Here is a 144,179-nt window from a genome sequence, read left to right on the forward strand (position 1 = left end):
ACTCAGGTTAGGTTTTATTTTACAGGTAAATTTGTATTTATTTTAACTAGGTAGTTAGTAAATAGTTAATAACTATTTACTAACTAGTCTACCTAGTTAAAATAAATACAAACTTAGCTGTGAAATAAAAATAAAACCTAAGCTAGCTACAATGTAACTATTATTTATTTTGTAGCTAGCTTAGGTTTTATTTTACAAGTAAATATTTAGTTTTAAATAGGAATTAGTTAGTTATTAATAGTAGGTTTTATTTAGATTTATTTTAATTATATTTAAGTTAGGGGTTGTTAGCGTATTTTGTTAATTTAATTTATTTAATTTTATTGTAATGTTAGGTGTTAGTGTAACTCAGGTTAGGTTTTATTTTACAGGTAACTTTGTATTTATTTTAACTAGGTAGTTAGTAAATAGTTAATAACTCTTTACTAACTAGTCTACCTAGTTAAAATAAATACAAACTTAGCTGTGAAATAAAAATAAAACCTAAGCTAGCTACAATGTAACTATTATTTATTTTGTAGCTAGCTTAGGTTTTATTTTACAAGTAAGTATTTAGTTTTAAATAGGAATTAGTTAGTTATTAATAGTAGGTTTTATTTAGATTTATTTTAATTATATTTAAGTTAGGGGGTGTTAGGGTTAGGGTTACGTTAGGTTTAGGGGTTAATAGGTTTATTATAGTGGCGGATTGGGCGGATGGCAGATTAGGGGTAAATTATAATTAAATAGTGTTTTTTATTAAATAATTAATAATTTTATTATAGTTGCAACGATGTTGGGGAGCGGCGGAATAGGGGTAGTGGTGGCAATGTCCAGAGTGGCAGATTAGGGGGTTAATAATTTTATTGTATTATTTGCGATGCGGGAGGGCCTTGGTTTAGGGGTTAATAGGTAGTTTATGGGTGTTATAGTGCACTTTGTGACAGTTTAGTTATGAGTTTTATGCTACAGCTTTGTAGCGTAAAACTCATAACTACTGACTTTAGATGGCGGTACGAATCTTGTCAGTATAGGGTGTTCCGCTCACTTTTTGGCCTCACAGCAAAACTCATAATACCGGCGCTATGGGAGTCCCATTGAAAAAGGACTTTTTTAAAAGTGCGGTACAGACGTTGCGTGACTGCCAAAAAGTGTGCGGTACAGCTATACCTGCAAAACATGTGCGGTACAGCTATACCTGCAAGAATCTGCAAGACTTAGAGAATTGAATGGCTCTGGAAACTTCCAGTGGCAAAATTGGGGCATTCAAAAGATTGCGGTGGTCGTCAGTCAATTTAGGGACACGAATGTTTCCCCAAAAGCTTTGCTATTGGTCTCTATATATCGGCTGCTTTTAATAGAGAGATTGGTAATTAGATACAAATTCGGACAGGATAGTCTCAGTATCTGATTTTAGACCAGAGGGAAATTGGATCGGGGTAATTATAGAGTTTGATGTGATATTTTTGACTGCCCTGGCTGAAAGTTTTCCTGTTTTATTGCCGTGCCTATAGAAGCGGCCTTGTCTATGTGCGTGATAGAGGGCATCTTGCTGTTGCAGGAAGGAGTCCCTCTCCTGCTTTAAGTCGTAATAGTTCTGTCTAGTAGTCCTGGTTGGGGAGATTATCTATCTTTTTAAACAATAAAAAATTGGGTGTATACTGTCCCTTTAAAGGGACTCTAGTAAAAATGAAGCTTTCATGATTCAGATGGGGCACTCAATTTTATACAACTTTCCAATTTACTTTTATCATCACATTTGCTTTATTCTCTTGGTATTCTTTCTTGAAAGCTACACCTAGGTAGGCTCATAGGCTGCTTTCTTTGTTTGTTTTCTTTTTTTTTTTTAATAATGTTTATTCAAGTTTCCAAATAGAATAAAACATATTGAAAGCCAAAAGAAACAGAGTTTCAATATACAAAGATAATTACACATAATTAAAACCAAGTTGTTTTTATCTGAAAAAGAAGCAGGCAATCTATAAAAAAATGAAATAATAATAATAATAATAATAATAATAATAATAATAATAATAATAATGAAAATTGCTATGAAATATAAACTTATGTTGTATGGTTACATTAGTCAGCAAAGTATTTAATACCATCATACCTGTCAAACCTATAACACACAATATATCTGAGAGAGTGATATATACTAAGTAATGTACAGAAATTCTACTATAAACAGTAGTGTTAAACTTAAAGGGACAGCAAACCCCAACATTTTCTTTCATGATTTGGATAGAACATACCATTTTCAACAACTTTCCAATTTATTTATATTATCAAAATTGCTTCATTCTCTTATTATCCTTTGCTGAAGGAATATCATTGCACTACTGGCAACTAGCTAACCTTATCTAGTTAGCCAATCACAAGAGAGAAATGTATGCAGGCACCAATCAGCAACTTGCCCCAACTAGTGTTAGATATGTGCGTATTCGTTTTCAACATGGGATACCAAGAGAACAATGCACATTTGAAAATAGAAGTTAATTTAAAAGTGTCTTAAAATGACATGTTCTATCTGAATCATGCAAGTTTAATTTTGACTTCACTATCCCTTTAAAGGACCATTAAACTTGACATCTCAACAACACATAAAATGTTTTATTATTGCAAGTGAAACATTATTGCAATATACATTCATTATTTATTGTGCTGCCTTTTGTTGTAAAATACATGTAAAAATTGTGTTTGTTTCACTTTCTCCCAGGGAGGCTTGGGTTAATACTTTAAGGCAATTTATGTGAGCTTTTGTTTATTTTCCCTCCCTCCCTCCCTAACCCTCTATGGTGTCATATGCTTTTAATAGGTGGATTAACAGTTTTGCTTCAACAATCATAATAGGCAAATAATTTTTGCAATAGAAACCAAGTTGAATCAGTGCTTAACCACCTTAAGGGAATACAAGAGTGCAGGCTACCCCAGTCTACACATGTGCAAACAGACGCCTAGATTTAGAGTTCTGCGTTAGCCGTCAAAACCAGCGTTAGAGGCTCCTAACGCTGGTTTTGGGCTACCGCTGGTATTTAGAGTCGTGTAGGTAAGGGTCTAACGCTCACTTTCCAGCCGCAACTTTTCCATACCGCAGATCCCCCTACGCCATTTGCGTATCCTATCTTTTCAATGGGATCTTTCTAACGCTGGTATTTAGAGTCTTGGCTGAAGTGAGCGTTAGAAATCTAACGACAAAACTCCAGCCGCAGCAAAAAGTCAGGAGTTAAGAGCTTTCTGGGCTAACGCCGGTTCATAAAGCTCTTAACTACTGTGCTCTAAAGTACACTAACACCCATAAAATACCTATGTACCCCTAAACCGAGGTCCCCCCACATCGCCGCCACTCTATTAAATTTTTTTAACCCCTAATCTGCCGACCGCACAGCGCCGCCACCTACGTTATCCTTATGTACCCCTAATCTGCTGCCCCTAACACCGCCGACCCCTATATTATATTTATTAACCCCTAATCTGCCGCCCCCAACGTCGCCACCACCTACCTACAATTATTAACCCCTAATCTGCTGACCGGACCTCACCCCTACTATAATAAATGTATTAACCCCTAATCCGCCTCACTCCCGCCTCAATAACCCTATAATAAATAGTATTAACCCCTAATCTGCCCTCCCTAACATCGCCGACACCTAACTTCAAGTATTAACCCCTAATCTGCCGACCGGACCTCACCGCTACTTATTAAATTTATTAACCCCTAAAACTAAGTCTAACCCTAACACTAACACCCCCCTAAGTTAAATATAATTTTTATCTAACAAAATAAATTAACTCTTATTAAATAAATTATTCCTGTTTAAAGCTAAATACTTACCTGTAAAATAAACCCTAATATAGCTACATTATAAATTATAATTACATTGTAGCTATTTTAGGATTAATATTTATTTTACAGGCAACTTTGTAATTATTTTAACCAGGTACAATAGCTATTAAATAGTTAATAACTATTTAATAGCTACCTAGTTAAAATAATTACAAAATTACCTGTAAAATAAATCCTAACCTAAGTTACAATTAAACCTAACACTACACTATCAATAAATTAATTACATACAAATACATACAATTATCGACAATTAAATAAACTAACTAAAGTACAAAAAATAAAAAAAGAACTAAGTTACAACATTAGAAAAATATTACAACAATTTTAAGCTAATTACACCTACTCTAAGCCCCCTAATAAAATAACAAAGCCCCCCAAAATAAAAAATGCCCTACCCTATTCTAAAATTAAAATAGAAAAGCTCTTTTACCTTACCAGCCCTTAAAAGGGCCCTTTGCGGGGCATGCCCCAAAGAAAACAGCTCTTTTGCCTGTAAAAAAAAAACATACAATAACCCCCCCCAACATTACAACCCACCACCCACATACCCCTAATCTAACCCAAACCCCCCTTAAATAAACCTAACACTAAGCCCCTGAAGATCTCCCTACCTTGTCTTCACCATTCCGGGTATCACCGATCGGTCCAGGCTCCGAAGTCTTCATCCAAGCCCAAGCGGGGGCTGAAGATGTCCATGATCCGGCTGAAGTCTTGGCCCAAGCGGGGGCTGAAGATGTCCATGATCCGGCTGAAGTCTTGGCCCAAGCGGGGGCTGAAGATGTCCATGATCCGGCTGAAGTCTTGGCCCAAGCGGGGGCTGAAGATGTCCATGATCCGGCTGAAGTCTTGATCCAAGCGGGAGCTGAAGAGGTCCATGATCCGGCTGAAGTCTTCTATCAAGCGGCATCTTCAATCTTCTTTCTTCCGGATCCATCTTTATCCCGCCGACGCGGAACATCCATCCTGGCCAAAGATTACCCGACGAATGACGGTTCCTTTAAGGGATTGAACTTGAATCTGATTGGCTGATTCCATCAGCCAATCAGAATTTTCCTACCTTAATTCCGATTGGCTGATAGAATCCTATCAGCTAATCGGAATTCGAGGGACGCCATCTTGGATGACGTCCCTTAAAGGAACCGTCATTCATCAGGAAGTCTTCGGCCAGGATGGATGTTCCGCGTCGGCGGGATGAAGATGGATCCGGAAGAAAGAAGATTGAAGATGCCGCTTGATAGAAGACTTCAGCCGGATCATGGACCTCTTCAGCTCCCGCTTGGATCAAGACTTCAGCCGGATCATGGACATCTTCAGCCCCCGCTTGGGCTTGGATGAAGACTTCGGAGCCTGGACCGATCGGTGATACCCGGCGTGGTGAAGATAAGGTAGGGAGATCTTCAGGGGCTTAGTGTTAGGTTTATTTAATTGGGGTTTAGGTTAGATTAGGGGTATGTGGGTGGTGGGTTGTAATGTTGGGGGGGGGTATTGTATGGTTTTTTTTACAGGCAAAAGAGCTGTTTTCTTTGGGGCATGCCCCGCAAAAGGCCCTTTTAAGGGCTGGTAAGGTAAAAGAGCTTTTCTATTTTAATTTTAGAATAGGGTAGGGCATTTTTTTTATTTTTGGGGGCTTTGTTATTTTATTAGGGGGCTTAGAGTAGGTGTAATTAGCTTAAAATTGTTGTAATATTTTTCTAATGTTTGTAAATAATTTTTTTATTTTTTGTAACTTAGTTCTTTTTTTATTTTTTGTACTTTAGTTAGTTTATTTAATTGTAGATAATTGTATGTATTTGTATGTAATTAATTTATTGATAGTGTAGTGTTAGGTTTAATTGTAACTTAGGTTAGGATTTATTTTACAGGTAGTTTTGTAATTATTTTAACTAGGTAGCTATTAAATAGTTATTAACTATTTAATAGCTATTGTCCCTGGTTAAAATAATTACAAAGTTGCCTGTAAAATAAATATTAATCCTAAAATAGCTACAATATAATTATTAGTTATATTGTAGCTATATTAGGGTTTATTTTACAGTTGAGTATTTAGCTTTAAATAGGATTAATTTATTTAATAAGAGTTAATTTATTTCGTTAGATAAAAATTATATTTAACTTAGGGGGGTGTTAGTGTTAGGGTTAGACTTAGCTTTAGGGGTTAATAAATTTAATAGAGAAGCGGCGAGGTCCGGTCAGCAGATTAGGGGTTAATACTTGAAGTTAGGTGTCGGTGATGGTAGGGAGGGCAGATTAGGGGTTAATACTATTTATTATAGGGTTATTGAGGCGGATTAGGGGTTAATAACTTTATTATAGTAGCGGTGAGGTCCGGTCGGCAGATTAGGAGTTAATAATTGTAGGTAGATAGCAGCGACGTGGGGGGGGCAGATTAGGGGTTAATAAATATAATATAGGGGTCGGCGGTGTAAGGGGCAGCAGATTAGGGGTACATAGGGATAATGTAGGTTGCGGCGGTGTACAGAGCGGCAGATTAGGAATTAATAATAATATGCAGGGGTCAGCGATAGCGGGGGCGGCAGATTAGGGGTTAATAAGTGTAAGGTTAGGGGTGTTTAGACTCGGGGTACATGTTAGGGTGTTAGGTGCAGACTTAGGAAGTGTTTCCCCATAGGAAACAATGGGGCTGCGTTAGGAGCTGAACGCTGCTTTTTTGCAGGTGTTAGTTTTTTTTCAGCTCAAACTGCCCCATTGTTTCCTATGGGGAAATCGTGCACGAGCACGTTTTTTAAGATGGCCGCGTCTGGTATTGAGAGTTGCAGTGGTGGTAAATTATGCTCTACGCTCCCTTTTTGGAGCCTAACGCAGCCATTCTGTGAACTCTAAATACCAGCGGTATTTAAAAGGTGCGGGGGGAAAAAAGCATGCGTAGCTAACGCACCCCTTTGGCCGCAGAACTCTTAATCTAGCCGAGAGTTTGTGCTGTAGCTGAATATTAGTTTGTGATTGGTTAGCAGAGTTTTTTTGTGTTCTGAGGGACATGGAAATCAGTGAAAAGAATAAACATAAAACAATATTCTAATTTGACAAAATAAAGCTGCAGTTTTCATTGCAAAATAATTCTTATATATGAAGGGTTATAATCATGTAGTTTACAATTTGTGTTTGGTGTCCCTTTAAATTAGCAATGGTCATTCAAAGCGGAAACCATATTTTTTCAAGCCTGAGCCTAGTAAGTCCTCTCTTGGACCTTAAATACCAGCTATTTAAAACATAGGAAGTTTATATAAGTAATAAAATGTCCACTCATGGACTCGTGGTATGTATTTATAGATATTTCTTATATAAACCTATCAGATAGTGATAAAAAAAGAAGAAAACTCAGTATTGCATATAATGTAACTACAAAAGTGGCTTCTCTTGGACCACACAAAAATATATTGCATGTAAACTTATCTGATATAGTTACTGTGAAATCTATTATAAAAGCAAAGCAATGTATGGAGATCATCAATAACTAATGTACAGGAGACATCAAACCGGAAATATATAGTTCCCAGTGAGGAATACAAATGAGCTTATCATAAAAACTAGCATTGCATTTAGATATAAAACCCATAGTAGAATCATTCTCGTAGAGATAAAGCAGAGGTATAGTTATACTCATAGATGAATTAGGTAGCGGGTTATCATGACAGTAGAGCTAGCAGACTAAAATGAGTTAACTACTTCTTGAAAGCGATATTTGCGCTCCACTGAGTAATACCAGAGCACGCTAATGTACACCGGTATTACAAGTTGACAGTAATGTGACTGTGAGCTTGCATTCACATTGCTGGGAAGCATTGCGCTCACGAGAACGCGCTTCCTTAGGCTCAAATGGGAGCCTGTTTCTGATGCCGTCATACACGGCATAGAACCATAAACCAGCGATGGTAGCTAATTGTAAATATATATGTATATAAGCGTATACATATATATTTACTGGAGACACACAGTTCTCATAAACCACAAAGTAAAGGCACTTTCCCCCCCCCACAATCCCACCAACTTTACCCCCAAAATACTGCCTAGTGCAGTTATTTTATTAAAAAATAAAAATGCTATAATTTTTATTTTTTTAATAATATACACACCACTGTATTTTGGGGGCATTTGGGGTACATTTATAAAATTAACCATAGATCTGATCTCGCGGTAGCAATAATCATCCGAGCTCACGGTAGCAATAATCATCCGAGCTCGCGGTAGCAATAATCATCCGAGCTCGCGGTAGCAATAACCATTCACTTTTGGGGCATGTAATAAATTATTGCTCCACTTGTAATCTAGCACTATATTGGCTAGTCTGAAAGAGGATAATCTCATAGCTAATAAACTAGGGGAACCACTTCATAGAATATAGCTCACAGAGAGAGAAAAAAAAACTTTAATATATCATGACTTGTCCCACTGACTGCAGGACAAGGACTGTCATATTGTCATATATATGGTTAAAAGTAATTTAGGGTCAGGAATACCTAGCGCTAAATCTTGTCAAAGGTGAATGAAGTGGTCTATGAGATGGCGTAATAAATTAAGCTACACACTAGTTCTACTCAGGATAGTTATTAAAAATCAGCACCTAGGTCCAAAATAAGCAATTTGTGTAAAAAGTGACCAATTAGCATTATTCATATGAACAAAATAAACCAATTATAAACCCTAAATATTTCCCTTATATTAAATAATGAAATGTCATAAAGGCATTAGCCTAAAAACACCCGGGGGCTATTTGAATATAAATGAAACGCCTATCCAATTAAGGTACTATACTAGTTTCAAATTACTGTAATTAAAGGGACAGTCAACTAAAAAAATGGTATTGTTTAAAAAGATACATAATCCCTTTATTACCCATTCTCATGTTTTGCATAACTAACACTGTTATATTAATACACATATTACCTCTGTGATTTCCTTGTATCCAAGCCTTTTCTGACAGCCCCCTGATCACAGTACTTTTTATTTATTATCTATTGACTTGCATTTTATCCAATTAGTGCTGTGTTGTGCACAACCCATAGGCGTGAGCACAAGGTTATCTATATGACTCACATGAACTAGCAGTCCCCTGTTGTGAAAAGCTAATAAAAAAACATGTGATAAGAGGCTGTCTTTAGTGGTTAGAAACAGGTAGAAATGTAGAGGTTTAAATGTTATAAAGTATATTAATATAACGATGATGGTTGTGCAAAGTTGGGGAATGGATAGTAAAGGAATTATCTATCTTTTTAAACAATAACAATTTTGGTGTTGACTGTCCCTTTAACATCTATGTATTTATGATATCACTGCTGATATGTTTGCACTATGTATACACCTATATTGCCAAATAATAGCCTCATAAAGTAAGAATTATCAATAAAAGGATATAATAAAACCTAACCATGTATATATGTATATAAATAGCAACAGTTAACTTCTCATGGGGATAGGGCACATAAACTAATTTCTAAGCCGTTTCAGGCCGCTTGTTATCTTATTTTGACAGTTTTTCACAGTTAGACACTGCTAGTTCATGTGTGCCCTTTTTAATTTTTTTTAAACAATGAAAATTCTGGAGTAGACTGTGTTTTTAAACAATGAAATTTGTTTTTAAACAATAAAAATATACTGTCCCTTTAAGTAAAACATGTGAGGCTTTATGATTTAATAATATATATATATATATATATATATATATATTATTATTATTATTATCGGTTATTTGTAGAGCGCCAACAGATTCTGCAGCGCTATATATATATATATATATGAATGTTTTTTTTAATCTTTTATAAAAAGGAATGTTTGTAAAATAAATATGTTTTATATAAGATTATGGTGTCATTTTTTTTAATTAAAAAATATACATTTCAGTACTTTTGGGTATTTCGATAAATCCCCTGCCTGCTGTTATTGGCAAAGCCACAAACATGCTCTGAGCGCTCTACGTCTTTATTCCTTTTAGACAAGGAAAATGAAGATGAATAGCTTTTAAATCATATTGATTATCACCAGCCATGTAAATATCTAGGTGCTTTCCAGCGTTTTAGGGTCTGTTCTTTGGGTCTGTGTCCACCAAACTAAAGGGGAACTTTGTTGTGTGATGCGTAACCCTGTAAAAGCTGATACTATCTCTCAATTTACACGGTGCAACCTTGTAATAAATTACCAGTGTGCTCTTTAATTTAGGGGAAGTTTTGTGCTAATATATTGAATCCAGGATAGTCATTAGTGTACTCTATAATATATTATAGTGTCCTAAGCGCAAGGGCTCTACTATTAGTTATTTAAAGTAAAAACTTACATGATTTGGAGAGAGCATACAATTGTAAACAACTTTGCAATTAACTTTTATTATCTAATTTGCTTTGTTCTATTGGTATCCTTTGTTGAAAAGCATACCTAGATATGTACTGCGAGCTAGCTGCTGATTGGTGATTGCACATATACAGTATGCCTCATATCATTGGCTCACCTGATGCCTTTAGCTAGCTCCCAGTAGTACTCCATCAACAAAGGATACCAAGAGAATGAAGCAAATGTTATAATAGAAGGATTTTTTAATTATACGCTCAATTTGAATGATGAAAGCTAAATTTTGGTTTTCATGTACAAATGATAAAAAAAAAATAATGTACTTCTTTTTCTTGGTATCGGGTACATTGTGAAAACATTGTTATGCCCTGAATACCATGAGAATGCTATTCTGTAAAATTGTATTGTCTATCTAAGTCATGAAATAAACATTTGGCATAGATGTCCCTTTAAATGCACAATTATTATTAATATTATTATTAGTTATTTGCTGAGCACAAACAGATTCCCCTTAAACCAAAGAAATAACATATATTGGGGTAACTAGCTTGTTATATATCCTTACATTATTTACAATAAAGAGGCATTTTATTAGTGTATAAATGTTTGCATCTAACTATGTATTTAACTACCACAAAGAGATTAAACACATAGTTGCTCACAAGCTTTTGTGGATTAATAAAATACTTTAAAACAACAAAACATTTTTGATTGCTCTGTCCCTTTAAATATGTTTGCCAGAGAGTTAAACTGTCATATTTCTGTCATTTGCACGTGGTGTTCATAATATATCAGATCATAGAATATTTTGTATGTGCTAAATTGCATTCTCTGATATGTAACAACATAAAATCTTCTGGGATATATACATTGGTGCACCATCTTTCAATTTATATAGCCTCAACGGATAACTGCTTTTTATATAAAGAGACAGTCTACACAAGAATTTTATTTTTGATTAAAAAGATAGATAATCCCTTTATTACTGATTTCCTAGTTTTGCATAACCAACATGGTTATATTAGTACACTTTTTACCTCTTTGATTACCTTGTATCTAGGCCTCTGCAGACTGCCCCCTTATCTCAGTTATATTAATATACTTTTTACCTCTGTGATTACCTTGCAGGGCCGCCATCAGGGGGTGACAGGGGTGACTCCTGTCAGGGGCCCAATGGGCTAGGGGGGCCCCATGAGGCAAGAACTAAAAAAAAAAAAAAAAAAAAATTTTTTTTTTTTTTTTTTTTTTTTACATTTTGGCAGCCACCAGTGGGTACTACAGCAGAGTGCTAATTGAGCATGGGAAATGTTATTACAAGGAGTAAAGTATTAGCATTTGAGAGGATTTCTGAGTGTGCACTAAACCACTATGCACAGTGTGAGACAGACTTGGCACTTTGTTTGTAGAGCGTGTGCCTGAGTCAGACGGCTGATCACTTTCATTTGCAGAGGAGGTAGGAATTACTTAGCAAATGTTTTTTATTTCTTTGTGCAATTTAAGATTGTAACTTCAGTGTGGTAGTAGTTGTATGGTGGGGCCAGGGGTCCATAAAAACACATTTTTTTAGCAGCAGTGTATTTATGATTATTTGACAATGCTGTAGAAATTCTATATTTAAAACCATACAGAAATGTTTCCTCCTCAATACACAAATGATATATATTACATTCCAGTTTACTGCCCCTTTATGCAAGGACTTTCCAGATACAAGGAGGCATTTTAGCTAAGATTTTTATATCTGCATAACATGTTATACTCTCAGACTAAGATTGCTCAGTGTTGGAAATGAGACAGGTTAACTTAAAACTGTTCAGTTTACTCTACAGATTACTTAATTTTGAAATGCATACCAACAAGCTTAAATCCTGCATTTAACCAGATCTAATGGTATGAGTACCACAGCTTATGGTTCCACCAAGACCATATAGAGTACAGCATTTTCAAAATCCACAAGTACAGCTGACAGATTGGAACATTTGTACACTATATTTGAAGTGGTACTCTTGGTTGGGGAAAATGGGGAAAAATCAAACAAACATATGTCAACCTTTTAAAAGTACTTTTCTTCATCTAGCCATTTACCCAGATCATTAATGTACAATTTTGAATTCACAGAATTATTTTGGTTTGCACATTTACAAATATGATTCTTTAAAAAGTGATCTCTTAATTTCTGCATTTTTTTCATCACGCATGTCACACACTGTTGATTTAGGGGATGCAATGTGCATAAATGTTTCCTCCTGTGAGTGTTTCTGTGGGTGTCTGTGTTTATGTCTTTGGTTTGTGTCTCTATGAGTGTGTATGTATTTTTTTCTGTTGGTATCTCTGTGAGGGTGGGTGTGTATGTCTTTGTGCATTTTCTGTGGATGTCTGTGAGGGTGTGTGCATATGTCTGAGCTTTTTCTATGGGTGTCTCTGTGAGGGTGGGCATGTGTTTGTCTTTGTGTATTTTCTCTGGATGCCTCTGTGAGGGTGGGTGTGTATGTCTGTGTTTTCTGTGGATGTCTCTGTGAGGGTGTGTGCGTGTGTGTGTATGTATGTTTGTGTTTTCTGTGGATGTCTCTGTGAGGGTGTGTATTTTCTGTGGGTGTCTCTGTGAGGGTGTGTGTATGTCTGTGTGTTTTCTGTGGATGTCTCAGTGAGGGTGTGTATGTATGTCTTTCTGTGTTTTCTGTGGGTGTCTCTGTGTGTGTGTATGTCTTTGTGTGTTTTCTGAGGCTGTCTCTGTTGGTGTTTCCTTGGGTGTATGTGCAAGTTTGAGTTTGTGTGTGTGTGTGTGTGTGTGTCTATTGTCTGTTCCTTTTTAGGACATTTTGACCTTACTACTGATTATTCACATCTTTCTACAGACTTTGAGACTAATGAGACCTTTCCGGAAGTCACCAATCTACCATTTAACCTTTAAATTATTGTTTAGGCAGTTCAGGGCCCTTCCTTTCAGCCACTGCATGCTGTTGTCATCATTTAGTTGGCATCTTCCTTTACAAAAAGATAATCAGAACTCCATATTTTGTTTTCTAAATCTCCTTTTTTTACAAAACTGTAGTTTACCTCATTACTTGTCAGGTCAATGTAAACAAGTGCTGAGTGTCTGTTTGGGTGTCTGTGTCTGAATTTCTTTGCGTGTTTGCTAGAGTGTCTATATGTGAATCCTTATGTGTGAGTTTCAGTGTATGTTACTACCTTTACAACATTTCCAAGTTTAAATAGAAACTTAAGAATAAAGTGCATATACGTTTTAGTCACTTGGACAAAAATTGCACATGTCAAAGGAGGGGGGGGGGGGGGGCCCTGATCAATCGTTAAGTCAGGGGCCCCAAAATTTCTAGTGGCGGCCCTGTTACCTTGTATCTAAGCCTCTGCAGACTGCCCCCTTATCTCAGCTCTTTTGACAGATTTCCATTTTAGCCAATCAGTGCTGACTCATAAATAACTTTACGGGAGTGAGCACATTGTTATCTATGTGGCACACATGAACTAGCGCTGTCTAGCTGTGAAAAACTGTCAAAATGCACTGAGATAAGAGGCGGCCTTAGGAATTAGCATATGAGCCTACCTAGGTTTAGCTTTTAACAAAGAATACCAAAAGAACAAAGCAAATTTGATGATCAAAGTAAATTGGAAAGTTTAAAATTGAAACCCTATCTGAATCATGAAAGTTTAATTTTGACTTTACTGTCCCTTTAACATTTTTGTCTTACATTTTGATATATTGTTACACAGGTGGTTTCAGTAGATATATATGTGTCTGGATTATAATTGTTACAATACTATTAGCAATTATGATACAAAACTGTAGGATTATTGGGATCAGTATTGCATAAACCAGACCTCCTAATTGTCCCTATTTGAGAGGCAAAGTCCCTGATACTGAGCTCTGTCCTGCTGTCCCTCTGAGACAGTCATATGTCCCTATTTGCAGAATTTCCCATGGAACACAGGACACGCCCACAAACTGCCCAGACACACCCAATGACCAACCAGATACACCCACAACCCCGCCCACTAACAACTCATGATTCCACCCCTCCCAACACAGCTCCACCCACAAAATGGTGACGCCCCCCCTTAACCTCCTTTCTGATACCGAGCCGCATATGTTGGGAGGTTTATACAACATACGTTGTTATTAAAATGTAGAAAAAGAGCATGAAATAATAGGGGGGAATAAAGAGAGAGAGGGTGATAGCTAGAGACAGACTGGGTGAAACAGAGATAGAGAAAGAGAGACAGAGAGAAAAAGAGACAAAGAAAGGAATAGAGATAGAGAAAGAAAAATAGAGACAGAGAGGAAGAGACAGAAAGAGGGAGAGAGAGAGAAAAATAGAGACAGAAAGGGAAAGAAATAGAGACAGAGATGGAGAGACAGAAAGAGAGAAATAGAGACAGAGAGAGAGAAATAGAGACAGACAAGTAGAGACAGAAATAGAGAGATAGATAGAGACAAAGAGGGAGGGACAGAAATAGAGAGAGGGGGAGAGAGAAATAGAGACAGAGAGGGAGAGACAGAAAGAGAGAGGGGGGAGAAAGAAATAAACACAGAGAGACATAGAGACAGAGATGGAGAAATAGAGACAGAGCAGGAGAGACAGAAAGAGAGAGAGAAATAGAGACAGAGACGGAGAGACAGAAAGAGAAAAAGAGACAGAGAAAGAAATAGAACAGAGAGACAGAGAGAATAATGGAGAAAGATAGGGAGGAAAAGAGATACAGAGAGAAATTGAGACACTTGGTCCCATCCTCTCTCCAAACTGTCCCATTTTAAAGATGTAGATATTCTGAGATCCAAGCCTTTTTTGATCCTAAGAAGTTTGGATAAATGGTTTTCTTCTTCATGTCTGTCTGTCTATCTACCAATCTATCTATCAATCAATCTATCTATCTATCTATCTAATCTATCTATATCTATCATCTATCTATCATCTATCTATCATCTATCTATCTATCTATCTATCTATCTATCTATATATCTATATCTATCTATCATCTATCTAATCTATCTATATCTATCATCTATCTATCTATCATCTATCTATCATCTATCTATCTATCTATCTATCTATCTATATATCTATATCTATCTATCATCTATCTATCTATCTATATCTATCTATCTATCTATCATCTATCTATCATCTATCTATCTATCTATCTATCTATCTATCTATCTATCTATCTATCTATCTATCTATCTATTTTTCTATCATCTACTACACACTGCATGAGGGTTGCTGTTTTCAAAAACTCGCCACAAGAGGGCGCTGTGATATATGACTGCACTTCATGGTGCCCTGCAGGTGGCTTATAGCGTCTCTGTGGTTTATAATCCTCTCCAGATCGCCATATTGAGTGTACAAGGGCAGCTGCTGGGTCTCTGCTGTGTGTGACAGGAAGGTGACTTCCAGGGTGTAAGTGTTCCGGGGGATAGGTTAGCGGTGTGACGTTGTCTGTAATGATATAAACAAGCTGTGTGTTATGACATGACCTTACTGTGTGCACCCCTCATACCTACCTGATATCTGTGTGAGTCATGTGTACCCCTCATACCTACCTGATATCTGTGTGAGTCATGTGTACCCCTCATACCTACCTGATATCTGTCTGAGTCATGTGTACCCCTCATACCTACCTGATATCTGTGTGTGTGTCATGTGCACCCTTCATACCTACCTGCTATGTGTGTCATGTGCACCCCTCATACCTACCTGATATCTGTGTGTGTGTCATGTGCACCCCTCATACCTACCTGATATCTGTGTGTGTGTCATGTGCACCCCTCATACCTACCTGATATCTGTGTGTGTCATGTGCACCCCTCATACCTACCTGATATCTGTATGTGTGTGTCATGTGCACCCCTCATACCTACCTGATATCTGTAAGTCATGTGCATCCCTCATACCTACCTGATATCTGTGTGTGTCATGTGCAACCCTCATACCTACCTGATATCTGTGTGTGTCATGTGTACCCCTCATACCTACCTGATATCTGTGTGTGTCATGTGCACCCCTCATACCTACCTGATATCTGTGTGTGTGTGTGTCATGTGCACCCCTCCTACCTACCTGATATCTGTGTGTGTCATGTGTACCCCTCACACACACACCTGATGTGTGTGTGTGTGTCATGTGCACCCCTCATATCTACCTGATATCTGTGTGTCATGTGCACCCCTCATACCTACCTGATATATGTGTGAGTCATGTGCACCCCTCATACCTACCTGATATCTGTGTGTGTCATGTGTACCCCTCATACCTACCTGATATCTGTGTGTGTCATGTGCACCCCTCATACCTACCTGATATCTGTGTGTGTCATGTGTACCCCTCATACCTACCTGATATCTGTGTGAGTCATGTGTACCCCTCATACCTACCTGATATATGTGTGTGTGTGTCATGTGCAGCCCTTATACCTACCTGATATCTGTGTGTGTGTCGTGTACCCCTCATACCTACCCGATATCTGTGTGTGTGTCATGTGCACCCCTCATACCTACCTGATATCTGTATGTGTGTGTAATGTGCACCCCTCATACCTACCTGATATCTGTGTGTGTGTCATGTGCACCGCTCATACCTACCTGGTATCTGTGTGTGTGTGTGAGTGTGTGTAATGTGTACCCCTCATACCTACCAGATATCTGTGTGTGTGTCATGTGCACCCCTCATACCTACCAGATATCTGTGTGTGTGTCATGTGCACCCCTCATACCTACCAGATAGCTGTGTGTGTGTCATGTGCTCCCCTCATACCTACCTGATATCTGTGAGTCATGTGTACCCCTCATACCTACCTGATATCTGTGAGTCATGTGTACCCCTCATACCTACCTGATATCTGTGTGTGTCATGTGTACCCCTCATACCTACCTGATATCTGTGTCGTGCACATGACACACACACAAATATCGGGTAGGTATGAGGGGTGCACATAACTCACACAGATATCAGGTAGGTATGAGGGGTGCACATAGCTCGCACAGATATCGGGTAGGTATGAGGGGTGCACATTACACACACATACAGATATCAGGTAGGTATGAGGGGTACACATGACACACACACAGATATCAGGTAGGTATGAGGGGTACACATGACACACACACAGATATCAGGTAGGTATGAGGGGTACACATGACACACACACACAGATATCGGGTAGGTATGAGGGGTACACATGACACACACACAGATATCGGGTAGGTATGAGGGGTACACATGATACACACACACAGATATCAGGTAGGTAGGAGGGGTACACATGACACACACGCACAGATATCGGGTAGGTATGAGGGGTACACTTCTCATTGCTAACGCTCCTTCACATCTGTCTTTCTCTAGAACAAGTCTCATCTAATCTGAATACCTGATTTAGAATAACCCAATAGATGACAGAAGTAATATTTTAGAAACTGTCTCCTGTGATTTAAATGACATTGTACTTTAGTACATAGATCATGTAATGCCCATGTGTCTTTTGTAACATTGCTACCTAGGTGTTATCTGCTGTGCACAAGAATTGCTGTCACTGCTGCATGTACTGACTCACTGTCCCCCTCAGACTAACTGAGACTGTCTGATGGCTTTAGCTGCGCTCCGGGTCCCCTTGAGAGGAGCGACACCCCAATGGAAGTTTTGTTTTTCTGCACTAACAGCACCAACCCTGTGAGTATAATGTTTTATTATAGTATATATATCACTGTGAGTGTTTTATTATAGTATATATCCCTGTGAGTGTTTTATTATAGTATATATCCCTGTGAGTGTTTTATTATAGTATATATCACTGTGAGTGTTTTATTATAGTATATATCACTGTGAGTGTTTTATTATAGTATATATCACTGTGAGTGTTTTACTGTAGTGTATATCACTGTGAGTGTTTTACTGTAGTGTATATCACTGTGAGTGTTTTATTATAGTGTATATTACTGTGAGTGTTTTATTATAGTATATATCACTGTGAGTGTTTTATTATAGTATATATCACTGTGAGTGTTTTATTGTAGTGTATATCACTGTGAGTGTTTTATTATAGTATATATCACTGTGAGTGTTTTACTGTAGTGTATATCACTGTGAGTGTTTTATTATAGTATATATCACTGTGAGTGTTTTATTATAGTATATATCACTGTGAGTGTTTTATTATAGTATATATCACTGTGAGTGTTTTATTGTAGTGTATATCACTGTGAGTGTTTTATTGTAGTGTATATCACTGTGAGTGTTTTATTATAGTGTATATCACTGTGAGTGTTTTATTGTAGTGTATATCACTGAGTGTTTTATTATAGTGTATATCACTGTGAGTGTTTTACTGTAGTGTATATCACTGTGAGTGTTTTATTATAGTATATATCACTGTGAGTGTTTTATTATAGTATATATCACTGTGAGTGTTTTATTATAGTATATATCACTGTGAGTGTTTTATTATAGTATATATCACTGTGAGTGTTTTATTGTAGTGTATATCACTGTGAGTGTTTTATTATAGTGTATATCACTGTGAGTGTTTTATTGTAGTGTATATCACTGAGTGTTTTATTATAGTGTATATCACTGTGAGTGTTTTATTGTAGTGTATATCACTGTGAGTGTTTTATTGTAGTGTATATCACTGTGAGTGTTTTATTATAGTGTATATCACTGTGAGTGTTTTATTATAGTGTATATCACTGTGAGTGTTTTATTATAGTATATATCACTGTGAGTGTTTTATTATAGTGTATATCACTGTGAGTGTTTTATTATAGTATATATATCACTGTGAGTGTTTTATTATAGTATATATCACTGTGAGTGTTTTATTGTAGTGTATATCACTGTGAGTGTTTTATTGTAGTGTATATCACTGTGAGTGTTTTATTGTAGTGTATATCACTGTGAGTGTTTTTTTGTAGTGTATATCACTGTGAGTGTTTTACTGTAGTGTATATCACTGTGAGTGTTTTATTGTAGTGTATATCACTGTGAGTGTTTTTTTGTAGTGTATATCACTGTGAGTATGTTTTTATTGTAGTGTATATCACTGTGAGTGTTTTATTGTAGTGTATATCACTGTGAGTGTTTTTTTGTAGTGTATATCACTGTGAGTATGTTTTTATTGTAGTGTATATCACTGTGAGTATGTTTTTATTGTAGTGTATATCACTGTGAGTATGTTTTTATTGTAGTGTATATCACTGTGAGTATGTTTTATTGTAGTGTATATCACTGTGAGTATGTTTTTATTGTAGTGTATATCACTGTGAGTATGTTTTTATTGTAGTGTATATCACTGTGAGTATGTTTTTATTGTAGTGTATATCACTGTGAGTATGTTTTTATTGTAGTGTATATCACTGTGAGTATGTTTTTATTGTAGTGTATATCACTGTGAGTATGTTTTTTATTGTAGTGTATATCACTGTGAGTATGTTTTTTATTGTAGTGTATATCACTGTGAGTATGTTTTTTATTGTAGTGTATATCACTGTGAGTATGTTTTTTATTGTAGTGTATATCACTGTGAGTATGTTTTTTATTGTAGTGTATATCACTGTGAGTATGTTTTTTATTGTAGTGTATATCACTGTGAGTATGTTTTTTTATTGTAGTGTATATCACTGTGAGTATGTTTTTTATTGTAGTGTATATCACTGTGAGTATGTTTTTTATTGTAGTGTATATCACTGTGAGTATGTTTTTTATTGTAGTGTATATCACTGTGAGTATGTTTTTTATTGTAGTGTATATCACTGTGAGTATGTTTTTTATTGTAGTGTATATCACTGTATGTTTTTATTGTAGTGTATATCACTGTATGTTTTTATTGTAGTGTATATCACTGAGTGTTTTATTATAGTGTATATCACTGTGAGTGTTTTATTGTAGTGTATATCACTGTGAGTATGTTTTATTGTAGTGTATATCACTGTGAGTATGTTTTTTATTGTAGTGTATATCACTGTGAGTATGTTTTTTATTGTAGTGTATATCACTGTGAGTATGTTTTTTATTGTAGTGTATATCACTGTGAGTATGTTTTTTATTGTAGTGTATATCACTGTGAGTATGTTTTTTATTGTAGTGTATATCACTGTGAGTATGTTTTTATTGTAGTGTATATCACTGTGAGTATGTTTTTTATTGTAGTGTATATCACTGTGAGTATGTTTTTATTGTAGTGTATATCACTGTGAGTATGTTTTTATTGTAGTGTATATCACTGTGAGTATGTTTTTATTGTAGTACAGTGCCCTCCACTAATATTGGCACTGTTGGTAAATATTAGCAAAGAATGCTGTGAAAAATTGCCTTTATTGTTTAAAGGGACACTGAACTCAATTTTTTTTCTTTTGTGATTCAGATAGAGCATGGAATTTTAAGCAACTTTCTAATTTACTACTATTATCAATTTTACTTCATTCTCTTGGTATGTTTATTTGAAAAGCAAGTAAGTTTAGATGCTGGCCCATTTTTGGTGAACAACTTGGGTTGTCCTTGCTCATTGGACAGCACCAATAAACAAGTGCTGTCCATGGTACTGAATCAAAACATTGATGGCTCCTTAGCTTTGATGCCCTTTTTTTCAAATAAAGATAGCAAGAGAACGAATAAAAATTGATTATAGGAGAAAATTAGAAAGTTTCTTAAAATTGTATGCTCTATCTAAATCATGAAAGAAAAAAATTTGGGTTCAGTGTCCCTTTAACCTTTTGATCTTTTGTTAAAAATAAATACACAAACATAGTCTGCTCTCATGGATATCAAACAATTGCATACACAACTCCAGTTTATAAAAAAAATAATAATATATATATGTTAAATATGTGTGGCACAATTATTGGCACCCCTATGAATTCATATGAGAAAAATGTATTTGAAGTATATTCCCATTGATATTTTAAATCTTTAGTACACCTGGGTAACTAGGAACAGGAAACTGTTCAACCATGACTTCCTGTTCCACATAAATATGAGGTAACACATAGGGCAGATTGAGTGGCTAAAATATCTCCAAGGACCACAGCTGGAGAATTGCAGAAGTTAGTGGCGTCTTTGGGTCAGAAAGTCTCCAAAACTACAATCTAACGGTATCTTCTGGGCTTTACATTGTGTGTAGTGAATTGTAACTAACGGTATCCCCTGTGCTTTACGCTGTATGTAGTGAAGCGATACCGTTAGCTATAATTCACTGCACAGAGGATTACGCTGTGTGTAGTGAATTGTAGCTAACGGTATCCTCTGTACTTTACGTTGTGTAGTGAATTGTAGCTAACGGTATCCTCTGTACTTTACGTTGTGTAGTGAATTGTAGCTAACGGTATCCTCTGTGCTTTACGTTGTGTGTAGTGAATTGTAGCTAACGGTATCCCCTGTGCTTTATGTTGTGTGCAGTGAATTGTAACTAACAGTATCCCCTGTGCTTTATGTTGTGTGCAGTGAATTGTAACTAACAGTATCCCCTGTGCTTTATGTTGTGTGCAGTGAATTGTAACTAACGGTATCCCCTGTGCTTTACGTTGTGTGTAGTGAATTGTAGCTAACGGTATCCTCTGCTTTACGTTGTGTGTAGTGAAGTGTAAAGCACAGAGGATACCGTTAGCTACAATTCACTGCACACAACGTAAAGCACAGAGGATTACGCTGTGTGTAGTGAATTGTAGCTAACAATATCCTCTGTGCTTTACGCTGTATGTAGTGAAGTGTAAAGCACAGAGGATACCGTTAGCTACAATTCACTGCACACAACGTAAAGCATAGAGGTTTACGATGTGTGTAGTGAATTGTAGCTAACAGTATCCTCTGTGCTTTACGCTGTGTGCAGTGAATTGTAGCCAACGGTATCCTCTGTGCTTTACGCTGTGTGCAGTGAATTGTAACTAACAGTATCCTCTGTGCTTTACTTTGTGTGTAGTGAAGTGTAGCTAACAGTATATTCTCTGTGCTTTTCCAGCAGGCAGCCATCTCGCAGTCATCGGCTCAACCCAGCGGATGATGAGCTCTATCAGAGAACCACAGTGACGCGTCTGGAGAGAGACTCCCCCGATATTATGTTTGTGGACACTTACAGCAGCCAAGGGTTCATTATCAATGGGGACAGGGTTATTGGGCCCTGCGCTATTATCCCAAAGGCGATTTTACAGTGGAAAGTGAGTCTGAGATGAGATAGGGATACTGTGAAGTCAGGGGTGTATTTAGGTTTTGTGCTGCCCTAGGCACTCAAAATTCTGCTGCCCCCCACCCCAGGTTTAAGGCCTTTTTTAGACATAATATTTTTGGGGCAGGGTGTAAAAAATTTAAAAAATGTCTTTAAGTAGATGTTCACCAGGGCTTGCATTCACTCTGGTCACACACACACATATATAATTTTTTTTTAAGACATTATTTTGCAAGTCAGATGATTAAATGTTTATATCAGAAAAAAAGATCCTTCACTGTATGATAGTTTGTCAGTAGGTAGTTGTTTATATCAGAAAAAATATCCTTCACTGTATGATAGTTTGTCAGTAGGTAGTTGTTTATATCAGAAAAAATATCCTTCACTGTATGATAGTTTGTCAGTAGGTAGTTGTTTAACCTTAAACATCTTCTTTGGTGATTGACGGTTATTTAAGCAAAATATCTCCTTGGATAAATATGTAATGAATATACAAACTGGCCTTTAAAAGTACTTTTTCTTTGCATGTATGACAGACAAACAGTAAATGTACTAGTATCTAGTGACTAATCCGTTTAACCCCTTAATGACAGAGGACGTACCAGGTACGTCATAGAAAAAACTTCCCTTAATGACAGTTGACGTACCTGGTACGTCCTCTGTTGTCTTAAGTGCTGGAAGCGATCATGATCGCTTCCAGCTGCTTACAAGGGATTGTAGTGATGCCTCAATATTGAGGCATCACTACAATCCCCCATTTTACATACCGATGCAGAAAGGGCCACTCTGTGGCCCCATCTGCATCGGCTATGTATGTGCTCAAATGAGTTGTTGGTTGGGAGCTGTTTTAACATAGCATTACATCTAGTTGTAGATCTGTTACCGATCTCTCCTTCTAAACATTTGCTGCCGGTGCAGGCATTACAGCCCATTAAAAAAAAAAAACGATCGATCTAGATGCAGTGGCATCTCAGTTCTTTAATAAGGGATCTGGGAGGGGGAGGGTTGAAGATTATTTAGGGGGGCCAGCTACACTACAGAAAACAAATATTTTATATTTAAAAAGTAAAAAAAAACTATTTTGGGGGGCAAATTGGGTACTGGCAGACAGCTGCCAGTACCCAAGATGGCGGCAAATAGACAGAGGGGGAGGGTTAGAAAGATGTATGGGGGGCTCAGGGAGGTTGTGGGGTAAGGGGGGATCTATCACTGCAGACTTTATGCCAAAAAAATAAAAAAAATTTAAAAAAATATTTTTATTTCAGTACTGGCAGACTTTCTGCCAGTACTTAAGATGGCGGTGACAATTGTGAGGTGGGGAGGGAAGAGAGCTGTTTGAGTGGGTCAGGGGGGGATCATGGGGTGGGATGTTTCAGGTGGGAGGCTGATCTCTACACTAAAGCTAAAAATTAGCCCCACAAGCTACCTAATTAACCCCTTAACTGCTGGGCATATTACAAGTGGTGCGCAGCAGTATTTAAAGGCCTTATTATTACCAAAAAGCAACACCAAAGCCATATATGTCTGCTATTTCTGAACAAAGGGGATCCCAGAGAAGCATTTACAACCATTTGTGCCATAATTGCACAAGCTGTTTGTAAATAATTTCAGTGAGAAACCTAAAATTGTGAAAAATGTGTTTTTTTTTTTTATTTGATCGTATTTGGCGGTGAAATGGTGGCATGAAATATACCAAAATGGGCCTATATCAATAATTTGGGTTGTCTACTACACTACACTAAAGCTAAAATTAAACCTAAAAGCTCCCTACAAGTTCCCTAATTAACCCCTTCACGGCTGGGCATAATACACGTGTGGTGTGCAGCGGCATTTAGCGGCCTTCTAATTACCAAAAAGCAACGCCAAATCCATATAGGTCTGCTATTTCTGAACAAAGGGGATCCCATAGAAGTATTTACAACCATTTATGCCATAATTGCACAAGTTGTTTGTAAATAAATTCAGCAAGAAACCTAAAGTTAGTGAAAAAAATTGTGAAAAAGTCAACAATTTTTTTTATTTGATTGCATTTGGCGGTGAAATGGTGGCATGAAATATACCAAAATGGGTCTAGATCAATGCTTTGGGATGTCTTCTAAATATAAATATATACATGTCAATGGATATTCAGAGATTCCTGAAAGATATTAGTGTTCCAATGTAACTAGCGCTAATTTTGAAAAAAAGTGGTTTGAAAATAGCAAAGTGCTACTTGTATTTATGGCCCTATAACTTGCAAAAAAAGAAAAGAACATGTAAACATTGGGTATTTCTAAACTTGGGACAAAATTTAGAAACTATTTAGAATGGGTGTATTTTGGTGGTTGTAGATGTGTAACAGATTTTGGGGGTAAAAGTTAGAAAAAGTGTGTTTTTTTTCAATTTTTTCCTCATATTTTATATTTTTTTATAGTAAATTATAAGATATGATGAAAATAATGGTATCTTTAGAAAGTCCATTTAATGGCGTGAAACGGTATATAATATGTGTGGGTACAGTAAATGTGTAAGAGGAAAATTACAGCTAAACACAAACACTGCAGAAATGTAAAAATAGCCATTGTCATTAAGGGTAAGAAAATTGAAAAATGGTCCGGTCATTAAGGGGTTAAAGGGACAGTGAACCCAAATTTTTTTCTTTTGTGATTCAGATAGAGCATGCAATTTTAAGCAACTTTCTAATTTACTCCTATTATCAATTTCTTTCATGTAATTAGCAAGAGTCCATGAGCTAGTGACGTATGGGATATACATTCCTACCAGGAGGGGCAAAGTTTCCCAAACCTTAAAATACCTATAAATACACCCCTCACCACACCCACAATTCAGTTTTTACAAACTTTGCCTCCGATGGAGGTGGAGAAGTAAGTTTGTGCTAGATTCTACGTTGATATGCGCTCCGCAGCAAGTTGGAGCCCGGTTTTCCTCTCAGCGTGCAGTGAATGTCAGAGGGATGTGAGGAGAGTATTGCCTATTTGAATGCAGTGATCTCCTTCTACGGGGTCTATTTCATAGGTTCTCTGTTATCGGTCGTAGAGATTCATCTCTTACCTCCCTTTTCAGATCGACGATATACTCTTATATATATACCATTACCTCTGCTGATTCTCGTTTCAGTACTGGTTTGGCTTTCTACAACATGTAGATGAGTGTCCTGGGGTAAGTAAATCTTATTTTCTGTGACACTCTAAGCTATGGTTGGGCACTTTGTTTATAAAGTTCTAAATATATGTATTCAAACATTTATTTGCCTTGACTCAGAATGTTCAACTTTCCTTATTTTTCAGACAGTCAGTTTCATATTTGGGATAAATGCATTTGTTTCAATCATTTTTTCTTACCTTAAAAAATTTGACTTTTTCCCTGTGGGCTGTTAGGCTCGCGGGGGCAGAAAATGCTTCATTTTATTGCGTCATTCTTGGCGCGGACTTTGTTGGCGCAAATTTTTTTTTCTGTTTCCGGCGTCATACGTGTCGCCGGAAGTTGCGTCATTTTTTGACGTTTTTTTGCGTCAAAAATGTCGGCGTTCCGGATGTGGCGTCATTTTTGGCGCCAAAAGCATTTAGACGCCAAATAATGTGGGCGTCTTTTTTTGGCGCTAAAAAATATGGGCGTCACTTTTGTCTCCACATTATTTAAGTCACATTATTTATTGCTTCTGGTTGCTAGAAGCTTGTTCACTGGCATTTTTTTCCCATTCCTGAAACTGTCATTTAAGGAATTTGATCAATTTTGCTTTATATGTTGTTTTTTTCTTTTACATATTGCAAGATGTTCCACGTTGCAACTGAGTCAGAAGATACTTCAGGAAAATCACTGCCCAGTGCTGGAGCTACCAAGCTAAGTGTATCTGCTATAAACTTTTGGTATCTGTTTCTCCAGCTGTTGTTTGTATTGCATGTCATGTCAAACTTATTAATGCAGATAAAATTTCCTTTAGTACTGTTACATTACCTGTTGCTGTTCCGTCAACATCTAATTTTCAGAGTGTTCCTGATAACATAAGAGATTTTATTTTTTAAATCCATTAAGAAGGCTATGTCTGTTATTTCTCCTTCTAGTATACATAAAAGTCTTTTAAAACTTCTCTTTTTTTTCAGATGAATTTTTAAATGAACATCATCATTCTGATACTGATAATGGTTCTTCTGGTTCAGAGGTTTCTGTCTCAGAGGTTGATGCTGATAAATCTTTGTATTTGTTCAAGATGGAATTTATTCGTTCTTTACTTAAAGAAGTATTATTTGCATTAGAAATAGAGGATTCTGGTCCTCTTGATACTAAATGTAAACGTTTAAATAAGGTTTTTAAATCTCCTGTAGTTATTCCAGAAGTGTTTAATCTCCCTGATGCTATTTCTGAAGTAATTTCCAGGGAATGGAATAATTTGGGTAATTTATTTACTCCTTCTAGACGTTTAAGCAATTATATCCTGTGCCATCTGACAGATTAGAGTTTTTTGGGACAAAAATCCCTAAGGTTATGGGGCTGTCTCTACTCCTGCTAATGTACTACTATTCCTACGGCAGATAGTACTTCATTTAAGGATCCTTTAGATAGGAAAATTGAATCCTTTCTAAGAAAAGCTTACTTATGTTCAGGTAATCTTCTTAGACCTGCTATATTTTTAGCGGATGTTGCTGCAGCTTCAACTTTTTGGTTAGAAGCTTTAGCGCAACAAGTAACAGATCATAATTTTATAGCATTATTATTATTCTATAACATGCTAATAATTTTATTGGTGATACCATATTTTGATATCATTAGAGTTGATGTCAGGTATATGTCTCTAGCTATTTTAGCTAGAAAAGCTTTATGGATTAAACTTGGAATGCTGATATGTCTTCTAAGTCAACTTTGCTTTCCCTTTCTTTCCAGGGTAAATAATCATTTTCGTTCCTTTCCTCACAACAAGGAACAAAAGCCTGATCCTTCATCCTCAGGAGCGGTATCAGTTTGGAAACTATTTCCAGTTTGGAATATATCCAAGCCTTATAGAAACCTATAGCCAGCTCCTAAGTACCTATGAAGGTGCGGCCCTTATTCCAGCTCAGCTGGTATGGGGCAGATTACGTTTTCTTCAAAGAAATTTGGATCAATTCCGTTCTCAATCTCTGGTTTCAGAACATTGTTTCAGAAAGGTACAGAATTGGCTTCAAGTTAAGGCCTCCTGCTAAGAGATTTTTTTCTTTCCCGTGTCCCAGTTAACACAGCAAAGGCTCAGCATTTCTGAAATGTGTTTCAGATCTAGAGTTGGCTGGAGTATTTATGCCAGTTCCAGTTCTGGAACAGGGGCTGGGGTTTTATTTTATCTCTTCATTGTACCAAAGAAGGTCAATTCCTTCAGACCAGTTCCGGATCTATCATTATTGAATCGTTATGTTAGGATACCAACATTCAAGATGGTTACTGTAGGACTATCCTGCCTTTTTGTTTAGCAAGGGCATTATATGTCTACAATAGATTTACAGGATGTGTATCTGCATATTCCGATTCATCCAGATTACTTTTAGTGTCTGAGATTCTCTTTTTAGACAAGCATTACCAGTTTTTTGGCTCTACCGTTTGGCCTAGCCTCAGTTCCAAGAATTTTTTTCAAAGGTTCTCGGTGCCCTTCTTTTTGTAATCAGAGAACAGGGTTTTGGTATTTCCTTATTTGGACGATATCTTGGTACTTGCTCAGTCTTCTCATTTTCGAAGAATCTCATACGAATCGACTTGTGTTGTTTCTTCAAGTTCATGGTTGGAGGATCAATTTACCAATCAATTCATTGATTCCTCAGACAAGGGTAACCTTTTTAGGTTTCTAGATAGATTCAGTGTCTATGACTCTGTCCTTGTCAGACAAGAGAAGTTTAACATTGATATCAGCTTGTCAAAACCTTCAGTCACAATCATTCCCTTTGGTAGCCTTATGCATGGAAATGTTGGGTCTTAGGACTGCCGCATCAGATGCGATCTCCTTTGCTCGTTTTCACATGCGACCTCTTCAGCTCTGTATGCTGAACCAATGGTGCAGGGATTACTCAAAGATATCTCAATTAATATCTTTAAACCGATTTTACGACACTCTCTGACATGGTGGACAGATCACCATCGTTTAGTTCAGGGGGCTTCTTGTTCTTCCGACCTGGACTATAATCTCAACAGATGCAAGTCTTACAGGTTGGGGAGCTGTGTGGGGGTATCTGACGGCACAAGGGGTTTGGGAATCTCAGGAGGTGAGATTTCCGATCAATATTTTGGAACTCCGTGCAATTTTCAGAGCTCTTCAGTCTTGGCCTCTTCTGAAGAGAGAGTTGTTCATTTGTTTTCAGATAGACAATGTCACAACTGTGGCATACATCAATCATCAAGGAGGGACTCACAGTCCTCTGGCTATGAAAGAAGTATCTCGAATTTTGGTTTGGGCGGAATCCAGCTCCTGTCTAATCTCTGCGGTTCATATCCCAGGTATGGACAATCGGAAAGCGGATTATCTCAGTCGCCAAACGTTGCATCCGGGCGAATGGTCTCTTCACCCAGAGGTATTTCTTCAGATTATTCAAATGTGGGAACTTCCAGAAATAGATCTGATGGCTTCTCATCTAAACAAGAAACTTCCCAGGTATCTGTCCAGATCCCGGGATCCTCAGGCGGAGGCAGTGGATGCATTATCACTTCCTTGGAAGTATCATCCTGCCTATATCTTTCCGCCTCTAGTTCTTCTTCCAAGAGTAATCTCCAAGATTCTGAAGGAATGCTCGTTTGTTCTGCTGGTAGCTCCGGCATGGCCTCACAGGTTTTGGTATGCGGATCTTGTCCGGATGGCCTCTTGCCAACCGTGGACTCTTCCGTTAAGACCAGACCTTTTGTCTCAAGGTCCTTTTTTCCATCAGGATCTGAAATCCTTAAATTTAAAGGTATGGAGATTGAACGCTTGATTCTTGGTCAAAGAGGTTTCTCTGACTCTGTGATTAATACTATGTTTCAGGCTCGTAAATCTGTATCCAGAGAGATATATTATAGAGTCTGGAAGACTTATATTTCTTGGTGTCTTTCTCATAATTTTTCTTGGCATTCTTTTAGAATACCGAGAATATTACAGTTTCTTCAGGATGGTTTAGATAAGGGTTTGTCCGCAAGTTCCTTGAAAGGACAAATCTCTGCTCTTTCTGTTCTTTTTCACAGAAAGATTGCTATTCTTCCTGATATTCATTGTTTTGTACAAGCTTTGGTTCGTATAAAGCCTGTCATTAAGTCAATTTCTCCTCCTTGGAGTTTGAATTTGGTTCTGGGGGCTCTTCAATCTCCTCCATTTGAACCTATGCATTCATTGGACATTAAATTACTTTCTTGGAAAGTTTTGTTCCTTTTGGCCATCTCTTCTGCCAGAAGAGTTTCTGAATTATCTGCTCTTTCTTGTGAGTCTCCTTTTCTGATTTTTCATCAGGATAAGGCGGTGTTGCGAACTTCTTTTGAATTTTTACCTAAGTTGTGAATTCCAACAACATTAGTAGAGACATTGTGGTTCCTTCATTATGTCCTAATCCTAAGAATTCTAAGGAGAAATCGTTGCATTCTTTGGATATTGTTAGAGCTTTGAAATATTATGTTGAAGCTACTAAGTCTTTCCGAAAGACTTCTAGTTTATTTGTTATCTTTTCCGGTTCTAGAAAGGCCAGAAAACTTCTGCCATTTCTTTGGCATCTTGGTTGAAATCTTTAATTCATCTTGCCTATGTTGAGTCGGGTAAAACTCCGCCTCAGAGGATTATAGCTCATTCTACTAGGTCAGTTTCTACTTCCTGGGCGTTTAGGAATGAAGCTTCGGTTGATCAGATTTGCAAAGCGGCAACTTGGTCCTCTTTGCATACTTTTACCAAATTCTACCATTTTGATGTATTTTCTTCTTCTGAAGCAGTTTTTGGTAGAAAAGTACTTCAGGCAGCGGTTTCAGTTTGAATCTTCTGCTTATGTTTTTCATTAAACTTTATTTTGGGTGTGGATTATTTTCAGCAGGAATTGGCTGTCTTTATTTTATCCCTCCCTCTCTAGTGACTCTTGTGTGGAAAGATCCACATCTTGGGTAGTCATTATCCCATACGTCACTAGCTCATGGACTCTTGCTAATTACATGAAAGAAAACATAATTTATGTAAGAACTTACCTGATAAATTCATTTCTTTCATATTAGCAAGAGTCCATGAGGCCCGCCCTTTTTTGTGGTGGTTATGATTTTTTTGTATAAAGCACAATTATTCCAATTCCTTATTTTATATGCTTTCGCACTTTTTTCTTATCACCCCACTTCTTGGCTATTCGTTAAACTGAATTGTGGGTGTGGTGAGGGGTGTATTTATAGGCATTTTAAGGTTTGGGAAACTTTGCCCCTCCTGGTAGGAATGTATATCCCATACGTCACTAGCTCATGGACTCTTGCTAATATGAAAGAAATGAATTTATCAGGTAAGTTCTTACATAAATTGTTTTTTCTTTGTTCTCTTGCTATCTTTATTTGAAAAAGAAGGCATCTAAGCTTTTTTTTTTTGGTTTAGTTCTCTGGACAGCACTTGTTTATTGGTGGATGAATTTATCCACCAATCAGCAAGGACAACCCAGGTTGTTCACCAAAAATGGGCCGGCATCTAAACTTACATTCTTGCATTTCAAATAAAGATACAAAGAGAATGAAGGAAATTTAATAATAGGAGTAAATTAGAAAGCTTAAAATGTCATGCTCAGCTCTGTCTGAACCACAAAAGAAAAAATGTGGGTTCAGTGTCCCTTTAAGTATTTTAATGCCTAATGAAGATGTATTGAAGGGAGAAAGGCATATGCTGTTTCACAGTGGTCACGTTGTAGTGCACACTGCACTGTGTGGTCTGTGTGAGTCTCAATCATGCGGTGGATCCAGGAAGAATACCGCATTCCCTCTCAGTCCAGGCCAGGCTGCGCAAGTGAGCTCCGCCTCCACTGTCACCACGTCATGCGCACCCACATACAATCCCATAGGATAGCAATAGCCGGGCCAGCCATTTAAGTCATTAGTAATTGGTTGATTTAGCCACCCGGTCCTGAGTTTGTAGAGTGGCCCTAGGGACTCACAATTCTGCTGCCCCTTAAAAATCTGTTGGCCTATGCCTTAAGACACCCCTGTGTGAAGTGGTTTGTATGTGTCAGCACAGAGACCTGGAGTCTACTTGAATTTGTTTCTTAAACTCTGAATTCAATAAAATATAAAACCCATACAAATGACCATATAGCTAAAAGCAGGGAGTGTTGGTAATTGCGACCGTCATAGGTTTTTCTAGCAGGAATTCCTTTTTTTCCCAAACACAACAAAAGGACCCTTGTATGTCGCTTGTATATGGCCTGTTTGTCACCTGTATGTCGCTTGTATATGGCCTGTTTGTCACCTGTATATCGCTTGTATATGGCCTGTATATCGCTTGTATATGGCCTGTTTGTCACCTGTATATCGCTTATATATGGCCTGTTTGTCGCCTGTATATCACTTGTATATGGCCTGTTTGTCGCCTGTATATCGCTTGTATATGGCCTGTTTGTCGCCTGTATATCACTTGTATATGGCCTGTTTGTCGCCTGTATATCACTTGTATATGGCCTGTTTGTCGCCTGTATATCACTTGTATATGGCCTGTTTGTCGCCTGTATATCACTTGTATATGGCCTGTTTGTCGCCTGTATATCACTTGCATATGGCCTGTTTGTCGCCTGTATATCACTTGCATATGGCCTGTTTGTCGCCTGTATATCACTTGTATATGGCCTGTTTGTCGCCTGTATATCGCTTGTATATGGCCTGTTTGTCGCCTGTATATCGCTTGTATATGGCCTGTTTGTCGCCTGTATATCACTTGTATATGGCCTGTTTGTCGCCTGTATATCACTTGTATATGGCCTGTTTGTCGCCTGTATATCACTTGTATATGGCCTGTTTGTCGCCTGTATATCACTTGCATATGGCCTGTTTGTCGCCTGTATGTCGCTTGCATATGGACTGTTTGTCGCCTGTATATCGCTTGTATATGGCCTGTTTGTCGCCTGTATGTCGCTTGCATATGGCCTGTTTGTCGCCTGTATGTCGCTTGTATATGGCCTGTTTGTCGCCTGTATATTGCTTGTATATGGCCTGTTTGTCGCCTGTATATCACTTGTATATGGCCTGTTTGTCGCATGTATATCGCTTCCCTTAGTGCAAGCGACTGGCTCGTTACAGGGCAATAATCTATGGTCTTGTTGCAGGTTGGCTCATATAGAGACATCACCTTGGAGAGCCTGGCTTTGTTTCACTTACTGGTTCCCAGAATAGGTAAGTGTTCTGCCAGCCTGTAAGTAACTGCTAGCTAGTAATCATGTTATCCAATAACTGTCCTCACGGTGTTAAATGAGCAGTCACCATATAGAGGACAAGCTCATAAACCTAAGTGTGATATAAAGTGTGCGCAGCCCTGTAACATTAGCTAATCTAACCTGAGCACCGTTGTTTATTCATTGGTAAATCTTTAGATAAAGTTTGCTTTATGTGTTTACTGCGCTTTGTTTTCTGACAGATTATCAGAATAACTCCATTTTTTTCTTTATTCTGAATTTTCATTTGATTCACACATGGCACCTTTTAACTTATCAATGAAACGTATGTGATTTATTCATCAAAGGGTTAATCAAATAAAAAAACAAACGTTTTTTATGTTTTATTATCCCTTTAAAGGGATCTGAAAGTGAAAACATTTATTTTGTGATTCAGAGCATATCATTTTATAAAGTCTCTAATAGTGCTGCCATCTAGTGCTCTTGCATATGAATAGCATTCTTGCCAAACTGCTGAGCTTAAAGGGACAGTCTACACCAGAATTTTTTTTGTTTAAAAAGAAAGATAATCCCTTTATTACCCATTTCCCAGTTTTGCATAACCAACACAGTTATAATAATATACTTTTAACCTCTGTGATTATCTTGTATCTAAGCCTCTGCAAACTGCCCCTTTTTTAAGTTCTTTTGACAGACTTGCAGTTTAGCCAATCGGTGCCTGCTCCCAGATAACTTCTCGTGCACGAGCACAGTTTTATCTATATGAAATACGTGAACTAACACCCTCTAGTGGTGAGAAACTGTTAAAATGCATTCTGAAAGAGGTGGGTTTCAAGGTCTAAGAAATTAGCATATGAACCTCCTAGGTTAAGCTTTCAACTAAGAATACCAAGAGAACAAAGCAATATTGGTGATAAAAGTAAATTGGAAAATTGTTTAAAATTACATGCTCTGTATGTTATAGAAAATGGAATGCTCTGGGTTCCGGTGGAGGTGGAGCTACACAGGTGTGCTGCACAGGTGTAGCCCAAGCAACAGCTCCAGTCCCATACCTGCTGGCGGTAAATTTTATGCGCCCAGCCCTTAGATCCATGACTCTGGGCTAATACAAGTGAATGGACAGTCAACTAAAATCTGTTCCGGAACCCACGCCAGTGGCCCAACATTCCACTGGCCTCTGTGATCTCCATCTACCTGGACTTTTGTTATAAAAATAAGTATTTATTACACCTGCTCTTTTGTCAGACCTGAACATCGCTTGCTACATCTAAACCCACCCAAGTCTCTGGAACCCTGTTTACCTGCAAAAAGGACACCTTTGCTGATATAACAGGCTAAACTCCCCCTGTGCGCCAGCGACAACCAACTTTAAACTACTGGATAGTCCACTTTCTAAGTGTGCTGCACTGCAGTGACTTTGTTGGCGTTTTTTTCCCTTCTGCTGTAAACGTGCGCTTCCTGCACTGCTGTAGCCTCGCTGACATCTTACCTTGCTATCTGACCTACTGTCACGGCCCTGTTGATGTCTTGCTGAACCACGGATTCACCAGCCGCTCTGTAGCGGCCCCACTGGCGTCCTGTTGCTGCATCTTGCACTTCTGCGGCCCCTTCGACAGCCCGTAGATCGGCCCCTCCTTGCTCCCCCCTCCCTCCCCCACCGGTGCTGCGGGACCTAAGCACGGAGTAGGAATTCGGCCCGGGGGCACCCTTACAGACTGCTCTGCTGCACAGGCTGGTGTTGCTGTCTCCTCCGGTGCCGATGATTTGCGGAAGGCACTGACGCTGCCCGCTGGACCAGATAGAACAAAGGAGGAGGCCTGGCCCTGCCTGCTCTGGAGCCGGGCTCCCTACTGGAACATCTGAGCCGACGACGGACCACTGGGGCGGCTGGATAACGCGCAAAGGGGGGGGTAAGTTTCTAAACAGGTACTCTAGTGCTGGCACATCCCGTGTCTTCCTCTTCTTTTTTTCACGGCTGTTATTGACACCTGGTGGGAATAGAGGAAGCATACACACAAGGACTGACAGGGTCTGGCCCTGGAACTGGTAAAGGAGCGAGAAGTTCTTAAAGTACCCTTAAAATACCCGGAGATTCAAATCAGGACCTAAACCATTTTTGAAAGCTCATACATTTGTATAACCAACTAAATAACTGTAAAGAGTTAAGCCTTAATGCACTGCAAGAGTTTGTTATATAGAGGGGTGGAAGGATTAAGGCTCTAAATACGCAAAAAGTTGTAAATATATTGAACTCATATAAATCCCCAGGCTTACTGAAGCTACTTCTCTAGGACAAGGGGGTAGGAGATAGAACATATATACTGAATGGTGTCTTCCAGAACATAGCTGCAATTATTCAGGGTCACTACACCGCAGGCTAAAATAGCCACAAGTAACTCAAATTATCTGATTTACAACGATCTATTAAACCTACTTCTTAGACATTATTACATTATAGTCTAATATAAACTAAACTCCTTAGGAGCTATCGCTATATACATAAAATGAAATATTGAGTGGCTTATTGGTCGCTCTCACTCCTGAGTTTCCTCTCCCCCTGTTACTTTTGTTCTGAAATGTAAGAAAACAGATTCAATGCTTAATGTTATAAGCTAAACAGGGTTTTTCTTTTCTCTTCTCCTTATCGTTATCACCCTTTTTTTTTTTTTTACTGTTGTTGTTATCTATATTTCAAATCGGTCCTCACTGCAGCTCGTGCTATATAAGAGCTGCCCAGCTCTCATGCCTCTGGTACCATTTACTAGGACCACTTGGTCACGCCTGGCGAATTTTTAATTAAATAACTGATCTAAAAACAATCTTTATCTCGTGACAATCTGCTCACTGTAAACAAGACTAGACAACACACAGAGTCTGATATTTTTCAGTAAGATCACCCAAGACATAGGGGTACAGGTACAGACAATAGACCAAAAATAATAAGTAACACTCAAAAGGAGTGATCCTGCTTAAAATTAGTGGTTCTTTCTTCTAGTATCTTTAATTTATCCATATAAGCCCTGGCGAGCGAGCCTTAAACCACTCCCTGATTCCTGGATTCTGGCGGTTTTCATCTGCACTTATCTTTTTTCCTTTATCTCACTAAACTGGAACCAGGCTAAAAGTAGAGCACGTACAACCCCCACATTCCTTCACAGTTCTCCCACTCCCCTTCCTCACTTTTTTTCCCCTTATTTTTAGAATTGGACAAACCTTTTTCAACACGATTCCCCCCTTCTTATTTATTGAAGTGTCACATGGACAAATTTCTTCACCTACACGCCAAGACTCCCTCGCCAGTTATAGCTGCAAAACATAGAGACAGGAGAGCAAAGAACAATATAGCAACCCTAGCTGAATCACAAGAACCACGTTCCATTACATCCCCTCTAACTGAAATATCAGACATGCAAACTTTGGTCACCAAAATAACGGAAGCATTAGCTCCTAATTTTGACGCATTAAAGTTAGAGATTAGACAGGACATCACTCTTCTATCTCAGGAAATCAGACAGTTTGCAGGCAGAATCAACGAAATTGAGCAGAGAGTGTCAGATCTTGAAGATCTCACCACATCACATAACACCTATTTAGATTCAACTAAACACTCTCTGACCGCAATTCAGGCTAAACTCGAGGATATCGAGAACCGTGCCCGCAGAAATAATATACGCCTGATAGGAGTACCCAAGGATAAAAGCCATGAGGACTTAAACTTTCATTTCTGAGCGCTTGCCTCAGCTTCTTAAACTCCCACCTAACTTCCCCCCGATAGTAGTAGAAAGGGCACACAGGCTTGGTAGACCCTGGGTGGACAATAAAGGCAATCATAAACCTAGACCAGTAATCGCAAAACTCTTAAATTTTCAAGATAAGGTTACTCTGATGCAATTCTATCGTAAGAACCAGCCTATCACCATTGGAGAATCGAAAATCCTCCTTTTTCAAGATTTTTCAGCCGAGACATCATCCAAAAGGAGGATGCTAGCCCCCATGTGTACAAAACTGATCCAACAGGGCTACCAAGCCACTATTATCTATCCTGCAAAACTTAAAATCAAAGAAGCTGAGAATACATATATTTTCAATACTCTTCAAGAAGTAGAACAACACTTGAAAGATTTCAACAACTTAGGCACATACCCACCAGGCTAAAAAAGGCTCTACCTTCCGCTGCTTTTTCTTTTTTCTTCTTCTTTTCTTTTTTTTTTTTTTTTTTTTATCATGAGCAGGATCTCTCATCTTAGGAAAGCAATGATAGATGGGGTTTTAAGCCCTCCAGGGGTGTTTTTTTTTTTTTTTTTTTTTTTCTCTTCCCCCCTCCCACCCGCGCCAGTCACACTCGGATACCCAGCTAAAAATCTATGGCAAGTTTTAAACTAATTTCATGGAATGTGGGTGGGATCTCCACTCCAATTAAAAGAAAGGCCATTTTAACACACCTGAGGAAATTGGGGGTTGATATAGCATTTTTGCAGGAAACACATCTAACAGAAGAATCTCAGAAACTCAAATCAACATGGGTGAAAGAAATTTTCTTTTCCCCGGGAGAGCGGAGGAAGAGAGGGGTGGCGATCCTGATTGGGAAGAAAATTGGCCAAGCGGTTTTCCACAGTGACATAGACCCTGATGGGAGATTTGTAATAATCAAAGCTAAAATCCACAAAACAATTTATACTTTGTGCAATGTATACGCCCCTAATAAATTAGACCCTAGCTTCTGGCATAAGATCCAGGCTAAAATTCTCTCTGTACAGGAGGGACACTTAATATTAGATGGCGATTTCAATATGTCTCCACAATGCCCAATAAACAGACTCAGAACTACTGGTAAGCCCCCTAAACAAAAACGGGACAATTTAGATGCCAAATTAATAAAATCAATCATGCATAATCTAGCAATAAGAGATATCTGGAGGCTTCAAAACCCCGATGTCAGAGATTTCACCTGCCTGTCCAAAGCGCACAAAACGATGTCCAGAATTGATCTTTTCCTCATCAGTGACAGAATAAGACTGTCAGAAGTCAAAGCAGGCCTGTCTCCTATCTTTCTTTCGGACCATGGCCCCATCTCGCTTGAGGTGAAGACTAGCTGCTACAATAAGAGATCCACACGTTTCTCATTTCCCTCATATCTCGCGAATGATGTGAAGTTTAAGAACTGGCTTAAACTCAAATTTTCGGACTATCTTCATCATAATCAGGGTTACATAGGCTCGCCCCTGGTTTTCTGGGAGGCGGCTAAGGCAGTCCTCAGGGGCGAAATTATAGCTTATAGTGCGGAAAGATTCAGGAAAATACGACAAAGGGAGAAAGAAATTACCAGTTCAGTAATTAACTCATACAACTCCTATCTACTTGAAAAGTCACCTAGACACTGGGCAAAATACATTCGGGCCAAAAATACAAGAGATACATTTACAATCTTCCAGGAAACGCAGAGAGAACTTAGACTTCAAGCCAGAATCTATAGATTCGGTAATAAATCCGGCAAACTATTGGCAAATCTGGTGAGAAGGGAAAAGAAAACATCTCTCATTGAAAGTATTCAAGAGGATGGTACTCTTCTTGACAAACCAGAAGCGATAGCAAAAGCTTTTTCCAGCTACTTTCAGAATCTTTATCTAAGTAGGGGCTCAGATATCCCTCAGGCATCCCAATTCTGGAGCCGAATATCTTGCCCAAAAATATCAATGGAAATGGTCAATTCCCTAAATGCACCAATTACCGAATCAGAGATAAACAAAACAATTGTGGATCTTGCTAATAACAAATCACCCGGACCAGACGGTCTCCCAAACGAATTTTATAAAATTCTGAACTCTGAGATTTCCCCCTACCTCAACAATTTATATAACAGTATGTATATCAAAGGTGACCAGGTGGCCGCCTCTTTCTCTTCATCTAATACTGTCTTAATTTTGAAGGGAGGGAAAGATCCCTCCCTCAAAGAATCATATAGGCCCATAGCTCTCCTGAATGGAGACTATAAGATTTTCTGTTCTATTCTTGCCGAACGCCTACAAGCACCACTCACCATGGTAATACACCCTGATCAGGCGGGGTTTCTTAGGGGCCGAAACTCCTCAGCTAAAATCAGAGAGGCCATGCTTGTCACGGAGTATTTTGGAAAATTGGAGATGTCGGAGGGAGGGGGGGAGGGGGTGACACCTGACTTGGCTATTGTTTCGATCGATGCAGAGAAAGCATTTGACTCGATACATTTTGACCATCTTTTTTCATCTCTAACAAATTTTGGCTTCAAGGGTAAATTTCTTGAATTTATTATGAATCTCTATAAAGAACCACACGCCACCCTGATTGTCAATTCTATAGCTTCTTCACAGATAACTCTTGAAAGAGGAACGCGCCAGGGGTGTCCCCTGTCCCCCCTTCTCTTCGACATCTCAATTGAACCACTAGCAATTATGATTAGGCAACAACTTCCAGGTACTAAGGTGGGGAAGCAAGCTATAAAAATTGCCCTATACGCGGATGATCTTTTGTTATACCTTTCAGACACCAAATCCAGCATCCCTAAATTGCTAAACATCACTACCCAGTTTGGGTCTTTCTCGGGCTATAAGATCAATGAAACAAAATCAGAACTGCTATGGCTGAGACAAAACAAAGACTCTCCTCATGATATCCCCTTTACTGTCTCTAAAACATCTCTTAAATACCTTGGAATCTTAATTTCTTCATCTCAGGGAGACATGTATAATCTTAATTTCTCCCCGATTTTTGTAATGATCAGGGAGAAACTTAAAAACTGGCAATCTCTTCCGCTGTCTTTATCCGGACGGATCGCCTTATTTAAAATGATTTTGCTCCCAAAACTCCTATATGTGCTTCAGAACGTTCCATTAACTCTCTTGGAGAAAGACATCCGATGCCTTAATGGCTCACTCAGCAAATTTCTCTGGCAGGAAAAAAGACCCAGAATATCTTTAAACAAACTTTTTTTACCAAAAGAGAGTGGTGGCCTTGCACTGCCAGATATTCGATCCTACAATTATGCCTTTTTAGCTCGTGTGGTGGCCGACTGGATATCCCAGAGCAACTATGTCACGAATCAGCCCCTAGAAGAGAATATGTGCAGCCCGTATCAGTTGATAGCGCTGGCTCACTGCACACCAAAACAACTACCAGGCAGAATCAAAAGATTCAAATCTATCTTTAATCCACTAAGGGCCTGGTGGAGAATAGGCAACCTACTATCTCTAAATGGGAAAATCTCTCATTATCTCCCAATACAGGGAAATCCGAAATTCCCCGCAGGAGTTAGTTCAGGAATCTTTAGGAAGTGGCAAGACTTAGGCCTGAGTAGGGTCACACAACTCTGGGACTCAGAAAGGAACATTGTCAAATCCTTCGACGAGTTAAAAGCAGAGTTCCACATCAATAACAAGGAATTCTTTGCATTCCTACAAGTTAGACATTTCCTACTCGAACTAGTGAAGGAGACAGGCAGGAACTGGAGTATGGGAAAACTGGAAGGCTGGATCACTCTGTTTAAAAACGGCATTAGGTCCATCTCCCCATGTTATCAGCTACTTAAATCAGGTAAGGGCGATGTAGAGCTAGAGAAAATTACTGCTTTATGGAATAAGCTACTACCACAACTAACTATTGATACAAAAATCATTCAAAGCTCAATTTGCAAAGTGGCCCAGGTCTCTCTCTCAGCTACATGGCGCGAGATGCACATTAAACTTCTCCACAATGCATACTTCACCCCCAAAAAAGGCGACAAAATCCACTATGCTAGTTTTAATAAATGTCCAAAGTGCTCATTCCCCGCAGCAGACATAATACATATGATTTGGAGTTGCCCCAGAATAAGACACCTCTGGTATAAATTGGAGTACTGGATCAACAAAACCCTCAGGATCTCCCATCCGGGTCTTACACAGTCACTGATTGTTTTTGGTCATGGGGATCATAACCCAGAGGACAAATTGATATTTTTATCTATCTTGGCAACTAGATATCTTATCTTTAAAAGATGGAAGATGAGGGCAATACCATCTATCCCAGAGATAAAGAATTGCTTGAAAAAAACAATGCCTTTTAGAACAAAGGGATACCAACTTAGACAATGATCTAGATATCAGACGATTCTTTAGCAAATGGTCTGCTTTCATCAAGTCACTACAAGACACAGAAATGCACGACCTTATATTCCCCTTTAGGAATTCGGAACTGGTCCTCCTGGGTGCTTGGTAAAGATTGGAGTGGGTTCTGACGCGGGAGGGGTGGTTTTTTTTTTCTTTTTTTCTCTCCTTCCCTTTTGTCATGTTTTGTTTTGTGTTTATTAATTAATATAAAAAGACCCCAGTTTAGTGTACAAACTTTATGTTGAGAGGACCATCAATTTATTAAGATAAAACTAATCAATTGCTTTAAACTGTTTTTTGAGGTTCCCTGAAATATGGTTTACCTGGCCCTGCGTGGCATAAAAAGGTTGAATTTATTTTGATTGTACACTCTGCTGGATTTAAATAAACATTTAAAAAAAAAATAAAAAAAAAAAATTACATGCTCTATCTGAATCATGAAAGTTTATTTTGGCCTAGACTGTCCCTTTAAAGTTCATTTTACTCATTTAGTGCACAACTCTGCGTTGTTGGTATGTATATATAGATAGAGATATATAGATATATATCCTCTCCCGTGTACACGGGCCAAAATCCCAATCCACTTGGATCCCCTCTACCTCCTTTGCCGCTGCTCAAAATTTTTTTTTTCTGTAGTGCAGCGGTCCCACCCGTTTACACCCCCTCTGCTGTCTGCATTCTCTTGCAATGTTTATATGAAAAAGCAAGAATCTAAGTTTAGGAGCCGGCCATTTTTGGTTCAGCACCCTGGGTAGCGCTTGCTGATTGGTGTCTAAATGTAACCACCAATCAGCAAAGGCTACCCAGGGTGCTGAACCAAAAATGGGCCGGCTCCTAAGCTTAGATTGCTGCTTTTTTTTTCAAATAAAGTTCACAAGAGAACGAAGAAAAGTGATGAGTAAATTAGGAAGTGACGTAAAATTGCTGCTCTGTCTGAATCATGAAAGAAAACAAATTGGGTTTAGTGTCCCTTTAAATGAACTTGTGTAATATTGAACACCCACAATCGCTGCATCTGCCTGTACTTTAGAGTGTACACAGCCTGTAAATAAATGTGCGTTTGTCAGAGGATGTGGTTATTTAAGGGTAACGTTGCTCTGTTCTCGTAGAAATCCTGGTGCTAGGTACAGGAGACCGGGTGGAGAGGTTGGATCCCAACATCCTGAAGTTCATGAGGCAGAAAGGTCTGGCAGTGGAAGTACAAGACACGGTGAGTAGTGGTGAAGTTATATGGCACTCAAAGAACCAGAAAAGTTCCATAAGTACTATTGCTTGCGTGTTTAATCCCGGCAAAGGGTTAGGCAGCACTGCTCGGGGTAGCTGAGAACATCTGATGAGCCATGTGCTTTGCCACAAAGAAAACCAAGAGAACAAAGTAAACATGTTAAAGGTACTGTTTACTTGATTTTTATTTTGTTTAACCATTCAACACTCTTCATCAGGCAGGGGAATCGCAGATAAAACAATTTTTTTAGCGATCCCCTGCACTACAGGTCAGGGATCTGTTAATGGTCTGGTGGGTGGCACTACCAGGCTTCATGGGAATGCTGGTGACGTCACTACGTATGCATATGGTGATGTCACAAGGGGGGAAGAACCAGGAAGCTCAGTGTAGCTGCTAGGGAGATGAAGGGGCTCTTCATAGCAGCTACAAACATCCAAGACCCCTCATTTGAAAGAGATTTGCCTGGTCTTGGGGCAGTAAAATCATTTAAATAAAAGTAAAAATAAGACACACAGGGATTATAGTTTATATGCAGAATGAAAAAACAAAAACTATTATGTCTAGAGACCCCTAATAAAGTTTATTTTATAGTAGACCTGACCCTCCTATATAGACAAAATTCATATATATTTTTTCTAAGAGTCAGGTGATCAATGTGCAAGATAAAAAGTGCTTTTATTTCTTTACTGCACAATGGGCCCTCTAATCTATATTATATCTCCCAAAAGCTTGTATGGGCCCCTGTTTCACATGAGGCTGCCCTTGGTAACAATTTACAGTAACAGCAGTGGTCACTAGGTCATTTTCAATATTATTTACTAAAATCTATGCACAAATTATACACACACATATATATTTTTACAGGTTGTGCTGTAGCTATCTCATATGCCATGGAATATAAATATAATAATGGTGTGTTGTGAATCTGCTAGGCCTGCTGAAAAAAAACCCCAATATATCCTTTGTGCGAGTTACTCACTGAAATTAGACTTCCAATAATGTTTAAATGTAGGTGGCAAAAAAAAGCTCAACATTTGGTGTAAAAAAGGCTTGGCAATGAAAGGGTTAGAAACTTTATAACATCTAATTCCCTGTAGGCTGCCTCTTATCTCAGTGCTTTTTATTAGCTTTTCATAGCCAGACAATGCTAGTTCATGTGTGCCATATAGATAACATTGTACTCACTGTCGTGGAGTTATTTATGAGTCAGCAGTGATTGGCTAAAATGCAAGTCTGTCAAAAGAACTGAAATAAAGGGACAGTCTGCAGAGGCTTAGATACAAGTTAATCACAGAGGTAAAAAGTATATTAATATAACAGTGTTGGTTTTGCAAAACTAGGGAATGGGTAATAAAGGGATTATCTATCTTTTTCAGCCATACACATTTTCAAAATTTTAATCAGCAAAATGAAAAGTCTTATATTGTATGTAAAATTGTAGGTGCCCTGGCTTAGCAGATTTCTTTAAAGGTCAAAAGTAAAATGTGCACGTTAATATTTAAATAGAAGCATTTGTGTTATACACTCCAAATCAGTGCACGTATGCTGAGGGCCTCTGCATCAGTATTCAAGTCCTACTCACTTGTTAGAGAGTCAACAGTGGCTTGTGTGACACAAATTAAAGGGACATGAAACCCAAAAATGTTCTTTCATGATTTAGGTAGAACAGACAATTTTAAACAACTTTCCAATTTACTTCTATTATCACGTTTGATTCATTCTCTTGTTATCATTTATTGAAGGAGCATCAATGCACTACTGATTTCTAACTGAACACATGGGTGAGCAAATGACAATTGGTGTATATATAAGCAGCTACCAATCAGCAGCTAGAACCTACTAGGTTCTTTGCTGCTCCTGATCTTACCTAGGTAAACTTTTCAGCAAAGCATAACAAGAGAAGGAAGCAAATTAAATAACAGAAGTAAATTTAATTTGTGTTTAAAATTGTATACTCTTTCTGAATCATGAAAGAAAAATGTAGTTTATGTCCCTTTAAGTCCTCATAGGCACAATACACAGCACTGGCAGCTCTCTGGTGCACTCACAGCATATGTACATATGCCACTGGAAAACAGGAATACGTTTTACTAGAAGCATTTGTGCTGATAAAAGTATATTGCACACATGCTTGTATTAAAAACTGACATGCAGGTTTCGCTTTTTATATATTTAGGCACGTGCCACACAGGTACAACTAATAAACTTAATTGGGCAACCTTGGTTATGTAATATAACCTCACAATCATTGTGGTATTACAGTTTTAGATGATGTGATTATGTCACTTTGGGTTTTGCAATTTATTTACATACTGTACGTCTCTACAAATGTAACAAACATGCACAGGATATAGATATCTAGAATGTAATTATATTAGAGGTTTACATTTAAAACGTGTTTATTCACAAGATGCGATTGTGGGGTTTATAAAATAGTTTTGAGATGTTAGAGGAACCTCTTTGGGAGCGCTTTTTATGTAACGCCACTTGGTTCGATTTGTGTTTTGCCAACCAAGAAAGTAGAATGTTACTCCTCAAACTCATGTGATTGGTCACATGATGTTTTCTGATGAACTAACACATAACTGATTGGTTAAAAAGGTGCCCGATTGGGCTGAAAGCTATACGTGTATTTTGAATGTTTATTGCTATTACGCATGAATGAAAGATGTTTTAATTATTGGCTCTATTTCAGTAGTGTTATTAACTTAGTCTGTGTAAAACTATAATTATATACTTTGAAATATAATTACAAGTTCTTAAACTATACATTTATAATAGAGATATTTTTAATTAGAAGAGTCCGGTGATAGGATATGAACAATGTCAATTATGTTTAACACTTGATGGGCTGCAATATGCATAAGTACCAGCCAGGGGCTTGATATAGTCGTCATTACACCTGATGAAGAGGTTTGTCCTTGACCATCTGCCAGACGTTAAAGGGACATAAAACCCAAAGTTTTTATTTCATGATTCAGATAGATCATATAATTTTAAAGGGACACTGAACCTAAAAAAATTTTCTTTCATGATTCAGATAGAGCAGCAACTTTCTAATTTACCCTGGACATCACTTGTTTATTGGTGGGTGAATTTATCCACCACTCAGCAAGAACAACCCAGGTTGTTAACCATAAATGGGCCAGCATCTAAACTTACATTTTTACTTTTCAAATAAAGATATCAAGAGAAGGAAGAACATTTGATAATAGGAGTAAATTAGAATGTTGCTTAATATGTCATGCTCTATCAATCATAACAGAAAACATTTGGGTTCAGTGTCCCTTTAAGCAACTTTCCAATTTACTTCTATTATCATATTCTTCATTTTCTTGTTGAAAAGCAAGGCTGTAAGTTCAGGAGCGTGCACGTGTCTGCAGCACTATATGGCAACAGTTTTGTAACAATGTTATACATTAGCAAGAGCACTATTTCCTGTCATGTAGTGCTTCAGGCACGTGCACGCTACCTACCTATCTCTCTAACAAAGAATAACATGAGAATGAAGCAAATTTGATAATAGAGCATAACATTTAAAAAAAAAGTTTCCAATTTACCTCTGTCTGAATCATTAAAGGGACATGAAACCGCAAAAATTTCTTTCATGATTCATATAGAGAATGCAATTTAAAACAACCTTTCAATATACTCCTATTATCTAATTTGATTCATTCTCTTGATATCTTTTGTTGAAAAGCATATCTAGATAGGCTTAGTAGCTGCTGATTAGTGGATGCAGATATATGCCTCATGTGATTGGTTGGTTCACCCCTGTGCATTGCTATTTCTTCAACAAAGGATATCTAAAGAATTAAGCAAGTTACATAATAGAAGTAAATTGGAATGTTTAAAATTGTATTCTCTGTCTGGATCATGAAATACATTTATGGGGTTTAAAGTCTCTTTAAATACATTTTTGGGTTTCATGTTCCTTAAGTCTTAACTGGGCAAGTGTTTTGATTTTATTTTGTGCTGGGAAATAAACATTGTTTAAGCTTTGCCAATAGGGTGGTAGCCTATAGCAATGTTCTCACAATAGGATGGTAGCCTATAGCAATGTTCTCACAATAGGATGGTAGCCTATAGCAATGTTCTCACAATAGGATGGTAGCCTATAGCAATGTTCTCACAATAGGATGGTAGCCTATAGCAATGTTCTCACAATAGGATGGTAGCCTATAGCAATGTTCTCACAATAGGATGGTAGCCAATAGCAATGTTCTCACAATAGGATGGTAGCCTATAGCAATGTTCTCACAATAGGATGGTAGCCTATAGCAATGTTCTCACAATAGGATGGTAGCCTATAGCAATGTTCTCACAATAGGATGGTAGCCTATAGCAATGTTCTCACAATAGGATGGTAGCCTATAGCATTATTCTCACAATAGGATGGTAGCCTATAGCATTATTCTCACAATAGGATGGTAGCCTATAGCAATGTTCTCACAATAGGATGGTAGCCTATAGCAATGTTCTCACAATAGGATGGTAGCCAATAGCAATGTTCTCACAATAGGATGGTAGCCTATAGCAATGTTCTCACAATAGGATGGTAGCCTATAGCAATGTTCTCACAATAGGATGGTAGCCTATAGCAATGTTCTCACAATAGGATGGTAGCCTATAGCATTATTCTCACAATAGGATGGTAGCCTATAGCATTATTCTCACAATAGGATGGTAGCCTATAGCATTGTTCTCACAATAGGATGGTAGCCTATAGCATTATTCTCACAATAGGATGGTAGCCTATAGCAATGTTCTCACAATAGGATGGTAGCCTATAGCATTATTCTCACAATAGGATGGTAGCCTATAGCATTGTTCTCACAATAGGATGGTAGCCTATAGCAATGTTCTCACAATAGGATGGTAGCCTATAGCAATGTTCTCACAATAGGATGGTAGCCTATAGCAATGTTCTCACAATAGGATGGTAGCCTATAACAATGTTCTCACAATAGGATGGTAGCCTATAGCAATGTTCTCACAATAGGATGGTAGCCTATAGCATTATTCTCACAATAGGATGGTAGCCTATAGCATTATTCTCACAATAGGATGGTAGCCTATAGCAATGTTCTCACAATAGGTGGTAGCTTATAGCAATGTTCTCACAATAGGTGGTAGCCTATAGCAATGTTCTCACAATAGGTGGTAGCTTATAGCAATGTTCTCACAATAGGATGGTAGCCTATAGCAATGTTCTCACAATAGGATGGTAGCCTATAGCAATGTTCTCACAATAGGATGGTAGCCTATAGCAATGTTCTCACAATAGGATGGTAGCCTATAGCAATGTTCTCACAATAGGATGGTAGCCTATAGCAATGTTCTCACAATAGGATGGTAGCCTATAGCAATGTTCTCACAATAGGATGGTAGCCTATAGCAATGTTCTCACAATAGGATGGTAGCCAATAGCAATGTTCTCACAATAGGATGGTAGCCTATAGCAATGTTCTCACAATAGGATGGTAGCCTATAGCAATGTTCTCACAATAGGATGGTAGCCTATAGCAATGTTCTCACAATAGGATGGTAGCCTATAGCAATGTTCTCACAATAGGATGGTAGCCTATAGCATTATTCTCACAATAGGATGGTAGCCTATAGCATTATTCTCACAATAGGATGGTAGCCTATAGCAATGTTCTCACAATAGGATGGTAGCCTATAGCAATGTTCTCACAATAGGATGGTAGCCAATAGCAATGTTCTCACAATAGGATGGTAGCCTATAGCAATGTTCTCACAATAGGATGGTAGCCTATAGCAATGTTCTCACAATAGGATGGTAGCCTATAGCAATGTTCTCACAATAGGATGGTAGCCTATAGCATTATTCTCACAATAGGATGGTAGCCTATAGCATTATTCTCACAATAGGATGGTAGCCTATAGCATTGTTCTCACAATAGGATGGTAGCCTATAGCATTATTCTCACAATAGGATGGTAGCCTATAGCAATGTTCTCACAATAGGATGGTAGCCTATAGCATTATTCTCACAATAGGATGGTAGCCTATAGCATTGTTCTCACAATAGGATGGTAGCCTATAGCAATGTTCTCACAATAGGATGGTAGCCTATAGCAATGTTCTCACAATAGGATGGTAGCCTATAGCAATGTTCTCACAATAGGATGGTAGCCTATAACAATGTTCTCACAATAGGATGGTAGCCTATAGCAATGTTCTCACAATAGGATGGTAGCCTATAGCATTATTCTCACAATAGGATGGTAGCCTATAGCATTATTCTCACAATAGGATGGTAGCCTATAGCAATGTTCTCACAATAGGTGGTAGCTTATAGCAATGTTCTCACAATAGGTGGTAGCCTATAGCAATGTTCTCACAATAGGTGGTAGCTTATAGCAATGTTCTCACAATAGGATGGTAGCCTATAGCAATGTTCTCACAATAGGATGGTAGCCTATAGCAATGTTCTCACAATAGGATGGTAGCTTATAGCAATGTTCTCACAATAGGATGGTAGCCTATAGCAATGTTCTCACAATAGGATGGTAGCCTATAGCAATGTTCTCACAATAGGATGGTAGCTTATAGCAATGTTCTCACAATAGGATGGTAGCTTATAGCAATGTTCTCACAATAGGATGGTAGCTTATAGCAATGTTCTCACAATAGGATGGTAGCCTATAGCAATGTTCTCACAATAGGTGGTAGCTTATAGCAATGTTCTCACAATAGGTGGTAGCCTATAGCAATGTTCTCACAATAGGTGGTAGCTTATAGCAATGTTCTCACAATAGGATGGTAGCTTATAGCAATGTTCTCACAATAGGATGGTAGCTTATAGCAATGTTCTCACAATAGGATGGTAGCTTATAGCAATGTTCTCACAATAGGATGGTAGCCTATAGCAATGTTCTCACAATAGGTGGTAGCTTATAGCAATGTTCTCACAATAGGTGGTAGCCTATAGCAATGTTCTCACAATAGGTGGTAGCTTATAGCAATGTTCTCACAATAGGATGGTAGCTTATAGCAATGTTCTCACAATAGGATGGTAGCTTATAGCAATGTTCTCACAATAGGATGGTAGCTTATAGCAATGTTCTCACAATAGGATGGTAGCTTATAGCAATGTTCTCACAATAGGATGGTAGCCTATAGCAATCTTCTCACAATAGGATGGTAGCCTATAGCAATGTTCTCACAATAGGATGGTAGCCTATAGCAATCTTCTCACAATAGGTGGTAGCTTATAGCAATGTTCTCACAATAGGGGGTAGCTTATAGCAATGTTCTCACAATAGGTGGTAGCTTATAGCAATGTTCTCACAATAGGGGGTAGCTTATAGCAATGTTCTCACAATAGGTGGTAGCTTATAGCAATGTTCTCACAATAGGTGGTAGCTTATAGCAATGTTCTCACAATAGGTGGTAGCCTATAGCAATGTTCTCACTTTATCTTTTTACTGTAATGTTAAGCAAATACATTATTGGATCTGTTTTTTTTTTTTTTTGGTATATAAATTTTAGTATGGTTACCTAGGTAACAGATAGCAGCAATAAATCCTTTTTCTCTTTTAGAGTTTGCTGCCGTTAGTTTATTTCTTGCTAAACACATAAAAGGCCTGATTAACACTTGCCTTACTCTCTCTCTAGGCAAATGCTTGTGCTACATTTAACTTCTTAACCAGTGAACGACGGCTCACAGCAGCAGGACTCATTCCTCCCACACACGCAGAGAAGGACCATGGGTAACTCACACAGTGACAACCTGAGTTCCTCCTATTGACGGCAGAAGACTATTTCACAGACCCTACAGGATTGACGTGTGCTTATGATGGACGATAAACACCTTTAAACACAGGCTTGCATTGTGCGAATGTACTGAAAGCTTCATCTTCGTGTAAATAAAAGACACTGGTTATTTAACTGTTTTATTATAAAAATGTTAACAAGCCTCTGGGGCCCCAGGACAACAGGCAGACATATAAGACAGCAGTTTGCTTAGAACGTGTGCAGTCATTGGCAGCATGAACAGTCGCAGTGGGAGGTGTCAGCATCAGCTGATTTAATGGCAGAAGGTGCAATGGCAGGTGTCAGCTTTAGTACAATCAATACAGTCTCTTCTCATACCTAGAGTAAAGATAAGCAAATAGTGACTTGATGGCAACAAGATAAGGTCCCAGCAAGTACACAAGATCTGAGGACCCCCTCTCCCCCACAGCCAGCACACAAGATCTGAGGACCCCCTCTCCCCCACAGCCAGCACACAAGATCTGAGGACCCCCTCAGCCAGTACTCACGAGTGAAGCCCATGGACGCCTCCTTCAACTTGTGCAGACATCGTCCTCTTCTCAAACTTCAGTTCCCCAGAATACATCATGGACCTGCACAGAGCAGACATTCAGACAATATGGTTGTAGGATACAAATCCGTTTAACCCTCCATTCATTATCTCACTAATTTATAAACAGATTCTACATCCTGTACCAAGTGAGAGCAGCAGCCGTCGTCAGTTACAGGGGTTTTAGCATTTGGAGAATTCTTCACTCAAACTACGTCTTAATTAAAGGGACGTAACAGACAGAACATACAATTTTAAACAACTTTTCAATTAACTTTTTCTATTTCTTCATTTAATTTCCTTTGTATCCCCCTCTGTTGCAGACACGTGCACACTCTTGAACTCACCTTCCTGCTTTTCAACAAGGTTATACATTAGGAAGAGCACTAGATGGCAGCACTATTTCCTGTTAGGTAGAGCTGCAGCCATATGCTCACTACCTATCACAATCTCTCAACTTAGAACAAAGCAAATTTAATAGAAGTAAATTGAATTTGCTATCTGAAAGAACATTTTTGGCTTTCTTTAACCCTTAAAGGGGCAAAAACACCTGCTAAGCACAGGGTTCTTCTTTATCTTGATGAAGATTAACATCTTGTTTGCTGCAGTTGTTTTTCCGAGGCTAGTTTTCATTCACACATTTGGTACAGATATGTAGCAGGATACTAATCATTACATCTGGTGCAACCTGTTCTTATCTAGTAGCAGAGATAAGTTACAAGATGGTCACATTAAGTACAGACGCTGCAGCCTTACCGGACTTGCGTTAAGCTTTTGGCACCTATATCCTGGCAGGAGTGCTGGATTCCAGCAATTAAATATGGAATAAACTTGTGAATGGATCCCTTGTCCTGTACCGCACCCGATACACCCTGAGCCACTTTAATTTTATCCGCCTCACTGTAAGAAACAAAAGAAAACATAGTTTAGAGTCTAAATGACCTCATAATGAAGGTTATCATTGTAACAATAATAATAATTGAAAAGTTAAACCCTAACAGAAGAAATTCAAAGCAGTAATACATGTCACGGGCAGCAAAAGGGTTAAACAGGGCTTACCCCCTGACCCTACAACAGCCACATCAGGTTCTAGGTCCTGCAAGCACCTCACCCACATCAGACCTCTGGCCATTGAACAGGGATTATAGCAACCTTGGGGTCCCCAGATGTTTTGGAACTACATTTCCCATGATGCACAGTCAGCCTAAAGAGTGCCTGAGCATCATGGGAAATGTAGTTCAAAACATCCGGGCCCCCAAAGTTGCTGAGCCCTGCCCTAGAGCCTCTCTAAGACCTTATTTATGGCTGCAGTTTCTCAAGCACTGCATGTAGACCTTGTGTAAGGCAAGCATCATTCTAATACCCCAAAAAGCCAGCTCACCCATCAACCCAATCAGTGCAGCATGCTATATTTTTTATTTGAATCTGTTGATTACACTATATAGTTGGTTGTCTAGTAAAGAGCTAGCCAGAAGGCATCTTCCCCTGCACTTCATTATCTGCTAATAGGTATTTATTTAACATGTCAGACTCCTAAAAAGAGGGGGGAAAAAACAAAACTAAAAGCTTTTGCTACACACAAAGCATGGAACATTTTCTTGAATTCATGGACAGAATTTAAAAATAAAAAAAGGGGTCACACATGACTTAAGAGTTTCAGCACGTCAAGAGTTAACTATTACTACTCAGAATGAAGCTGCAACATGTGTTTGATAAGGACTTGGAGCTGTACAGAACGCTGTCTATCACGGGTGTGGCAAGACAGGTACTTTATGAGGTTTATAATTCACACTGTGGAAAGCAGCATGAGACTATGATAATGTTGAAAGATTCCTTTTGAGATGGTAATATAAAATTATATATAAAAAAAACTCTGCAATGGTTTCATTATTTATTTTCTCCCCTTTACCTGCAATTCCATTCTGAAATTGTGAGCTTTTCAGTTATTTATAACTGTCCCTAATTGACCACAGCAGAGAAGGTAACCTAAGTTACAACATGGCAGCTCCCATTGTTTTATAGACACTAAATATTGACAAAATAAGTGTAAAGTTTTTTTAAACAACTAATGAAACTTTAAAAATGACATCTACGTTATTCTCAGACTAATCTTATCTTTGACTGCATCATTCTATCGTAGGACAGGCCAGGCTACTGACTTTATACATATCAACCATGATTGGCCCTAGTGCATAATGTTCAATAAGTCCTCAAACGCCACATTTAAGGTTACTGCACATTCCACAAGGCAGTTTGCAACTTCACTGGCCTTTAATACTTAGGTGGATGCTGATTTTCTCAATCAAACTACTGATGTGAAACCTTAATATGGCTTTGCCCCCTATAACCAGAAGCTTGTGATCTGGAACCCGACTGCCGGTCTCACAGATCTTCCAAAGCAACAGAATACGTAGCGGAGCGGTCAGCAAATAGTCTGTCCTGCTCTCATGCTTTGTGGCTCAGTATCGACAAAAAGCCATCAGTAATGCACAAACATACCATGACAGTAAATCATGTGATCAGGAATGTGTTGGCAAAAAAACAAACAAAAAAAAACAGGATTCCTACACAACACTCTTATGCTTGTAGCAACCAACACGGGCCCAGAATCTTTGTATCTGTTGCCTCCTTCGTAGTGAAGTACTGACCTGAAGTAACGCTTCTGGCTACTGACATTCTTGTCCATGGCGTCCAGAGAGCCCATGCCACGGTACTTCTTCAGCCGAATGCCATCCGAGAAGAAGTATTCACCTGGCGCTTCTGAAGTTGCTGCCAACAAGGAGCCCATCATGACTGCAATAAAAATAAACACCAAGTCATATTAAAGTGGCTCACAATCAGTTGGCGAGAAACGTTACTTCTAGATAAGATTGGGGCATTGAGATAATTATAAATCCTCTAAATTTTCTATTATGGTTCTTTTAAATGTTATACACGGGCCAGTGTGACCTAAGACACCTGGTACAGGAGCAAGCAAATGCCCAACATAAATGTAACCAACAAACATGACATGACCCTATAAGTTGTTTTAAGATTAATAAAACTGCTCACCTGTGGAAGCACCGAGGGCCAAAGCTTTTGCAATGTGTCCAACTGTCTGGATACCCCCATCAGCAATTACTGGGACCCCAAACCTCCGAGCGTACTCTGATACTTTGTATACAGCTGTAGCCTGTGGTCGGCCACACGCCAGCACTGCAGTGAGGGAGGAGACAAATAAGGATCGCTCATGCTGTTATAGGTTAAACAACACAACAAGCTCTGCACTATAAAGTTTGTAAACTCCAAGACACTGATGAGATTTACAACAAAAAGGGGCTGACTTTTCCATCAACAGCCAGAATTTAACAGGGACGGTCAAGGGAAGTCTCCCAGTACAAATACTGTGTTAAAATAACCAAGAAAAAAAAAAAGGTACCAATGTGATACAGACATTCATTTTAGCTTTGTATTTGTCCAAGTCCTTAACCCAAGAAACCGATATCATCATGCACTGTAATGGGGGGCATTGCAAGGCAGACTAAAGAGCTATTTTATAAAGATTTAAAAAGAAACACTGAATGCATCTAGAGAGGTGTCTGCTCAGCCAGTAATCACACAATACCTCATCATCTAATGTCCTGTAACCAATACAAGTAATGCTACAACCGCTGCTATATTTAGCCAGAAGCACATTTACCAGTTCAGTGGCATTACAATGCAAAACTCCCCCTAGTGAGCAGCTGTTCTTGTGCACAGATGAGCTTTTTGATTTTGACTAGATTCTCCATAACTAGCCTTTAAGCAGAGTTAAAAAGGGAACCCCTTAGTGACCAGACCATTTTTCAATTTTCTTACCATTAAGAACCAGGGCTATTTTTTTTACATTTCTGCGGTTTGTGTTTAGCTGTAATTTTCCTCTTACTCATTTACTGTACCCACACATTATATATCGCTGCTTTTCTCGCCATTAAATGGACTTTCTAAAGATACCATTATTTTTTTTAAATTAGCGATAATTACATTGTAACACTGATATCTGTCATGAATCCCTGAATAACCCTTCACATGTATACATTGTTTTAGTAGACAACCCCCAAAGTATTGATCTAGGCCCATTTTGGTATATTTCATGCCACTATTTCACCGCCAAATGCGATCAAATAAAAACAATAGTTCACTTTCTCACTGAAATTATTTACAAACAGCTTGTGCAATTATGGCACAAATGGTTGTAAATACTTCTCTGGGATCCCCTTTGTACAGAAATAACAGACCTTTATGGATTTGGCATTACTTTTTGGTAATTAGAAGGCTGCACAACACTTTTACTATGCCCAGCAGTGAAGGGGTTAATTAGGGCGCTTGTAGAGTTAATTTTAGCTTTAGTGTCGAGATCAGCCTCCAACACCCTGATCCCTACCTGACCCCTTTCAAACTGCTCTTTCTTCCACCACCCCACACTTGTCACCGCCATCTTAAGTACTGGCAGAAAGTCTGCCAGTACTAAAATATGAGAGATTCTGCAGTGTAGGTTCCCCACAACCTCCACGATTCTCTCCCCAACAGCCCTCTTAAGCTCCCCCTATTCCTATTTGTGGCCATCTTAGGTACTGGCAGCTGTCTGCCAGTACACCATTTCTGATCAAATGTGCTCATTTATTAATTTTATTTATTATAACCCCATTTTTCCTTAGTGTAGCTGCACCCCCCCCAGATCCCTTTACCAACAATTATTCACTCCTCCCTCTCCTTCCCTTAGACAATGTGCACTGTACCAGACACGCTCCCGCCTACCTCTGATCACTCCCGGAATAGCGACCAGAATTACTCCAGCGATGGACCGCCCACCCACCAACGATCAGCACCATCACTGGCCGATGCAGAGAGGGGGGCAACAGAGTGTTTCTCTCTGCATCAGTGGGGGGAAAAAAAAAAAAAAAAAAAGGTATTGCAGTGATCGAAGCAACACTGCAATACCTTGAAAGCGATCACGATAGATTCCACCACTTGAAACCCCTGAGGACGTACAGGGGTTAAACCTCATTTTTCTTTCATGATTCAGATAGAGTATGCCATTTTAAACAACTTTCCAATTTACTTCTATTATCAAATTTTATTTGGTATTCTTTGTTGAAAGCATATCAAGGTAGACTTATGAGCTTAAAGCTACCTGCTGATTGGTGGCATACACACACTAATATCTTTCTCTGTGTTATCATTGGCTGAAAGTACTGTTAAGCTAGCTCCCAGTAGTGCACTGCTGCTCCTTCAATAAAGGAGACCAAGAGAAAGAAGCAAAATTGGACATTTGTTTTTAAATTGTATGCTCTGACTCAATCATGAAAGAAAAAATAAAATATGCCATAGTCTATTCTAAAGATCAACAGAGATTTCTTTACACATAGCTTTCAGCAGATCACTCACAGCTGTAAACCGGACTGCTAGGAACAACAATCTTTACAATGAGATTTATGTTGTGACTACCAGCACTTGCTGATTACATTCCATTTGTAAACCTATCATGTCAGAGTGGAGTTTTCCTGTATGAAACAAACTAAATCATAAGGAGGACTCACAGGAAGACAATCTGATCTCTGAAGGTCATAATATGCTTTTGTAATGAGTCCAGGTATCAGAACAGCGAGAACAAAAGCACTACTACATATTTGGTAATGGGAGGCGAGAACATGAAGAAAGATACACGCAGAGAGCAGGTGAAAAAAAATGAAAAGGGCAAGGGAGGGAGAACGTAGGAATAGGCACCAAACACCAACAACTACTGTTCCCACCAATATACAACACTCAAAACCATTACAGAACCAACAAAGATCAGAATTATATGTAGCCATAAAGAAAACCTAGGAGGAAGTACAAACCCATTACAGACCCCATTTTATCAATACTTAAAAGGGACAGTCTACTTAAAAACAGTTATTGTTTAAAAAGACAGATAATCCCTTTATTACCCATTCCCTATTTTTGCATAACCAACACTGTTATATTAATATACTTTATTCCTCTGCGATTACCTTGTATCTAAGCCCTGCAAACTTATCTCAGGGCTTTTTACAATTGTGCATTTTAGCCAAGCAGTGCTGGTTCTTGTATAACCATTATTAATCTCCATGGGAGTGAGCACAATATTATCTATATGGCACACATGAACTAGCACTGTCTGGCTGTAGTGCACAGGAGTACAACATTATCTATATGGCACACATGAACTAGCACTGTCTGGCTGTAGTGCACAGGAGTACAACATTATCTATATGGCACACATGAACTAGCACTGTCTGCCTGTAGTGCAAGATTTAAAAAGGTAATAAAATGAACTGATATAAGGGGGAGCCTGCAGGGGCTTAGAAACAGGTAATCAGAGGTTATAAACTATTAATATAACAATGTTGATTGTGCAAAGCTGGGGAATGGGTAGTAAAAGGTGTTCTTTTTATTGTTTAAAAAGAGAGAGAAGTCGACTGACCCTTTAACAGATTTCTGTCATGTGACAACTACAATCCCTGGAGAATTAACTGCACAAATTACACTGAAAGTAAAACCTAAAAAGTGCATCTTATGTTAGCTCCTCTGCATCCAGTAATAAGTCTCTGGCACAATGCTGAGCTCCTGATAGACCCAGCTGCTCTGCGTCACACACAGAAGAGCGAGATACCAGCACATGAGTGAATGGGCGCAGATTATATAAAAGCATTTAGTTCTTGGATGAGGACCCAAAATAAGGGAAACCAGCAAATGAGGGAAATCTATTTCTGCAGAATGGTTGATCAACACTAATGTCACTTAAAATCTTCTTAAAGTATTGACAGCATCACAAAGTCATCCGTCTAGTAAAGTCGTGGTTTGTGTTCTTTCAGCAACATGGGCTCAGACTACATTGGTGGTTATCGCCGTGTAGTAGACATGCAGATTAGTATTTCAAGTGCAAATAACACACAAAAGAATGATTAAATGTTGCACAACACCAGCATTTTCAGGAACTGAATAGAAATAAGTGGACAGGCAGTGACCAGTTAATATTTGATTACCAAACATTTTAATAGCCAAAATACAAGCAATAAAGAGATGGTCTCTCCCAGTAGAACCCCCACCCGAAATAAAGAAACCATTTGCAACAGTGCAGTTGCTGTGGAGCAGGGTGGAGGCAGCTTATACACCTATACCCTACACATGAGTAGATCTGCTGTCACTCTTCCATAACACACTCACTATTAAAGGGACACTGAACCCAAATTCTTTCTTTTGTGATTCATATAGAGCAGGCAATTTTAAGCAACTTTCTAATTTACTCCTATTATAAAATTTTCTTCGTTCTCTTGGTATCTTTATTTGAAAAAGAAGGCATATAAGCCAAGAAGATGGACAATTTGTGGTTCAGAACTCTAGACAGCATTTGTTTATTGGTGCTGTCCAATCAGCAAGGACATCCCAGGTTGTGAACCAAAAATGGGCCGGATTCTAAACTTACATTCTTGCTTTTTAAATAAAGATAGCAAGAGAATGAAGAAAAATTGATAATAGGAGTAAATTAGAAATTTTCTTAAAATTGCATGCTCTGAATCGTGAAAGAAAAAATTTGGGTTCAGTGTCCCTTTAAGCAATAAAACAAAAAAAAATATGCTTGCCTAATAAATGCTTTTCTTTCGGAATGATGGTCCACAGTCCTTCATAACATATGGTATATAGTTCCCGCCACTAGGAGGTCAAGAACCCATATCAGTTTAAAATCCCTCCCACCTCCCTTTCTTAGTTTAACTTATAGCTGAGTAGAGAATAGGAAACATTAAGTAGGAAAGACAAAGCAGGGTCTATAGAGGTGTCATTAGAACGGACGCCCAAACTTTTGAAACGTTCAAGGCCCGTGGACCATCATTCCAAAAGAAAATTATTTAGCAAGGAAGCATAAATTTTGTTTTCTTTATAAAATGATTATGGTCCACAGTCCTCCATAACATATGGGATCAATACCCAAGCCAATGGTCTATGTTATGGAAATGGTGGGACAATTTTTCTGCCAGTTCTTATCTAGCCAAGACTGTGACCTGAAGGACTTTCCTAACAAAAAGCTGTTTGTGAAAAAGCAAAACCTCAAAAGTGATAAACCCTGAAAAAAAAAAAAGTATGCAGAGAATACATGTTGCAGCTTTGCTAATCTGTTCCAAAATATGCATAATTTAAAAAACAAACAGAAAAACCCCCATGATGTTGCAATTGCTCTTGTAGAAAGAGCTGACCTTCCCATATTCAAGAAAGTCTTAAATCTCTTTTTATGAATCAAGAGGCCAACGCCACCTTAATAGCTTTCTGATCCTTATTAGACTCCGTAGTGGAAAAAACTAGAAGTTTGTCTGAAAACTTTTAGTCGCTTGGAGATAGAACTCCAAAGTGTTTACTACATTTAAATGATGTAATATCCACTACCTAGAGTTAACATGATCTGAACACAAATGAAGGAACAACCATCTCTTGATTGGCATTTTCCTTAGGAAGAAATTCATATTTAGTACAAAGTATATCCTTCACCTTGTGAATAGTGAGAAATGTAGATTCACATGGCAACAAGGTTGACAATGCAGAAACACTTTTTGCTGATGAGATTGCTAATAGAGTACTTTCCGAGATAATAGTGAATATAAATGGAATGCAATAGTTCAAGAGAAGAACCTTGTAGTACAGAGAAAAGTAAGTTAAGATTCCAGGGTGGAGAAATCAGAGGCCCAATTCTAACCAACGCCTGAACAAAAAAAGTCTGTACCTCAGGAAGTTTAGCCAGCTTCCTATGAAAAGAGATAAAGCAGAAATTCTACCATTTAGAAATTAGCGGACAAACCCTTGTCAAGGCCATCCTGAGAAAATTGAAGGATTCTATGAAACCAAAAAGAATACCAAGAGAACCCACTGGAAGAAGACCACTCAAAATATGTCTTCCAATCTTGCTTGCATTAAAGATTCAATGACCAAATCAAAGAAATCTATGTTCCCAAACTAGGCGTTCAAACTCAATGCCTTTAAAAGGGACATTATACACTAGATGTCTTGGTTCTGATTACCAGCAAGATTGTATACCACACAGAATGGCAAACTGGCAGAGTTTTGCAGATATATGAATCACCTGAACTAAAAGTAATCCCTGTTTATAGGGATGTGCAGATGAGAATCCATGATGTCTATAATAGCCATAAACTGACCCCTTGGATTAAGGGAAAAAAGTCAGTGAGAAATGTTCCCATTATGGGAACCTCGATCAATATGTCTAGGGATGTTAAATCCAGGACAGGATTGTAAATACCTCTGGACAATGAACAGATTGGGGTAAAAAAAAAAATCAAAAAAAAAAATCACTGGCAACTTTTAGATGGGACCGTTGGCCAATAAGGAGGACTCTGCTTCAAAGAAAACAAAAACACTTGATCTCTTGAAGGACAAAGAGAATCAGTCCGGATCACTTAGTGCTTGACAAATGTGAAAAAAATTAGGAGCCAGGCAGTTGGATTTGTATATAGACATAGGGAGAATAAACCAAAAAGTTAGGAGCCAGGGGTAAAATTCTAGGGGGCAGTGGCTCCCAGGTTTGTTGAGCCGATAACTGAACCATTTTTCTGGATGGATCCCAAAATGTAGAAACGTATACATTAAGTTTATACAAAGTTTAATAAAATCTGACATAAGCATCAGATATAGTATACATGTACCTACATAAGCATTTGTACATATTTAGACTTATGTGGCCTTCCTGAGTAATAGAGTAGCGCATATTGACCAACCGGTATCTATCTATAGGGTACTTATAGAGCGCGAACTAATCACCCGTGAGGGTCTCAAGGCGCTAAGGGAAAGGGGATAGGAGAAAAGGGGAGGAGGTACACATTAGATACTTTTAAGTCCATGACCGGAATATTCAGAGACTGTGTATACTCACAGTAAATATACAATGTGCATAGTAAATGAAAATATTGATAATTAATGCTTAGTGTCTACATGCTAAACATATATGTGATGTGTGTGTATATATATATATATATATATATATATATATATATATATCTCATACAATGGTATAAAAGATACCGATAGATCTTATCTCTAAAGGATCTCTAGTGATAGTGAAAAACAATATTCATGACCAATGTTCAGTATCTGCATGAAAGAACCTTGGGTTATATAAATTACACATTACATAGTTATACAAGAGATACCAATAGATCTCCACTGTTGCAGTCCTGCAGATGTTCTCTGTATTTTAGTACATTTGGAACTAAAGATGCAGAGTACAATGCATGACAGACACCTAGAGGGGCGTATACTATAGAATTGTGTACACTAATAGCATAGGACATGTAATGTCTTGCATATCTACAGAGACAGAAGTTCTGCCTATGTAAAAATTATTTGTGCTGCTGAACATGCAATAATAATAAACTGCTTTTAGTCATTTGTATATCATAATAGTGTACAGAACCTGTCTGAGGTACATTACTGCAAATAATATTCCAAAGAGCATAAAATGAACATCCCCTGGCAATGATGGGAGTACAGTGCTTAAAAGGGACAGTCTAGTCCAAAATAAACTTTCATGATTCAGATAGGGCATGTAATTTAAAAAAATAAAAATAATTGCAATTTACTTTTATCACCAATTTTGCTTTGTTCTCTTGGTATTCTTAGTTGAAAGCTAAACCTAGGAGGATCATATGCTAATTTCTTCTAAGCTGAATGCATTTTGACAGTTTTTCACCACTAGAGGGTGTTAGTTCATGTGAGTCATATAGATAACACTGTGCTCACGCATGTGGAGTTACCTAGTAGTAAGCACTGATTGGTTAAATTGTAAGTCTCTCAAAATAACTGAAATAAGGGGGGCAGTTTGCAGAGGCTTAGATACAAGGTAATCACAGAGGTAAAAAAAAGTGTATTAATAATATTGTGTTGGTTATGCAAAACTAGGGAATGGGTAATAAAGAGATGATCTTTTTAAGCAATACAAATTTTGGTGTAGACTGTCCCTTTAATTGACTTACAAATAAGTAATAATAGCTCCGATGGTTATAATATATGGTAATGGTACCATATATCATCATGTTCAGTACAATATATAATTGTACAGATTATAAATTGGATACACTGTAGATCACATAAGAATGTGCTGTGGTGTACAGCTGCCTAAAGGTCCTTGCAAAAAACACCTGCCAAGAGGATGTTATTAAACCTGAACCTTTAGGTTATTAGCACAACAAATTAATTGCACATTTACCTCAGACCGAGTTAAATCCCCAGATTTACGCTTACCCTTAAGTAGTTTGGGTCACCCGCTAAGCAAACTGTCACTATTTTGTACGTTATTTTTAGCTTTAGCGTTAAAAACAGTAGTTTCCCCTTGAGTGACAAGTACAGGGCAAATTCCCGCTGGAAAGTGGACGATTGTGGCCGATATGTATGCAAAATTTGAGGTTTACAATTCTCACAGGTTTGAGTGACCTGGCATACTGGAAGATATTTGTAAAATAAACATGTATATGGAGACAGAGGGATATCAGAAACCGACTCCTCTTATAGAGATATCAGTGAGGACAGACATTTTGTTCCAGTTTTCACTTATAATAATGTATGCAATGACACTGTAAATAAGTATTAGTACAGAGAATACCTTGTAGAGAGCCCTCTTACACTAAGTTTACACTCCCTCAGACACCTCTATTATCTCTCAGTGTAGTAATCACTACAGCCTTTAAGTACCCCCTGGCAGCTCCTGAGTACTTACCCCCTTCCTGGGACTTGCAGGCACTTATATTAAAGGGACACTCAACCCAAATTTTTTCTTTCATGATTCAGATACAGCATGAAATTTTAAGCAACTTTCTAATTTACTCCTTTTATCAAATTTTCTTCATTCTCTTGGTATCTTTATTTGAAATGCAAGAATATAAGTTTAGATGCCAGCCCATTTTTGGTGAACCACCTGGGTTGTCCTTGCTGACTGGTGGATAAACTCATCCACCAATAAAAAAGTGCTTTCCAGAGGTCTGAACCAAAAAAAAAAAAACCTTAGATGCCTTTTTCAAATAAAGATAGCAAGAGAACGAAGAAAAATTAATAGGAGTAAATTAGAAAGTTGCATGCTCTATCTGAATCACGAAAGAAAAAAATTTGGGTTAATTGTCGCTTTAAATATGTATCTGGCACACACTGCAAGAAAACACATTTTATAGCTGTAGAGACTCCAAACTTAAGAGAAAAAGCCCAGGCACAGTAAGGAGGCGCAGCTACCACCGGTAGAAAAAAAGACGGTGCTTCAGGAAAGCAAAAAATATGCTTATTAAAATATCCAAAAGTTAAACACATCTAACTGGATAAAAAAATAAATAAAAAACTGTTCCCCTGCCTAACCAGAGCCTCCTCTATTGAACAGCTCACTACACCAAGACTAAGCAGATGGTGGTTTTCTTAAAGGGCCATACACAAAATTCTGAAAAAAGTATCGCCAGAGGTGCCAGAGGGCTGTAAAGGGTGACAGGCTTCACAGACTATGTCCCTGAGCATGACAGGAAAGGGAGGGACCTGAAAAGAGAAAAAAAAAGTGTCATGAGGAGATCAGGTTAAGTCCCCTGGCTATGCTGTACCTGTGTCAGAGTATCTACAAACATCCTCTGGGCTGTGTGTGTGCACTGTGTAAAAAAGTCACCTTACGCAGCACCCTTCCACTGGCTTACCAGGCATGTCAATGCAGCTGCAATAGTATCCAGTATAGAGCCCATCCAGTGCAGGTATCGAGTAACTCAGAATTGCAGTAAAAAATACCAGAGTTCCTCTGGGGGGGGGAGGCTAGGGACAAGTCCCTGCAACGCCTGAGGGCAGTTATGGCTAAAGTCTTGTTAGGAATACCCTGTTATGTGCATGGTATTTCCTTGTGTCCATGTATTATTCAGCTGCTGTGAAGAGTCTTTTCAGTCTTCTTTGTAAATTATATTCCTCAGGTACTGTGTCTCACATAGGTCTGAGCTCCAAATTTCCAACAAGTAGCTGTAACAACCTCTATTCACAACCATCTCCTATGAGGCCAAGAACAAAACTAAGAGGGATGGGAGTGTTTTTAAGCTCTGATATGAGTTCTTTACCTCATAGTGGCAGGAAATATATCCCATATGTTATGGAGGACTGTGCACAATCATTTTACGAAATATTGTTTTTATGAAATATTTTAAGACAGAAGAACAAAGTTTTACTATATTTACATTTTTAAATAAATCAGCGACCAGCTCTTTATCTCTCTATGGCATCAGGCAACTACGTTCCAAATCCATCAGCCAAAGAGTTGGAAAAAAAAGCAGGGTTCAAAAAAAAATAAAAAAAAAAATAAATCAAGGAGATATGCATTTACAAATAAAATGTTTCTGGTCAATTAATAAATGACATAGCTGCAGATTCACCACAGATGGGTTTGAAATTACATATATTAGAAACAAAGTGTTTATAAACATGACACCTTGTTATATGCGCACAAAGCAGAACCTGAGATTTGCACAATCTGGCTCAGGTCAAACCCATTTCGACTTTTAGATAAAATACAGTTAGAAAAGCTTCATCAAAATGATTGAAGTGTTAGTCTAGAAAACTCACTGGGAAGCTTTTCACTTCCAACTTAACCAAACGTTACTGGCACGTACTGGTCTACACACAGTCTAATGTGTATACCCAGCACGTACTGGTCTACACATACTCTAATGTGTGTACCCAGCACGTACTGGTCTAATTTTCCATACATTATCAGAGCCAGTTACCCATGCCCTGGCTGATAGGGATTATTCCATTAAACAAGGTTTCATTAGGACAGGACATTTTAACATGCTGCAAGTAACATGACAAATGAAGAACCCTGCTTTTAGTTGTCTCCCAGCCGATTTGTCCATAACAGCACCCAGTCCCACAAAGCCACAAGTGCATCTACAACTAACATGTCAGTCAAGCAGGTTGCGGCATCTGGAGGGGAGGGGGAGCAGGGCTTGTGACTTACTATAGATGCCTGTCACACTAGAAGGGCATTTGGGGCTGTGGGACTTTAAGTCTGGAGGGATCTGTGGAGCAACTAAATAAGAAAGAGAAAAGTTCATTTGAAAGGTCTTTTGAGTACCCACCTCTGTAACTCGCTGTATATATCCACCTTCTCTTATTTCCTTAAGGTTCCACCCACCCCCTATGCACCAGTCTTGGGTGCCACAAACCCTCCCAAAAAAAGGGGCAGGAACAAAACAAGCAAGGATATGTAATCCCCAAATCAATGTAGCAGACGTGCGTTTGTTACCTTCTTGCGTTATACAAATGGAGCCACTTCCCATTCCCACTCTCAAAGCATCTGCCCCAGCATCTATCAGATTCTTCGCCTGTGCTGCAGTCACCACTGAGGAAAGATACAAAAGTGTTAGATTCAGGTAGTGGTGTTCTCTACACAAAATTATGCAAGCCAGTGACATTATGGAGGTAGCCCGGTGACGACATGGAGGTAGCCGGGTGGAGGCAGTGTAGTGCTTTGCAAAATTATAATAGTTTCTGCTACATAAAGGACTAAATAAGCACATTATTTAACAATGTATTCAATGATAATTTGTGCAATGTCCGTAAAATCAGCTAGGCGGTGCACTTATTAAAAAGTTCCTGGGGAGGACGCTCTACACTGTGTGCTTGCACCACGTTTTATACACAAATCAGCTGGACTTTAGTAATCCAATAGGTAACATTCAGAACACATTAAATCAAATATTTAAAAAAAGAAAAAAATTACATCAAAGGCTAAAAACCAAATTTGCTTTGAAAGATGAAGAAACTATTTGCGTCCGCTGAGAATAGATATCCCACTGGAGCTAAAGAAGACAAATCCACAAACACTCTCTTTCAAAAAGGTGTTAAAATAGCATTATGTCCGCTCAGGCTCAAGTTTAGCCATATGTTCCTGACCGTCACATTCACTCAGCATCACATTTCTGGGTATGTTGGTCAGGGATCTAATTATAGAAACAGTCACTCCAACTGCTGCAGCCTGCCCAGTAAAGGAATTCTGACTTGCAACAATATCAGACGCTGCTAACGTGACATTTTGTATACAGCAAACATCAAGCTACCGTATCTAGCAGGGGATGCTAAATAAAAAAACGCCACCCTATAAACACAGTAGTCACTCTAAAAGCAATTCCCTTAACAGGTCAGACTATAATGTGCATTTTATTAAGAGTTAAAGGGAAATACGATTTGTTGTTGTTTGTGTTTTCATTTATTGCATCTAAAAAGGCCATTGTAAAAGGATTCTGGCTTATGATTATTTATGGTCCTGGTGCAATGTTAGTCGTCTCCAGTCAATGAGAAATTTGTCCCTAGACATTAATTGTAAACAAACATGAATGTCTGGTTAGTTTCAAAACAGTTTAACCCCTTTTTCAAGTAAAAATTATTTCAACATATGTAATTGCAGCTCTGATACACAATAATATGTATTAACATTCTTTTACATCATAGAACTAAAAAAATTGTTCCTGTGCACAAATAAATTTAACCTGTGGACCGTGCAGGACCAATCAGATCATGACACAGCAGAGAAGTGATAACAGGTAAGGCACTTGCTTCGATAGCATGACCCATACATAGCATAGACCATGTTTGAGAAATATATATTGCTTCCCTGACGATTACAGGACCAGTAAATACAGTATTAGTGTGTAAGAAAAAACACAATGCAATAGCACTTTAAAATTTTAATGAGCGGCAGATTTTTTTTTTCCTGACAAATTTCAAACTTGATTTCAATTTACCAGCTCCTGTATCATGTGACAGCCATCAGCCAATGAAAGACTTATAAGTATGCTGTATGAACTCTTTCACATTCTCAGTAGTAGCTGGTGCCTCAGAAAGTGTGCATATAACTATGACAGCCGTCAGCCAATTAGAGAGAACACTGAACTCTTGCACGTGTTCAGGAAGAGTGCATATAACTATTAAGTCTCTTAAAACTGCTGCTCTATCTGAATCATAAGTTTAATTTTGAATTTAGTGACCCTTTATTAAAGTAAACCTTTTCAGAAGGGGAGGGGGGGGGGGGGGCAGGACAAGCCTGTTAGTCGTCTTCAGGTTCACTGAAATTGCAGACGTTGGGGTGAGCTTCTGGTTTATTACAAAACAATAATAAAATGATTACCATTTCCTGCAATGACCTGTAGATCTTGATACTTCTCCTTGATGTACTTTATCATATTTATCTGGTAAATGGAGTTTCCTTGGGAAGAATCCTAAAATGACACAGGTGCTTGCATTAGTTAAGCTGTCACATTACACCAGGGACCCCGCAATGCACAGGACCTTCAGTCTATACTTTGCAGCTAAATAAAGCTTATACCACACATTGTCACATCATTTTATCTCTGCCCATTACCTACAGAGTCTGAGCGAACGAGTTGCTACGTACCATTCCCACTTATCACCCTATTATTTAAAGGGACAGTCTACTCCAGAATTGTTATAGTGTAAAAAGATAGATATTTATTACCCATTCCTCAGTTTTGCATAACCAACAAAGTTATATTAATATACTTTCTTTTTTAAGACACGATGAGTCCACAGATCATCTTAATTACTAATGGGATATTCACCTCCTGGTCAGCAGAAGGAGGCAAAGAGCACCACAGCAGAGCTGTTAAATAGCTCCTCCCTTCCCTCCCACTTCAGTCATTCTCTTTGCCTACGTTAGTGATAGGAAGAGGTAAAGTGAGGTGTTAGAAAAGATTCTTCAATCAAGAGTTTATTATTTTTAAAGTAGTGCCAGAGTGCTGCTTTGTTCTAGGGTGTAGCCGTAGTCCATGTCAGTCTCTTCAGTAGAGCTTTTGGTGGCTTTAGAGCAATAGGAACTGGTGGGACATAATTCTCACTGCGCCTCCTATACATTGATGCTGCCCTTCTAACAGCCTAAGCAATGTTAACTCAGGCTTTATGATTTTCCACAGGGCTATGGGAGGGAGAGGACCTCCTAAACCTGATGAGCTGCTATCATATACGCCCTGTGGAAAATAATTTAATGAATGTAAGGATCACAACTGCAGATCTCATTCCTAACTACAGATATGTATGTTTGTAATACTCCTGCAGGATGGTAGAGGCTGATCATATAAGATACTTTATATAATCGCAGAAGATTTACAATTTTATATATGGCAGTTGGTTGTGCATCTGCATATAAACTTAAACAAATGACTAACCTTGCCAAATACTCATATGAGAATAAATAGGGTAAACAAATATATATGTAATACTAGTTTAGGTAAAGCACATATAAGTAAGGATATCAATATAGATGAGACTTTGGAAATTAAACAGCAAGTGGGTAAATCTGGGTAATGGAAATATTGCATTTGCAACTAAAGATAAAGCTGGCAGAGAAATCGGACTTCAGAATGATTCAGATGCTGATAATAACTTGCGCAGAAATGGTACCAAAGTTTAAGCTAAGAAAAAGCATATGAGGCTGATGATAAGTTCAAACCTGCAGTTAAGGTTGTGTATGTGGAGTAAGGTTGAAGCGGCAGCAGCCAAAGTCGGTCCGTCGGCGTGTGACGTCACCGCATACGCTTTCGGAAATCCCAAGGTGCAGCAGCAGCTGCAAAGGAAACGATCTGAGAGAGCAAAGATTTAGTTCAGGATTACTCCAAAGGGAGGGGCTTGACACGGTGCTCATAGGAGACAAAATACCAAGCAATGAAGAAAGCTGTAAGGTGAGCTTTATAGCAGAAGCAATGATCCAATTACAGGAAGATGATTGATAATTTCGATAGCAAAGAGATGTAAGAAGCTAATAATATGACAGCTGCCCTGTTGTCGAGCAGAATACAAAAGGTAAGTGCTGACTTTATCGCAGAGAAGTGGAGCACTTTACTATGAGAACGAACTTCTACATTTAAAAAAAGAGACAGTAACTTTCTGTGACAGAAACTTATTTGCAGGCACTGGGGCTAAGAAAATTGCTTTTTTACTTGGGGGACTTTTCCTTGGGCTGAGGTAAAGGACTCAGTGGGAAGGTGATATTGTATTTGAACAGCATTTGGCCTAAACTTCAAGCGACTAGTTTCCTCCTACAGGGACATTTGTCCCCAGGTTATGAAGGCTCAGTTAGTTTGGCTCCCGGTGGCGCAGTTATTATAACTTAATGGCGACTGGGAGTTTCAGGTTGGTTACGCCCACGATGGGCGGAGCTTCGTGTGATGCCAGTTCTTTTGGACTGCGCACTATTTCTATAACGCTACTCCGGTATCGGAGTCCGTTTCACATTGAGGAACAGTTTTTTCCTCCTACAGGGAAGCAGTCGCCACAGTCGCCCCCAGGTTAGGAAGGCTCAGTTAGTTTAGCTCCCGGTGGGTGGCGCAGTTGTTATAACTTACGGCGACCGGGAGCTACATGTTGGTTACGCCCAAGGTGGGCGGAGCTTTGTGTGACGCCAGTTCTTTGGACTGCGCGCTCTCTCTCTACTGGTATCGGAGCCTGTTTTAACACTGAGGTTGTGTTTTTTTGTTCAATGGGGACCACGCAGCGTTACATGCGTTGCGGTCCTTCAAAGGGAACATAATCCAACTAAAGAGGGTTGCTTTCTAGCATTATATTGTACAGGAGATTCGCAATCCACTAATGTTACAACAAGAAGTGCTGTTAAACACTGTCCTATTGTAGAACATATGTTCCGGTCTTTTTATTTAAAGCTTTTTGTTTTCTGCCATTATGCACCCAAATAGATTATAGTTTTGGGTATTAGAGAGGCAGATGGGCTCTTCATCAGGTTTTACCTGAAGGGTGACTGGGTTCTACAAAGATTATGTACGGTTTTGCTTTTATGTTTATACAAAAATAAAAGTTTACATTTTAAAAAGAGACAGTAACGTTTTTTCATGTAATAATTTTTATTAAAAAATTGTCACTTTTTGCTGAGCCTATTCCTTCTAAGACTCTTGCCGTTCAGGAGTTTGACAAATGTTAAACTAGGATTCAATTTCTCCTATTGCATTGAATATAGCCCACATGCAGTGCTCTGCGCTTCCTTTTTTCACTCCACCCAGAGTTACTCTGTTTTTCATGCATGAATGTTTTCCTGCAAAGCTGTACTAGGGGACATATTTTCAATCATTAAGGAGGATTGTTTAAGTAGTGCTATTCTGAACGTATCTTCCTTATATTCTGCAAGGGGAAAATACTTCAATAGTATCTGGGGAGAATTCTCAGAATCAGATGCACTGTCATTTTTATCTGATACTGGGGTTGTTCACTTTCACTTTTTAACTGGAAATCCTCCATGCTAATTAAGGAGGGCTACCTCGGACAATTCTGTCTCTACAATTTCTATACCCTCTCAGGATGAAGAATTTAGAGGGGTTCTTCAAAATAATGTCTGTACACCAAGTTACAATGTCAACCTGCTGGTACATTGCTACCATCTCTAGTGCGGCGTCATATTTGTTTGAGGCGTGGTCTGACCCTTATTGGGCAGACACTACTCTGGATGGGACCCAGAATAGGGTAAAAGTTCTTAAATTGGATAATTCCATTTGCACAGAGGTTTTTTTCCCTCTACCCCGCAGAGCCTTATGGTTATTGCCTTAGTCTGCGGATGTGCCCCCTATGTTTAAGTGTCTAGCTATCTTTTCAAGGGAGTGACCTTATTTAGTTCTGGTTGTCGGAGATTATCTCCGATATCTCGGGAGGTTAGGGTCATTTTATTCCCCAGGAGAGGAAAACGACAGAGCGATTTTAGCTCCTTTCGTAATTTTGAGGGAAATTTTTCTCTTTTCTTCCTTCAAAAAGGAATGCTCTAAACTTTGATGGAGACTCAATCTTGGAATAAGGAAAAATAATCCAAGAAGTCTGCTATTGAATCAGTCACACTGAAGGGCCTGCCCCCGGTCCGGGATCAGATCTTGGAGTGGGCATACTTCCTTTATCGCTTGGTCCTGTGTTTAAGATGTTTAGGATTCCTGGGCAATAGAAATAGTGTCCCAGGGATACAATCTAGAGTTCAAAAGTTTTCCTCCTATAGGCTGGTTCTGCTTTCAAGATTATATGCAGACCAGGCAAAATTTGAGACGTTCTTACACTGTGTAGGACACCTTTTCGACCTGGGAGTGTTTGTTCCTGTTCCAATTCAGGAACAGGGTCTGTGATTTCTTTCCTATCCGTGTTTCTCTTAGAAGAAGGGAACTTTCAGACCACTTTTAGAGGGCTGGTGTTGTAGATCAGTTAATCAACGGCCTGTCTACAAAAGCTTGTTCAAGATAGGAGGAGCTATTTAATCCCGGCAGGATTGACACAGCATTGGGGTACTTTTAGAGTACCGTCTTTCATGATGGAAACTATTCGTTCCATTCTCCCTTTGATCCAAGAGGGTCAATTTATGACATTGGTTATAGGACGCATACCTGCATATTCCTATTTGCAGGGTTCATTGCAAATTCCTAAGGTTTGCCTTTCGTGGTGATTTCCTTAGGTCTTGAACAGTTCCCAGAATTTCACAAGACAAGAGTCAGGAAATAGGTTCTGGGATCGCTTTGGCCGTGCTTCAGTTATGGGGCATTGCAGTGGCGCTCTATCGGAACGATGTCCTAGTCTAGGCACCATCATTATAACAGGCTAGATCCCACATGGACTTGGTGGTATCTTTCCTGTGATTCACAAGTGGAAGGTAAAATTTGGGAAAAGAGTTCTTTAGTACCAATTACAAGGGTACCTTTCTGAGGAAACATAATAGTTTTCTATCAATGATGATTTTTCTGACAGAAGTCAGGAAATCAAGGATTTTCTATGCTTGTCTAGCCCTTCAGTCCTCTTCTAGGCTGTCAGTGGCTTAGTGCAATAAGGTAAATCGGGCTCATGGTGGCGGCAATAGACATCATCCCGTTTTTTTTTTTTTTGCTCGTTTCCATTTCAGGCCTCTGCAGTTAAGCATGCTCAGACAATGGAACGGAAATTATGCAGACTTGTCTTCTCAAATAACTCTGGAGCAGGAGACAAGGAGCTCTTTTCAATGGTGGTTATCTCTGGATCATCTCTCCCAGGGAAACTGCTTTCACAGTCCATCTTGGGTGATTGTGACAAGAGGCCAGCCTTCTGGAATGGGGAGCAGTATGGGGCTCCCTAAAGGCTCGGGGAATTTGGACTCAGTCAGAGTCTGTTTTTCCTATAAACATTCTAGAACTGAGAGCAATCTTCAATGCTCTTCCGGTCTGGTCTCAGCTAGGCTCTCTACGGTTTATCAGGTTCCAGTCGGACATTACTTCAGTGGCTTACATCAATCATCAGGGAGGAACGAGGAGTTCCTTAACGATGACAGAGGTATCCAAAACTAGTCCAGTGGGCAGAGGTCCACTCTTGTTGTCTTTCGGCGATCCATATCCCAGGGGTGATCAACTGGGAGGCGGATTTTCTGAGCAGGCAGACTTTTCCTCCGGGGGAGTGGGAACTCCATCCGGAAGTGTTCTCCAATCTGGGTCTCAAGTGGGGTCAGCTGGAATTGGATCTTATGCCATCCCGAGAATACCTAGCTACCAAGATACAGATTGAGGTCCAGGGACTCCCAGGCGCCGATAGATGTTCTGGCGGTCTCCTTGGACCTTCTGTCTAGCATAGATATTTCCTCTGTTTGCTCTTCTTCCTCTGGTAACTGCTCGGATCAAACAGGAGAGGGCTTTGGTGATCCTCATTGCACCGGCCTGGCTTCGCAGGTTTTGGTATGCGGATCTGGTGGAGATGGCATTTCTGTCTCTCTGGAGACTCCCGTTGAGGAAGGATCTTCTGATTCAGGGGTCTTTCCTTTACCCAAAGCTAGTTTTTCTGAAACTGACTGCTTGGAGATTGATCGCTTAATTTTATTCAAGCGGGGATTTTCTGATTCGGTCATAGAGACCATGATTCAGGCTCGTAAACTTGTGTCTTGAAGGATTTACCATAAGGTTTGGCGTAAATACCTTTATTGGTGTGAATCCGAGGGCTACTCATGTTGTTCCTTCCTTGTGTCTTAATCCTTCTCAAAATGAATGACTTCTGCGCAATTTGGACATGGTCAGTGCTTTAAAGTTTTATTTACTGGCGTCTAAGGACTTCTTTGTGGTTTTCTCGGGAAAACTTAAGGGACAGAAAGCTAGGGAAATCTTCTTTCTTTTTGGCTGAAGAGCATAATACATTTTGCTTACGAGTCTGCTGGACAGCAGTCTCCCGAGAGAGTTACGGCTCATTCCAAGGGCTGTTGCCTCCTCATGGGCATTACAAAATGAAGCTTCTGTAGAACAGATTTGCAAGGCTGCAACCTGGCCCTCTCTTCACACTTTTTTCAAGGTTTTACAAATTTGACTCTTTTGCCTCGGCTGAGGATGTTTTTGGGAGAATAGTTTTTCCAAGCAGTGGTGCCTTCCGTTTAGGTTCCCTGTCTTGTCCCTCCCGTATCATCCGTGTACTCTAGCTTGGGTATTGAATCGCATTAGTAATTAAGTTGATCCGTGGACTCATCATGTCTTAAAAAAAGAAAAGAAAAATGTATGCTTACCTGATAAATTTATTTCTTTTTTGACACAATGAGTCCACGGCCCGCCCTGTTCTTTTAGACAGGTTGCGAGTTATTGTGAACTTCAGACACCTCTGCACCTTGGCTTTTCCTTTCTCTTCCTAACTTCAGTCGAATGACTGGAGTGGGAGGGAAGGGAGGAGCTATTTAACAGCTCTGCTGTGGTGCTCTTTGCCTCCTCCTGCTGACCAGGAGGTGAATATCCCATTAGTAATTAAGATGATCCGTGGACTCATCGATGTCAAAAAAGAAATAAATTTATCAGGTAAGCATAAATTTTCTTTTTTCTTCTGTGATTACTTTGTATCTAAGTCTCTGCAGACTGCCCCCTTGGCTCAGATCTTTTGACAGACTTGCATTTTAGCCAATCAGTGCCCTCTCATAAGTACTCCACGGGTGTGAGCACAATGTTGTTATCTATATGGCACACATGAACTAATGCCCTCTAGCTGTGAAAAACTGTCAAATGTATTCAGATAAGAAGCAGCCTTCAAGGGCCAAGAAATTAGCACGAGACTACCTAGGTTTAGCTTTCAACAAAGAAAACCAAGAGAACAAAGCAAAATTGATGTTGATAAAAGTAAATTGGAAAGTGGTTTAAAAATTGCATGCCCCATCTGAATCATGAAAGTTTAATTTTGACTAGACTGTCCCTTTAAGTTTGTAAGCTGCACATTGTATTGCAGGACCCAATAAAGGGTTATTGTATTCTACAGGTAGAAATATAAAAGCAAAAAAACACTCACAAGAACTACAGCGTCCACTCCTGCTTGCACCAGAAGATCCAAACGGTACTTGTCATCCTCGTGAGTACCAATGGCTGCGCCACACAGCAGCTGCTTCTTGGCATCTTTAGAAGCTAGCGGGTAATCCCTGTTCTTCTTCAGGTCTGTGCGAGCAATTATTGCCACCAGTTCATCTTTCTCGTTTACAATTGGGAGCTTTCCTGGAGGACAAATAACAGTTAATCTGGAAGAGACACCTGCTGCATGTTCAATGCAGTAGTAAAAAAACTAAAACCGCAAGATCAAGAGCGAGCAAACACTGGATATCCATAGTCCTGCAAGACGACGTCTGTAGCCCAAACTAAGGCATTGTTAACACTGATACCTTTTTTACTTCTCTGTAAGATTTCATTTGCTTCCTTCAATGTGACACCAGCTGGCGCAACAACAAGGTCTTCCCGCCTGGTCATTATCTAACAATACAAAACATATTCACAGTATCACATAACAAGCAGACTACAACACACTAAAGAATAACTGGCTTTATTTAAATACAACAGGAAGTGACAGATACATTTTTTTTAAGGCAAAAAGTGTAATTCTTTTCAGTTTCATCTTTAGGAATTGCCCTGTGGAGCCAATGAGAGCTAATCACAATGACTGGACCCCTGTGGTTAGAGGCACCTGGCACAACTGGGTCATCTTCATGCACAACTTACTTCACTAAGAGGCTGATCATGTTCCTCAGGTTTGAGAAAGTCGATATCTCTTGATGAAATGATGCCAACAAGTTTACTGCCCATCTTGCCGTTCTCAGTAATAGGGATGCCACAAAAGCCGTGCCGCGCTTTTGATTCAAACACATCATGGACTCTGTGTCTGGGACTTAGTACAACTGGATCAGTGATGAACCCCTGCTCGTATTTCTACATAGGAAAAAAAATCAAAATTCTATATATTTTTTTTTTTTTTTTAATATAGTCATTTAACTATAAAGAAACACTGTCCAGCTATATACCCACACTGTCCAGCTATATACCCACACTGTCCAGCTATATACCAGCATTCATACAAACCCATGCAAAGCCTGGCCCACTGACTCACTTGTATATAACCACCAGTCATACAAAAGCCTGGCCCACTCACCTGTATATAACCACCAATCATACAAAAGCCTGGCCCACTCACCTGTATATAACCACCAATCATACAAAAGCCTGGCCCACTCACCTGTATATAACCACCAATCATACAAAAGCCTGGCCCACTCACCTGTATATAACCACCAATCATACAAAAGCCTGGCCCACTCACCTGTATATAACCACCAATCATACAAAAGCCTGGCCCACTCACCTGTATATAACCACCAATCATACAAAAGCATGGCCCACTCACCTGTATATAACCACCAATCATACAAAAGCCTGGCCCGCTCACCTGTATATAACCACCAATCATACAAAAACCTGGCCCACTCACCTGTATATAACCACCAATCATACAAAAACCTGGCCCGCTCACCTGTATATAACCACCAATCATACAAAAACCTGGCCCACTCACCTGTATATAACCACCAATCATACAAAAGCCTGGCCCACTCACCTGTATATAACCACCAATCATACAAAGCCTGGCCCACTCACCTCTATATAACCACCAATCATACAAAAGCATTTCCCAGCTGCGCACATTTAAAAAAGGGACATAAAACCCAAAACTTCTCTTTCATGATTCAGAGCAGCAATTTTAAACAACAATTTTCATTTACTTCCGTTATCAAATTTTCCTTAGTTCTATTGGTAGGTTTTGCTGAAAAGCAGGGATGTAAGCCTAGGTGACAGTCCATTCCTGGAGCACTATATGGCAGCAGTTTTGTAAGAATGTTATCCATTTGCAAGAGCACAAGATGGCAGCAGTTAGCAAGAATGTTATCCATTTGCAAGAGCACCAGATGGCAGCATTTAGCAAGAATGTTCTCCATTTGCAAGAGCACTAGATGGCAGCAGTTAGCAAGAATGTTCTCCATTTGCAAGAGCACTAGATGGCAGCAGTTAGCAAGAATGTTATCCATTTGCAAGAGCACTAGATGGCAGCAGTTAGCAAGAATGTTATCCATTTGCAAGAGCACTAGATGGCAGCAGTTAGCAAGAATGTTATCCATTTGCAAGAGCACTAGATGGCAGCAGTTAGCAAGAATGTTATCCATTTGCAAGAGCACTAGATGGCAGCAGTTTTGTAAGAATGTTATCCATTTGCAAGAGCACTAGATGGCAGCAGTTAGCAAGAATGTTATCCATTTGCAAGAACACTAGATGGCAGCAGTTAGCAAGAATGTTATCCATTTGCAAGAGTACTAGATGGCAGCAGTTAGCAAGAATGTTATCCATTTGCAAGAGTACTAGATGGCAGCAGTTAGCAAGAATGTTATCCATTTGCAAGAACACTAGATGGCAGCAGTTAGCAAGAATGTTATCCATTTGCAAGAGTACTAGATGGCAGCAGTTAGCAAGAATGTTATCCATTTGCAAGAGTACTAGATGGCAGCAGTTAGCAAGAATGTTATCCATTTGCAAGAGCACTAGATGGCAGCAGTTAGCAAGAATGTTATCCATTTGCAAGAGTACTAGATGGCAGCAGTTAGCAAGAATGTTATCCATTTGCAAGAACACTAGATGGCAGCAGTTTTGCAAGAATGTTATCCATTTGCAAGAGCACTAGATGGCAGCAGTTAGCAAGAATGTTATCCATTTGCAAGAGCACTAGATGGCAGCAGTTAGCAAGAATGTTATCCATTTGCAAGAGCACTAGATGGCAGCAGTTAGCAAGAATGTTATCCATTTGCAAGAGCACTAGATGGCAGCAGTTAGCAAGAATGTTATCCATTTGCAAGAGCACTAGATGGCAGCAGTTAGCAAGAATGTTATCCATTTGCAAGAGCACTAGATGGCAGCAGTTAGCAAGAATGTTATCCATTTGCAAGAGCACTAGATGGCAGCAGTTAGCAAGAATGTTATCCATTTGCAAGAGCACTAGATGGCAGCAGTTTTATCCATTTGTAAGAGCACTAGAGGGCAGCACTATTTCCTGTCATGTAGTGCTCCAAAAGCCTACCTAGGTATCTCTTAAAAACAGGGTATCATGGGAACCAAGCAAATTTGATAATAGAAGTAAAATGGTGTATTCTGTCCGAAGCACAAAAGAGAAATGTCTGGGTTTCGTAACCCTTTAAATAACACTGAGTACTCAGCTGTATACCCACAAACTACAGTTTATTCCTATGCAGGTTATTAAGCAGAACACAAATGAGATACTCACTTTTACTTTCCGAACTTCGTTTGCTTGGAATTCTGGTGTGCAATTATGATGCATAACTCCAAAACCACCTGTTAACTAAACACAAGAGAGAACGTGTGTAGCGTCGCTCTAATGGCTACAGTATCCAGAAACGCACTAACACAGAGAGTATCAAAACCTAAACAAGCAACGCTTTCTTACCGCCATTGCAATCGCCATATTGGCCTCTGTCACTGTGTCCATCGGGGATGAAACCATTGGGGTCTTCAGGGTAATTTTCTTGGTGAGTGCAGAAGTCAAATCCTTTAAATTTAAAAAAAATGAAAATAATTATCATTAAACCAGTTAGCTGTGACCTCTAAATATCTAATGTCCTGAACACCTGATAAAGTCACTCACCACCTGATCTGCTGTGAAATCTATGTACCCAGGAAGAATGAGGAAGTCACTGAGAAAACAAAATAAAATATAAATTACATTCACTGGATAAAAACCATTTATGTAAAAAATAGATACTGAGCAGCAAAACTAAATGAATTATCAGAATGGACAATATTATGATGAATAACTGTACAACTAAGGATGAGAAACTTACCAGCATTATATGCAATCATTTCAGGAATGGCACAATGTTGTCTGTCACTGTGTGGTGCCAATTGGCAGAGCTAGAGAGGGTCACGTGATACCTGGCAGGCGGGTGGTGTAAACAAAACCTGACTTTTCGGTTTACATAAACACAGGGTCTTTGTGTAGATGCCCTTGGAAAACTTAACAAGAGCATTCAGAAGACCAGATAATACAGCACTTGTGCCAGGCCGCTAAATTCACTGTCAGGTATCACTATCTATTACTCTATGTAGCAGAGAGAGGCAAGTGAGCTATAGTGAATCTGCTGCACTGAAGATGGGGAGTGTGACCTCATGATTTTAGGACGTCAGGGGTTAATTTTTTCTCTTCGCTTTTTTCTCCTCTACCATTTACAATTCTGTACCAGAACTATCTAAAAAGACAAATGTTTGGGAAGAATGTTTAGTTCTTTTATTATTACCCACACCTGGTCAGCCAGATATAAAGGCACAATCTTCTCTTTTCAGGAGAGTGATTATTATGAGTCAAAGACGTCAACATAAGTGTCAGAAAACAGTGTTCCTAGGAAGACACCAACCTGAGGTCAGACACTCTGATACATCTTAAGACAGGTTTTAATCACATTTGTGCTATTGGGTGACAAGATATGACAGACATGTCATGTTTAGTATCAAAATAACCCTCACAATGTCATGAGGGTATTGCTTATGTGGGTATATGTACTGGATATACATAACAAAACAATATATAAAGTTAATCAATAATTTCAGCCAGGCCTACAGACCTTTTATGGTTGGTCATAAAAGAGAGGGTGGCTACTTTCCTTACCCACTCTTGGCAAGAAACCTGACCTCAGAAATATAATGTATTTAAACTGATTTCAACAAAAAATATTGTTGTTCACATGGGAAGCTAGAACAGCATCTGATCATTTTCAAATCTATTTCCAAGGAGCAGAGACTAATCTGGTAAATGTATAGGTTCAGTAATATTTTCTCCATTTTATTTTAAAACCAGTTGCTGTGTGTAATTTGGTTAACTCCGTATTTATATAAATGCACTGCTGCTCTTGGTGCCAACTCAGGATCAGTACAGGTTTGTGTGTTTACAGGAAATACAGAAGGGGAGATGTATAGCAAGTAACTAATATACTGAACGCTTGTGTTAGACTTTATTCATACAACAGAGCAAATCACACTACACAAAGCTTTAGGACAGAAGTGTGTTCTCCGATGACCTGGAGAGCTGGCACACAATCAGAGTGTACGTCACATAAATGTAGAAAGTGTAAACGCTCTGTATTATAGAAAAATTAAAGTAAAAAATGGTCTACAAAAATGCAAAAAAAAACCCCACTTTTATTTAATCATATGATGTTTCGGGGTCAATAGCCCTTAATCATGTGATTATAGAGAAGTTAGAGAACCTGTTGCTAAAATTTTGGATTTCCACCACTACATAAGTGCTCATGTTTATAGCACGTAACAGGTCTGTGCACTAACCAATCAGCAGCTGTTGTCTTGCTAATGGGCGGGCACAATCACAAGCTGCTAAATAAGTAGCAGAATATAAAGCTCACGAGGGGGCGGAGCCAGCTGCTGACATGAGTGCAGCGTAACTCCGGAGCTCCGAGTTAGCAGCCCTAAAAACCTCAATTATCCCACTATAATTCCATCTGAACTACACCTAATATAGCTATGGACAATGCTGAAGAACTAGAGGCACCATATATTGCCGTATAACTTCGGCTAATACACGACCACAGAAATTGGGGACAGCTGAAAATCACCCTACACCATATCCTGCAATGAGACAAACTCCCTCCGCACATCAACTGGACTATGCTGACAGCCCTATGAAGAATAGCAAGAGGTCGGTTACCACCAAATCCTATTTGCTAGCATCCTGAGTAAAGGGCTTTCCTCTGCATCGTGGCCACTACAAACCATCTATAGACCTCACCAGAAGTACGCCAGGCGCCATTACGACCTCCACACCCAATCTGACCGCAAAGATCATTGAAAGTTCTCTCACTGCCATACAGCACAAAGCGGCAACAACAGGCACTTACCTAGAGAGACTCCTGGAGGGGATTTGTGCACTGAGCCGACGCCACTAACAGACCTTCAGCGGGTCTTACCAGAAGTACACCGGCCGCCATCGCGACCTCTATACATTACTGTGCCACACAATCAGGTGGCTGACGGCGACGAGCAGAGACTCACAGAGTGTTCCAAGCACAGCTCACTGGACTGCCTGAGGGGTAATGCTGACGCAGGCTATTTGTACCACACAGAGCTCCATACTGAGGGGAAACCCTAAAGTCGGGTGAGATGTACAGACACCAAACACGCCTATATCCCCATTACACATAGAGGTCCCCAGGCCAACAGTGACCTGTGTATATTACTGCTCAAAGGGATACTTCTCCATGATCTGCACATAGCGGCTGCTGCAGAGGGGAGTTTGCTATATCGCATACTCCTAAACTGCTTCTTATCACATCTCACTTGCAAGGGATTATATATTATTTTAGGGTACTACTGCTAGGCTTACCACTTTGCAGGAAATAGTATCAAACACTAGAGACATGTGATAGAGTCCTGGGGCTATACCTAAAGAGATTTCTCACAACCTTTTCCTCTGGGAATCTGACATAATGACATCCAGAAGATTAAAACAGGATAAACCCCTCAAATCATCCTCAGGGAAAACGGCTAACATATCTTCCTATATGCAGCCACCTGACACACCTGAGAAGAGAAACAAAAGACTCTCTATAGAGCTCCAGACCACGAATATATCTAATTCACAAGATGAAGACACTAATCTTGCTACAACCATCCTTCACGATTTACCGTCAAAGCAGGACATTGCGGACATTGTTCGTACATGTATTAGAGAAGAATTAGCAGGCATGAAACAAGATATTCACACAATAGGGCTCCAAGTTGACTCTCTGGAAACCAACCAAGATGAAATAAAAGAAGATGAGCAATCTCTCACAGATCAAGTAACCTCACACCAAGAAACCATCTCCTTGTTGCAAGAGAAATTAGAAGACTTGGAGAACAGGAGTCGCCGTAAAAACATAAGGATCAGAGGGGTTCCTGAGAGTGTCCTCCCCGCGATTATCCAGTCTATCTACAGTCTCTATTTCAACAAATCAAAGAATCCTCATGCACTACAGATATCCAATGGGTACGAGCCCATAGGTCTCTTAGGCCAAAACCTCAGGATACTGCACCCCCAAGGGACATTATCATTCGCTTCAAAAACTTCCTTGAAAAGGAAATGCTCCTGAACCAGTCAAGAAAGCTTCAGCCAATTAGATTTCGTGGTAAAGTCTTTCAATTTTATCAGGACCTAGCTTCCCAAACACTACAACGTAGAAAAGAGTTCAGCCCCCTAACCACACTTCTCCGCAACAAAAAAATCACATACAGATGGGGTTTCCCTACCCAGGTCTGGGTACTCCGGAACACCCGCTTAACATGCAGATCTCCAGAAGAAATGAACTCTTTCTGCAAGTTACTGGGGATGGATCCCCCATCTGACTCCACCACACAAAATCAGCCTACGTCTCCATCACCAAGAAGCAATAGAGACTCATTCACACCTGAGAGGACTATTACTGGCAAGCAGGGTAAAGGACCTATCCTGTCACAACCACTCAATAGCACCGCTTATATCCTTGCAAAGCCAAGATACTACAACCTATAAAGACTCAACACAGTGAACTTGTGGGAGATCCTCCATTCTAGACTGAAACTTTGACATACACTAATAAATATATATATATATATATATATATATATATATATATATATATATATATATTTAGTATCTCTGTGTCTGTTTATTGTTTCAGGTGGTTCTACAATAACCGTCAAAAGTCTCTCATTCCTAAGGGAACTCTCACATATTTATAGAGAGATATAACCTGCCTTTTCATCTAAATGTAACTATAGTTCCCTTATGATGCTAATCCAAAGTGGAAGTAAGTAATTACATGACATGTCTTTATTAGAAATGTATTGAACATCTATAAGATCCATAGACTAATCACATAGTTTAGAAATATAGCCCACGCTATAACTACAATGTGAATCATTTGCTAAATCATAGTAGATACCCCATGCTACAGATGCCTCAGTTTGTCTAATTAAGTCTAGATTATAGTTTCAATGTTCTATTAAGTTAAATATTATCTATTTATCCTAGTTATACAAATTTATACTGTATTCAAAAACTGGGATAGACAAATTTGCATATACATTAGGGGCTAGCCAATCCTATTCCCCTCTACGACTGCTCTCAAAGATGACCTATATTAGGAAGAGAGCCGTTTGTTCAATTTGTTTATGTTTTTCTTTCAGAAAGGAATGTTATATTATTACCCGTTATGCTATCACTTTAGTGAAACTTCAATATTTGTTAAAATAATCACAATCACATGTACTACTCTCGAGCCTTATACCAACACACGCCTTATCATTCAACTACATCCTAAATGTCCACAGCTTTCTAATGCCACCATTAAACCGTGACTTAGCTCCTCAATTGACCCTCTTGACTCAAAACGTTAAAGGATTTAACTCGCCACAAAAGAGATCTAAAGCCTTGTCTGATTTAACAAAATGCCATATAGATATACTCTTCCTTCAGGAAACACATTTCAAAATGCACAATATACCCAAATATTTTGGGAAATCCTTTACCACACATTTTCACAGCACAGGCCCAAACAAAAAAAAACGTAGTGAGCATTTTAATACACAAATCCACCCCATTCACCCTTATCAAAAAAGTTGCAGATAGAGACGGACGATTTTTGGGCCTATCAGGTCTATTGTATGGAAGACCCATAATACTCATAAATATATATGCTCCCAATACCAATCAACTCCCCTTTTTTCGCAGTATGTTCACGAAAACATTAGATCTAGCCAAGGGCCCAATCTTCTTATCCGGTGACTTCAATGTTCCCATGCAACCTACCATTGATAGCACCAATGCTAATATCCAAATTCCCCGTAAGCTTTCCAGAGCTATTTGGCAGGGAATGAGAGACATGAATCTTTACGATGCTTGGAGATTTATGCATCGTGAGAAGAGGGATTATACCTTCTTTTCTCATCCCAACAAATCTTATAGTAGATTAGACTACATCCTTACAAATCAAAGTGGCCTCTCCCACATAAATAGATGCGACATAATACCTACCTTTTGGTCGGATCATTCACCTGGCCCAACACTCCCCTTAACCCATACCAGTGGAGGCTAGACGACAGCCTTCTAGAACACCCAGATTTGATCTACAAATTAACTAAAACCATTGAGGAATACTTTACCCTAAACACACGCTCGATCAATAATAACTACACAATCTGGGAGGCTCATAAATGCGTACTCCGTGGTGAATTGATCAAAATAAAAGCATTCCACACACAGACTCACCGTAAACGATACCAAGAACTAACATCCAAATCTTACTGGCTCTCCCTTAAACCTTGAGATTGAAAAGGCTTTGGGCGCGTACCTCCCGCTCACTCCCTGGGTTTTTCTCTTCAATAAATTCCCGAAAATTACATGTAAATTAAAACAAACACTCCTCACTATCATGATTAACTCGGCAAAAAGGCTTATTCCATTAAACTGGAAAAAACAAACCTACCATCTCCTACATTATGGAAAACGAAAGTAACACACTTTCTCCATTTGGAGAAATACCATTACACACATACCAGACGAGAAGAAGAATTTCATAATATATCTTTTCTATGGGAAGAATACATAAATAGTTAGCCACAACCTAATCCCTCCCATACTCCCAACAATCAATTATATAATTAGCATCCCCAAGCTCAATCTCTCTAAACCCGATGTTCTTATAAACTTAAACAGCAAGGCAAAATCATAATGGTCAGGAGGATATCATTATCATTCTCACTACCAATTCATTTACAGATAATTAATGTATTTATATGGCGGATGTTTGGTACTTTTAATCTAACCCAACAATAATCGCTAACCTCGAGTCTATAACAACTGTATCACTGTCATATCACTGTAACAATCAATGTTATTTTGAATGTTTTCTTTTATGTTTACTACTGTATATCCTGGAAATACCTTAATAAAAGCATTTAAAAAAACAAACAAAAAAACATAAAAAAAAAACATAAAAGCTCACAACCTCTGTCCTTGCTCCAGGCATCATATGAGAAACAGTGAGTTGTGATTTACTTGTAGCATTATCAGAGCAGCTGTCACAGTTAATGTGACAAAAACAGACCCGGGACACACACTGCCAGCAGCACTGGCCTCTGTAGGTCACATTAGAATTAGTCATATGACAGCAACACAGCATAACGAGAATAGCCCATTACTCAGCTGTAATAGCGAGTAAATACTCAGGGGTTACCTAACCTACGTAGCGCTGTAAATACTCAGGGGTTACCTAACCTACGTAGCGCTGTAAATACTCAGGGGCCACCTGACCTACGTAGCGCTGTAAATACTCAGGGGCCACCTGACCCTCGTAGCGCTGTAAATACTCAGGGGCCATCTGACCTTTGCAGCGCTGTAAATACTCAGGGGCCACCTGACCTACGCAACGCTGTAAATACACAGGGGCCACCTGACCTACGTAGCACTGTAAATACACAGGTGCCACCTGACCTACATAGCGCTGTAAATACTCAGGGGCCACCTGACCTACATAGCGCTGTAAATACTCAGGGGCCACCTGACCTACATAGCGCTGTAAATACTCAGGGGCCACCTGACCTACATAGCGCTGTAAATACTCAGGGGCCACCTGACCTACATAGCGCTGTAAATACTCAGGGGCCACCTGACCTACATAGCGCTGTAAATACTCAGGGGCCACCTGACCTACGTAGCGCTGCAAATACTCAGGGGCCACCTGACCTACGTAGCACTGTAAATACTCAGGGGCCACCTGACCTACGTAGCGCTGCAAATACTCAGGGGCCACCTGACCTACGTAACTCATTACTGTGGGATAAACAAACAAAACAATCAGGTCTACAGATGTTCCATCCTTTTTGCAACCTTGTTGGCTGCAGAGGAGCACTTATCACTCCAGCCACATAAGACATAGTGACAAATAACTGCTACTTGAATTTATCCTTGTTTACTTGCTGGCAAACCCTGCTCGTCTTACTGGTAATACAGAGATTCTCTACTTCACAGGTATCCCCCTCCCTCTGTCTGTCGCACACACACACACAGCAGGTAAGTTTCCCCCCTCCCTCTCTCTGTCACACCCCACACAGCAAGGGTCCCCTCTCTCTGTAACCCCCCCCCAGCGTTCAAGGGTCCCCTCTCTCTGTCACAAACACAACAGGTAAGTGTCCTCTCTCTGTCACAAACACAGCAGGTAAGTGTCCTCTCTCTGTCACAAACACAGCAGGTAAGTGTCCTCTCTCTGTCACAAACACAGCAGGTAAGTGTCCTCTCTCTGTCACAAACACAGCAGGTAAGTGTCCTCTCTCTGTCACAAACACAGCAGGTAAGTGTCCTCTCTCTGTCACAAACACAACAGGTAAGTGTCCTCTCTCTGTCACAAACACAACAGGTAAGTGTCCCCTATCTGTCACACACACACAACAGGTAAGTGTCCCCTATCTGTCACACACAACAGGTAAGTGTCCTCTCTCTGTCACAAACACAACAGGTAAGTGTCCTCTCTCTGTCACAAACACAGCAGGTAAGTGTCCTTTCTCTGTCACAAACACAACAGGTAAGTGTCCTCTCTCTGTCACAAACACAACAGGTAAGTGTCCTCTCTCTGTCACAAACACAACAGGTAAGTGTCCTCTCTCTGTCACAAACACAACAGGTAAGTGTCCTCTCTGTCACACACACAACAGGTAAGTGTCCCCTGTCACAAACACAACAGGTAAGTGTCCCCTCTCTGTCACAAACACAACAGGTAAGTGTCCTCTCTCTGTCACAAACACAACAGGTAAGTGTCCTCTCTCTGTCACAAACACAACAGGTAAGTGTCCTCTCTCTGTCACAAACACAACAGGTAAGTGTCCTCTCTCTGTCACACACAACAGGTAAGTGTCCTCTCTGTCACAAACACAACAGGTAAGTGTCCTCTCTGTCACACACACAACAGGTAAGTGTCCCCTATCTGTCACACACAACAGGTAAGTGTCCTCTCTCTGTCACACACAACAGGTAAGTGTCCTCTCTCTGTCACAAACACAACAGGTAAGTGTCCTCTCTCTGTCACACACACAACAGGTAAGTGTCCCCTATCTGTCACACACAACAGGTAAGTGTCCTCTCTCTGTCACACACAACAGGTAAGTGTCCTCTCTCTGTCACAAACACAACAGGTAAGTGTCCTCTCTCTGTCACAAACACAGCAGGTAAGTGTCCTCTCTCTGTCACAAACACAGCAGGTAAGTGTCCTTTCTCTGTCACAAACACAGCAGGTAAGTGTCCTTTCTCTGTCACAAACACAGCAGGTAAGTGTCCTTTCTCTGTCACAAACACAACAGGTAAGTGTCCTCTCTCTGTCACAAACACAACAGGTAAGTGTCCCCTATCTGTCACAAACACAACAGGTAAGTGTCCCCTCTCTGTCACAAACACAACAGGTAAGTGTCCTCTCTCTGTCACAAACACAGCAGGTAAGTGTCCTTTCTCTGTCACAAACACAACAGGTAAGTGTCCTCTCTGTCACACACACAACAGGTAAGTGTCCTCTCTCTGTCACAAACACAACAGGTAAGTGTCCTCTCTCTGTCACAAACACAACAGGTAAGTGTCCTCTCTCTGTCACAAACACAACAGGTAAGTGTCCTCTCTCTGTCACACACAACAGGTAAGTGTCCTCTCTCTGTCACAAACACAGCAGGTAAGTGTCCTCTCTCTGTCACACACACAGCAGGTAAGTGTCCTCTCTCTGTCACACACACAACAGGTAAGTGTCCTCTCTGTCACACACACAACAGGTAAGTGTCCTCTCTGTCACACACACAACAGGTAAGTGTCCCCTATCTGTCACACACAACAGGTAAGTGTCCTCTCTCTCTGTCACACACACAGCAGTTAAGTATCCCCCCTCTCTGTCGCACACGCAGCGGGTTAGTGTCCGCTCTCTCTGTCACACACAACAGGTAAGTGTCCCCTCTCTCTGTCACACACAACAGGTAAGTGTCCCCTCTCTCTGTCACACACAACAGGTAAGTAGTGTCCCCTCTGTCACACACAGCAGTGTCACTCACTTGTATGTCAGCCCCTCACCAGCCCCGAAGAGCTGCTGGGCAGTGAGGCCGTCATCAGGGATATAGCTGGTGCCGCCGCTGATCAGGTAATCGGCCATGTCTAGGGCACTGGGTGACACTGCGGCTACAAGAGGCCAGGCCGCCTGGCTGCACGTGTGTATAAAGGGCGCCGGGGCCCGCCCCCTGACGTCATCAGACAAGGCAACGCGTCATCTCTATGGCCGGACTGGGGTGTGCACTACCGAGGGGTCTGGTGCGCGTCCCCAATTGACCTCTTGCATACTCACATAGCCGATGTAACGTGTGTACAGCATAGGGAAGGGAAGTAGCCTGTGCGCGTCCCCGATTGTCCTCTTACATACTCGCATAGCCCGTGTAACGTTTACAGCAGAGGGAAGAGCAGGTTCATGTCCTTAAATGACCCGTCACAGACATACACAGGGTGTACCTGATGCTGGTGTAACGTGACCGCAGGAGGATGTGTATTATGTTGTACTTCTATTTACATTTCCTTACTCCTTTTAAACAAAAATCTTCGAGACCGCACATCAGCCAATTATAATAGCTACAGCCGTACACGCAACAGCCAATCACAAGAGCCGTACACACACATACAGCCAATCGTAAGAGCTGTACGCACCACATCCTGTCACAAGAGCTGTACACGCAAACATACAGCCAATCATAAGTGCCGTAAACGACAGCCAGTCACAAGAGCTGTACACGCACACATACAGCCAATCACAGGGGCTATATACACGTACTACCATACACACGACCAGGGCCGGATTGGCCTACCAGGATATCAGGAGATTTCCCGGTGGGCTGTGGCAGCTTGGGCTGGAAAGCTACAATTTAAAGTGGTGATTAATGGATGCAATTGGGTTGTAGGGTGCCTAAATAACATCAATCTGGCATTTTTATTTAATGCAAAGTAATATAATGTAATTCTAAAAGAAATATTGGGGAAGGAGTATCCTAGTAATCCCCTTTGAGAAAAATGGGGCATGTGCATTCTTCAGACTCAACGGAAAATAGGGCTGGTCTTTTAATTTTCCAGGGCTGCTTTTTATTCCCAGTCCGGCCCTGCACACGACAGCCAATCACAGGAGCTATATACACGTATTACCATACACACGACAGCCAATCACAGGAGCTGTATACAATCATACAGCTGTATGCATAATATCTAACCATATAAACTGTATACACACAAGATCCTGACTCAGATAATGTTCCCAATTTTACACAGCCTTCCAAGTTCTATTATCAAGTTTGCTTTGTGTTCCAGATGTTAAAGACTAAACGTATGGTAATCTAGGCATCAGATTACATTTTGTTGAAGTGGGCTTCTCTGCTTTAAAGATAATCAGGATTTGGCAAAATAATAACAGGAGGTTATTGAAGTTTCCATTCCATTCTAGCTGAAATCCATTCACAAGATGGAAAACATAATATACAGGTAGCCCTCAGTTTATGCCAGGGTTAGGTTCCAGAAGGAATGGTTGTAAATTGAAACCCAGTTTATAATGTAAGTCAATGGGAAGTGAGGGAGTTAGGTTCCAGGCTCCTCTCAAAATTGACATAAGTAAAACCTAATACATTATTTTTAAAGGTTTGAAATGAAGACTTTAAATGCTAAACAGCATTAATCACCTAATAAAATAGATTGTATCATCATCAAACTAAGTTTAATAAACAAAAACATTTGCTAAACCGCACCTAATAAAATTATCACACAAACACAGACTGTATCATCATCAATCTAAGTTTAATGAACAAAAACAAAATAATCACACAACAGACTGTATCATCATCAAACTAAGTTTAATGAAGAAAAATGTTTTTTTACTCGAATTTTTCTGCAGCTAAGGGAAGTGGCTGCTAGATCTTGTTCCTTTAAAAACATCTCCATTGCTCAGGTCTGGTTATACACTGATTAATTTCAGCCTGCCTGTTTAATCACACAACAGACTGTATCATCATCAAACTAAGTTTAATGAACAAAAACGTTTTTTACTTGCCTTTTTCTGCAAAGTGTTCTCTGCATTGAGTCTGCATCTAAAGGAAGTGGCTGCTAGATCTTGTTCCTTTGAAAGCTGAGAAAGCTGATCCATTGCTCACATCTGGCTTGCTTTCTCCAACATTGGTGTGTCCGGTCCACGGCGTCATCCATTACTTGTGGGAAATGTTCTCCCCCACAGGGAAAGGCAAGGAGAGCACACAACAAGAGCTGTCCATATAGCTCCCCCTCTGGCTCCGCCCCCCAGTCATTCTCCTTGCCGCTCTGAACAAGTACCAGCAGGGTCAATTTTTGTCTACCGTGGATCTGAAGGATGCGTATCTGCATATCCCAATCCACAAATCTCATCATCAGTTCCTGAGGTTCGCCTTTCTGGACAAACATTACCAGTTTGTGGCCCTTCCATTCGGTTTAGCCACCGCTCCCAGAATTTTCACAAAGGTGCTAGGGTCCCTTCTAGCGGTCCTAAGACCGAGGGGCATCGCTGTAGCACCTTATCTAGACGACATCCTAATCCAAGCGTCGTCTCTTTCCAAAGCGAGGGCTCATACAGACATTGTGTTGGCTTTTCTCAGATCTCACGGGTGGAAAGTGAACATAGAAAAAAGTTCACTGTCACCGTCCACAAGGGTTCCTTTTCTGAGAACAATAATAGATTCTGTGGAAATTAAGATCTTTCTCACAGACGTCAGAAAGACAAAGCTTCTAAAAGCTTGTCGAGTTCTTCACTCTATTCCTCAACCCTCCATAGCTCAATGCATGGAAGTAATAGGACTAATGGTCGCAGCAATGGATGTGGTTCCTTTTGCTCGAATTCATCTAAGACCATTACAGCTGTGCATGCTCAATCAGTGGAATGGGGACTATACAGACTTGTCTCCCCAAATTCAAGTAGACCAGGTAACCAGGGACTCACTTCTCTGGTGGTTGACCCAGGATCACCTGTCTCAGGGAATGAGTTTCCGCAGACCGGAGTGGGTCATCGTCACGACCGACGCCAGCCTCTTGGGGTGGGGCGCGGTCTGGGACTCTCTGAAAGCTCAGGGCCTATGGTCGCGGGAAGAGTCGCTTCTCCCGATAAACATTTTGGAACTAAGAGCTATATTCAATGCGCTCCTGGCTTGGCCTCAGCTAGCGGAAGCCAGGTTCATAAGATTTCAGTCGGACAACATAACGACTGTTGCGTACATCAATCATCAGGGGGGAACAAAGAGTTCCCTAGCGATGAAGGAAGTAACCAAGATAATCCAATGGGCAGAGAATCACTCCTGCCATCTATCTGCTATTCACATCCCAGGAGTAGACAACTGGGAGGCGGACTATTTGAGTCGTCAGACTTTCCATCCGGGGGAGTGGAAACTCCATCCGGAGGTCTTTGTTCAGTTAACCCAATTATGGGGCATTCCAGACATGGATCTAATGGCGTCCCGTCAGAACTTCAAGATTCCTTGCTACGGGTCCAGATCCAGGGATCCCAAGGCGACTCTAGTGGATGCATTAGTGGCGCCTTGGTCGTTCAACCTAGCATATGTGTTTCCACCGTTTCCTCTCCTCCCCAGGCTCATAGCCAGGATCAAACAGGAGAAGGCCTCGGTGATTCTGATAGCTCCTGCGTGGCCACGCAGGACTTGGTATGCAGACCTGGTGAATATGTCATCGGCTCCACCATGGAAGCTACCTTTGAGACAGGACCTTCTAGTACAAGGTCCATTCGAACATCCCAATCTAGTTTCTCTGCAGCTGACTGCTTGGAAATTGAACGCTTGATTTTATCCAAGCGTGGGTTTTCAAATTCTGTGATTGATACTCTGGTCCAAGCCAGAAAACCTGTGACTAGAAGGATTTACCATAAAATATGGAAAAAATATATCTGTTGGTGTGAATCCAAAGGATTCTCCTGGAGTAAGATTAAAATTCCAAAGATTCTCTCCTTTCTCCAAGAAGGTTTGGATAAAGGATTGTCAGCTAGTTCTCTAAAAGGACAGATTTCTGCATTATCCGTCTTGTTGCACAAACGACTGGCAGCTTTGCCAGATGTACAAGTTTTTGTTCAGGCTTTGGTTAGAATCAAGCCTGTTTACAGACCCATGACTCCTCCTTGGAGTCTAAATTTAGTTCTTTCAGTTCTTCAAGGGGTTCCGTTTGAACCTTTACATTCCATAGATATTAAGTTACTATCTTGGAAAGTTCTGTTTTTGGTTGCTATTTCTTCTGCTAGAAGAGTTTCTAAATTATCTGCTTTGCAGTGTGATCCACCCTATCTGGTGTTCCATTCAGATAAGGTTGTTTTGCGTACTAAGCCTGGTTTTCTTCCAAAAGTTGTTTCCAACGAGAACATCAACCAGGAAATAGTTGTTCCTTCTTTGTGTCCGAATCCAGTTTCAAAGAAGGAACGTTTATTACACAATTTAGATGTTGTTCGTGCTTTAAAGTTCTATTTAAACAAAAGATTTTAGACAAACCTCATCCTTGTTTGTCGTTTACTCTGGTAAGAGGAGAGGTCAAAAAGCTACTGCTACCTCTCTCTCTTTCTGGCTGAAAAGCATTATCCGCTTGGTTTATGAGACTGCCGGACGGCAGCCTCCTGACCGTATCACAGCTCACTCTACTAGGACTGTGGCTTCCACATGGGCCTATAAGAACGAGGCTTCTGTTGACCAGATATGTAAGGCAGCGACTTGGTCTTCTCTGCACACTTTTGCCAAATTCTACAAATTTTATATTTTTGCTTCTTCGGAGGCTGTTTTTGGGAGAAAGGTTTTGCAAGCCGTGGTGCTTCTGTTTAGGTAACCTGATTTGCTCCCTCCCTTCATCCGTGTCCTAAAGCTTTGGTATTGGTTCCCACAAGTAATGGATGACGCAGTGGACCGGACACACCAATGTTGGAGAAAACAGAATTTATGCTTACCTGATAAATTACTTTCTCCAACGGTGTGTCCGGTCCATGGCCCGCCCTGTTTTTTTTTTAATCAGGTTGAAATTTTTTTTCTTTATACACTACAGTCACCACGGCACCCTATAGTTTCTCCTTTTTCTCCTAACCGTCGGTCGAATGACTGGGGGGCGGAGCCAGAGGGGGAGCTATATGGACAGCTCTTGCTGTGTGCTCTCCTTGCCTTTCCCTGTGGGGGAGAACATTTCCCACAAGTAATGGATGACGCCGTGGACCGGACACACCGTTGGAGAAAGTAATTTATCAGGTAAGCATAAATTCTGTTTTTCTTTGCATTTGTTTGCTGCAACACAAGCGGACAGCTCCACCTACTGGCTATTTTAATGTATGCATGTGCTAATGCTTTCAATAGCAGTCAATGCTTTTCAATAGCAGTCACATGACTGAAAAAAGGGCGTTATTCTGAAATGGCGCAAATTGAACCGTCGTAAACCGAGGGCCACCTGTATACTTACCTGATAAATTAATTTCTTTCATGGTGATAAAAGTCCATTATTCCTGGGAATTGCTTTCCCTACCACTAGGAGGAGACAAAGATTACCAAAAGCCAAGCTCTCACTATATAACCCCTCCTCTCATTATGGGAATTAGTCTGACATATATCCAAGCAAAAAAGAAAGAGCAAAAACTATAGGCGCAGGGGAAAAAGATAAAAGATCAACAACAAGAGAGTAGGGTCTTGTGGACTCTTACCACCATGAAAGAAAATAATTTATCAGGTAAGTATAAATTATGCTTTCATAAACGTGGTCCTCAATCCATTACTCTTGGGAACCAATACCAAAGCGACAGAGAGTTTACAGGTAATAAAAAGATAGGGTGAGATGAAAAACATCTTTTATTTCCCATAAAGAAGCTAGATCCACAGCCCTAAAAAGAAAGTATATATATTTTTTATTTTTTTCAATGCACTTAAAAATAACCAACAGGCAAAATTACACAGCAGCAACAGACTGAAGGACATTTCTACCAAAAGCTGCCTCAGAAGAAGCGAAAACATAAAAATCGTAGAATTTATTGAAAGTATGCAAAGAAGACCAAGTAGTTGCCTTGCAAATTTGGTCAACAGAAGCTTCATTCTTGAAAGCCAAAGAAGTAGCTACTGATCGAGTAGAATGGGCAGTAATCCAAGTAGGAGTCTGACCCGCCTTCAAGTAAGCTTCACGACTCAAAAAGCTTTAACCAAGACGCCAAAGAAACGGAAGCTTTCTGACCTTTTTTAAAACCAAAAAAAAAAAAAGAACAAACAAACTTAAAGTTTGTTTGAAATCCTTAGTAACATCGACATACTACTTCAAGGCTCTAACCACATCCAGATTGTGAAGAAGCCTTTCTGAAGAATTATTAGGATTAGGACACAAAGAAAGGGCAACAATTTCCCTGGTTCGATTCATAGAGGACACAACCTTAGGAAGAAAATCAAATTTGGTTCTAAGAACTGCCTTATATTGATGAATAACAAAATTATGAGAATAACAAGAAAGAGCAGAAAGTTTTCTAGCAGAGGAGATAGCCAGAAGAAATAGGACTTTCCAGGAAAGAAGCTTAATGTCCACCTTATGCAAGAAAATGACTGAGAAAATCCGCTTCCCAATTGAATACCCTTGGGATGTTGACGGCTGACATTGGACAGCAATTGGCCTCTGCCCAAGAGAATTTGAAAAACATCCCTCATGGCTAAAGGACAAGCCCCCCCTTGATGGTTGACATAAGCCATGGCTGTGACATTGTCTGCCTGGCTAAAGGATTCTCCTTTCAGAAGGGGCCAAGCTTGACAAATTCTAAGATGCTTATAGGCAACCTTGCCTCCCAAGGAGCCCAAACTTCCTGTGTGCTGTCAGAGACCCCACACAGCTCCCCATCCTGACTTGCATCTGTAGTGATCACAGACCGAATAGGACAAGCAAAATAAGCACCCTGCCAAATAGGCTGGAGATCCAGCTACCAAGAGCGAGACTGTCTTGTTTTGAAACCTAGAAAAATCCTCAGACAACAGGAGTATGATTTCTGCACCACTGTCTAAGCATAGAAAGCTGAAGTGGTCTCATATGAAAATGAGCAAATGGAATATCATCTGATGCTGCAATCATAAGACCTAGAACCTCCATACAAAGAGCAACAGTGGGAAACTGGAGAGACAGGCTGAAACCATCTTCAGTCTTCTAGGATCTGTTAGCGACATTCTCATGGAGACTGAATTTATCTGGAACCCCAGAAAAGTAACCTTTGTCAGAGGAACCAAAGAAGTCTTTAGCAAATTGATCCTACAACCATGTTAACTAAGAAACAACAGTCTGTTGGTGTGAAATTCTAATAAATGTAAAGATCAAGCTAGTACAAAGATATTGTCCAGGTAAGAAAACACAGCTAAGAGCCCCCAAAACCATTGTAAAGACCCTTGGAGCAGTAGCCAGACCAAATGGAGGATCAACAAAGGAAAATGATCTTTGTGAATTGGAATATGGAGGTAAGCAACCTTTAAATCCATTGTGGACATAAACTGCCCTTGCTGGATGAAAGGAAGAATCAACCAAATAGTCTCCATTTTGAAAGTTGGAACTGTTTCAGAGCCTTTAGATTGAAAGCTGGTCTGTAAGTTCCCTCTTTCTTGGAAGCAATAAAGACATTTGAATAAAATCCCTTTTCCAGCAGAGAAACAGGAACTATCACACCCATGGATTCCAGATCCAGGACTGCATGAAGAAAAGCCTGAGCTTTCAAACAATTTTTCTAAAAATGTGACAAAAGAAACCTTCCTCTGTGAGGTCTCACCTTAAAACTTATCTGATAGCCTTTAGAAATAGTATTCAGAGCCCAAAAGTCTGACACATTCCGTAACCATGCCTCCTGAGACTTAACCTGCCCCCCTACCAGAGAATGTGGATTGGGGGCCACACCTTTATGCAGACATGGGATCTGGAATGGACTTCTTGTCCTGCTTAGACCCGTTCCAATTAGAGCTTGGTTTCCAACCTGAGGGACCCTGCTAGTTGAGGAGGAATCAGACTTTTGCTCCTTATTCTGACAAAAGGAACGAAAACTATTTAAAAGACCTAAATCTATCCTTAGATTTCTTATCTTAGGGAATAAAGCTCCCTTATCACCAGGAGCAGTGGAAATAATAGAATCTAAATCTGCCCCCAAAAAATTATTAACTTGAATAAAAATATTCAAGAGTCTAAACTTAAAAAACTGCATCAGCAGACCATGATTTTAACTATAGGGCTTGGCTAGAAAGGACAGACAAGGACATGCTTTTAGCATTAACTCTAATGATAGCCAAGATAGCATCTCCAATAAAGGAATTAGCTAATTTAAGCTGACCCAAAAAGTTAAAGGGACACTGTACCCAAAAATTTTCTTTTGTAATTCAGAAAGAACATGCAATTTTAAGCAACTTTCTAATTTACTGCTATTATCAATTTTTCTTCGTTCTCTTGCTATCCAAGTTGCTTAAAATGTCATGCTCAATCTGAATTACGAAAGAAAAAATTTGAGTACAGTGTCCCTTTAAGAAAATCTTCACTATCAGAATCCTCAGAAATCTGATCAGAAAGACTAACCAACTAAATGGAAGCAGCAGCAGAAACATTGGCAATAGCAATTGCCGGTCTGAAAAGATAAGCTGTCTGTAGAAAAGCCCTTCTATAAAATGATTCAAGTTTCCTATCCAAATGGTTAGTAGTACGTTAAGCCAAAGTAGAAATGACAGCATCCATTTTAGGAACATTTTCCCAAAGCTCAATATTAGAAGCAGGAAGAGGATACATTCTTTTAAACCTCACAGAAGGATTACATTTATTACCAGGATCAGACCATTCTTTAGAAATAATTCCAGCTACAGCATTAGCCACTGGAAAAACCTCAGAAGAATTCTTAACATGTTTTTAATAAGAATCTAAATGACTGGTAGACCCATCTTCAGTAACAGAAACTTCCTTAAAGGAAAGTCAACACCAGATTTTTTTGTTTAAAAAGAAAGATAATCCCTTTATTACCCATTCCCCAGTTTTGCACAACCAACACAGTTATAATAATACACGTTTTACCTCTGTGATTACCTTGTATCTAAGCCTCTGCAAACTGCCCCCTTGCTTTAGTTCTTTTGAGAGGCTTGCATTTTAGCCAATCAGTGCTCACTCCAGGGTAACTTCACATGCATAAGCTCAATGTTATCTATATGAAACACATGAACTAATACCCTCTAGTGGTCAAAATACATTCAGATTAGAGGCAGTCTTCAAGAACTAAGAAATTAGAATATGAACCTCCTAGGTTTAGCTTTCAACTAAGAAAACCAAGAGAACAAAGCAAAATTGGTGATAAAAGTAAATTGGAAAGTTGTTTAAAATTACATTCCTAGGAAGGGTGCAACCTAGCAAACACCGAGAGGACAGGAATAAATAGTAGAAAGGCCTATTACGGGTCGAAACGCGTAGACACTGGTAAGCCTTATTTCATATATATTTTATTTGTTGTACAAGCTACACTATATTGGTTTCTTTTTTCCAGGAGGAGATCGTCATTTGTCCCCCAGTCCTACCCCATCTATTCTTGTGATATTTGCTTCTATCAAGTTTGCCAAGCACTTTAAGTACTTTTCACTCAAGTTTAAACTTTGTGATTCACTAGACTTTTAGTTATCTTATTTATCACCCTTAGCGGCCACGTAGCCGTTTTTTCACCAAATCCTTCATTTTTGAATCGGACACCTCTTATTTGATTTTCTCTGGATTTTTTCTTGTTTTTTCCACATTGACTTTTATACACACGGATTTTTGACTATATTTATCATATATTTTTTCACACAATTTGGATTTTTTATTGATTTTGTATCCCCATTTTTATCCACGTTTATATCACAAATTGCTTTCCTATGTATTTTTACTTTGGACATCATCAGAATCAAAGTTCACTTTAATTTATTTAAGGACACACAGGACCTCTGTTATCCTTGCAAAGGATTACCCATTAGTTTATCTGCATTGTTTGTACATACCATCTGTTTATATTCATTGTGTTTCCCCACTTTGTTTTAAATATTTTTATTAAATCACTGTATCATTTTTAACCTATTGTTAAGGTATCATGGATCCATGACTTTAAGAGTTTTAACCCTTCTGTCTTATCTTAAAGGGCCACTAAACCCAAAATCTTTCTTTCATGATTCAGATAGAGAATAAAAATTTAAACAACATTACAATTTTCTTCCATTATTTATTTTGCTTCATTTTTTAAATATCCTTAGTTGAAGAAAAAGCAATGCACATGGTGAGCCAATCACATGAAGCTTCTATGTGCAGCAACCAATCAGCAGCTAGTGAGCATATCTAGATATGCTTTTCATCAAAGAATATCAAGAGAATAAAACAAATGAGATAATATAAGTAAATTAGAAAGATGTTTAAAATTGCATTCTCTTTCTAAATCAAAAAAGAAAAAATGTGGGTGGCATGTCCCTTTAAATTGTTTTATATGTATTAAATTGAATTTTAATATCATATCCACTTGTTCGTTTAGTACCTGCCTCAATTTGGTAGGCGCCTGGGCATATCTACTATTTAAAATTACATTCCCTATTTAATTCATGAAAGTTTTTTTTTGGACTTGACTGTCCCTTTAATTTAAAAAAATAAGCAAAAAACGAATGTGATCAATTAAACAAAAAGGAGGAAGAAACAGGCTCTGAATCAGACAGGCCCCTACTCATCAGAAAAAAACCTTAGCATCAGGGGCCTTAAGAGAAACAGGAATATTGCTACTAGTAGAAGGCATATTTTGTACTGACCTTTTACATTTACTTGAAGGCGGAAAGACACTGTAGCTTTAATACATTCCTTAATTCCATAAGCAATTGGAGCCAGACTTTCTTGTAATGAACAGAGGGAGCAATAATACATTTGGAAGCAAGTGTAGCTTTATATTGGTCTGAATGCATCAAAACATTAAAGGTATAGTCTATGGTTTAAAAAGATAGATAATCTCTTTATTACCCATTCCCCAGTTTTGCATAACAAACAGTTATATTAATATACTTTTTACCTCTGTGATTACCTTGTGTCTAAGCATCTTCTGACAGCCCCCTGATCACATGAATGTGACTATTTATTATCTATTGACTTGCATTTAGTATTGTGTTGTGCTAAATCTTAAATAACTTCTCAGGCATTAGCACAATGTTATCTATATGACCCACATGAACTAGCAGTCTCCTGTTGTGAAAAGCAAATAAAAAAGCATGTGATAAGAGGCTGTCTGTAGTGGCTTAGAAACAGGCAGACATTTAGAGGTTTAAATGTTATAAAATATATTAATATAATGATTTTGGTTGTGCAAATCTCGGGAATGGGAAGTAAAAGGCAGTATCTATCTTTTTAAACAATAACAATTGTAGTGTAGACTCTCCCTTTAAGGCAGGACTCACATAAGTATGAAGGAGGGGAACCTCAGCCTGCTTACAATAAACACACTTAAAATAGGTGTTCAGAAATATCAGTTTCCAAAAGGAGGATTAGGGACAGATTCCGAAGATTCCATAGTAAACACCCACAGAAATAACAACCCCAAACAAACGAGCTCTAAGGGAATGAGTATATAAAAGTATACAATACCCCCCCCCCCCCCCATGGGATCACAAACACACACCGATGCACGTGCCACATGCGGCCAGGAAAACTAAAGGTACTAAAGTTTATTTTTACATAACAATTTTTCATGTTTACAAAAAACTAATACCCATGAGGTTACCCCAAAATAGTGCCCCTTATATATGGGGTGCAAAGGAATTTGATCCCAGGTTATATATAATTACAATATAATGATGCCAGGTATAGGTCTCAAAACGAGTGTTGGATTTCAATAAAATACCTTTAACACTTTCCTACTATGTATAATAGCAGGAAAAACCTATACTGAAAACATATCAGCAAAGGATATACTATAGGAGTTAACTGTAGACCCAATTGGAGGAGTTCCCACAACATCCTTGGGAGGATAGTGACTTAAATTTCCATGGGAAGTAAAAACAAAAAAGAAAAACTGGACAATCTGTTATTAGAAGAAATAACCAAAATGACCATGAAGGGTAAGGTTATAGTTAGTACTGGGGGACTTTAATTTGCCAGATATAGACTGGAAGATTCCTTCTGCTAGATCAGCTAGAAGCAGGTATATTCTTGAATCACTGCTAGGGGAATCACTTGAGCAATTAGTCAAGGAACCAACTCTTAAGGAAGCTATATTAGATCTAATACTTACAAACAGTGATAGTTTCAGATGTGTCTGTAGGTGAGAACTTAGGATCCAGTGATCATCAATCTGTTTGGTTTAGTATTCATGTGCAGGAACTGTCCACCCAGACTAAAACAAAAGTTTTAGACTTTAGGAAGGCAGATTTTTCATTAATGGGAGAATACCTAAAAAAATATTTAAAATGGAAAACTCTCATTACAGGGGTTCAAGAACAGTGGGGATTTGTGAAAGGTGCCATTTTAGATGCAACCGCACACTGTATTAGACATGTCTGTAAAAGTAAAAGAAAGCGGAAACCAATCTGGTTTTCCAAAGAAGTAGCACATGCTGTAAAGACAAAAAAAATTGCTTATAAAAATTACAGACACAAGCAGATGATGATATGAAAATATGGAGACTCCAACAAAAAAAGACTAAGCAGTTAATTAGTAAGGTAAAAGCTCATGCAGAAGAGAAGATAGCACAGTCAGTAAACCATGGGGACAAAACATTCTTTAGATATATCAGTGAAATAAGAAAAAATAAGAGAGGAATAGTAAAATTGAAATCAGTTGATGGTAGAATAATAGAAGGAGATAAGCAGATTGCAGACTGTCTCAATGATTACTTCTGTTGTGGTTGGAGGCTTCATCTCATGACAACTGGTAAAGCGCAACATATGTCTTTAAAGGGACAGTCAACACAATTTTTTTTTTATTGTTTAAAAAGATAGATAATCCTTTTTTACCCATTCCCCAGCTTTGCATAACCAACAGTTATATTAATATAATTTTTACCTCTGTGATTACCTTGTATCTAAGCATCTTCTGACAGCCCCTTGATTACATGACTTTATCTATTGACTTGCATTTAAGCCAATTAGTGCTGTGTTGTTAGAATCCACAGGCCTGAGCACAATGTTATCTATATGGCTCACATGAACTAGCACTCCCCTGTTGTAAAAAGCTAATACAAAATGTGATCAAGGGGCTGTCTTTAGTGACTTAGAAACAGACAGAAATTAGGATGTTTAAAGGTTATAGAGTTTATTAATATAACCATGTTTTTTGCACAAAGCTGGTGAGTGGGTAGTAAAGGCGTTATCTATCTTTTTAAACAATAACAATTTTTGTGTTGACTGTCCCTTTAATGACTCCAAAAAACTGTTCAATAAAGTTGTGAATGGACTGAATTACTTGAATATTCCCTTCTACCAGGTTAGAAAAACATAATTTATGTAAGAACTTACCTGATAAATTCATTTCTTTCATATTAGCAAGAGTCCATGAGCTAGTGACGTATGGGATATACATTCCTACCAGGAGGGGCAAAGTTTCCCAAACCTTAAAATGCCTATAAATACACCCCTCACCACACCCACAAATCAGTTTAACGAATAGCCAAGAAGTGGGGTGATAAGAAAAAAGTGCGAAAGCATATAAAATAAGGAATTGGAATAATTGTGCTTTATACAAAAAAATCATAACCACCACAAAAAGGGTGGGCCTCATGGACTCTTGCTAATATGAAAGAAATGAATTTATCAGGTAAGTTCTTACATAAATTATGTTTTCTTTCATGTAATTAGCAAGAGTCCATGAGCTAGTGACGTATGGGATAATGACTACCCAAGATGTGGATCTTTCCACGCAAGAGTCACTAGAGAGGGAGGGATAAAATAAAGACAGCCAATTCCTGCTGAAAATAATCCACACCCAAATAAAGTTTAATGAAAACATAAGCAGAAGATTCAAACTGAAACCGCTGCCTGAAGTACTTTTCTACCAAAAACTGCTTCAGAAGAAGAAAACACATCAAAATGGTAGAATTTAGTAAAAGTATGCAAAGAGGACCAAGTTGCTGCTTTGCAAATCTGATCAACCGAAGCTTCATTCCTAAACGCCCAGGAAGTAGAAACTGACCTAGTAGAATGAGCTGTAATCCTTTGAGGCGGAGTTTTACCCGACTCGACATAAGCATGATGAATTAAAGATTTCAACCAAGATGCCAAAGAAATGGCAGAAGCTTTCTGGCTTTTTCTAGAACCAGAAAAGATGAAAAATAGACTAGAAGTCTTTCGGAAAGACTTAGTAGCTTCAACATAATAATACAAAGCTCTAACAACATCCAAAGAATGCAAATATTTCTCCTTAGAATTCTTAGGATTAGGACATAATGAAGGAACCACAATTTCTCTACTAATGTTGTTAGAATACACAACCTTAGGAAAAAATTCAAAAGAAGTTCGCAACACCGCCTTATCCTGATGAAAAATCAGAAAAGGAGACTCACAAGAAAGAGCAGATAATTCAGAGACTCTTCTGGCAGAAGAGATGGCCAAAAGAAACAAAACTTTCCAAGAAGAAGTTTAATGTCCAAATGAATGCATGTGTTCAAAAGGAGGAGCTAGAAGAGCCCCAAGAACCAAATTCAAACTCCAAGGAGGAGAAATTGACTGAATGACAGGTTTTATACGAACCAAGTCTTGTACAAAACAATGAATATCAGGAAGATTAGCAATCTTTCTGTGAAAAAGAACAGAAAGGGCAGAGATTTGTCCTGTCAAGGAACTTGCGGACAAACCTTTATCTAAACCATCCTGAAGAAACTTGTAAAAAAATTCTCGGAATTCTAAAAGAATGCCAGGAAAAATGATGAGAAGACACTAAGAAATATAAGTCTTCCAGACTCTATAATATATCTCTCTAGATACAGATTTACGAGCCTGTAACATAGTATTAATCACAGAGTCAGAGAAACCTCTTTGACCAAGAATCAAGCGTTCAATCTCCATACCCTTAAATTTAAAGATTTGAGATCCTGATGGAAAAAAGGACCTTGCGACAGAAGGTCTGGTCTTAGCGGAAGAGCCCACGGTTGGCAAGAGGACATCCGAAAAAGAATCCGTCCATGCTGGAGCTACCAGCAGAACAAACGAGCATTCCTTCAGAATCTTGGAGATTACTCTTGGAAGAAGAACTAGAGGCGGAGAGATATAGGCAGGATGATACTTCCAAGGAAGTGATAATGCATTCACTGCCTCCGCCTGAGGATCCCGGGGTCTGAACAGATACCTGGGAAGTTTCTTGTTTAGATGAGAAACCATCAGATCTATTTCTGGAAGTTCCCACATTTGAACAATCTGAAGAAATACCTCTGGGTGAAGAGACCATTCGCCCGGATACAACGTTTGACGACTGAGATAATCCGCTTCCTAATTGTCTATACCTGGGAAATGAACCGCAGAGATTAAACAGGAGCTGGATTCTGCCCAAACCAGAATTCGAAATACTTCTTTCATAGCCAGAGGACTGTGAGTCCCTCCTTGATGATTGATATATGCCACAGTTGTGACATTGTCTGTCTGAAAACAAATGAACGACTCTCTCTTCAGAAGAGGCCAAGACTGAAGAGCTCTGAAAATTGCACGGAGTTCCAAAATATTGATCGGTAATCTCACCTCCTGAGATTCCCAAACCCCTTGTGCCGTCAGAGACCCCCACACAGCTCCCCAACCTGTAAGACTTGCATCTGTTGAAATTACAGTCTAGGTCGGAAGAACAAAAGAAGCCCCCTGAACTAAATGAAGGTGATCTTTCCACCACGTCAGAGAGTGTCGTACAATCGGTTTTAAAGATATTAATTGAGATATCTTTGTGTAATCCCTGCACCATTGGTTCAGCATACAGAGCTGAAGAGGTCGCATGTGAAAATGAGCAAAGGAGATCGCGTCCGATGCAGCAGTCATAAGACCTAAAATTTCCATGCATAAGGCTACCAAAGGGAATGATTGTGACTGAAGGTTTTGACAAGCTGATATCAATGTTAGACTTCTCTTGTCTGACAAAGACAGAGTCATAGACACTGAATCTACCTGGAAACCTAAAAAGGTTACCCTTGTCTGAGGAATCAATGAACCTTTTGGTAAATTGATCCTCCAACCATGATCTTGAAGAAACAACACAAGTCGATTCGTATGAGATTCTGTAAAATGTGAAGACTGAGCAAGTACCAAGATATTGTCCAAATAAGGAAATACCAATACCCTGTTCTCTAAATAAAGACACAAGGGCACCGAGAACCTTTGTAAAAATTCTTGGAGCTGATGCTAAGCCAAACGGTAGAGCCACAAAACTGGTAATGCTTGTCTAAAAAAGAGAATCTCAGAAACTAAAAGTGATCTGGATGAATTGGAATATGCAGATATGCATCCTGTAAATCTATTGTAGACATATAATGCCCTTGCTGAACAAAAGGCAGGATAGTCCTTACAGCTACCATCTTGAATGTTGGTATCCTTACATAACGATTCAATATTGATAGATCCGGAACTGGTCTGAAGGAATTGACCTTCTTTGGTACAATGAAGAGATAGAATAAAACCCCAGCCCCTGTTCCAGAACTGGAACTGGCATAATTACTCCAGCCAACTCTAGATCTGAAACACATTTCAGAAATGCTTGAGCCTTTGCTGGGTTTACTGGGACACGGGAAAGAAAAAAATCTCTTTGCAGGAGGCCTTAACTTGAAGCCAATTCTGTACCCTTCTGAAACAATGTTCTGAAACCAGAGATTGTGAACGGAATTGATCCAAATTTCTTTGAAAAGAACGTAAACTGCCCCATACCAGCTGAGCTGGAATGAGGGCCGCACCTTCATGGGGACTTAGGAGCTGGCTTTGGGTTTCTATAAGGCTTGGATATATTCCAAAGTGAAGAAGGTTTCCAAACTGATACCGCTCCTGAGGATGAAGGATCAGGCTTTTGTTCCTTGTTGTGATGAAAGGAACGAAAACAATTATTAGACCTAAATTTACCTCAGATTTTTTATCCTGTGGTAAAAAAGTTCCCTTCCTTCCAGTAACAGTTGAGATAAAAGAATCCAACTGAGAACCGAACAATTTATTACCCTGGAAAGAAAGGGATAGCAAAGTTGACTTAGAAGACATATCAGCATTCCAAGTTTTAAGCCATAAAGCTCTTCTAGCTAAAATAGTTAGAGACATATACCTGACATCAACTCTAATGATATCAAAGATGGCATCACAAATAAAATAATTAGCATGTTATAGAATAATAATGCTATGAGAATTATGATCTGTTACTTGTTGCGCTAAAGCTTCTAACCAAAAAGTTGAAGCTGCAGCAACATCCGCTAAAAATATAGCAGGAGTAGAGACAGCCCCATAAACCTTAGGGATTTTGTCCCAAACTCTAATCTGTCAGATGGCACAGGATATAATTGCTTAAAACGTTTTAAAAGGAGTAAATGAATTACCCAAATTATTCCATTCCCTGGAAATTACTTCAGAAATAGCATCAGGGACAGGAAACACTTCTGGAATAACTACAGGAGATTTAAAAACCTTATTTAAACGTTTAGTTTTAGTATCAAGAGGACCAGAATCCTCTATTTCTAATGCAATTAATACTTCTTTAAATAAAGAACGAATAAATTCCATCTTGAACAAATACAAAGATTTATCAGCATCAACCTCTGAGACAAAAACCTCTGAACCAGAAGAACCATTATCAGTATCAGAATGATGATGTTCATTTAAAAATTCATCTGAAAAAAGAGAAATTTTAAAAGACTTTTATGTATACTAGAAGGAGAAATAACAGACATAGCCTTCTTAATGGATTTAGAAACAAAATCTCTTATGTTATCAGGAACACTCTGAGTATTAGATGTTGACGGAACAGCAACAGGTAATGTAACAGTACTAAAGGAAATTTTATCTGCAGTAACAAGTTTGTCATAACATTTAATACAAACAACAGCTGAAGGAACAGATACCAAAAGTGATACACTTCGCTTTGGTAGCTCCAGCACCGGGCAGCGATTTTCCTGAAGTATCTTCTGACTCAGTTGCAACGTGGAACATCTTGCGATATGTAATAGAAAAAACAACATATAAAGCAAAATCGATCAAATTCCTTAAATGACAGTTTCAGGAATGGGAAAAAAATGCCAGTGAACAAGCTTCTAGCAACCAGAAGCAATAAATAATGAGACTTAAATAATGTGGAGACAAAAGTGACGCCCAAATTTTTTTAGCGCCAAATAAGACGCCCACATTATTTGGCACCTAAATGCTTTTGGCGCCAAAAATGACACCACATCCGGAACGCCGACACTTTTGACGCAAAAGAACGTCAAAAAATGACGCAACTTCCGGCGACACGTATGACGCCGGAAACAGAAAAAATGTTTGCGCCAAAAAAGTCCGCGCCAAGAATTACGCAATAAAATGAAGCATTTTCAGCCCCCGCGAGCCTAACAGCCCACAGGAAAAAAGTCAAATTTTTTAAGGTAAGAAAAAATGATTGATTCAAATGCATTATCCCAAATATGAAACTGACTGTCTGAAAATAAGGAATGTTGAACATCCTGAGTCAAGGCAAATAAATGTTTGAATACATATATTTAGAACTTTATAAAAAAGTGCCCAACCATAGCTTAGAGTGTCACAGAAAATAAGACTTACTTACCCCAGGACACTCATCTACATGTTTGTAGAAAGCCAAACCAGTACTGAAACGAAAATCAGCAGAGGTAATGGTATATATATAAGAGTATATCGTCGATCTGAAAAGGGAGGTAAGAGATGAATCTCTACGACCGATAACAGAGAACCTATGAAATAGACCCCGTAGAAGGAGATCATTGCATTCAAATAGGCAATACTCTCCTCACATCCCTCTGACATTCACTGCACGCTGAGAGGAAAACCAGGCTCCAACCTGCTGCGGAGCGCATATCAACGTAGAATCTAGCACAAACTTACTTCACCACCTCCATAGGAGGCAAAGTTTGTAAAACTGATTTGTGGGTGTGGTGAGGGGTATATTTATAGGCATTTTAAGGTTTGGGAAACTTTGCCCCTCCTGGTAGGAATGTATATCCCATATGTCACTAGCTCATGGACTCTTGCTAATTACATGAAAGAAAATCCCCTTTCTGCTGTTGGTTCCATAGGAGCTACCAAAATGTGGTTAAGAATAATATACTTCAGATATGGCTTTATTATAGACAATAAGTTAAAAAAATCTTCATGGCCAGACAGGAGGAGGCTAAAGGAACTGTCCCACCACCCAGTGGCAGGCTTGTGACCACAACATGAGTCACTTGCACACAAGGCACCTTTAGATATGGTTTGGGAAGTTAGCAGCCAATAATCCTGGGTGGTTTTACAGACAGTGCCTTATGCTATCAGCATGATACAGTCAACCTAATAGCTGTCAGTGCAATCACCTTGCAAACAGAAGAGTGGTATATAGAGCTGTATGTATCCCAAAAACACTTGCTCACAATAAAAAGTAAACCTTGTTAAATGCACATTAATAAGATGCTAAAGAGTAAATACACGCTAGACATAATGATATATTCAAAGCAAAGATTGGACTTAAAATAATATGTATATGGATTTTGTTTACAATTATATTTGTTTTTAATAATATTGAAAATATAAGCATAAAGGTTTTGTTTCTATAAAGTAATGGGCAACGACATGTTCAAACTAGTTTTCTATTTTTATCTCTGTGCAAACCAGGCAAAATAATCTCATGTTCCACACAGCCTTGTCTGGACAGTCTCTTTTATTGCCTGTGTTTTATCTGTCCCTAATTGTCCTCAACAGGAGAGATGAGGGAAAACTAAAAGTTAAAACATGGAGGTTGTCATTACTGAGTGAAATTTAGAAAAACAAAATTTATGCTTACCTGATAAATTTCTTTCTTTCCAGACATGGAGAGTCCACAACGTCATTCTAATTACTAGTGGGATATTCAACTCCTGGCCAGCAGGAGGAGGCAAAGTGCACCCCAGCAAAGCTGTTAAGTGTAACAAGAGGGTGAAAAGGTGCCTGAGGTTTACTCAAAAAAACTGCCAAATTATAATTAAAAAGAGGGCGGGGTCGTGGACTCTCCATGTCCGGAAAGAAATTTATGAGGTAAGCATAAATTTTGTTTTCTTTCCTATGACATGGAGAGTCTACGACGTCATTCCAATTACTAGTGAGAACCAATACCCAAATTAGAGGACACGGAATGAAGAGGGAGAAAAAGGCAGGAGGACCTAAACAGAAGGCACCGCCCCTTGAAGAACCTTTCTCCCGAAAGAAGCCTCAGCCGTGGCAAAAGTATAACATTTGTAGAATTTGGAAAAAGTATGCAAAGAGGACCATGTTGCCGCCTTGCAAATCTGTTCCACAGAAACTTCATTTCTGAAAGCCCAAGAAGAGGAGACAGCCCTAGTGGAATGAGCCGTAATTCTCCCAGGAGGCTGCTGTCCGGCAGTCTCATAAGCCAAACGAATCATACATCTTAACCAGAGGGAAAGAGTCATAGAAGTGACCTTCTGACCCTTACGCTTTCCAGAGAAAACAACAAACAGGGCAGAAGATTGCCTAAAATCTTTAGTAGCTTGAAGGTACGTTAGAGCATGCACAACATCCAAGTTATGCAAAAGACTTTCTGTGAAGTGTATAAAATCCAATCATTATCAGAGGTACATCAACCACGCGTGGGAACCTGTTAAAGGATTTGCATGTGTTTTACTAATCAGGCTACTGAAGGGGAACTTTTTCACAGCGCTTTTGTTCCTGTGTGAAAAAGTTTCCCTTCATTACAATAGGCGCATTGCGCATGCGCTAAAGCCGGTTACGAGAAAGATAGAAAAATTACATGGATCACAAGAAGATCATGAAAAAAGGGGTGGAGCCAATCTATGGAAACTTTATAGATATAACTTAAAACTATTTTTGGGTTCACTGTCCCTTTAAGAAGAGGTTTAGTTTTTAGAAATATTCTTAAATATTTAGTTCATAGGAGTTAGATATACCAGAGAGAAAGAAAAAAAAAAAAGGGGGGAAAGGTCAAATCTGTAAAGAGTAAGAGAGAAAAAAAGACAAAATCATCCTTTGTAATGATCTCTCTTTTTTGTTATGCATAGTAGCTGCGTCTCCAATGAATTGTAATATTTTGGTTTATTTTTAATAACTATGTTAAAATAAAATTAAAAAAAAAGAAGGAAAGAGAGAGGTTGGAGGAGGGGAAAATAATAATACTGTAGAACTCCAATTCTCAATTTGGGAATATGGCCCTATTTAACCCCTTAATGACCACATCACTTTTCCATTTTCTGTCCGTTTGGGACCAAGGCTATTTTTACATTTTTGCGGTGTTTGTGTTTAGCTGTAATTTTCCTCTTACTCATTTACTGTACCCACACATATTATATACCGTTTTTCTCGCCATTAAATGGACTTTCAAAATCTACCATTATTTCTATCATATCTTATAATTTGCTATAAAAAAATACAAAATATGATGAAAAAATGGAAAAAACACACACTTTTTCTAACTTTGACCCCCAAAATATGTTACACATCTACAACCACCAAAAAACACCCATGCTAAATAGTTTCTAAATTTTGTCCTGAGTTTAGAAATACCCAATGTTTACAAGTTCTTTGTTTTTTTTGCAAGTTATAAGGCAATAAGTACAAGTAGCACTTTGCTATTTCCAAACCACTTTTTTTCAAAATTAGCGCTAGTTACATTGGAACACCGATATCTTTCAGGAATCCCTGAATATCCATTGACATGTATATATATATTTTTTTTAGAAGACATCCCAAAGTATTGATCTAGACCCATTCGGGCATATTTCATGCCACCATTTCACCGCCAAATGCGATCAAATAAAAAAAAATGTTCACTTTTTCACAATTTTTTTCACAAACATTAGGTTTCTCACTGAAATTATTTACAAACAACTTATGCAATTATGGCATAAATGGTTGTAAATGCTTCGCTGGGATCCCCTTTCTTTAGAAATAGCAGACATGTATGGCTTTGGCGTTGCTTTTTGGTAATTAGAAGGCTGCTAAATGCCACTGCGCACCACACGTGTATTATGCCCAGCAGTGAATGGGTTAATTAGGGAGTATGTAAGGAGCTTCTAGGGTTAATTTTAGCTGTAGTGTAGTAGACAACCCCAAGTATTGATCTAGGCTCATTTTGGTATATTTCATGCCACCATTTCACCGCCAAATGCGATCAAATTTAAAAAAACGTTAAATTTTTAACAATTTTAGGTTTCTCACTGAAATTATTTACAGCTTGTGCAATTATGGCACAAATGGTTGTAAATGCTTCTCTGGGATCCCCTTTCTTTAGAAATAGCAGACATGTATGGCTTTGGCGTTGCTTTTTGGTAATTAGAAGGCTGCTAAATGCCGCTGCGCATCACACGTGTATTATGGCTAGCAGTGAAGGGGTTAATTAGGTAGTTTGTAGGGAGCTTGCAGGGTTAATTTTAGCTTTAGTGTAGAGATCAGCCTCCCACCTGACACATCCCACCCCCTGATCCCTCCCAAACAGCTCCCTTCCCTCTCCCACCCCACAATTGTCCCCGCCATCTTAAGTACTGGCAGAAAGTCTGCCAGTACTAAAATAAAAGGTATCTTTTGAATATTTGTAAAACTTTTTTTTTTAGCATATGTACATATGCTGCTATGTAGGATTCCCCCTTAGCCCCCAACCTCCCTGATCCCCCCCCCCACAAAACAGCTCTCTAACCCTCCCCCTCTGCCTTATTGGGGGCCATCACAGCTGCCAGTACCCAGTTTGCAAAAACAAAAATTGTTTTATTATTTTTATTTTTTCTGTAGTGTAGCTTCCCCCCCACATACCAACACCCCACCAGCCAAACCGATCTTTCTAAATTAAATATAATTCCCCCCCCTTTTTCCCCACTTCTAACTAAACTATTTCTGTAGTGTAGCGGTTCCCACCCGCTCCCTCCCCGTGCACGCGCCCGCCCCCCCATGCACGTGCATGCCCCTGTGCGCGCCCCTGGCCATCCCCGCCCCCCAAGGGCCATCGATGGCCGCCACCCGCCTCCCACACCGGCTCCCACCCACCAACGAACTTAGCCGTTAATGTCCGATGCAAAGAGGGCCACAGAGCTCTCTCTGCATCGGATGGCTAAAAATGGTTATTGCAGGATGCCTCGATATCAAGGCATCACTGCAATAAACGGAAAGCAGCTGGAAGCGAGCAGGATCGCTTCCAGTTGCTTTCCACACCGAGGACGTACAGGGTACGTCTTCAGGCGTTAACTGCCTTTTTTTTTTAGGACGTCCTCGGTCGTTAAGGGGTTAAAGGGACAGTCAACCATAGAATTGTTATTGTTTTAAAAGATAGATAATCCCTTTATTACCCATTCCCCAGTTTTGCATAACCAACAGTTAAATTAATGTACTATTTACCTTTGTGATTACCTTGTATCTAGGATCCTTCTTCCAGCCCCCTGATCACATGACTGTGACTGTTTATTATCTATTGTCTTAAATTTAGCATTGTATTGTGCTAGATCTTAAATAACCTCCTGTGCCTGAACACAGTCGCCTAGATTTAGAGTTCTGCGGCCAAAGGGGTGCGTTAGCTACGCGTGCTTTTTTCCCCCGCACCTTTTAAATACCGCTGGTATTTAGAGTTCACAGAATGGCTGGGTTTTCAGTGCGTTAGGCTCCAAAAAGGGAGCGTAGAGCATAATTTAACGCCACTGCAACTCTAGATACCAGCGGTGCTTACGGACGCGGCCAGCTTCAAAAACGTGCTCGTGCACGATTCCCCCATAGAAAACAATGGGGCCATTTGAGCTGAAAAAAAACACCTGCAAAAAAGCCGCGTTCAGCTCCTAACGCAGCCCCATTGTTTTCAATGGGGAAACACTTCCTACATCTGCACCTAACACCCTAACATGTACCCCGAGTCTAAACACCCCTAACCTTACACTTATTAACCCCTAATCTGCCGCCCCCGCTATCGCTGACACCTGCATATTTTTTTTAACCCCTAATCTGCCGCTCTGTAAACCGCCGCTACCTACATTATCCCTATGTACCCCTAATCTGCTGCCCCTAACACCGCCGACCCCTATATTATATTTATTAACCCCTAATTAACCCCTAACCCCTATTTTATATTTATTAACCCCCCCGCTATCGCTGACACCTGCATATTTTTTTTAACCCCTAATCTGCCGCTCTGTAAACCGCCGCTACCTACATTATCCCTATGTACCCCTAATCTGCCCTCCCTAACATCGCCGACACCTAACTTCAATTATTAACCCCTAATCTGCCGACCGAATCTCGCCGCTACTGTAATAAATGGATTAACCCCTAAAGCTAAGTCTAACCCTAACCCTAACACCCCCCTAAGTTAAATATAATTTAAATCTAACGAAATAAATTAACTCTTATTAAATAAATTATTCCTATTTAAAGCTAAATACTTACCTGTAAAATAAACCCTAATATAGCTACAATATAAATTATAATTATATTATAGCTATTTTAGGATTTATATTTATTTTACAGGTAACTTTGTATTTATTTTAACCAAATACAATAGCTAAGTTAAGAACTATTTAATAGCTAAAATAGTTAAAATAATTACAAAATTACCTGTAAAATGAATCCTAACCTAAGTTACAATTAAACCTAACACTACACTATCAATAAATTAATTAAATAAAATACCTACAATTATCTACAATTAAACCTAACACTACACTATCAATAAATTAATTAAATACAATATCTACAAATAAATACAATTAAATAAACTAACTAAAGTACAAAAAATAAAAAAGAACTAAGTTACAAAAAATAAAAAAATATTTACAAACATTAGAAAAATATTACAACAATTTTAAACTAATTACACCTACTCTAAGCCCCCTAATAAAATAACAAAGCCCCCCAAAATAAAAAAATGCCCTACCCTATTCTAAATTAAAAAAGTTCTAAGCTCTTTTACCTTACCAGCCCTGAAAAGGACCTTTTGTGGGGCATGCCCCAAAGAATTCAGCTCTTTTGCCTGTAAAAAAAAAATACAATACCCCCCCAACATTACAACCCACCACCCACATACCCCTAATCTAACCCAAACCCCCCTTAAATAAACCTAACACTAAGCCCCTGAAGATCTAAGCCCACTAAGCCCCTTCACCTCGCCGGGTATCACCACCGATCGGTCCTGGCTCCTAAATCTTCATCCAACCCAAGCGGGGGCTGGCGATCCATAATCCTGCGGCTGAAGAAGTCCAGAAGAGGCTCCAAAGTCTTCATCCTATCTGGGAACAAGAGGCGATCCAGACCGGCAACCATCTTGATCCAAGCGGCATCTTCTATCTTCATCCGATGAGGAACGGCTCCATCGTGAAGACCTCCAGCGCGGATCAATCTTCTTCCTCCGACGTCCAACTGAAGAATGACGGTTCCTTTAAGGGACTTCATCCAAGATGGCATCCCTCAAATTCCGATTGGCTGATAGGATTCTATCAGCCAATCGGAATTAAGGTAGGAAAACTCTGATTGGCTGATGGAATCAGCCTATCAGAATCAAGTTCAATCCGATTGGCTGATCCAATCAGCCAATCAGATTGAGCTCGCATTCTATTGGCTGTTCCAGCCAAGATTGATCCGCGCTGGAGGTCTTCACGATGGAGCCGTTCCTCATCGGATGAAGATAGAAGATGCCGCTTGGATCAAGATGGTTGCCGGTCTGGATCGCCTCTTCTTCCCGGATAGGATGAAGACTTTGGAGCCTCTTCTGGACCTCTTCAGCCGTAGGATTATGGATCGCCAGCCCCCGCTTGGGTTGGATGAAGATTTAGGAGCCGGACCGATCGGTGGTGATACCCGGCGAGGTGAAGACAAGGTAGGAAGATCTTCAGGGGCTTAGTGTTAGGTTTATTTAAGGGGGATTTGGGTTAGATTAGGGGTGTGTGGGTGGTGGGTTGTAATGTTGGGGGGGGTATTGTATGTTTTTTTTTTTACAGGCAAAAGAGCTGAATTCTTTGGGGCATGCCCCGCAAATGGCCCTTTTCAGGGCTGGTAAGGTAAAAGAGCTTTGAACTTTTGTAATTTAGAATAGGGTAGGGCATTTTTTTATTTTGGGGGTCTTTGTTATTTTATTAGGAGGCTTAGAGTAGGTGTAATTAGTTTAAAATTGTTGTAATATTTTTCTAATGTTTGTAAATATTTTTTTATTTTTTGTAACTTAGTTCTTTTTTATTTTTGTACTTTAGTTAGTTTATTTCATTGTATTTATTTGTAGATATTGTATTTAATTAATTTATTGATAGTGTAGTGTTAGGTTTAATTGTAGATAATTGTAGTTATTTTATTTAATTAATTTATTGCTAGTGTAGTGTTAGGTTTAATTGTAACTTAGGTTAGGATTTATTTTACAGGTAATTTTGTAATTATTTTAACTAGGTAGCTATTAAATAGTTCTTAACTATTTAATAGCTATTGTACCTGGTTAAAATAATTACAGTTACCTGTAAAATAAATATTAATTATAAAATAGCTAAGATATAATTATAATTTATATTGTAGCTATATTAGGGTTTATTTTACAGATATTTAGATTTAAATAGGAATAATTTATTTAATAAGACTTAATTTATTTCGTTAGTTAAAAATTATATTTAATTTAGGGGGGTGTTAGTGTTAGGGTTAGAATTAGCTTAAGGGGTTAAACAATTTATTAGAGTAGCGGTGAGCTCCGATCGGCAGATTAGGGGTTAATACTTGAAGTTAGCTGTCGGCGATGTTAGGGAGGGCAGATTAGGGGTTAATACTATTTATTATAGGGTTATTGAGGCGGATTAGGGGTTAATACATTTATTATACTAGCGGTGAGCTCCGGTCGGCAGATTAGGGGTTAATAATTGTAGGTAGGTGGCGGCGACGTTGTGGGGGGCAAATTAGGGGTTAATAAATATAATATAGGGGTCGGCGGTGTTAGGGGCAGCAGATTAGGGGTACATAAGGATAACGTAGGTGGCGGCGCTTTGCGTTCGGCAGATTAGGGGTTAATTATTGTAGGTAGCTGGCGGCGACGTTGTGGGGGGCAGGTTAGGGGTTAATAAATATAATATAGGGGTCGGCGGTGTTAGGGGCAGCAGATTAGGGGTACATAAGTATAACGTAGGTGGCGGTCGGCAGATTAGGGGTTAAAAAAATTTAATCGAGTGGCGGCGATGTGGGGGGACCTCGGTTTAGGGGTACATAGGTAGTTTATGGGTGTTAGTGTACTTTAGAGCACAGTAGTTAAGAGCTTTATAAACCGGCGTTAGCCCAGAAAGCTCTTAACTACTGACTTTTTTCTGCGGCTGGAGTTTTGTCGTTAGATTTCTAACGCTCACTTCAGCCACGACTCTAAATACCGGCGTTAGAAAGATCCCATTGAAAAGATAGGATACGCAAATGACGTAAGGGGATCTGCGGTATGGAAAAGTCGCGGCTGGAAAGTGAGCGTTAGACCCTTTAATGACTGGCTCCAAATACCAGAGGGCGGTAAAAACCAGCGTTAGGAGCCTCCAACGCTGGTTTTCACGGCTACCGCCCAACTCTAAATCTAGGCCAGTGTTATCTATATGGCCCACGTGTACTTTCTGTCTCTTTGCGTTGAAAAGAGATTTAAAAAGCCTGTGATAAGAGGCAGCCCTCAAAGGCTTAGAAATTAGCATATGAGCCTACCTATGTTTAGTTTAAACTAAGAATACCAAGAGAAAAAAGCAAATTTGATGATAAAAGTAAATTGGAAAGTCAATTAAAATTAAAAGTCCTATCTGAATAATGAAAGTTTAATTTATACTTGACTGTCCCTTTAAGCATCCTCATGAAAGACCCCCTTTTTCTTTTCTTTCTTTCTTTTCTCCGTTTCCCTCTTTTCCTACATCTCCTCCTCCCGGTCTTACCCAGTGGGTGAAATAATCATAATACTGATATTTCATCAGTATCAATGTGGATTTGTTATATTACGATTACCCAAGATCTTTAACCTTTGACAGATGTATATCTTGAACTTCTCATACTTTTTAAAAAAAAAAAAAAAAAGAAGAAGAATCCTGTAAACCCCGATATACTCCAACCACGTTCCTACACTGTATCAATAACCACCGAGTTAGTATATTATAGCTAGTTACAATGTTTATAGGTTAAATATTCATAGAGATAGGAAAGGAGACAAAATGATAAGTTGTGTATTTTTCCTATGCACTTGTATTCATGAGGCTTATTCAACCTGATGTTTATTCTCATTTGCATTGCCTTTTGAACTTTTTCAGACTAGGCTATGAACATACTGTTTAATGCGTCTCCTGATGTCTTTGAGATTACTTTTTGTTAATGAATGTTATCTGACATTGCAATATGTTTCTTTTCCTTCTGACTGCAAATGTCTAATTTTTGCCTCAATAAAAACTTAATTAACCCAAACAATTTGATATCAACATCATGCATCGTCTGAAACAAAGGCTGCTGCAAAACTTTAAAGAACTAGATTAAAGGGACACTGAACCCAATTTTTTTCTCTGGCGATTCAGATAGAGCATGCAATTTTAAGCAACTTTCTAATTTACTCCTATTATCATTTTTTCTTTGTTCTTTTGCTATCTTTATTTGAAAAATAATGCATTTAAGCTTTTTTGGGTTCGGGACTCTGAACAGCACTTTTATTGGTGGATGAATTTATCAACCAATCAGCAAGAACAACCCAGGTTGTTCATTAAAAATGGGCCGGCATCTAAACGTACATTTCAAACAAAGATACCAAGAGAATGAACAAAATTTGACAATAGGAGTAAATTAGAAAGTTGCTTAAAATGTAATGCTCTATCTGAATCACAAAAGAAAAAAAAATTGGGTTCAGTGTCCCTTTAAGGCTCCAAGGAGGAGCAACAGGATAAAACACAGGCTTGATTCTGATCAGGGCCTGTACAAAAACTTGATCTGGTAAGTCTGCCAGACGTTTGTGCAAAAGGATAGATAATGCAGAAATCTGACCCTTCATAGTACTGACTGACAAACCTTTCTCCAGGCCATCCTGAAAAAAAGATAAAATACGGGGAATCCATACCCGGCTCCAGGAGAAACCCTTAGATTCGCACCAATAAAGATATTTACGTCATACCTTATGGTAAATCTTGCGAGTAACATGTGTGCGAGCCTGAAGCATAGTAGCAATGACCGCTTCAAAAAAACCACGTCTAGACAGAACTAGACGTTCAATCTCCAAGCAGTCAGCTTCAGAGAATCCAGGTTTCGATGGAGGAAAGGACCCTGAAGCAGAAGGTCCTTTCTCAGAGGTAACCTCCAAGGAGGTAGAGATGACATCCTTACCAGATCTGCGAACCAAATCCTGTGAGGCCATGCAGGAGCTATAAGGATTACCGAAGCTGTTAAAAGCTCTCCTGTTAAAACTACCAGAATGGCATGCAACATGAAAATGCAACCCTCCGAATGGATTCAAACCCTTGACCACCTGCACACAAAGCAGGAAAGCTAACCACCAAGCTACAGCAGTGCTACTTTGATGCGAGCAATGACTCATGGAAGGAGAGCAAATGGAGAAAACAGATATGATAGAGAGAACATCCAAGGAACTGCTAGAGCATCTATCAGAACAGCCTGAGGATCTCTTGACCTTGAACCATACTTTGGATCCTTGGCATTTTGGTGGGACACCATCAGCTCCAACTTTGGAACCCCCCTCCTGAGGGTTATCTGAGAGAACATTTCCAGATGGAGAGCCCACTTCCCGGGATTAAAGGTCTGTCTGCTCAGAAAATCTGCCTCCCAAATATCCACTCCTGGAATGTGGACGGCAGAGAGGAGAGAATTGAGATACTCCATCTACTGAAGAATGCCAGACACCTCCTACATAACTAAAGCTCTGAGTTCCTCCCTGATGGTACAAATATGCCACCAAAAAGAAGTTGTCCAATAGGAATTTGATAAACCGAATCCAAACTCAGATGAGGCCAAGCTGTCAAAGCATTGAAAATTGTTCTCAACTCTAAAATATTTATTAGACATAAGACTCCTCCTGAGTCCAAAGTCCCTGAGCTCTTAATGATCCCAAACTGCTCCCCAGGACGACAGGTTGGCACTTGTGGTCACAATCTTCCAAGATGGTCCCAAGAAGCATGTGTCCTTTTAAGCGAAGATCCAGGAGATCCACCAGGACAGAGAGTCCCTTGTCTGGGAGTCTGGAACTATTCTCAGGGAGAGGTCAGAGAGGTCTCCTTTCAATTGTCTGATCAAGTACCATCAGTTGAACACAGAGCCACTGATGGACGTACAGAGGCCTAAAGAGAAGACAAGCCGCAAGAGTCTGGAGAGTCTGACTCCGTCAAGAAAATCGAGACTAAGATCATCCCCCCCAAAAAAACAATTTATGTAAGAACTTACCTGATAAATTAATTTCTTTCATAATGGCAAGAGTCCATGAGCTAGTGACATATGGTATATACATTCCTACCAGGACGGGGCAAAGTTTCCCAAACCTCAAAATGCATTTAAATACACCTCCCATCACACACATACTTCATTTTAACGTATAGCCAAGTAGTGAGGTGTAAAAAGGAGTAAAAAAGCATACAAAAAAACAAAAAAGAAAAACTGGAAAATAACATTGTGCTTTTATACAAAAAAATATAACCATCAAAAACAGGGTGGGCCTCATCGACTCTTGCCATTATGAAAGAAATGAATTTATCAGGTAAGTTCTTACATAAATTATGTTTTATTTCATGTAAATGGCAAGAGTCCATGAGCTAGTGACGTATGGGATAAAATACCCAAGATGTGGAAGTCCACACAAGAATCACTAGAGAGGGAGGGATAAAATAAAAACAGCTAATCCCGCTGAGAAATTAAATCCAAAAAACAGAATTTATGCTTACCTGATAAATTTCTTTCTCCTACGGTGTGTCCGGTCCACGGCTTCATCCTTACTTGTGGGAATATTCTCTTCTCCAACAGGAAATGGCAAAGAGAGCACAGCAAAAGCTGCCCATATAGCCCCCCTCTGGCTCCGCCCCCCAGTCATTCGACCAACGGTTAGGAGAAAAAGGAGAAACCATAGGGTGCCGTGGTGACTGTAGTGTATAGAAAAAAAAAATTGAAACCTGACTAAAAGCCAGGGCGGGCCGTGGACCGGACACACCGTAGGAGAAAGAAATTTATCAGGTAAGCATAAATTCTGTTTTCTCCTACATTGGTGTGTCCGGTCCACGGCTTCATCCTTACTTGTGGGAACCAATAGCAAAGCTTTAGGACACGGATGGAGGGAGGGAACAAGTCAGGTTACCTAAACGGAAGGCACCACGGCTTGCAAAACCTTTCTCCCAAATATAGCCTCCGAAGCATAAGTATCGAATTTGTAAAATTTGGCAAAAGTGTGCAGAGAAGACCAAGTCGCTGCCTTACATATCTGATCAACAGAAGCCTCGTTCTTGAAGGCCCATGTGGAAGCCACAGCTCTAGTAGAGTGAGCTGTAATTCGTTCAGGAGGCTGCCGTCCGGCAGTCTCATAAGCCAATCGGATGATGCTCTTCAGCCAAAAAGAAAGAGAGGTAGCAGTAGCTTTCTGTCCTCTCCTCTTACCAGAATAAACGACAAAGATGAAGTCTGTCTGAAATCCTTTGTTGCATCTAAATAGAATTTTAAAGCACGGACCACATCTAAATTATGTAACAAACGTTCCTTCTTCGAAACTGGATTCGGACACAGAGAAGGAACAACTATTTCCTGGTTAATATTCCTGTTGGAAACCACTTTTGGAAGAAAACCAGGTTTGGTACGCAAAACAACCTTATCTGCATGGAATACCAGATAGGGTGGATCACACTGCAAAGCAGACAATTCAGAAACTCTTCTAGCAGAAGAAATAGCAACCAAAAACAGAACTTTCCAAGATAGTAACTTAATATCTATGGAATGTAGAGGTTCAAACGGAACCCCTTGAACAACTGAAATAACTAAATTTAGACTCCATGGAGGAGTCATGGGTCTGTAAACAGGCTTGATTCTGACTAAGGCCTGTACAAAAGCTTGTACATCTGGCACAGCTCTTTCTCTTGGAGAAAGGAAAGAATCTTAGAAATTTTAATTTTACTCCAAGAGAATCCCTTGGATTCACACCAACAGATATATTTTTTCCATATTTTATGGTAAATTTTCCTAGTCACAGGTTTTCTGGCTTGGACCAGAGTATCTATAACTGAATCTGAAAACCCACGCTTAGATAAAATCAAGCGTTCAATTTCCAAGCAGTCAGCTGCAGAGAGACTAGATTTGGATGTTCGAATGGACCTTCTACTAGAAGATCCTGTCTCAAAGGTAGCTTCCATGGTGGAGCCGATGACATATTCACCAGGTCTGCATACCAAGTCCTGCGTGGCCACGCAGGAGCTATCAGAATCACCGAGGCCTTCTCCTGTTTGATTCTGGCTACGAGCCTGGGAAGGAGAGGAAACGGTGGAAACACATAAGCTAGGTTGAACGACCAAGGCGCCACTAATGCATCCACCAGTGTCGCCTTGGGATCCCTGGATCTGGACCCGTAGCGAGGAACCTTGAAGTTCTGACGAGACGCCATCAGATCCATGTCTGGAATGCCCCATAATTGAGTTAACTGGGCAAAGACCTCCGGGTGGAGTTCCCACTCCCCCGGATGGAAAGTCTGATGACTCAAATAATCCGCCTCCCAGTTGACTACTCCTGGGATGTGAATTGCGGATAGATGGCAGGAGTGATCCTCCGCCCATTTGATGATCTTGGATACCTCTCTCATCGCCAAGGAACTCTTTGTTCCTCCCTGATGATTGATGTAAGCTACAGTCGTCATGTTGTCCGACTGAAATCTTATGAATCCGGCCTTCGCTAGTTGAGGCCAAGCCTGGAGCGCATTGAATATCGCTCTCAGTTCCAGAATGTTTATCGGGAGAAGAGACTCTTCCCGAGACCATAGACCCTGAGCTTTCAGGGAGTTCCAGACCGCGCCCCAGCATAATAGACTGGCGTCGGTCGTGACAATGACCCACTCTGGTCTGCGGAAACTCATTCCCTGAGACAGGTGATCCTGAGTCAACCACCAACGGAGTGAGTCTCTGGTAAACTGGTCTACTTGAATCTGGGGAGACAAGTCTGCATAATCCCCATTCCACTGTTTGAGCATGCACAGTTGCAATGGTCTTAGATGAATTCAAGCAAAAGGAACCACATCCATTGCTGCAACCATTAAACCTATTACTTCCATGCACTGAGCTATGGAAGGCTGAGGAATAGATTGAAGAACTTGACAAGCATTTAGAAGCTTTAATTTTCTGACCTCTGTCAGAAAAATCTTCATTTCTACAGAATCTATTATTGTTCCCAGAAAAGGAACTCTTGTAGACGGGGACAGGGAACTCTTTTCCATGTTCACCTTCCACCCGTGAGACCTGAGAAAAGCTAATACAATGTCTGTATGAGCCCTTGATCTGGAAAGGGACGACGCTTGGATTAGGATGTCATCTAGGTAAGGTGCCACTGCAATGCCCCTCGGTCTTAGAACCGCTAGAAGGGACCCTAGCACCTTTGTGAAAATTCTGGGAGCAGTGGCTAAACCGAATGGAAGAGCCACAAACTGGTAATGTTTGTCCAGAAAGGCGAACCTTAGGAACTGATGATGATCTTTGTGGATAGGGATATGTAGGTACGCATCCTTTAAATCCACGGTAGTCATGTATTGACCCTCCTGGATTGTTGGTAAAATCGTTCGAATGGTTTCCATTTTGAACGATGGAACTCTGAGGAATTTGTTTAGAATTTTTAAATCCAGAATTGGTCTGAAAGTTCCCTCTTTCTTGGGAACTACAAACAGGTTTGAGTAAAACCCCTGACCTTGTTCCACTGTTGGAACTGGGTGTATCACTCCCATCTTTAATAGATTTCCTACGCAATGTAAGAATGCCTGTCTCTTTATCTGGTCTGAAGATAAGCGAGACATGTGGAACCTTCCCCTTGGAGGAAGTTCCTTGAATTCTAGAAGATAACCCTGAGAGACTATTTCTAGTGCCTAGGTATCCTAAACATCTCTTGCCCAAGCCTGAGCAAAGAGAGAAAGTCTGCCCCCTACTAGATCCGGTCCCGGATCGGGGGCTACCCCTTCATGCTGTCTTGGTAGCAGCAGCAGGCTTCTTGGCCTGTTTACCCTTGTTCCAGCCTTGCATTGGTTTCCATGCTGGCTTAGCCTAGGAAGCGTTACCCTCTTGTCTAGAGGCTGCAGAGTTAGGAGACGGTCCGTTCCTGAAGTTGCGAAAGGAACGAAAATTAGATTTGTTCTTAGCCTTGAAAGGCCTATCCTGTGGGAGGGCATGGCCCTTTCCCCCAGTGATGTCTGAAATAATCTCCTTCAATTCTGGCCCAAAAAGGGTCTTACCTTTGAAAGGAATATTAAGCAATTTTGTCTTGGATGACACATCCGCCGACCAAGATTTTAGCCAAAGCGCTCTGCGCGCCACATTTGCAAAACCTGAATTTTTCGCCGCTAATTTCGCCAATTGCAAAGCGGCATCTAAAATAAAGGAATTAGCCTTCCTTCCCCTTGGAGGAAGTTCCTTGAATTCTAGAAGATAACCCTGAGAGACTATTTCTAGTGCCTAGGTATCCTAAACATCTCTTGCCCAAGCCTGAGCAAAGAGAGAAAGTCTGCCCCCTACTAGATCCGGTCCCGGATCGGGGGCTACCCCTTCATGCTGTCTTGGTAGCAGCAGCAGGCTTCTTGGCCTGTTTACCCTTGTTCCAGCCTTGCATTGGTTTCCATGCTGGCTTAGCCTAGGAAGCGTTACCCTCTTGTCTAGAGGCTGCAGAGTTAGGAGACGGTCCGTTCCTGAAGTTGCGAAAGGAACGAAAATTAGATTTGTTCTTAGCCTTGAAAGGCCTATCCTGTGGGAGGGCATGGCCCTTTCCCTCAGTGATGTCTGAAATAATCTCCTTCAATTCTGGCCCAAAAAGGGTCTTACCTTTGAAAGGAATATTAAGCAATTTTGTCTTGGATGACACATCCGCCGACCAAGATTTTAGCCAAAGCGCTCTGCGCGCCACATTTGCAAAACCTGAATTTTTCGCCGCTAATTTCGCCAATTGCAAAGCGGCATCTAAAATAAAGGAATTAGCCAACTTTAGTGCGTGAATTCTGTCCATGACTTCCTTATATGACTTAGTCAGGCTATTAATGCAATAATACACTTTATTTCTGAATGTTTGAAAAACTATGAAGGAATTATCCGATCTTTACGAAATTTGCACTCTAGTGTCTTAATGCTTTGAAAGTATTGCACACCAAATTTCAAGTCTTTAACCCCTTAAATGAGCAAACCGGAGCTAATTGTTCAATTTAGCAGTTTAAACCCACTAGTCCCTGCCACAGCCTTTTGCTCTGGCTTTACCTTCCTTGGGGGTTATTCACCACAGAAATAAGCCTCTTAGAATCGTTTTTGTGGCCACAGGACCCTCTCACATGAAGCTGCATGCACTGCTTCCAGAAGTAACTGCGCAATTAAGGCGCGAAAATGAGGCTTCCTCCCTCTGCATACCAGAATGAAGGGGCCTTCCTGACTAGATTAGGTGTCTAACACACTGCCAGGCGTAATAAAACGTTCTCAAAACACTCCAAAAATCATATAAATATTATATAAATCAATCGATTTAGCCCACAAAAGTGTCAACCAGTATATAGCCCATTTATAAGCCTTCATTCTGTTATGAGTCTAAGAAAATGGCTTACCGATCCCAAAAGGGAAATGACAGTCTTCTAGCATTACTATGTCTTGTTAGAAAAGAGACTAGTCATACCTGGAGCAGAAAAGTCTGCAAACTGTTCCCCCCAACTGAAGTTCTCTGGGCTCAACAGTCCTGCGTGGGAACAGCAATGGATTTTAGTTACTGTTGCTAAAATCATACTCCTCTTTTAACAGAACTCTTCATCACTTTCTGTTGTAGAGTAAATAGTACAAACCAGCACTATTTTAAAATAACAAACTCTTGATAGAAGAAATAAAACTACAACTAACACCACATACTCTTTACCATCCCCGTGGAGATGCTACTTGTTCAGAGCGGCAAAGAGAATGACTGGGGGGCGGAGCCAGAGGGGGGGCTATATGGGCAGCTTTTGCTGTGCTCTCTTTGCCATTTCCTGTTGGGGAAGAGAATATTCCCACAAGTAAGGATGAAGCCGTGGACCGGACACACCAATGTAGGAGAAATAAGTTCTTCTTATAAACAGAAGAGTCAAACTGAGACAGCTGCCTGAAGAACTTTTCTACCAAAGACTGCTTCAGAAGAAGCAAATACATTGAAATGGTAAAATTTAGTATGCTTTGTATGCAAAGAAAACCAAGTTGCTGCTTTGCAAATCTGATCAACAGTAGCTTCATTCTTAAAAGCCCAAGAAGTGGCAACTGATCTAGTAGAATGAGCTGTAATTCTCTGAGGCGGAGACTACCCCACCTACAAATATGCCTTGTGAATCAAAAGCTTTAACCAAGATGCCAAAGAAATGGCAAAGGCTTTCTGACCTTTCCTAGAACCAGAAAAAACAAATAGACTACAAGTCTTCCTGAAATCCTTAGTAGCCTCAACATAGTATTTCAAAGCCCTTACCACATCCAAAGAGTGTAATAATTTTTCAAGCAAATTTTTAGGATTCGGACACAAGGAAGGATCAACAATTTTCCTACTAATGTTGTTAGAATTCACAACCTTAGGAAGAAATTTAAATGAAGTCCGCAAAACAGCTTTATCCGGATGGAAAATGAGAAAAGGAGACTCACAAGAGAGCAGACAATTCAGAAACTCTTCTAGCAGAAGAGATTGCCAAAACGAACAATACGTTCCAAGAAAGTAGTTTAATTTCCAAAGAATGCATAGGCTCAAAAGGAGGAGCCTGCAAAACCTTCAAAACCAAATTAACTTAATAACAGGCTTGATACGGACCAAAGCCTGAAGAAAACAGTGAATATCAGGAAGTTAGCAATCTTTCTATGAAATAAAACAGAAAGAGCAGAGATGTGTCCCTTCAAAGTACTTGCAGACAAACCTTTATCCAAACCATCCTGAAGAAACTGTAAAATTCTAGGAATTCTAAAAGAATACCAAGAGAATTTATGAGAACACTATGAAATATAGGTTTTCCAAACACGATAATAAATCTTCATTGAAACAGACTTACGAGCCTGCAACATAGTATTGATCACTGAGTCAGAGAAACCTCTATGACTAAGCACTAAACATTCAATTTCCATACCTTCAAATTTAATGATTTGAGATCCTGATGGAAAAATGGCCCTTGAGACAGAAGGTCTGGCCTTAAAGGAAGTGACCAAGGTTGGCAACTGGACATCCGGACAAGATCCGAATAACAAAACCTGTGAGGCCATGCTGGTGCTATCAGAAACACATGCGATTGTTCCATTATGATCTTGGAGATCACCTTTGGAAGAAGAACTAGAGGCGGAAAAATATAAGCAAGTTGGTAACTTGGACAATGAATAGATTTGAATAAAAACCGAGACCCTGTTCCTGAAGCGCAACTGGTATAATCACCACTGAAAATTCCAGATCTGAAACACACTTCAGAAAAGCCTGAGCTTTCACAGGATTTGTTGGAACATGAGAGAGAAAGAATCTTCTCACAGGAGGCCTTATTCTGAAACCTATTCAATACCTTTGAGAGACAATGCTCTGAATCCACTGATTCTGAACAGAATATGCCCAAATCTTTTTAAATAATATTAATCTGCCCCCCACCAGTAGAACTGGATTGAGGGCCGCACCTTCATGCAGTCTTGGGGGCTGACTTTGGCTTCTTATAAGGTTTGTATTTATTCCAACTTGAATATGGCTTCCAATTGGAACCAGAGTCCTTAGGGGAAGGATTCGTTTTCTGTTCTCTATTCTGACGAAAGGAACGAAACCGATTAGAAGCTTTAGATTTATCCTTAGACTTTTTATCTTGGGGCAAAAAAACTCCCTTCCCCCCAGTGATAGTGGAAATAATAGAATCCAAATGAGAACCAAATAAATTATTACCCTGGAAAGAAAGATAGTAATCTAGATTTAGATACCATGTCAGCATTCCATGATTTAAGCCATAAAGCATTACCATGTTGAAGCAAACGAACAATGCTAGACAAATCAGGATCTGTTTCCTGATGTGCTAAGCTATCCAACCAAAAAGTTGATGCAGCCGCAACATAAGCCATAGAAATGGCAAGCCTGAGAATATAGCCAGAATGTAAATAAGCTTTCCTTAGAAAAGATTCAATCTTCCTATCTAAAGGATCCTTAAAAGAAGTACCATCTTCCATAGGAATAGTAGAACGTTTGGCAAGAGTAGAAATAGCCCTATCAACCTTAGGGACTTTTTCCAAAAACTCCCAATTAGCCACTGGTAAAGGATATAACTTCTTAAATCTAGAAGGAGGATTAAAAGAAGCGCCAGAGTTAGACCATTCCTTAGCAATCACATCAGAAACCGCATCTGGAACAGGAAAAACCTCAGGAGTAATCACAGGAGGTTTAAAAACAGAATTTAAACGTTTTATTGGTTTTGTTATCAAGAGGATCAGACTATCCAAAGTAACCAATACTTCTTTCACTAAAGACCAAATATATTCAATCTTAAAAAGATAAGATTGATCAATTTCAATGTCTGAAGTAGGATCTTCTGAACCATAGAGATACTCTTCAGAGGAGGATATTTCAGTATGTTGTCGGTCATTACATATTTAATCAGTTTTATGAGAAGTTTTAAAAGACCTTTTACTTTTATTAGAAGGTGGAATAGCAGACATAGCCTTCTGTGTTGCATCAGCAAAATAATTTTTCATATCAACAGGGATATCATGTACATTAGATGTTGAGGGAACAACAGACGCTGTACTAGTACTAATAGAAACATTATCGGCATGCAAAAACTTATCATGACAACTGTTACATAATATAGCCAGAGATATAATCTCAGCTTGCTTACAACAGATACACTTAGCTTTGGTAGAACTGTGTTCAGGCAGCATGGTTCCTAGAGTAGCTTCTGAGACAGGATCAGACAGACATCTTGCATAATGTAAAAGAAAAAATAACATTTAAACAAAATATCCAATTTCCTCATATAGCAGTTTCAGGAATGGGAAAAAATGCATATGCTAAATAGGCAGAAAAGCAAACGGAATAGCCCTCTAGAATATAAAGAGAGCAGGGAGCATAAAGGAAGTGGGGTAATATAACCAAAAAAATATTTGGCGCCAAGTATGACGCACAACGCAAAGTAAATTTTTCTTGCGCCAATCAACATCCGTAAATGACGCAACTCACATCATAACAAGCGTGACTTTGTGCCAAACAACCTATTGTCAATAAAGACACAGGAAATGACAACTTGCAGAGAAAAAAAATTTGCGCCAAAAATGACGCAATAAATAACAGCATTTTGCGCCCTTGAGAGCCTAGATTTGCCCGTGAAATTTAAGGAAAAAAGTCAAATTGGAAAAAAAGACTAAACCCCAGGTAAGAAAATATTAAAAAATAACTTCCTAAAACATGATTCCCATACTGAAACTGTTAGACTGCAAAGGGAAATACACATAGACCTGACTCATGGCAAATATAAGTAAATACATAGATTTAAAACTTTATATTAATACATAAAGCGCCAAACATAGCTGAGAGTGTCGTAAACAATGATACATACTTACCGAAGACACCCATCCACATATAGCAGACAGCCAAACCAGTACTGAAAACTATCAGCAGAGGTAATGGTATAAGAGTATAGCGTCAATCTGAAAAGGGAGGTAGGAGATGAATCCCTACGACCGATAACAGAAAACCCATGAAAAGATTTCCCATTAATGAAACTATAAAAATCAACAGGCAATACTCTCTTCACATCCCTCTGAAAAACACTGTACTCAGAGGAGTTGGGCTTCAGAATACTTAGAAGCACTTATCATAGAAATCATAAAAATCAAGCACAAACTTACTGCACCACCTCCATAGGAGGCAAAGTTTGTATAAACTGAAGTATGTGTGTGGTGGGAGGTGTATTTATAGGCATTTTGAGGTTTGGGAAACTTTGCCCCTCCCGGTAGGAATGTATATCCCATACGTCACTAGCTCATTGACTCTTGCCATTTACATGAAAGAAATAAATTATATTCCAGATTCACCTTCTACTCATGGTAGCAGGGAAACAACAGAGAAACCATATGAGATTCTACTAAAGGAAAGGGAGGCGACTTAACCAAGCTATCGTCCTGGTACGGAGCCCTCGAGATTCCCTGAGATCTAGCCACTGCCAGAAGATCCCCGAAAGGAAGGGCTACAGATTGAAAGAGTTTGTCCAAAAGATAAACCGAAGGAATAGGAAATGTTCCCTGTCAATAGGAACATGCAGATACATGTCCTTCAGGTCACAGTCAAACATGAACTGACCCTCTGAACTAAAGGGATTGTAGAACTGATAGTCTCTATTTGAAGGATTGAATCCAATAAATGTATAAAGGCATTTCAGATAAAAAATCTTCACACTTGAATCAAGCAATTAAATGTGCAGTCAATATAGATAAAAAAGTAAGAACAGGCCAAGATACAACAGACATAGGCCTAATACTTTCTGAAATGCAAAATATTAAAGAATCCTATCTAAAAAAAGGATGAAAAGAATGAGAACACACAATCCAAGGACAAGCAGTTGTAGCAGGATTCAAACTGCTAACCTTACTAGGTAGCTAGGCTAACCTATCGATTATTACTTTCCAAAGGGATTCCTAAGGAAAACATATGACCTAGGACCATAAAATGTCACGGGCATACGAAAAGATCTCCCCATTGAGAATAAAGGAAATAATCCTTTTAGAGTCTAATAAATTTTTGGGCTCCTAAATGAGAGAGAGAAAAAGAAAGAGAAAGAAAGAGAAAGAGAGAGAATGTAGTATATAATGTCGGACAAAATATAAAGTCTCAGACAAAAGTGAGTCCTATGGGACAAAGAATATCACAGACCACAAAAAGTTTTCACTCCACATGAGAAAGATATAATAAGTCACAGAAAGCAGGTAAAAATAAATGAGAGATAATATACGGACTCTGTACAAGAAGGATAACCAATATTGTCATATATACATGATATGGTATATTAACAAAAATTATTATGTTGAGCCCATATATAAACAACATATGGGAGCATCTTAAAGTCATGAGAAAAAAACAAAATTTATGCTTACCTGATAAATTTCTTCCTCTTGCGATGTATCGAGTCCACGGATTCATCCAATACTTGTGGGATATTCTCCTTCCCAACAGGAAGTGGCAAAGAGAGTACCCACAGCAGAGCTGTCTATATAGATCCTCCCCTAACTCCACCCCCCAGTCATTCGACCGAAGGCTAGGAAGAAAAAGGAGAAACTATAGGGTGCAGAGGTGACTGAAGTTTTAATAAAAAATACTACCTGTCTTAAATAGACAGGGCGGGCCGTGGACTCGATACATCGCAAGAGAAATTTATCAGGTAAGCATAAATTTTGTTTTCTCTTGCAAGATGTATCGAGTCCACGGATTCATCCAATACTTGTGGGATACCAATAACAAAGCTTTAGGACACGGATGAAGGGAGGGACAAGACAGGTACCTAAACGGAAGGCACCACTGCTTGTAGCACCTTTCTCCCAAAAATAGCCTCCGAAGAAGCAAAAGTATCAAATATGTAAAATTTGGAAAAAGTATGAAGCGAAGACCAAGTCGCCGCCTTACAAATCTGTTCAACAGAAGCCACATTTTTAAAAGCCCATGAGGAAGCCACCCCACTAGTAGAGTGAGCTGTAATCCTTTCAGGATGCTTTTCAGCCAAAAAGAAAGAGAGGTTGTTGTAGCCTTTTGACCTCTGCGCTTTCCAGAATAGACAACAAACAATGAAGATGTTTGATGGAAATCTTTAGTCGCTTGTAAGTAGAACTTTAAAGCACGAACCACATCTAGGTTGTGCAACAGACGTTCCTTCTTGGAAGAAGGATTAGGACACAGAGAAGGAACAACAATTTCCTGATTGATATTCCTATTAGAAACAACCTTAGGAAGAAATCCAGGTTTGGTACGCAAAAACCACCTTATCCGCATGGAAAACAAGATAAGGGGAGTCACACTGTAAAGCAGATAACTCAGAAACTCTTGGAGCCGAAGAGATAGCTACTAAAAACAGAACTTTCCAAGATAATAGTTTAATATCTATGGAATGCATAGGTTCAAACGGAACCCCTTGAAGAACTTTAAGAACCAAATTTAAACTCCATGGCGGAGCAACGGGTTTAAACACAGGCTTGATTCTAACTAAAGCCTGGTAGTGAGAAAGATGAGGCGCTGGAGAATTGACCCTGCTAGACTAATGTATTCCCCTCTAAGAAAACAGTGGTTGATATGTAGTGAATGTAGTCCAGGGCTAGATTAGCACGGGTAGAGTATTTAGTTAAATTCTATAATTTGAATATATTGTATTTTGTGATTGGATAAATGTTTAATGTATGTACTGCAATGTTGTTATTATATATTTATTGTAGGTAATCCTAAGTATTTATCAACATTCAGTTAATAAAAAGATATAAACAGGTATATACAACTGATATATATAAACTTGTTGTCTAATGTGAGCTTCTTATCTATATATAAAAACTAATAAAACATTTGTATAATTAGACAGAAATTTAATAACTTGTTAAAAGCATATATAAAATAAAAAGGGACGTCTCCCTTATAACATCGATTTCATCAGAGAAAACAATTGAATAACTGTAGTATATATTTCCGCTATTTGATAATCAGGTACCTGTTATATAGTGTAACAAATGATAATGTCCAGAAATTGGATTAAAAAAACTTAAAGATCCAAACGAGATGACCTCCCCGCTATTGTGGCGGGTGTGTGTTACCGGTCCGTTAGTGAGAGACTGGTATTTAAAAATATGTCATGTGACTTTTCCTACGTCACACTTGTGATCGTAGCTGTTTCAATATAGTTGTAATGTAACCAGTGATCCTTGATATTCTGTCAAGCGCTTATTATGTTGCAATTTTCTAACTTTAATCTGTATGTGTATCAGAAGGTGTATTCCCCTATTCCGTGTGTAATTAGGGAGTCTTGGGGGAGATTGCAACTTACGCTGGTCTCTTGGCACACCTGATTTCTCTTTTAGTGTGGTCTTTGCGGTCACATTCAGTGACTTGGATGTTAAACTTTGCGGTCACGTGCAGTGACTATAATGCAATCCTCGCAGTGTGGACTTGGTGGTCACTTGTAGTGACTGTAATGAGGTCTTTGCGGTCACGGAGGTGACTAGTGGTGGGGTCTTTGCGGTCACAAGTGGTGACTAGGAGTAGAATCTTTACCGGACATCAGTGATGTTATACAGCAAGGTCTTTGCGGTCACAGATTGTGACTTGCATGTATTAACTTGCGGTTATATCTTTGCGGTCACAGATTGTGACTTAAAAGTGGTCTTTTCGGTCACTAACAGTGGTGACTTAGAGGAAATCTTTGCGGTCACTAGTAGTGACTAACAGAATGATCTGTATCGTTGGAGATCAAAGTAAAACTTGGCAATCTCTCTGTGCAACTTAGTAGAGCTGATTAGAAACAAATGCAGGTTGTAGCAACGTCCAGCTGCAATGTTGCAGGAGGTAATCAGCAAAGGAAGTCTTGTAGTAGTTGTCTTTCCTTTCTGAACCAACAAAGGAATGTGAATTGGAATTGAACTCGTGACCTTTAGGGTTAGAGAGGGAGATCTAAGTTGCACAGAGAGATTTTAAGTCACAATCTGTGACCGCAAAGATATAACCGCAAGTTAATACATGCAAGTCACAATCTGTGACCGCAAAGACCTTGCTGTATAACATCACTGATGTCCGGTAAAAATTCTACTCCTAGTCACCACTTGTGACCGCAAAGACCCCACCACTAGTCACCTCCGTGACCGCAAAGACCTCATTACAGTCACTACAAGTGACCGCCAAGTCCACACTGCGAGGATTGCATAATAGTCACTGCACGTGACCGCAAAGTTTAACATCCAAGTCACTGAATGTGACCGCAAAGACCACACTAAAAGAGAAATCAGGTGTGCCAAGAGACCAGCGTAAGTTGCAATCTCCCCCAAGACTCCCTAATTACACACGGAATAGGGGAATACACCTTCTGATACACATACAGATTAAAGTTAAAAAAAATTGCAACATAATAAGCGCTTGACAGAATATCAAGGATCACTGGTTACATTACAACTATATTGAAACAGCTACGATCACAAGTGTGACGTAGGAAAAGTCACATGACATATTTTTAAATACCAGTCTCTCACTAACGGACCGGTAACACACACCCGCCACAATAGCTGGGAGGTCATCTCGTTTGGATCTTTAAGTTTTTTTAATCCAATTTCTAACTAAAGCCTGACAAAACGCCTGAACGTCTTGAACATCCGCCAGACGCTTGTGTAAAAGGATAGACAAAGCAGATATTTGTCCCTTCAAGGAACTAGCTGATAATCCCTTCTCCAATCCTTCTTGGAGAAAACATAATAGCCTAGGAATCCTGATCTTACTCCATGAGTAACCCTTGGAATCACACCAGTAAAGATATTTACGCCATATCTTATGATAGATTTTTCTGGTGACAGGCTTTCGAGCCTGAATCAAGGTATCAATGACCGATTCAGAGAAACCACGCTTCGCTAAAATCAAGCGTTCAATCTCCAAGCAGTCAGACGCAGAGAAAGAAGGTTTGGATGCTTGAATGGACCTTGAATCAGAAGGTTCTGCCTCAGCGGCAGAGTCCATGGTGGGACGGATGACGCAGGTGCTATCAGAATCACCGAAGCTCACTCCTGCTTGATTCTGGCAATCAGACGAGGAAGGAGAGGGAATGGTGGAAACACATAGGCCAGGTTGAAGGACCAGGGTACTGCTAGAGCATCTATCAGTACTGCCTGGGGATCCCTTGACCTGGACCAGTAACAAGGAAGTTTGGCGTTCTGACGAGACGCCATCAGATCCAATTCTGGTGTGCCCCATAGTCCAATCAGTTGGGCAAACACCTCCGGATGGAGTTCCCACTCCCCCGGATGAAAAGTCTGTCGACTTAGAAAATCCGCCTCCCAGTTGTCTACTCCTGGGATATGGATTGCTGAAAGATGGCAAGAGTCTCTGCCTATCGGATTATTTTGGAAACCTCTATCATCGCTAGAGAACTCCTTGTTCCCCCTTGATGATTGATATAAGCTACAGTTGTGATGTTGTCCGACTGAAATCTGATGAATTTGGCCGCAGCCAGTTGAGGCCACGCCTGAAGCGCATTGATATCGCTCTCAGTTCCAGAATGTTTATTGGGAGGAGAGTCTCCTCCTGAGACCATAACCCCTGAGCTTTCAGGGAATTCCAGACTGCAGCCCAGCCCAGCAGGCTGGCATCTGTCGTAACTATGATCCACTCTGGTCTGCGGAAACACATTCCCCGAGACAGGTGGACCTGTGATAACCACCAGAGAAGAGAATCTCTGGTCTCCTGATCCAGATTTATCTGAGGAGATAAATCTGCATAATCCCCATTCCACTGTTCGAGCATGCATAGTTGCAGTGGTCTGAGGTGTAAGCGAGCAAATGGAACTATAACCATTGCCGCTACCATAAGTCCGATTACCTCCATACACTGAGCCACTGACGGCCGCGGAATGGAATGAAGAGCTCAGCAGGTGTTTACGAGTTTTAATTTCCTGACCTCCTAGGAAGGAAACTCTTGTGAGCGGGAAGAGAGAACTCTTTTTTATGTTCACCTTCCACCCATGAGACCTTATAAAAGCCAACACAATGTCCGTGTGAGACTTGGCTAGTTGGAAAGTTGACGCCTGAATTAAGATGTCGTCTAGATAAGGCGCCACTACTATGCCCCGCGGTCTTAGAACCGCCAGAAGGGACCCTAGCACTTTTGTGAAAATTCTGGGAGCCGTAGCCAACCCGAAGGGAAGGGCCACGAACTGGTAATGTCTGTCCAGAAAGGCGAACCGGAGGAATCGGTTATGATCTCTTGAAAGACGGGATTCTGAGGAATTTGTTTAGGATCTTGAGATCCAAGATTGGTCTGAAAGTTCCTTCTTTTTTGGGAACCACAAACAGGTTGGAGTAAAACCCTTGCCCCTGTTCCGTTCTGGGAACCGGGTGAATCACTCCCATGGTATGTAGGTCTTCTACACAGCGTAAGAACGCCTCCCTATTTTCTGGTTTGCAGACAATTAAGAAATGTGAAGTCTCCCCCTTGGGGGGTGGAGTCTTTGAAGTCCAGAAGATATCCCTGGGACACAATTTCTAAAGCCCAGGAATCGTGAACATCTCTTGCCCAAGCCTGAGCGAAGAGAGTCTGCCCCCTACTAGATCCGGTCCCGGATCAGGGGCTACCCCTTCATGCTGTCTTGGAGGCAGCTGCAGGCTTCTTGGCCTGTTTACCCTTGTTCCAAGCCTGGTTAGGTCTCCAGACTGACTTGGATTGGGCAAAATTCCCCTCTTGCTTTGCAGCAGGGGAAGCTGAAGAGGGACCACTCTTGAAGTTTCAAAAGGAACAAAAATTATTTTGTTTGGTCTTTATTTTATTTGTTTTATCCTGAGGGAGGGTATAGCCCTTCCCTCCAGTGATGTCTGAAATAATTTCTTTCAGTTCAGGCCCGAATAGGGTCTTACCTTTGAAAGGGATGGTCAAAAGCTTTGATTTTGATGACACATCAGCTGACCAGGATTTAAGCCATAACGCTCTCCGCGCTAAAATGGCAAAATCTGAATTTTTTTGCCGCTAATTTAGCCAGTTGAAAAGCGGCATCTGTAATGAAAGAATTAGCCAGCTTAAGAGCCTTAATTCTATACATATCATCATCTAATGGGGTCTCCACCTGGAGAGCCTCTTCTAGAGCCTTGAACCAAAAAGCAGCTGCAGTAGTTACAGGAACAATGCATGCAATAGGTTGGAAAAGAAAACCTTGATGAACAAAAATTTTCTTTAGGAGACCCTCTAATTTTTTATCCATATGATCTTTGAAAGCACAACTGTCTTCAATAGGTATAGTTGTACGCTTAGCTAGTGTAGAAATAGCTCCCTCCCCCTTAGGGACCGTCTGCCACGAGTCCCGCATGGTGTCAGATATGGGAAACATTTTCTTAAAAGTAGGAGGGGGAGCGAATGGTATACCTGGTCTATCCCACTCCTTAGAAACAATATCCGCAAACCTCTTAGGGACCGGAAAGACATCAGTGTAAACAGGGACCTCTAAGTATTTGTCCATTTTACACAACTTCTCTGGAACCACAATAGGGTCACAGTCATCCAGAGTCGCCAATAACTCCCTGAGTAACAAGCGGAGGTGTTCTAGCTTGAATTTAAAGGCCGTCATATCAGAGTCTGTCTGAGGGAGCGTCTTATACCTGAATCAGAAATCTCTCCTTCAGAAAGTAAATCCCTCATCCCTACCTCAGAACATTGTGAGGGAATATCGGATACCGCCACTAAAGCGTCAGAAAGCTCAGCAATTGTTCTTAACCCAGAGCTATCACGCTTCCCTTGCAACCCAGGCAGTTTAGATCAAATAACTGAAGGAGGTTTATTGGATTAACAGAAAATGTGCAATATGCATCAAAACGAAATTAGACAGGTGCATACATTTGGGCACCCTTGTCATTTTGTTGATTTGAATACCTGTAACTACCTAGCACTGATTAATTGGAACACACAATTGGTTTGGTGAGCCCATTAAGCCTTGAACTTCATAGACAGGTGCATCCAATCATGACAAAAGGTATTTAAGGTGACCAATTGCAAGTTGTTGTTCTCTTTGACTCTCCTCTGAAGAGTGGCAACACGGGGGCCTCAAAACAACTCTCAAATGACATGAAAACAAAGATTGTTCAACATTATGGTTTAGGGAAAGGCTACAAAAAGCTATCACAGAGATTTAAGATGTCAGTGTCCCCTGTGAGGAAATGGAAGACCACAGGCACAGTTCTTGTTAAGGCCAGAAGTAAAATATTGGAGAGGCAAAGGATGGTGAGAACGGTCAAAAACAGCCCACAGACCACCTCCAAAGACTTACATCATCATCTTGCTGCAGCTGGTGTCACTGTTCATCTTTCAACAATTCAGCGTATGGGAGAGTGATGCGGAAGAAGGCTTTTCTGCACACACACCACAAACAGAGTAGCTTGAGGTATGCAGATGCACATTTGGAGAAGCCAGCTTAATTTTGGAAGAAGGTGCTGTGGACTGATGAAACAAAAATTGAGTTATTTAGTTATAACAAGGGGCGTTATGCATAGCGGCAAAAGAACACAGCGTTAGAAGACAAACACTTGCTAGCCACAGTAAAATTTGGTGGATGTTCCATCATGCTGTTTGGCAGTGTGGCCAGTGCTGGTACTGGGAATCTTGTTAAAGTTGAGAGTCGCATGGATTCCACTCAATATCAGCAGATACTTGAGAATAATGTTGAGGAATCAGTCACAAAGTTGAAGTTACGCCGGAGCTGGATATTTCAACAAGACAACACCCAAAACACTGCTCAAAATCTACTCTGGCATTTATGCAGAGGAACAAGTACAATGTTCTGGAATAGCCATCCCTGTCCCCAGACCTGAATATCATTGAAAATCTGTGGGGTGATTTGAAGTGGGCTGTCCATGCTCAGCAACCATCAAACCTAACTGAACTGGAGATGTTTTGCAAGGAGAAATGGTCCAAAAGACCTTCATCCAGACACTCATTACAGGCTATAGGAAGAGTCTAGAGGGTGATATTTCTGCTAAAGGAGGCTCTACTAAATATTGATGCAATATATCTGTTGGGGTGCTCAAATTTATGCACCTGTGTAATTTTGTTTTGATGCATATTGCAAATTTTCTGTTAATCCAATAAACCTCATTTCACTACTGAAATATTACTGTGTCCTTCAGTTATTTGATAGATCAAAATGAAATTGCTGATCCAAACACACAATTATTTATAAATGAAAATTGTCAGGGGTGTCTAAACTTTTGCATACAACTGTATTTACAAGCACATCTCTTAATACTGATGGGTCCTGATCACTTTACCATGGGTACATGAACACATTTCCCCTGTTCTTTGGTGTTTAGAAGACAAGTCCTGAATCTTTTTAGCAGATCCAGAAAAATCTAGGCGCATCTTCAGCCTCTGGGCATCTAATGAAGAGGAGCACAAATCAATCCTTGCAACTCTTGTGGCTTTTTGATTACTTTATAATTGTAAGCCATTATCCGCCTTTCTGATTCAAAGAACTTATTTTGTTACATTTCATCGTCCTTTAAAAGGACACTGAACCCAAATTTTGTCTTTCATGATTCAGATATAGGGGCAATTTTAAGCAACTTTCTAACTTTGCTCTATCTGAATCATGAAAGAAAAAAAAATTGGGTTCCGTATCCCTTTAACAAAGGAGATGCTTCGGCTTGTGTGTACAGTTTGCCAATCAACATTTTATGTAAAGGCAGGGCAGCTGTGATTAATCAGGCTATACTTATTTACTGGCACTTCGTGTCACCACTACTATATATTTCTATTCTGCCTCAACCATCTCACAAAATTATTCTTGGAAATTCATTGCCATTGATAATCACACCCTGCAACACTAGGCATATTGGCTCTTTTAAACAGTAAACTTGGATAAGATACCTGGTCCAGCAGCGCATGTTTCAGCATTAAAGGACATCGAAATTCACCAGAATTGATAAATAAAATATAAATCAAGACTATTAAACAGTTTATAAAACTCCAAAGCTGCCGTAAAATCCTACATTACACATTAGCCCTCTATAGCAAGCAAAGGGTTAAAGGATATAAAAAAAAAACAGAATTTATGCTTACCTGATAAATTTCTCTCTCTTACAGTTGTATTCAGTCCACGGATTCATCCTTACTTGTGGGATATTCTCAATCCCTACAGGAAGTGGCAAAGAGAGCACACAGCAAAGCTGTCCATATAGCTCCCCTCAGGCTCCGCCCCCCCAGTCATTCGACCGACGGTTAGGAGAAAAAGGAGAACCATAGGGTGCAGTGGTGACTGTAGTTATTGAAGATTAAATTTGAACCTGACTTAAATATCAGGGCGGGCCGTGGACTGAATACACCTGTAAGAGAAAGAAATTTATCAGGTAAGCATAAATTCTGTTTTCTCTTACTTGGTGTATTCAGTCCACGGATTCATCCTTACTTGTGGGATACCAATACCAAAGCAATAGGACACGGGTGAAGGGAGGGAACAAGTCAGGTAACCTAAACGGAAGGCACCACTGCTTGCAAAACCTTTCTCCCAAAAATAGCCTCCGAAGAAGCAAAAGTATCGAATTTGTAAAATTTGGCGAATGTATGCAGTGAAGACCAAGTCGCTGCCTTACAAATCTGTTCAACAGAAGCCTCATTCTTGAAAGCCCATGTGGAAGCCACAGCTCTGGTGGAATGAGCTGTAATTCGTTCAGGAGGCTGCTTACCAGCAGTCTCATAAGCCAATCGGATGATGCTTTTCAGCCAGAATGAAAGAGAGAGGTAGCAGTCGCTTTCTGACCTCTCCTCTTACCAGAATACACAACAAACAAGGATGATGTTTGTCTGAAATCTTTAGTCGCTTTTAAATAGAACTTTAAAGCATGAACCACATCAAGATTGTGCAACAGTCGTTCCGTCTTAGAAACTGGATTCGGACACAGAGAAGGAACAATGATTTCCTGGTTAATATTCTTATTAGAAACCACCTTTGGAAGGAAACCAGGTTTAGTACGCAAAACAACCTTATCTGCATGGAACACCAGATAGGGTGAATCACACTGTAAAGCAGACAATTCTGAAACTCTTTGAGCAGAAGAAATAGCTACTAAAACCAACACTTTCCAAGATAATAACTTATATCTATGGAATGCAAAGGTTCAAACTGAACCCTTTGAAGAACTGAAAGAACTAAATTTAGACTCCATGGAGGAGCCACAGGTCTGTAGACAGGCTTGATTCTAACTAAGGCCTGTGCAAACGCCTGAACGTCTGGTACAGCTGCCAGACGCTTGTGTAACAGAATAGACAGAGCAGATATCTGTCCCTTTAAGGAACTAGCTGACAGACCTTTCTCCAAACCTTCTTGGAGAAAAGACAATATCCTTGGAATCCTAACTTTACTCCACGAGTAACCCTTGGATTCACACCAACAAAGATATTTCCGCCATATCTTATGGTAAATTTTCCTGGTGACAGGCTTTCTGGCCTGTATCAGAGTATCTATAACTGATTCAGAGAAACCCCGCTTAGCTAGGATTAAGCGTTCAATCTCCAAGCAGTCAGTTGCAGAGAAACTAAATTTGGATGCTTGAAAGGACCTTGGATTAGAAGATCCTGTCTCGATGGCAGTTTCCATGGTGAGACCGATGACATGCCCACTAGGTCTGCATACCAAGTCCTGCGTGGGCACGCAGGCGCTATCAGAATTACCAAAGCCTTCTCCTGTTTGATTCTGGCTATTAGCCGAGGGAGAAGAGGAAACATTGGAAAGACATAAGCTAGACTGAATGACCAAGGCGCTATTAATGCATCTATCAATGCCGCCTTGGGATCCCTGGATCTGGATCCATAAAGGGGATGTTTGGTGTTCTGACGGGACGCCATCAGATCCAACTCTGGAATGCCCCAAAGCTGGGTCAGCTGAGCAAAAACCTCCGGGTGGAGTTCCCACTCCCCCGGATGGAAAGTCTGACGACATAGAAAATCCGCCTCCCAGTTGTCTACTCCTGGGATGTGAATTGCAGATAGATGGCAGGAGTGATCCTCCGCCCATTTGATAATCTTGGATACTTCCTTCATCGCTAGGGAACTCTTTGTTCCTCCCTGATGATTGATGTACGCTACAGTCGTGATGTTGTCCGACTGAAACCCGATGAATTTGACCTCTTATAGTTGAGGCCACGCCTGGAGCGTATTGAATATCGCTCTCAGCTCCAAAATGTTTATCGGGAGAAGAGATTCTTCCCGAGACCATAGTCCATGAGCCTTCAGTGAGTTCCAGACCGCACCCCAGCCTAGCATCGGTCGTGACAATGATCCACTCCGGTCTGCGGAAACTCATTCCCTGAGACAGGTGATCTTGAGACAACCACCAGAGAAGAGAGTCTCTGTTTTTTTGGTCCATTTGAATTTGAGGAGACAAATCTGCGTAATCTCCATTCCACTGTTTGAGCATGCACAGCTGCAGTGGTCTGAGATGGATTTGGGCGAAAGGGACTACGTCCATTGCCGCAACCATTAAACCAATTACTTCCATGCACTGAGCCACGGAAGGCCGAGGAATGGAATGAAGAACTCGGCAAGTATTCAACAGTTTTGACTTCCTGACCTCTGTCAGAAAGATTTTCATTTCTACCGAGTCTATTAGTGTTCCCAGAAAGGGAACCCTTGTGAGCGGGGACAGAGAACTCTTTTCTACGTTCACCTTCCACCCATGAGACCTTAGAAAGGCCAGAACGATGTCCGTATGAGCCTTGGCTCTGTGAAAGCACGACGCCTGTATTAATATGTCGTCTAGGTAAGGTGCTACTGCAATGCCCCGCGGTCTTAGTACCGCTAGAAGGGACCCTAGCACCTTTGTGAAAATTCTGGGAGCGGTGGCCAACCCGAAAGGAAGAGCCACGAACTGGTAATGTTTGTCCAGAAAGGCGAACCTTAGGAACTGATGGTGATCTTTGTGTATAGGAATATGTAGGTACGCATCCTTTAGATCCATGGTAGTCATATATTGACCTTCCTGGATCATCGGCAAGATTGCCCGAATGGTTTCCATCTTGAAAGACGGAACTCTGAGGAATTTGTTTTGAATTTTTAGATCCAGGATTGGCCTGAAAGTTCCTTCCTTTTTGGGAACTACGAACAGGTTTGAGTAAAAGCCCAGTCCTTGTTCTGCAACGCCTGTTTCTTTGTTTGGTCTGAAGACAAACGAGAAATGTGGAACCTTCCCCTTGGGGGAGAATCCTTGAATTCTAGAAGATACCCCTGAGCAACTATTTCTAATGCCCAGGGATCCGGAACGTCTCTTGTCCAAGCCTGAGCAAAGACAGAAAGTCTGCCCCCTACCAGATCCGATCCCAGATCGGGGGCTACCCCTTCATGCTGTCTTGGTAGCAGGAGCAGGCTTCTTGGCCTGTTTACCCTTATTAAAGCCCTGCAAGGGTTTCCAGGTTGCTTTGGGCTGGGAAGTGTTATCTTGCATTGCGGCAGCAGAGGTTGCAGCAGGTCCGCTCCTGAAGTTGCGAAAGGAGCGAAAATTAGCCTTGTTTTTGGCCTTAAATCTTGTGGAAGGGCATGGCCCTTGCCCCCAGTGATATCTGAAATAATTTCTTTCAGCTCTGGGCCGAATAGGGTTTTCCCCTTGAAGGGAATATTTAACAGTTTTGTTTTGGACGACACATCCGCCGACCACGATTTGGGTCAAAGCGCTCTTCGCGCCATAATGGCAAAACCTGAGTTTTTCGCCGCTAGTTTAGCTAATTGGAGAGCGGCATCAGTGATAAAAGAATTAGCCAGCTTTAAAGCGTGAATTCTATCCATGACCTCATCGTATAAAGTCTCCCTCTGGAGCGACTCCTCCAGGGCCTCGAACAAAAAAGCCGCTGCAGTAGTTACCGGAATAATGCAGGCAATTGGTTGAAGCAGAAAACCTTGCTGAACAAAAATTTTCTTCAGCAATCCTTCCAATTTTTTATCCATAGGATCTTTGAAAGCACAACTGTCCTCTATTGGTATAGTTGTATGCTTAGCTAGTGTTGAAACAGCCCCCTCTACCTTAGGGAACGTCTGCCACGCGTCCCGCCTAGGGTCGTTTATGGGGAACATTTTCTTAAAGATAGGTGGGGGAACAAAGGGTACACCTGGTCTCTCCCACTCCTTAGTCACAATATCCGCCACCCTCTTTGGGATCGGAAATGCCTCAGTGTATACAGGGACCTCTAAAAATCTGTCCATTTTACACAATTTTTCAGGGACCACCATGGGGTCACAATCATCCAGCGTAGCTAAAACCTCCTTAAGCAGGACACGGAGGTGTTCCAGCTTAAATTTATACGCTAAGGAATCTGACTCTGCCTGCTGAGAAACTTTTCCTGTGTCAGAAATATCTCCCTCAGACAGCCCTTCCCTCACTGCTACCTCTGAGTTTTGTGAGGGTACTACAGATAAATTATCCAAAGCTTCAGATTGCTCATCCTCTGTATTTAAAACTGAGCTATCGCGCTTTCTTGGAAAAACTGGCAGTTTCGATAAAAATGCTGCAAGGGAATTATCCATTACTGCTGCTAATTGCTGTAAAGTAATAGGGGCCAATGCGCTAGAGGTACTAGGCATCGCTTGCGCGGGCATAACTGGTGTAGACACATGGGGGGAGGAAGGACTATCCTCATTACCCTCCGTTAAGGAATCATCTTGGGCAGCATTTTTAATTGTCACTGGATGATCTTTAAAATGCTTAGATGTTTTTGCACACTTTAAACATAAATGCAATGGGGGTACTGCCATGGCTTTTGAACATAAAGAACAAGGTCTATCTGAAGGCTCAGACATGTTTGACACTCAGACAACACTAAAATATTGAAAAAAATACTTTTTAAAAAAACGTTACTGTCTCTTTAAATAATAAAAAGGCACACACTTTTTTTACCAAATCATCAAAAAACATCCGATCGTAATGAAATTTTCACCACATGATCCTAATGCCTTGAAATGATTGCACACAAGTTTTCAAATTGTTTAACCCCTTAATGCCCAAACCGGAGCAAAAACAGAATTTATGCTTACCTGATAAATTTCTTTCTCCTACGGTGTGTCCGGTCCACGGCTTCATCCTTACTTGTGGGAATATTCTCTTCCCCAACAGGAAATGGCAAAGAGAGCACAGCAAAAGCTGCCCATATAGCCCCCCTCTGGCTCCGCCCCCCAGTCATTCGACCGACGGTTAGGAGAAAAAGGAGAAACCACAGGGTGCCGTGGTGACTGTAGTGTATAGAAAGAAAAAATTTGAAACCTGACTAAAAGCCAGGGCAGGCCGTGGACCAGACACACCGTAGGAGAAAGAAATTTATCAGGTAAGCATAAATTCTGTTTTCTCCTACATTGGTGTGTCCGGTCCATGGCTTCATCCTTACTTGTGGGAACCAATACCAAAGCTTTAGGACACGGATGAAGGGAGGGAACAAGTCAGGTTACCTAAACGGAAGGCACCACAGCTTGCAAAACCTTTCTCCCAAAAATAGCCTCCGAAGAAGCATAAGTATCGAATTTGTAAAATTTGGCAAAAGTGTGCAGAGAAGACCAAGTCGCTGCCTTACATATCTGATCAACTGAAGCCTCGTTCTTGAAGGCCCATGTGGAAGCCACAGCTCTAGTAGAGTGAGCTGTAATTCGTTCAGGAGGCTGCCGTCCGGCAGTCTCATAAGCCAATCGGATGATGCTCTTCAGCCAAAAAGAAAGAGGTAGCAGTAGCTTTCTGTCCACTCCTTTTACCAGAATAAACAACAAATAAAGATGAAGTCTGTCTGAAATCCTTTGTTGCATCTAAATAGAATTTTAAAGCACGGACCACATCTAAATTGTGTAACAAACGTTCCTTCTTCGAAACTGGATTCGGACACAGAGAAGGAACAACTATTTCCTGGTTAATATTCCTGTTGGAAACCACTTTTGGAAGAAAACCAGGTTTGGTACGCAAAACAACCTTATCTGCATGGAATACCAGATAGGGTGGATCACACTGCAAAGCAGACAATTCAGAAACTCTTCTAGCAGAAGAAATAGCAACCAAAAACAGAACTTTCCAAGATAGTAACTTAATATCTATGGAATGTAGAGGTTCCCCTTGAAGAACTGAAAGAACTAAATTTAGACTCCATGGAGGAGTCATGGGTCTGTAAACAGGCTTGATTCTGACTAAGGCCTGTAGAAAAGCTTGTACAGCTGCCAGGCGTTTGTGTAACAAAACAGACAAAGCAGATATTTGTCCTTTTATAAAACTCGCTGACAACCCTTTATCCAAACCCTCTTGGAGAAAGGAAAGAATCTTAGGAATTTTAATTTTACTCCAAGAGAATCCCTTGGATTCACACCAACAGATATATTTTTTCCATATTTTATGGTAAATTTTCCTTGTCACAGGTTTTCTGGCTTGGACCAGAGTATCTATAACTGAATCTGAAAACCCACGCTTAGATAAAATCAAGCGTTCAATTTCCAAGCAGTCAGCTGCAGAGAGACTAGATTTGGATGTTCGAATGGACCTTGTACTAGAAGATCCTGTCTCAAAGGTAGCTTCCATGGTGGAGCCGATTACATATTCACTAGGTCTGCATACCAAGTCCTGCGTGGCCACGCAGGAGCTATTAGAATCACAGAGGCCTTCTCCTGTTTGATCCTGGCTACGAGCCTGGGAAGGAGAGGAAACGGTGGAAACACATAAGCTAGGTTGAACGACCAAGGCGCCACTAGTGCATCCACCAGTGTCGCCTTGGGATCCCTGGATCTGGACCCGTAGTGAGGAACCTTGAAGTTCTGACGAGACGCAATCAGATCCATGTCTGGAATGCCCCATAATTGAGTTATTTGGGCAAAGATCTCCGGGTGGAGTTCCCACTCCCCCGGATGGAAAGTCTGACGACTCAAATAATCCGCCTCCCAGTTGTCTACTCCTGGGATGTGAATTGCAGATAGATGGCAGGAGTGATCCTCCGCCCATTTGATGATCTTGGATACCTCTCTCATCGCCAAGGAACTCTTTGTTCCTCCCTGATGATTGATGTAAGCTACAGTCGTCATGGTGTCCGACTGAAATCTTATGAATCCGGCCTTCGCTAGTTGAGGCTAAGCCCGGAGCGCATTGAATATCGCTCTCAGTTCCAGGATGTTTATCGGGAGAAGAGACTCTTCCCGAGACCATAGACCCTGAGCTTTCAGGAAGTCCCAGACCGCGCCCCAGCCTAATAGACTGGCGTCGGTCATGACAATGACCCACTCTGGTCTGCGGAAACTCATTCCCTGAGACAGGTGATCCTGAGTCAACCACCAACGGAGTGAGTCTCTGGTTAACTGGTCTACTTGAATCTGGGGAGACAAGTCTGCATAATCCCCATTCCACTGTCCGAGCATGCACAGTTGCAATGGTCTTAGATGAATTCGAGCAAAAGGAACCATGTCCATTGCTGCAACCATTAAACCTATTACTTCCATGCACTGAGCTATGGAAGGCTGAGGAATAGATTGAAGAACTTGACAAGCCT

The 144,179-nt window shown here is 39.9% G+C and overlaps 2 protein-coding genes across 6 annotated transcripts; one reads left to right on the forward strand and one right to left on the reverse strand.

Moving 5' to 3' along the window:
• The first annotated feature begins 15,459 nt into the window (after positions 1-15,459).
• On the forward strand, positions 15,460-49,863 carry NDUFAF3 (NADH:ubiquinone oxidoreductase complex assembly factor 3). 4 transcript variants are annotated; one of them, XM_053720799.1, is made up of 6 exons: positions 15,460-15,537; positions 17,637-17,805; positions 22,085-22,280; positions 32,536-32,602; positions 41,831-41,931; positions 49,591-49,863. In XM_053720799.1, the coding sequence occupies exons 2-6, from the start codon at positions 17,720-17,722 to the stop codon at positions 49,687-49,689; spliced, it is 549 nt and encodes a 182-aa protein (XP_053576774.1). In that variant the 5' UTR covers positions 15,460-15,537; positions 17,637-17,719; the 3' UTR covers positions 49,690-49,863. The 4 variants fall into 4 exon arrangements, with proteins under 4 accessions (XP_053576774.1, XP_053576776.1, XP_053576775.1 ...); XM_053720801.1 differs by having other exon boundaries at positions 22,088-22,280; XM_053720800.1 differs by having other exon boundaries at positions 17,702-17,805.
• Positions 49,856-86,885, reverse strand: IMPDH2 (inosine monophosphate dehydrogenase 2). Of its 2 annotated transcripts, XM_053720797.1 has the most exons (15): positions 86,728-86,885; positions 77,267-77,315; positions 77,069-77,170; positions 76,889-76,963; positions 74,287-74,493; positions 73,953-74,040; positions 73,589-73,788; positions 66,453-66,543; positions 64,572-64,667; positions 64,284-64,355; positions 53,330-53,473; positions 52,927-53,071; positions 51,035-51,178; positions 50,238-50,321; positions 49,856-50,067 (listed from the first exon to the last, which is right to left on the reverse strand). In XM_053720797.1, the coding sequence occupies exons 1-15, from the start codon at positions 86,823-86,825 to the stop codon at positions 50,046-50,048; spliced, it is 1,617 nt and encodes a 538-aa protein (XP_053576772.1). In that variant the 5' UTR covers positions 86,826-86,885; the 3' UTR covers positions 49,856-50,045. The 2 variants fall into 2 exon arrangements, with proteins under 2 accessions (XP_053576772.1, XP_053576773.1); XM_053720798.1 differs by lacking the exon at positions 64,284-64,355.
• Between the last annotated feature and the right edge of the window lie 57,294 nt (positions 86,886-144,179).

This window comes from Bombina bombina, chromosome 7 (genome assembly GCF_027579735.1).
Source record: "Bombina bombina isolate aBomBom1 chromosome 7, aBomBom1.pri, whole genome shotgun sequence".
Taxonomy (NCBI): domain Eukaryota; kingdom Metazoa; phylum Chordata; class Amphibia; order Anura; family Bombinatoridae; genus Bombina; species Bombina bombina.

What these genes read in the sequence shown, in the direction of transcription:
- NDUFAF3 (XM_053720799.1), top strand. Translation starts at nt 17,720, where the DNA reads ATGGCTTTAGCTGCGCTCCGGGTCCCCTTGAGAGGAGCGACACCCCAA. An exon ending in GCACTAACAGCACCAACCCT is followed by an intron (nt 17,806 to 22,084) that starts GTGAGTATAATG and finishes GTGCTTTTCCAG; the next exon opens with CAGGCAGCCATCTCGCAGTC. An exon ending in AGGCGATTTTACAGTGGAAA is followed by an intron (nt 22,281 to 32,535) that starts GTGAGTCTGAGA and finishes GTCTTGTTGCAG; the next exon opens with GTTGGCTCATATAGAGACAT.
- IMPDH2 (XM_053720797.1), bottom strand. Translation starts at nt 86,825, where the DNA reads ATGGCCGATTACCTGATCAGCGGCGGCACCAGCTATATCCCTGATGAC. An exon ending in GGTGAGGGGCTGACATACAA is followed by an intron (nt 77,316 to 86,727) that starts GTGAGTGACACT and finishes TTGTTTTCTCAG; the next exon opens with TGACTTCCTCATTCTTCCTG. An exon ending in AAAAGCTTAACGCAAGTCCG is followed by an intron (nt 50,322 to 51,034) that starts GTAAGGCTGCAG and finishes TGCTCTGTGCAG; the next exon opens with GTCCATGATGTATTCTGGGG.